Raw genomic sequence first — 144,179 nt, 5'->3', positions numbered from 1 at the left:
GTAATATGTTCGACTGCGCCATGCATTCTCACTGTCCGTTTTACTCTATTTTGCAGGCGATCCGCAGAACGGCAGGGAGACAGAACGCCAGGTGAAATCGTTAATGACTGTATGCTTTGAGCAGACGACATGTCATATGTGTACACTACTCTACATCGGTATCCTGCTATCATGTTTTCTGGAACGATATTTCTTGCAGGTTGAGCGTGTATGACGCAGCGGCCTCGAGCAAGAGAAACGCAAGCACCGTGTTAAATGTGGTAGGGACTCTTGCTCGACATGACAATGCTTAGAAGTGCTTTTTCGGAAGAAGGACAAGTTGGACCGAAAATGAGGACCTAGGTGTGCTCTTTTTCGTTGTTGTTCACCGTTCGATCATCACAAATTTTGTGTCCCCGTGAGTTCAACGCTCAACTGTGTTGATAAAATGGATATGCGTTGAAAGGTACGTACTCCAGAGTGGTGAATAAAGGGCAACCTCCATGGAGCGAATGTACAGCGAAAAAGCTGCGAACTTCGCTTAGTGTCGGACGCCCTGCGCGAGGCGTCAAAAATGTGAGCGTCCGCCGCCGATCTGCCCATGCCAGATATTTTCGGCCAGCTTTCGCGATTCCGGAAGCGTCAACTGCAGATGAACCAATCAAAGTGCGCTACGAATCTACGCCAGATCGTCTGCACGTGGTCGTCTGCTCTCGTGAATCATCGTCATCGGCCTCTTCTTGCAACTGGATGCTGTCGTCCGCTCGCTGTTTCGCTAACTGCATCGCTAGAACGCCAGGCATTCTCTGCCAAGAAACATGTTTGCCTTTCGCAGTAGTGAATGTGCCTTTCGGTACGTTACTAGGGGCATCTTTTCAGCCAGTCGTTGGATTTAGTTGCAAAATTTGTGGCATTAAATGCACTTTTTCGAGCAACTGATTTCACTAAGCTTTCACCTTATACCCTGGCAACAGTGACATCACAGCATGACTTCTCGACGCCGTCCACTGGTTTTTCGCTCCATGGAGCTGGTGCCGGCGAACAACTGGCGGCGGAACGCGCGTGGCAGTCTGCCGCGCGAACTTCGTTGCAAAAAAATCGCTCCATGGAGGTTGCCCTTCAAGTGATTTGTTGCTGCTATCTGCTGTTTCGTGCGGGTTCTTGTCGGTACTCATCTACCGCACACCTGAGGGGCTTTCTTTGCAGAACATTTCAGAAAACAAAAAGACTCCATCATTTTGAAGATTGCCATAGCCAGCATCAATGCAGTTCTCATGTCAACATCACCATTAAGACCACTCTGACGTTAGCATCAGCCAGGGCAGCTCTAATGTTAACATCAGTCTGGACAGCTCTGATGTTAACATATGTCGTCCATGGCACCCTGTAGAAAAGACAAATTACTGACTTTGTAGTGATTGATTTTAATTAATGAAGTGCTGATTCTCAGTTGACCAGAAACAGCAAAAAACTGCCCAGATACGTACTGTGCATGCCATAAATGTTGATGTTGATGAACAAAATGATAGGGAGTATGGAGTTCCGTAAATGTGTACTTGGCCTAAAACAAAGATTGTTAGCATGTCGAACAAGTTCAGCGAGTGAAAACTTAAAAAAAATGAACAGTGTGAAGGGAATTGAAATGCTGGTTGCACTGGCAATATTTCTAAGCATAAATAAGTGGAAGCAAAAACAAACCCGGCAGGCACTGTTCTCATATAAAGGCAACATTTGTCTTTCTGACCAGAGATTTTGTTCTTTCTTTTTGACTCTGCAAAGCACCCACATGACTATTGCCAGATGGTAACGGTAATAGTTTCTTGGGTGTGTCATGCACTTCCTCTAGCTATTATGTGTTATTGTCACATGCTCTCTAAAGTACCTTCATCAAAGTGACGGAGGATTTACTCCGCAGCCAATGTTAAATTACGTGTCAAAGCCCTTCACTTGCACAGGTACTCATGTACTGTGACTGGGTGTGTAAGGAGAAGTGAGTAAGAAATTGGTTAGAAAGTTAGTGTTCTAATAATATTTGTGCATTACACTTGTGCCAAATCTGGGACACATATCAGCTGTCCACATTCCTATGCATATTTTGTCTCGGTCAACGCATTTTCAGTTCATCCTTATTGTGAGTGTTGAAGTTCAAGAATGCAAAGTTAACTTTTTAGTCAGCGACACTGTTGACATTTTGTATATTGTGTAATGTAGCAGACTTCAATACGTAGTCTATTTCTCCCTTCCAGGAAATCACATCAGCAGTGAAGGCTTGGCAGCAGCTCAACACAATCCATACATTTGTTCACCCATGAACTATATTCAAGTGCTATATACATAGATAATATGTGCCTTATGTGTTCACTGATACGCTTATGTAGAGATACGTGAATTACTTTTTTTGTTGTCTATCCCATCACATCATGCCATGCATCACATGTTGAGAACACACTGATATGTATGAAAAGCAAAACAGATGTTCCTCAATATTTACAAGTCATGGTGAAAAGCTGGGGCAAAATATTCACAGGATAAGCTACAGCACTCATCCCAGGCTTAAGTTTGTGTGGTTAAGTGGCTGATAGCTGCAGCCTGTTCTGTGTATCTTTTCTTTTAATTCACGTTACTGCATCAGATATGGACATGTACAAACCAGCGCTGCCTCAACTTCTATGCATGGCAGTGACACACTACACGAAAATGAGATTCTAGTTATTCCAGATGAAACAAGTTCAAATTCTAGTAATCAGTTGGGAATTCTGTAGAATTCCTGTTCTAGTCGGGTTGTAATAACTATTGTGAATTAGGGCTTTGAGTCTTGAAAATGTAATTGACCATCTTCAGGATTATCACATAAAAGAAATTGAATTTTTGTAAGTTTATTACTTTTGAGGTGGTATGGCCTTCGTTGCTTATGCGCCAAGAAAACCTGAATCATCATCATCATCATCATCTTTTGAGGTGTGGCATCAGGTTGTCACGTATGGTGAATGAATGAATTAAAAGCCTTTATTTGGTCTGAAAGTTGACGTGGAATTGGGAGAAAAAGCTGCTTACAGCCTGACAGGCTACACTAAGCAAAATAATATGACAAATGCAACACATATTTATGTATAAACAGACTTTCAATACATAAGTAATATATCATATCAGCAAGAGAGAGATGTATAAACATATATACTTCAAATGTGCAAATAGCTAACTAAGCCACTGCTTGCAACCCAGAAAATGAGTATTGATTTCAAGGTTATGGTTAGATAATCTATTGAGGAGAGATGGTAGTGTATAGGAAAGAGACTGTAAACCATGGTTAGCTCTTAATTGTGGTAGTTTCCATTGATTTACTCGTCAAATGTCATGCGTCCTTTCTGTAGGCTCATGGTGACCAATGTTGAGTACAGTTCGAATCACCATTTGCATGATTAAGAGTCAATTTAAATTTCCCCCGATGTAGTTCCCCGTAGTGGGTGACCATAGTTTAAGTGACACATAAGTAGTGATTGTACAGTAAATTTTTTTATTTATTTATTTGTTTATTTCATACCCACAGCGCCTTTCGGCATTACAATTAGGGGGTTACACACATGAAAACAAGCAATGACATCAGGCCAGCTCACAACAAAAGCCCAACAACAATGACTGACATACACAATACAAAAGTTCTTCAAGAAGTCTACCATATTTACCCACACTTCCGACTAATAATCTAGGTCAGCATGGAGAAGAAGGTCTCATTAGACAAAGCTGTGACGATAGAAGACGGCAAATGATTTCAATCCCTAATCGTTTTGGGGGAAAAAGACATTCTAAATGTGTCCGTGGCACAAGCATATTCACGCACCTTGTATGGGTGATCCAAGTGTTCAGATGTGTAATGTGAAGCTAGGAAGTACCTGTCCCTGCCAATACTGGTTTTGGAGTGGAAGATACTATGAAAAAGCTTTAGACATAATTTCCTCCATCATACTTCAAGAAGTTCTCAGTTTGAGTACTCTGTAGCGCATGTCGCACTGAAACTAATACCGTACTCACCAGTCACAAACCGCGCTGCAGCATTTTGCACCCATTCTAACTTTGTAGCATCCCTGTTTGTTGGCAGGTCCCAAACCGTGTACGCATATTCAAAGATTGATCTCACACCTGTTTAATTTAACACGAAAAGGGGAACATGAGTCAATATCTAGAGGTGATATCGAAAATTTTGGGTAGTTTGTTTTGGACATACTCTGTGTGCTGGTCCCAGAGTAACTTCTCATTAAAGATAACCCCTAAGCGTTTCACGGACTTCACTATCATCAAGAGGGAAATTATGATACATTATCTCTTTATTTAAATTACCAAAAATATTTTGAGGGCAAAAAATAACTTTATTCTTGCTAGTGTTAATTCATAAACACTTCAAGCTAGAGAGAGCTGATGTTCTGAGGTTGGAACAACATAGAAAGGACAAACGCATACAAAGCCTCAAATTGCCTAAGAAATGAACGATGAAAGATGAAAGTCACTGAAAAGGCTAGCCAGCTGTAGGACTCGAACTCACATATTCTGGATTACCGGTCCAGGGCTCTGCCAATTGAGCTAAGCTAACACGCCTCCCCAGCGACTTTCAAGGGTGCGTCATCTGAAGGGACAAACCAGCCACTCTCTCTCACTCATCCTCCTTTCACTCTTACATTTTTGCTCACTCATACACACATTCATACGACAGGATCGACGCAAGCGGCAACTGTTGAACAAGAGAGAACTGGTAATCCAGAAGATGTGGGTTCAAGTCCTACAGCTGGCTAACCTTTTCAGTGACTTTCATCTTTCATCGTTCAACTTCAAGCTAACCCATTTTGCCAGGCTACGGAGCACCTCATTTGCAGTACCTATTAATATATCTATGTCGTAGCCACTGAGAAATACACTCATGCTGTCTGCATGAATTCACAGTTGATAGCTAAGTTAACCAAGTCATTCAAGCACATAATAAACAGAAGAGGTCCCAGTACACTTCCTTGTGGTACTCCACAAGTAACATTTTCAATAGATGATTCAATCTGACATCCCAAGTGGGCATATTGTTTACAGTGTTTCACGTGTGACTGTATTAAGTTTAAGGCGATACCTCATACTCCATAGTAGTTAAGTTTGCACAACAAAACATTATGGCTTATGCAGTCAAATGCCTTGCTCATATCTAAAAGATACCGAGGGTTAATAATTTAGATTGAAGGTTTCGAGGTATTAATTCTTTCTATTTGAGCGAAGATGTTCCAGTTGAAAGTCCTCTTCGGAAGCCGTGTTGAAAATCATTCAAGTGTAGTAAAGATATGAAGTGTAGTGTTCCATCACACCTCCCTCCAACCATAGTTTCTAAGCTATAAAGTCTCTAATCATCATCAGCAGCAGCATCTCCGTCCTGGAGCTGTACAGTCAGTGTGGCCCAGTGCACCACTCCTTTCATTCATTCCTATGGTGCTGCAGCACCTCAGAGACATCACATGACTAACCTTTTACTATACCAGTTGCATAAGACCTTCTCCTAACTATGTTGCTGTTGTTTTCCCACCACTAAACACGATTTTATTTTTGCGTGTGTTTTCAGGGCCAGCAAAGCGAGACGGACATTACATGTGCAATTTCTGCCCATACATATCAACTAGGAGCTCTGATGTTGTAAGGCATGAGAGGACACACACTGGACAGAAACCCTTCCAGTGCACCATCTGCAACAAGGCGTTCACCCAGCGAACATCTCTTATTCGGCATCAACGCTGTCATGAGAGAGGAGAACGCTATTGTGTGGTAACAGTTCCGTGTGCTTTTGACCACAGCGACTCATCTCTCCCATAACCTCTCTCTCTCTCTCACCACACCACCACACACTCACCATAGTTTTGGCGCTCGATGGCCTTTGTTGCCTTTGTGCCATTAAACCCATAATCTCTCTCTCTCTCTCTCTCATAACATAGCATATTGAACATAGATGAACTGTGTCAGCTTACTCTGTGTCCTTATTGACACCTCTCAAGAACATACACCATCGCACATCGATTCATTCATGAAGAGGACTGCAGTGCACTCTGTGGCACCTGACGTGTGAAAGCAACAAGATACGTTTCAAGCTTTGTGATGGTGGGGGCCAAATAATAAAGGAAGACGAACCATTATGAGTATGTATGTTCTTTGCACGTGTGCTTGCTGCAATAGTTTTTACCACATAAAATGCACATAGTTGCCAAATTGAGGACAATTTAAGAAAAATATAGCACAGGTAATGTGCACACGTTGAACATAAATTCTTTTACCACGTGATATGAACACACTACCTTTAGGAACATTCATGCTAATTATTTCCTTTGGGAAGTGCAAATTTCGTGAGATAATTACGCATAGTTTTGAAGTGGCTTCCCTGGTGGTTTCCCTGAGCGCGCCCTCTATGGTGACTCCGTACATTTTGACTCAGTACCACACGGAGCCGCTCATTGCTTTGGTACGTTTTGAACAGTATCACGGCGTACGTGCAGTCACGCGTGTTTTATTTGGCGGCTTTCCTCCCATTGACCTTCCAGACTACTTCTGTGGAAGTACTGTCAAGAAAGGAAATCTGCTCCGGAATGCAAAACACGTGAAAGCCGTACGCGAGGAAGTCTTCAGTGATGGAAACTCGAAACTGACAGCACAGTGTCTGGCGCAGACGAACACATGTAGGGTAAGGTGGGGCAAAATGAGGCAGAAATTTGCACTTGAATATGAAATTTAAAATTTTTCGTGTTTTCAAAAAAAGAAAAAGAACATGTAGCCATAGGAATTCTCAGGGGTCTAGAGCTTCTAACCTATAAACGCAGAACGGATTTAGGCGGTCTAAGATAACAGAACAAGAAATTCAAAAATGCAGGTTGTCTCACCTTGCCCAACCTTCGGGGCGAGACGAGACATCGAGTTGGGAAATATGAGACACGCCGTGGTAATTAACTATACAAATTAGTTTTTGCAATCCAATCATACAATGTAAAGCCCGTAGGCTCCTATGCAACCCCCTTGAACCCATCGCTCACATAACGTGCAATAAAACCACACATAACCCGGTACTATTATTCTCCGCCGTTCTTTGCAAATACGGCACAGCCAGACTGACATGTGACTGGTCGCTTGTTTGCGTGCGCTTCTGCTTTGCTCCAAATATCCTAGGAAACGGGAACATTTGCTGCCAAATCCTAGGCAATATAAAAAAAAAAAAATAATAATATCTGAGGAACAAGCATAAGACCACCTAATAGTTGATTTACCAGTTTCTAAATTACATTGAACTTACATTACATTAAAGGAAAAGGGAAAGCATAAAACTTTATGGCAGGTTGCTTTCCCTTGACGGGAGCCCTGTTGTTATGGCAGCTTACTACGCAGCAATAGCCGCCGTTCTTCCGTTTTCGTCCAGAACCCATTCACAAAACGTGAACGTAAATGTCTCTCGAGCCGTCTGACTGTTGTTGTATCACGGTCTCGGTGTCGTAACCAGCTTTAGCTAACTTCAACCCTTCCGAGCGGTGATCGAAATGGATGCAGTTGTACGGGACTGCGCGGCAGGTACCAGGAGGTTACCCACATTTCGCCTAGTGGGGGCGCGGGTGTCGGCCGTAAACTTTAGCGTGCTGTCCCTATACGACAGTACATAGGGTACAGTATATGGATGCACGAACGGGCAGTGTGTTTGGGGGTGCGATACTCGTTCCGCCCCCAGGGACCCACGCACGTTACGCCGTTGAACAATATCCATTCGGTAACATTAAATCAGTCGTGGGAGCAACGGCTTGCTGCCCATTTATTTTCGTTTGTCACATTCGACATTACAGCACGGGGTAATGTAACAGTTCCATGAGGTACGTACATGATAGCCATTTCCCCTTACTGAGCACGGTGAACACAGTTAACAGAAGATACGTTCCAAGAGCCGTGGTTCCTCCTGAACCATCGCTTTCCAGCCATTGGTCTTCCTTACGTGGCTACTGTGCAAATTGATGTACATCACAGCAGCATTTCCCAAATGGATCCAGGGATGAGCCGACGCGGTGAGCAGGCAGGTAGGCCGATGCGATGCGGAGATGGCAGCGACAGAACATGAGCAGTGAGCTAATGTTGTTGCCAAGGAGAGTGCCGGGGAAGACCATGCCGAAGCACGAGGAGACCGGGAGTAGAACTCAGTGGCCTCCGTGCGGGTCCCCGGTGGAATGTTGGCCCGGTGCCTCTTGAGCGCCATTGGATGGGCTGCCAGCACCCTGTATCGAAGCCTGGTGGGAAGGCAAGGCATGCAGGGTTCTTGGGACTGGCATGACGATGAGGATGGGGCCATGCAGTCGCCAGAGGTGCACTGCGACCAGTATGGGAGCGTGATGCTCGGGCTGGTGAAAGCCCGAGGAGTACCATTGCGAAGCATGTGGCGACGTGACGCAGAGTGAGAGACCATTGCGACGTGAGCTGGGTAGATGAGCGAACCATGGTGTTGAGCAGCCAGTCGTTGCGACTTGCGATTATGTACGTTGAGTGAGCCGCAGTGAATTGACATAGTCGCCTAGCGGTTCCTTGGTAGAACGGTGCATCGAACCTTGAGTGATGGCTTAGAATGTGGTCTTGCAGAAATCTGGGATGGTACTGGGCCGAATTATGCCGAATATGGCGTTCGTTGTTTAGGTCACCAAATGTAGAGGTGGTGGTGTTCCTCTACATGAATCCTGACCGGCGATTTTGACGATCACTTTCTGTTTACAGCGAGCGGCCGAAGTGAAATACGTAGGTATAGCACGCACTGAGCGCTCCATCAGTGGTTCGAGCGGATCATGTGGTGATCAGGCTTTAATATTGCAATTGCAATGTGCTCCCTAAAGTCAATAAAGAAAGAGTTGATTAAAATATATGTTAATTAGTCCCCTAATTGAGAAAAAAAAATGTTTCCTAGTAGCAGCCCCGTCGAATAATCCAATGACAAAAGTAGAACCGCCCTAAGGCAACTCCCCTTTTTATGAAAACTTGTTTCAGATTAAAAGGAAACATCCTGTATATGACAGTACATAGGGTACAGTATATGGATGCACGAACGGGCCGTGTGTTTGGGGGTGCGATACTCGTTCCGCCCCCAGGGACACACGCGCGTTACGCCGTTGAACAATATCCATTCGGTAACATTAAATCAGTCGTGTGAGCAACGGCTTGCTGCCCATTTATTTTCGTTTGTCACATTCGACATTACAGCACGGGGTAATGTAACAGTTCCATGAGGTACGCACATGATAGCCATTTCCCCTTACTGGGCACGGTGAACACAGTTAACAGAAGATACGTTCCAAGAGCCGTGGTTCCTCCTGAACCATCGCTTTCCAGCCATTGGTCTTCCTTACGTGGCTACTGTGCAAATTGATGTACATCACAGCAGCATTTCCCAAATGGATCCAGGGATGGGCCAACGCGGTGAGCTGGCAGGTAGGCCGATGCGATGCGGAGATGGCAGCGACAGAACATGAGCAGTGAGCTAATGTTGTTGCCAAGGAGAGTGCTTGGGAAGACCATGGCGAAGCACGAGGAGACCGGGAGTAGAACTCAGTGGCCTCCGTGCGGGTCCCCGGTGGAATGTTGGCCCGGTGCCTCTTGAGCGCCATTGGATGGGCTGCCAGCACCCTGTATCGAAGCCTGGTGGGAAGGCAAGGCATGCAGGGTTCTTGGGACTGGCATGACGATGAGGATGGGGCCATGCAGTCGCCAGAGGTGCACTGCGACCGGTATGGGAGCTTGATGCTCGGGCTGGTGAAAGCCCGAGGAGTACCATTGCGAAGCATGTGGCGACGTGACGCAGAGTGAGAGACCATTGCGACGTGAGCTGGATAGATGAGCGAACCATGGTGTTGAGCAGCCAGTCGTTGCGACTTGCGATTATGTACGTTGAATGAGCCGCAGTGAATTGACATAGTCGCCTAGCGGTTCCTTGGTAGAACGGTGCATCGAACCTTGAGTGATGGCTTCGAATGTGGTCTTGCAGAAATTTGGGATGGTACTGGGCCGAATTATGCCGAATATGGCGTTCGTTGTTTAGGTCACCAAATGTAGAGGTGGTGGTGTTCCTCTACATGAATCCTGACCGGCGATTTTGACGATCACTTTCTGTTTACAGCGAGCGGCCGAAGTGAAATACGTAGGTGTAGCACGCACTGAGCGCTCCATCAGTGGTTTGATGATGGAATGTCCCAGCGGGCAGATGGTTGTGGCTTCACGCTAGGACGGTGCCAGTAGAACTGACTGGCAGGCGCAGTGACGCGCGCCAGCACAGGCACGTCTTCCTCGTCGTCCACGGGCTGCCACTGAGGTACTTCTACTTGAGCCAGAGATGTTGCTTGGTACTTGGATCGTGCTAGTATTTTGTTGATGAGCCTTGTCTTCGCATGCCAGATATGCTACTTGTAATGCTTGAACAGAGAATGCTATTCTCTTCCCGACGTCAGTCTCGCTCTTGTCACATGTTTATAGTGTGGCATTTATTTTTAGCTGCACTTCAACTCAGACCAATTTGAAGCCTATCGCCAGGATGGAGGGTGCCTTCTAAAACCGACAGCTATGCTACCTTCGATGTTAGGCGTGATTAAACCTCATTTCATTCGTATGGAGGGCTCGTTTGTAAATAATTGGCCTTCGATGTGAAGTGTTTGCTTCATCCTAATAGTTCATGTCGAATTTTTAACTTGTTTTTCAGTGCGAACCAGTTGAAGGTAGCCCCCCAGTGAAAGGTCATGTCCCAGCTTACACGTATCTGATTCCAGATACGAATGTGAATCTGAATTCCAGATGTCTCCACGTCTGACAGGCTCCTCAGTAGCTGTGATGACAATCCGTTTGAAGAAAGTGATGAGGAGATTCGAGGAAACTGAGAGGAGCACTGATCACTTAATAGGTCTAACTAACACAAATACATACTCTGTCCTCAACTGAACTCGCAAAGTTCTTGCAAGACCTCCAAAAGAAACATGCAGCATTGCTTGAGAAATTTTTAGATGCGAAGAGAAAGCTCAGAATAGAATCCAAAAAGACGAGACGCCTCGAAGGAGGCATGTCAACGCTGACTTTGAACCTTCAGTTTTTGAATGAAAACCAGAAAGTAGCCTTGCAAAGCGCAAACAAGAAATGGTGTGCTTGGAGTGCACAAACCATCAGAAAGGCCCTTCAGCTCAAGTTTGCTTGTGGTTCCACCGGCTATGACTTGGTCCTTGAGCGTTACCATCTAAAAGAACCCTTTGTAGAAGGCTTCAGCACCTACCATTTCAACCAGTCGTACTCACGGAAATGTTCGAGGTCATGAAGATGGAGGTTGCCACGATGAGTGACATTGAAAGAGACAGCATTTTGTTTTGAGACGAGATGGAAATAAGAAGCGGGGTGGAGCTTGGCTCATTCATTGGGACCACAACATTACGAGAAACTGATCAGCATGCAAACCATGCCCCGGTGTTTATGGTAGGAGGGCTCAACAGTCGTTGGAAGCAAGTCACCACTTTATGGGGTCTTATGTACCTGGTGACGTATTGAAAGACTGTGTTTCAACTGATTAGCTTCTGCACAGAAATATCCCTTCGTGTTGTGTGCGTAACGTGCGACATGGGCTCCTCCAACCGTGCTATGTGGAGATGCCTCAATATGTCCAGCTCTCACAACTCAGTGACTGTGTGCAGTGTTCTTCCTCATCCATGTGATGATCGAAAAGAACTCTACTTCATGCCTGACCCAGCTCACATCCTAAAGAACCTTCGAGGCCACCTTGTGCGAGAACACGTCTTCCATCTGAGTGATAACGTTGTTTCGAAATTCAACTTGCCAACTGCTGACGTCTTATTTGAGCATGTTGTCTGTATGATGCATGTTGTCTGTATGAAAACGAAAAGCTCCCACCTGAAGCTGCGACAACAGCGTGTTTTTTTGTTTTTTTTTTTACTTGTGTTCCGCTGGTACACACTGATGACATCACGACATCGAGTTACTGCGTTAAGTTTCTTCAGCAAGGCGAAGTATGAGCAAGCAATTTTGACCTTAACCCTTGCATCAGATGTGATCAGGGGATTGAACATTGGAGTAAGGAAGGTTTGAAAACCATACCAGGCAGGTTTCCTTATGTCCACAAGTGTTGTGTTGAAGCTCCATGTTTTCCTCCTTGAGGAGTGGGGGTATGAGTTCGTGCTCACATAGACTAGTGCAGGATTGCCTCAAGAACTTGTTCTCTGTAATCAGAATGAAGGCACCTGTACCGAACGCCTTTGAACTGAAGAATGCACCAAAAATCGTGTAAATGAGCCAGTTCTTGAAGGTGCCGAAGACATCTGGCCATGAGATTGACGACAGCACGTATCTGGTCGATTTCTTGTCAGCAGAGGTCCAGCAAGTGAAAAGTGTGGACGAGATAGCGGGAGTGAAGAGGGATGTGAGGACGTAGTTGACCTAGAAGCTGTGTCTCCCACCGATGGAAATATACTGGCGCATCTGACAGGTTCTTTACTAAAGCCCGTAATCCCTTCCATCGAACACTGCTCGGTCTACACGCGGCTGTTTGTATCGGAGGCGCCTGGAGAAGAGCATCGCTAGTGCAGTTGAAGGAGTATGTGCGGAATGGGAACTCATATATGCAAGTGAGCTAGTGCTCAACATCATTTGCCAGTGTGAGAGTGCTTTCAGATATTTTTCTGACAATGAACGTATTGAAGCTCTGAATAGGCCGATGAAGAAACTGAAAGAAATGATTTGTAGAAATGTCGTGCTCCCAGACGTGTTCAGTGATGAGCACCCAGACATTATTGATAAGCTATTGGACCGATTTGTAGCCATACTACTTCGCATTTATGTGCACATCCTCGACTTTCTGTTACAGTGAATTAATAAATGCGTTCTATTACAAACTATTTTGACTAGACTGTTTCATTCTTCACCATTTTCAACGTTGTACTACGTTTAAAGGATTTCCAGAAGCCAATGGGGATATTATCAAGCTCATCAGGTGATTGAAATGGATCAGTCGTACTTGCTAATACTGTACGGTTCTTCAGAGATTGACAGTTGAAGTAGCACCACCAGCTCTCAGCTGGTACTTAGCGAAGATCCCGAACCACTATTAGGACAGCAGAATAAGTAATATGCACAGACAGCCACTTGGCTACTTCAGTTGCATATACCAAATATACAGTACCAAACCTCACCGCTGTCTTCTTTCGAATTCTCGCGCTTTCATCTTCACGCGCAGTTGGCCTTCTCGGGAGTTACAGCACCTCGTATGTTATGCATTGACAAAAAGCTCAAAATCTAGCATTGCATTATGAGCTCGTGGTATCAATCCCACAAAGCGCCCATAATTATATAGAAAAATCGCCAAACGAAATACCTCCAGATCTCCAAGTTTATACACATAACGAAGGAGGCCTAACGTATGGTAGATGTACTTGTTGTAAATCCCTCTCGTAAAATTAACGGTAAAAGAAATATTCCGTATTCAGTCCTCACACTCTGGGAACAAAATTTCACAGCATGTATCCATTACAGCGCGCATTCACCAATAGTTTCGTTTAGAAAACGAATTGCGGCTGAATAGCGAGCACCGCTCGGAGTAGTATGTTCGACCCAATATGGCGTCGCCGAGACGCGTGTCTCCACCACGACCTACTAGATTATAACGACCATATGTCGTGGGCACCCCTTCCCAGCGCCGCATTTTTGGAAGCTAGCGGTGGCGCTTCTCATCGTCCCAGTTATTGCTTCCTCAACTTCTGCAATAGTCATCTACCTGTTTGTAAACAAATGACGTCATAATGTTCGACAGCGCCACGAGTTTGGTAGAGTTGAACTACGTTCAAAGCTAGTGGCGAACAAGGTCGCGCCTGAAAGCCACGGTCTTGAGGGGATTACGATGGTCTCTGAAAGGCACGCGACCTTCGGTCCTACCTTCTTTCAGCGAACAACTGCTCATTCGTGGAACCCAGCTTTCCCCTTCCGATCTGTTTTGGTTTCGGTCTGTCTACCAACGTCATGATGACGTTTGTCGGGTAGAGATTTATTGACCTTTTTCGCATGTGCATCGTTTTGAGGCGCCGGAGAGGGCTACCTTCGTCTGCATTAGATGGCGCTGTATGGGGACGACAGAAATGGGGACCAGTGGAGAGACCGCGCGAACGGCGCGAGCTCGTCGTTCCCACTCCGAACCGGCATTGGTCCTTTGTGCTACCCACGTGCCCAGGAAGCACAAGCCCTCGGGAAAAGAATGGGAACGCAATGGGGGCTTCGGCTCCTGAACGGGCGATAGTGCCCGACTGGTTCCCAGCGGTGTGGGAACGGAGGAGGTAGAACATAAGAGAAGATAAGGTAGTCCCCCGACGGTGCATTGATGATTTCCCGCTCTCGTCTCCTTCTGGTCATGTAAACAATAATATAGGATCGCTCGCCGATGCTGCTCTGATCATTTGCCGGTCTGGACTGATCTTGGTCATCTGACCAAAATATAGGATCGCTCCCCGATGCTGATCTGATCACTTCACGATAATCAGTCACATGACCGGGGTGGAGCAACGGAGTTCTCTTCCCAGACTGTCAGGCGCCGAGTGTTGCAATCACGTGACCAGCAGTTTCGAATCTGGCCAATGATGTTCCTCGATCGTCCAGCCGTGTTTGCACAACTATCGGAGTCCCCGTCGCCCTCGCTGCGGGAAACGAACGTATCCGACCATGCTCCCGAAACTTTCGAAGAATTCCTACATTTTAAAGCGATTTATCGAGGGGTAAGTGCTATTTCTTCTTGTTGTATTCCTCACATTGATAAACGTTACTCATAGATGCTCTTCAACATGAGTGACACCGTTCTAGAAGGCTCCTCTCAAAACTGGCAGCGCAGCATCGCATATAGTTTCGATTTCAGTGATCCATTGTGGTTTTTTATGCGTTGCTTTTAGGATAATGGACTACGTTTTGGTGAGAATATGGTTCAGTAAAGTGTGTAATCGTATGTATTGTGTATTTGACATCATATGAAATATAAGCATTTCTCAAGACGACTGTGTGCTGCAGCTGTGCTTTCCACCTCCTGCGTGCCTACAAAACTGGAATGCTGGAGGAGTTCAGCTCAAGGTTCGTTTTTGTAGTCATTCTAAAAAAAAAAAAAAAAAGAACTTCCGAAGTGAATAAATTATTCCGCTTTAATCCGTTTGCGTAATATGATCGACGCATATGATATGTCAACTTGTTTGAAATTGTGAGTGAATGGAAGCTATCCTGATCTTTCATTCAGAATGTCATGCTGGACCACTACCAGAGTGTGCTTAAAGAAATCAATGCCCACCACCAGGTCTCTGCCTCAGAGCCAGTGATGATGGTCAAGATTTTTCTAGCGGATCTGGTCGTGTCATGCTGAAAACTGTAAGTTTAGCTATTTGGTCTGTATTCAATAACGTTTTCGTCTTGTGGTGTACTTTTCTCAGTGTAACCCTGACTTCAAGCTACCTTCCACTTTCAGAATCTGCCCCGCGCTTCGCACTTCGGTTACAACACTATGAACCTATCGCGCCGTGATGTTTGCTTGAAATAAACACAATCTGGTATGCTGTGTTGTTTTTCTTTTACAAGGACTTCGGGTATCCATAATAAGAGGCCCTCATAGCAAGAAAGCCAATGTATAAGAAAAGGCATCTTCTTGATACGTTAATATTTCTCGCAGTATCCTAAAGACAAAGGTACGAGTCACACTACATGTGCCATACTGCACTCTCAGAAAAAAGGGCGGAGCAATTATACACCTTTTAGGAGGTAATAGTTGCCGCATATGTTGTGCCTAAAAAGTTGCGAAGTTTTACCTGCTACCTACGAATGATAGAGCTACCGCTTCTGATTCGGTGAGCGAGGGCGACGTATGCCTTTTTGTCGCAATTTGGATGGATGATAATTTCTTTTACCACCCTTTTACACCTGTTATCAGACGCTATGTTGAGCTACGAGGTAACTAAGGAAGTTACCATCTTATCACACCCTTTTTTTCTTAGATTGTGGTTCTCAAATTGTATGTATGTTGCCCTCGTATTAGCAAAGGTGCGCAAATATTTTCTTCTATTTTCTTAAAGAGGGTATAGAACGATCATGACACATGTAGTACTGATTCTGAAGTTGTTCACGTGTTCCATGTTGTTGTTGGTAACTCGTTACCAGTAACTCGATACTGTAACCAGGCTACTCGGCTTAGCTATTTTCAGTAACTTTTTGCATAGCTCTTTGCTTTTGAGCTTCAGTAACTTCTTGAGGAGTTCGCTCCTTTCCCTTTTTCTTTTGTTTCGGGGGTGGGGGGTAAAGTTTGTCAAAGTAACTTGAAGAAAGTTCCAAGTTCCTTTTGTTCGATTCTGGTCTACAAACATCGCAGGCTGAGTCCTCCCCCCATGACTTGAGATGAAAGATGACACGTGCACGGCGCGTCTAACTCCCGTTGTTACATGGTGAATGTTACAAATTATGTTTTAGCCGAGCATTAGGAAGCTCAGGTATCGCGCATCTTAACGATAAGCAGTTTATTGATAATGGTAGAGAGCATTGAGTAGCGGGGTTAAAACTTGGCACGGTTCTACGATATGCAGTGGCGTATCTAGGGTGTGGCAGGTGTGGACAGGTGCCATGGGCGCCAGGTGAACAGGGGCGCCATTATGTGGTCGGAATGTGCCAGGTCGGGCACTCAACCTGGCACATTCATAAATGATCTAAAGCACCCGCCATTAGAGAGGTTGTAGTGCGAAACCTAGTGCGGACCACACGAAAACGCATCCCCAAGGACATCATGCTAACCATGTTGCCATGGGCGCAGGTAGCTCTAGATACGCCACTGACGATATGTGCGTTGGGGACAACTTATAGAGCATAAACTTGCTTTGTGCTCCATTCACGTACCTTATTACGTGATCAAAATCATCAAATCCTTCCCTAAAGAAGCCTATAAATGTAGGCTTCTTTTGTCGTAGCAGATATTGATATCGTTTTTGTATATATGAAGACTATTTTGAAACGTCTTGAATCACCCATTGTGACAGCAAGATCTGAATTAACAATATAGACAGGTCAAGAACTAAGTATATATATTGAGTAACAAATACCTTGAAGGTAACTTGTTACATTTCTGAAGTAGCTTAGGAACTTCACGTCAATTTTCATTAGGTTTGTGTAACAGGGTTTGAAATTTAGTTACGGGCCGGTTTCACGTGAGTTCAGGCAGGGAGGTCCCAGCGACCTGCTGGGTTTTCAGTATTTTTTTTATATTGATAAGCTCATCGTGTATTATGATCACCAGCGGTAAAATGAATCATTTTTGCCGAGTAGCTTCCGTGCAAAAAAAAAAAAAAGAAAAAGAGAAAATCCGGTTCTGAATTCGGGTGTTTCAGTTTTGCCGTGTTTGCACGCGTATATCTCCCGGGTGTTAAAAGATATTGTTGCGAATATTTTTGATGTTTTATTATGCCTACAGACCAGCTGTCAGAGAGCAAATTTTAGCGCTCAGGTGCAACGCTGTGTGCTATAAAAATGGCGAGCATGCCCTCTCGCGCAGTTTTGTCCCAATTTCGACGCGTGGTATCTCTGGCTATAGATGTCCCTGATTGCCATACTTGGTATCAGCTCACTCAGCTTTTAATGCTCTTTCATCTGATACATCTATCCTGCCTATACTTCCTAGCGGCATGTGCTGAAATAGGCAAATGTTTAGGCGTATTTCGAAAAAAAAAACATGTATTTTGAGCGGTATTTCTCAAAAAGGTCCCTCTTGATTTCGTATATATTTTGCCAGGATATGGCCCGATGTTAGGCCTTTCATCTAACGCAAAAAATTATTGTCCAAAGGCGTATACTGGTGATTACCGCTTTAAAACGCGGCTTTACTACGTACGAACCTGTCGGAGATATCTACAGCCAGAGCAAGAAGCGTCGAATGTGGAACAAAACTGCGCGACATAGCATGTTCGCCGCTTTTTATACAGCATAGTGTTGCACCTGTGCGCCAAAATTTGCGCTGTGACTGCTAACACGGCACCGTGCAAACACGGCAAAATTGCAACAATCGAATTCAGGGCTGGATTTCTCCATTTTTGGCACGGAAAGTATTCTGTAGGAATGATAAATTTTACCAATGTTGATCATCATTAAGGCCCTTCTTTTTCTGCGATTCTGCAAACATTCGCGGAATTGTGGGTCTGCCGCGGAATATGAGGTTTTGCGCAGAATTTTGCAGAAACCGCGTGGTTAACTCAGTTCATGCGCGAGATGAACGAACTTTGCTCGCATCGGGTCGGCTTGCGTTACACCATAGATGCGCCAACGGATAACCAAAACGTGAGGCCACCAGACCGTGATTTGGCCCCATCTGTGTGCTGGAACAGCCTCTAATTCCTCTCTCTAACCCTCAACTCTCTGGGATTCTGGAGTGGAATGCAAACGCTGACCCCCTGCTTCGGTGTCCGTAGCCGTCAAGTACCTCTGTGTGATAGTAAACTCTGTATGTACATGCAGAGAGGTCACTTAGCAAGTACAGGGTTTGTGCAGAAAAACGTGACCCGCATTTTTACATGTAACTCGTTGTCTACTTACCCGAGGAACTTCCGGTGGCGTACGATGGTGTATTTATGCGTGCGAAAGCTACAAAAAAATCCTGGAAGCCATACGCAGCATAAAAAAATAAACAGCGCGCGAAAACATCGGCTTCCATGCATTAGAATAGGGCAGCATGGCGGTCTGAGGAGCGGTGTGACACGTACCGCTAGGGGCGCTATCGGTCCCGAAACCGAAACGGAGTTCCACAGCGAAGCTCGTCCTGATTTGAGAAAGGAAGTTTGTCAGGTTGACACCTGACGAAATTTAATTCCGTTTAAAAGATGGAACGTTCACTGTGGCGGTACTTCCCAAAGAAATCAGCTGGGTTTGTTTAAACATCGACCCCTTGAAATGAAATTCAAATAATTCGGGAAATGTTAGTGACATGGAAAGGTGTCAAGAAATGTTATGACAGAGTGTTCTCTGAGGGTCTCTGCATTTTTAGGAACTGAGTGTGTTGTGATATTCGTAAAATATTGAAGGGTTTTCTTTTTTGCAACGCAGCCTCTGCATATCTTTTGGGTACCCCTGAAAAGGGCCGTTGTTTTTGCACCACCTGTGGGCGGTCAGTCACGGTCTGCCCAGCACTCAATGTGATGGCCTCTTCTGTCTATGCATTTCTGCAGGCGTTTACGGTATTCCACGAATACCCTTGTCAAGATTTCGATGTCGAGAGACCGTATAGCGTTCTCTATCCTGGCCTTAAGCTGTTGTAGGCTTGATACTTGTCCGCTGTACACTTTGGATTTCACGTACCCCCACAAAAAGAAATCGCAAGGGGTGAGGTCTGGCGACCTGGCAGGCCAAGGCATTGTTGGGGAGCCTCGCCCCATCCACCTTCCTGGGAAAGTCTCTGTCGCCAAGTGGGGAGGCGCGCCGTCCTGCATGAATATGCAAACTTCCTTCTGCATGTGAAGGGATGCTAGTTCGGGCAGGAACTCCCTCTGCAGCATGGTGAGGTAGTTCTGCCCCGTTACGGTGCCATCAAAGAAAAATGGTCCAACGATGCCCTCCAGCCACAGACCGCACCAGACTGTCGTCTTCGGGGACTGCACCGGCTGTTCCAAGAGCCAGTTTGGATTAGTTCACGACCAGTACTGGTAGTTGTGTCTCTTCACGTGGCCGTTTATGTGAAACGTCGCCTCATCACTAAACAGTAAAAACTGAAGGTGGAGTGGGTTGGCCTCAATCCTGGACAGCTCGTCGATGCAGAACTGCACTCTTCTTGTATAGTCATCCTTGTTGATTGCGTGGACTAGCTGCATCTTGTATGGACGGAAGGCATGAGACTTCAATGCCTTCCGTACTGTGGACATCGAAACGCAGAAAAGCCTCGCGGCTCTTCTCACAGACATGTGAGGGGCGACCTGAAACGCTCCTGCGATCGCACACTCGAGTTCGTCTGTGGCAACCACATTTGGATAGTCGTGTTTTTTGCTGTGCACGGTTTCTTCTCCCGCAAAGCGTGACACCCAACGAAGAATAGTCTCCTTACACGGGGGACGGCGGTGAAACTTTCTCGAAACCTTCGGCGCACCTGTTTAAGGCTTCGAAGTTCATTATACCACAGAACGACTTGCGTGCGCTCCTGAACTGTCAGTTGAGGCATACCGGCAAAAGTCGCATAAGAAGTAAAAAACACAGCAAAAGGAAAACTAACGAATACTTGTAAGATATGAAATAAGATAAGAGATAAAGGAACTTGAAATAATACGAGAACAAACAAATATAATATGAAAGCAAATAAGAGTGTACGGAGGCGACCTTTCAATGCAAGCTCGGAGAACCAAACAGACGACAAACAGTCGTCTGCTTTCGAAACAGTCCCAAACATCAGAAAACGACGTGCCATAATCATCGCTTGATAGGCGGAAAATCCTTCAATTAAACGGAATTAAATTTCGTCAGGTGTCAACCTGACAGACTTCCGTGGTTATGAATTTCTTATAGCAGGAACGACCTTCGCTGTGGAACTCCGTTTCGGTTTCGGGACCGATAGCACCCCTAGCGGTACGTGTCACACCGCTCCTCAGACCGCCATGCTGCCCTATTCTAATGCATGGAAGCCTATGTTTTCGCGCTCTGTTTATTTTTTTATGCTGAGTATGGCTTCCAGGATTTTTTTTGTAGCTTTCGCACGCATAAATACGCAATCGTACGCCACCGGAAGTTCCTCGGATAAGTAGACAACGAGTTACATGTAAAAATGCGGGTCATGTTTTTCTGCACAAACACTGTACAGTTTGATAGTCAGTGACAAACGTCACTCCCTCTCAGAACAAAGGTACAATGTACCTCGTTACGCTAAGTTGCAAAAGTTTTTGGAGCAGTAACCGTGTTCCTCCACACTAAGAGCTAAAAGGGGTATTTTCTGCCTGAACTTTGGCAATTTTCGTTTTACCGCGGAAAAATGCAGAATTCATGGTTCCCTGCTGCGGAATTCAGGATTTGCCGCAGCAGAAAAAGAAGGGCTTTAATCATCATGTACGATGAGCTTCTAAATATATGTAAAAAATAATGAAAATCTAGGAGGTCCATGGGACCTCCCTGTCTGAGCTAACGTGGAACCGGCCTACAATTATGTTCTGGCTAACATTATAGTGACTTTTATCTTTCAACAGTCTAACTTAACTGTCAACGAGTTCCAACTTCTATCTCTGTTCCATATAACCTCTGTTAAGTTAATATGTGTGAAGTAAATAGTACATATGCGGGACTGGTGATTGTACAGGGTGTTACCCTATAAAAGTCTACCCGCGTCGGCATGCCGTGCTCGTCAGTTACTCAATGCAGGCGATACAATGTGTTGTCTACGTATAAACCTCATAAGGACATTCGTCCATGGCATGTATCGAAGTGATTGAGCACCGTTACGCAAAGTTGTAGCGCAAAACGTGAGGTTCCCATAGGCAAAACAGCCAAGATGGCGCCTCTCAGTAAGCAGGCGACATCCCTCTTGGGTGTCGTCTGCTGAGTACGTGGGCATTTTTCGTACCTCACGTTGCTTACTTCTGAGCAAAATACGACAGTTACACGAAAGCGAAATGAAAACTGCAGTTCCATACGGCTGGCAGGATATGCGACACGTCGTCGTCTGGGGAGCAGCATTGCAAGTGCTTTTCTCAACGCCGCCATCTTGATTGTTTTGACTACGGGAATTTCACGTTTTGAGTTATAACTTCGTGTTGCGGCGCTTAAAGGGACTATGAAACGATTTTTTTCTTCGTTTCGTTCGAAAGAAGACATTTTTCTGAGTCTAGAACCGAAATTTTTCTTTCGTCGCGCGAGCGGATTTCTCGGGAGCGAATTTAAACGGAGCGGCGAAGGGAGGACACCTGGCGTCGCGCCGTGACGAGCTGCCGAGCGGAGACACAACGGGTAACTTGACGCGACCACGGCCGGCTCAGCAACACGTCATCGTGACGTGTGGCCGAGCCGAGGAATCCCGCCAGGAGCATGCGCCGTAGGATCCCGCCACGGAGCGCGTATGCGTTCATCGGGAGTGGAAATCTCCATGACAGCAGTACAGTGGCTAGAAGGAGAAGTGCGCCGGGCGCCATATACACGCCGTGCGGTAGGGAAGCGCAAACCGCAATGACAAGTTCAGGCGTCGCAGAGGGCGCTGCAACCACTAGGCGAGTCGGGTCGCGGGAGCAGACACTTACTTGCCAACTCAACGTGTATCGTTTCGAGCATTTGTTTGTTCAATTTGTGTCTCTTGGGGCGCTTTTGTGTGTCACTTAGCGGAGTCTGGGTATCCAGTCTTCGCGACATGGTCCATGCCACCGTGAGGACGAACATGAGGTCCTCCTGTTCCGACCACAGAAGGAAACTATCCGCAGAGAAGAGTCGACGCGTAACGTAAAGCGCGTGGAGAAAGGACTGACAATTGATTGCGTTGTGTGTGAACGGTAATTCGAGGAAGGGTATACCATGAGGATTCTTCGGCACATCATTGGCGACGTAAACGTTGAAATTCCGAGGTACAGGTCGCTGCTAACGGACGATGCCGTTCCAGCCCTGTTCCGGACGCGCCGAAATATTTCACGAAGAAAGTGCACCCATCAAAATAAACCTGAATTCTGGTGCGCAGGTGCGCAACTTCAACCCGTTGTGCATCAACAGTGATGGAAACGATTTTGCAATCTCTGTCAACGTACGGCACATGAAAGAAGGGTCAATGACATGACGCATCAGAAAAAAGTCAAATGGAATTCCGTGTCCAAAATTCCCTTTTTGCTACACACAGACTTAGTCTAGCTGGACTGGTTACAAAACGGAAAAAATTGCCGTATAAAAGCTGTATGCAGTGTGCTTGATACAGAATTTGATAAGGGCTGGTTAGAAAGTGGTTAAGAATTCCTGTTTAGAAAATGTATACAGTGCGCATGATAAACCCTGTACGCACCTTATTCATGTTTCTGTCTGCTAGATTGGGAGCGAATAGGCTGGATAGGCCATGGTTATAAGAGCTGTATATAAACTAAGAGATCATTTTCATAAGCCGCACAGATCCAAGAATGTGAGTTCACCAGCTGCTTCGACGTCTACTATATCCTGGCCATGGACTGGCCAAGCTCATTTCAGTGCTGGAAGCAACATATACGTTATATTTTTCCACTCAGACGCTCTACGCCCGCAGCATCTTTGACTTTATGCAAGTCCTTGACCAATCTAAGGCTTGAACAAATTGGCTGTGACGTGCACTGCAATGAACTAATTAGACGTATTCTTGAGATCTTTTTAGTCACACGACTGCATTCTCTTACAAAGTCTCTTTTTTTCTTTCTCTCTCAAATTTTCTTGAATACGGAGAATGTGTCAAAAAGTGATCGACGGAAGCATTCGAAAATACGCTTGAACGGAAATCAAGGAGATGTTTCCGTTCAATCGCACATGTATACACCAGCTCGCTTGTCCCCTCACTTATGTTCAACGAAAATACGCTATTTTAGCTTGAAAATATGCGATTTGGAAATATTCGCTATGACGTCTCGGTAAAATATGTGTTTAGTACTGTACGATCGTGACTCTATTTTTTTTCTTTGTTTAAAAATTGCGCCTGCTCGTGTTCTCATAGTTATCGCTGCATAATTAAGACTGCATGAATCAAGTACTAACAAGATTCCTTTTCAAGCTAACGTGAAATCCTCGGGTTTAGTGCCGAACTCCGCAACTTTCCACGTCGGAGCCGGGAAGGTAAGGTAAGTTCGGGAGGTAACTCGCCTGCTGCGACCAGCGCCACCTGGACCTTTCATTGCGGTTTTGTGCGCTTATTTCCCGGCGCCCGGCACACTTCTCCTTCTAGCCACTGTAACAGCAGCTTTCGCTCGATCGGCAGATTTCGGCAGTGGCGGCAGCCACAGCGCGAGCTCGCGGCATTACTTGCCATTGTGCAACACCGGTGACGTAACCGGGAACCGAAGAGCGGTCGGAGCGGTCCGTACAGTTACACCATCGGCAGGGAAATATGCGCGGGAGAGGAGGAACGCGGAAGAGACATTTCCAGCGCGCGCTCCTCGCAGAGTGGAGCGATTTCGTCCGGAAAAATTTGTGGCATATTAGTTTCTCTGCGGGAAGAAGAGTTTCCATCGAAAAAAAGTATGGGGGTTCGGGAAATTTCATAGTCCCTTTAATCACTTCGAAATTCACCAGGAGCTTATGTCCTTATGAGCTTTATATGAAGATCGCACAATGTGCCACCTGCATTGAGTAATTGGCGAGTACGGCATGGCGGTACGGGTACTTTTATAGGGTAACACCCTGTATACTTTCAATGTAACACTCTTTTTTTTTTTATTGCTGGTGAAGTGATGCCATAAAGAACCCATGTATCTTGTGGCTGATGCAATAAAGAATTTTCTACAGTGACATATTGACTTTGTTTTTAAAAATCGCGCAAATTAACCCTTGTTTGGGGGGTAGGAGGTACAGCTTGGGACAAAAGTTTACGGAACACCGGGGTATCGCATTTCTGCAATGGAGCGACAACCTAGCTGCAAACAGGAGTGAACACACATACTGAGAGATGGGTGGAATAGGCGGCCACCCGTTTCTTTTTCGGTATTTTCCTGATGTTTAGCAGGGCGCCGCTCCGTTAAACAAATACGCAGATGCCGTGTTCCGTAAACTTTTGTCCCAAGCTGTACCCGTAAGTGTGCATTGGCTGCACCTCGGGGAAATCGTTGGGGTACGATACAGGCTGCCGATAACGGACCATTAACACCCCCGTGTTGCAAACCGTATGCAGGACCATGGTCGGGAGCCGATCTGGTCGGGTCGGTCGCTGCCGGGGCACCGACGTTGGGTCGTCGCGCTGTACTGCCTGGGTGGATTTGTTTTGACGCGCTCCGAGCGTGGTTCCCTTGAAAACCGCTAGGAGACGACGCGTGTGTGAAAATGGTACATTCCCGATGTGCTTTACGCACCCTTGGTGGCGTTAATCAATTTTGCACCAAAAATCGACTAGTTTTGCACATTGCGAGAGGTATCTATTTCAATCCCATCCAATCCACTTGCTACCCAAAATGGCGCTGCTCGTATAGGATAGGTTGATTGATAGCGCCCCATATTTCAAGACTCCATTGGTCAGAAAGCTGAAAATGTGGGTGGAGCTTCAGGTACGGGCGTGACCTGTGAATGGCTAGACTACCTTTTCATATACGGCTCTGACGGTGGGCAGACGGTGAGCGGGAGATACGTTGCTCTTCTCCCGTGTCGTGTTTGCCGTTTTTGTGGATGCTGTGTTTCCTTCGAATTCTTTTAGCCCTCTTCGAGTACTGGGGTAATGTAGTTGTCCCAGGAAGCTCCCATAGTTGCAATCGTCCATGGAAAATGGAGGGCCTCCGAACCACGCCATCTCCAGGAGCCATTCACAGCACTCCTCGGATCCCAGCGCGGGAGTGAAGTGCGCATGCGCAGACTGCGCACCTCTCCTAGCCTCCTCCCCACTCTTTCCTAGGGTTTGTCGTCTGCTCTCGCTTCGCCAACTTCACGTGTTTTCCTTGCGTGATTGCGAGTTACGTCGTAATGTGTTGATCAAAGTTGTGGAACGAGAGGCGATGCAGATTTATGACCCAAATTTATTTCCTTTGATATATTGTACAAAAAATTAACACTACATACACATGTCTTGCCACAGGCTTCATCGGAGCATTACGTTTTTGAACAATAAAGAGTATTTGAAGTAAATCAGTCCACATATCCAATAGGTAGAGGTGAAATTTCCGGCGATAGCCACGGGAACGCTAGGCTGTTTCATTGCAACGAACACACGTCGAGCTGTTCTTTTCAATTCAGCTCTCGCACAAGAGGCAATCCAGTGTGAAGTGGTGGTCGCATAACAGTCTATCATTGAGCGCTGAAGGCGTAGTGCACAGGCAATGCATGCTGATTTCCTGTTTGAACATCAAAGCGTACGTGTAACAAACGTTCGTAAGTCACAGTAAATTAATAACTGTGACGTGTGAGATAACTGTAGTACAACCAGAACACGTAATATGATTATAGCGGCATTCAAGCTGTACAAATCACAGCACCGCACAGTGAAACGCCCCGAATATTCTGCATTGTTTCCTTGAGTAGAAATCATCAAACTTGTCTTACCGTTCACCGACGGGAAATCGGAAGAAGGCATGCAGAATTTCACACGAAGGATTTCCTGCGATGACCTTCTTTCCGTCCCTCTGTGATCAGCTGGAGCTGCAGTTCGCCACAATCTAAATTAAATCGGTAGCATTTGAAGCCATTGAAACTATGTACTCGCTCGCGTCCGCGAGGACGGAAATGACGGTCGGAGCGAACACAATACACGAACAAAAGCAAGCATACGGTAGACGCGAAAATGCATGACTGAGCGTCTGCCACCTGCCACTCTTCCAACGCCAACGGCCCTCCTCGTTCAAATCAAATGATGATCGCCCAATCGGCGCGAAGAATCTGCCAGATTCTATAACAGCACTCCTCGGATCTCTCTACGGAGGTTGATGGCGCGCTTTCAGTTTGGAATGGGCTCACTGGGAGCTCATCCCAGACTGCCACACACTCAATAGAGCTTGACGATGATGACTGCATGTCGCAGAAATCATCGTCAAGTCTTCCAAGTACACTGGACCGGAGAGCTCCTTCCCAAGGGAAAGAGCAAAGAGAAAGACATGGAGGTCGAAGTAGAGGCAAGTCAAAGGAGAAACAGAGGCTTACCCCGCCAAGGGGAACACCCCCTTAACACACAATGTGCAGAACCCCTTTGTTCTTCCTTATTTACCTTCTTATTATTACCTTCTATTATTCTAATTCTGGGACCGGTATCCCTTCAGTGGAACTGTCTAGGCCTCTACAGTAACATTGATGATGTACACGACATTTTTGAAAAGTACAGAGCTGTCTGCTTCTGCCTTCAAGAAACATACCTACACAAAGAAAACTTAAACCCTTTCTGCCGACATAATGTTTTCAGGAAGGATCGCGCAGACAGTGCTCGCGCATCTGGTGGTGTGGCTGTAGTCCTTCCACAGTGCATACGTGCAAAACACTTTCCACTTGTTACAGACTTGGAGGCAGTAGCAGTCGAAGTATGCTTCGACAGGACTTTCACGTTATGTTAGCAGACACGTATTCCGCTTCGGTGGAAGACAAGGCCACCGTCAACTGCTTCTTGGTGGACCAAGCAATGGGACTCCCTCCCAGTTGGATAAAATACCCACTCGTTGATTTACGGTCTGAGAGGTTGCCAGCCCAGTCTGCGTGCACAAAGCAAACCAGCTTCATCTCCGTCTCTGATGAAAGCTTCAACTTGAAATCCCGAGTATGTTTTAGGTACCGGAACACCCGTTTCACGGCGTTCCAATCCCGGGTGCGCGGCTTACTGACGCGGCGGCAAAGAATACCAATCGCAAATGCAATGTTCGGTCGTGTTGTTGTACTTAGGTACAGTAACTCCCCAACAGCTTGTTGGTAAATGTTATTGTCAGTCAGCAAATCCTCTTCCCCTGTAAGCTTCATATAGTCTGTCTCCATAGGTATCGCACTGGGCTTAGCGTCAACGAGGCTATACTTTTCCAGTAGCGCGTCTATTTTTGTCCTTTGATGAATGAGGAAACAATCTTCCTGTGGCCTTTCCGCCTCAATACCGAGATAGTGGCTTACTTGACCAAGGTCTTTCAGTTCAAAGTATTTGTTTAGGTTTCGCCATACTTCCGTGATGGACGAGTCATCTACATGGCTAATCAGCATGTCATCCACGTATAGCAAGATATACATGGGGCTATTACTCATCACTTTGGTGTACAGACATGGATCAGCCGTGCTTCGGGTAAAGCTTTCCTCCAGAAGCAACGTGTTCGCCTTAACATTCCATGCCCGTGCGGCTTGTTTCAGGCCGTAAAGAGATTTCTGCAACTTGCAAACAAGATGTTCTTCCCCCTGTCCAATAAATCCCTCCGGTTGTTTCATGTAGATATCCTCCACAATATCACGATTGAGGCACGCAGTCTTCACGTCAAAGTGACGCACCTTCATTTTTTGAGTAGCCGATATGGTGAGAAGGATCCGCAACGTTGTGAGTTTTGCAACTGGGGCAAAGTAGCGTCGTAATCTTCCCCATATTTTTGCGAATATCTTTGGGCGACAAGTCTTGCTTTGTATCTATCGACGTTTCCATCCTTGTCCCTCTTTGTCTTAAAAATGCACTTGTTCCCAACCGCACGTTTCCTTGGTGGCAACTCCACAAGGGTCAAGTATTCAGTTGACGTAAGGACTCGATCTCCTCGTTCGCCGCATCTATCCACTTTGTTCGTTCACAAGGGGGCAACGCTTGCAATTCCTTCCAGCTTCCTGGATCGTTGGAAGGGGCGGTCTGTGTGATGTACGTCAGCCGTTCCGGCGGAACTCCTTTGTTGCTTCTCTGTGAGCGACGAGGTACAGGAACAGGCGGGACTACGTCGTCCTCTATGTCGTCTTGTTCCCCTAGAGCTTCGTTTCTCGATGAGCCTGCCTGTATTTCGATTTCAACTTCATTTGAAATAGGCGGAACTTGCTGTTGGTTATCATGTTGCCCGGACTTGCCCGCACTCTCCGATTCTTGTACATCCGTTGAAACAGTGGGATAGCGTTTCGATTCGCAGCAGAATTTCTCTATCACTTGACTCTCGTCAATGATTACGCTGCGCGCTGCTGTTACTCTACGGCTCCCTTTCAGAAGGACTCTGTAGTCTTTTTGCGTTTCGCTGAACATACATTTCCGGCATATCCGCGCCCAAAAGCATGCTTCTTGCACTTAGTACGGTACGGTACGGTACGGTGCATAGGGTACGGTTCTTCCGTCCTGCAACGCCGTTCTGTTCGGGATTATACGGAACAGAAGTCTGGAGTGTGATTCCTTGGTTGCGTAGAATGTCTCTAGTCCTCCCAACAGTGTACTCCGAACCATTATCAGCATGGAGGATTCGTGGATATCTCCCAAACTTATTCTTCACCAGCGCCAAATATTCTTGATGTTTAGAAGAAACTTAGTCTTTCGATGTCAACAGGTAGACCACCGTATATCTGGAGAAATTATCTATAAATGTAACGAATTATCTGTTTTTGCTTGGCGTGAGCACCCTCATTGGCCCACAAACGTCTGTGTGGACAAGATCCAGGATGTGAGCAGCACGGGAGCTTTCTTTCGGAAAGGATTTCCGCTTCATCTTGCCTTTGATGCAACTTGTGCATTTATGCATATGGTCACAGTCTTGGATGTGAATTCCCTCTGCTAAGGCTTCGCTGTGTAGCCGTTTAACTGCCTCTGAACTCCTATGTCCCAAACGATGGTGCCAGACATGAAAACAGTTGATGATGCAGTTCCTGTGGCTCGAAACTCGTAATGTAGGCACCTTCCGTACTGCTTGTACCTAATCGATATAGATCTCCCTGAATTCTTCCTGTAGCTACCATTGCACCGGACCTGATAATGATGCAACGGTCGTCCTCAAATGTCACCACGTGCCCAAGCTCTGTTAGCCGCTTCACAGAGAGAAGGTTCGTTTCTAGAGCAGGCACATAAAGGACGTTTCTGACTTGAATCCTCTTGACTGTTGTCTGGGATACTTGGCAATAAAGGATTCCGTCTCCTATGCCTTGAGAGGTGACATGCTGTCCATTAGCCACGGTGACAAGTACCGCCTTACCCTTGTAATTCTTCGTGAAGAAGCTGCGGTCATTACACATGTGGCTAGTGGCTCCAGAGTCGATGCAGCAGTTCTTCAGAGAAGAATCACCTCCCGAAAAGAAGGCTATCTCTGTCGATGACGATCGTTCGGACGCTGCCGTCCTGACTCTCTGCCTCCCACGCTGTCGCTGAAGGTTCCTCCTCTGAGCTTGCCATGCTGTACAATTTCGCCGAATGTGGGCAATCTTCTTGCAGAAGAAACATTCCCGGCTGTCCCTTGAATTTCTTGCGGTGCCCTGACCTTGAGCGCGAAGCGCAGTTTCCGTATCAGACGTTGAAGCCGTCATCTCGTGTCTCCTCTTGTACTCGTCGGCCAATTTCCCTTTCACATATTCCAATGTGAGATAGTCATCAGGGCGAGTATCGAGTGCTGTAACAAGTGCTTCGTAGCTGTGCGCAAGTCCACTCAGAAGAAGGGCAGCCACTTGGAAATCTGTGACGTCTTGACCAATCCCTCTGAGGCGTTCCACCAGTTCCAGAACGCGCCTGATATATGCCTGCATGTCTCCATCCTTATCCAGCTTCGACTGATAGAGCTTTCTCAAAAGGTAGATCTTATTCGTGCGGTTTGCCCTCTCGTGGATCTTTCTCAGCTCTTCCCACATTTGCCTTGCCGAGGAACAATTGCACACATGAATAATCTGACTGTCATCAATGCTGAGACAAATCGTGCTTTACGCCTTACGGTCTCCTGCGATCCACGTACTGGGGGGACTCTCCGGTGCTGCCTCGGTGACATACTTCCAGGTTTCTTCACGGATGAGAAGCATCCTCATTTTAAATTTCCATGCCTGGTAGTTTCCGTCCACCAACTTGGCCACCGCGAACTTGCTTGAGTCAGACCACGACCATCTCTATAATACACGACCATAACACTCGCCCGTTCGCCTATGGGACTTCCGTCCGCGCCTCGAGGAGCGGAAGTGCCGTATTTACGCGCGGAGCGTCCGCCAGGGGCGCCACTTGCGGTACCCAGATGAGCGCCTGTTGTAGCTCAGCTGTGTGCAATATGAGTGGTCCTTGTGGTTAATTCTTCGTGCGTACATGTTTGTGTATTGTAGCAGGTTCTCTGTTCATGTAGAGCTAAGAGTTCTGAAACTAAATACTCAGAAATAGGCTGTGCTCTGAAGCGTAGGTGGCATGTAAAACTGTGAAACTCACGCACTATGTGCCGTACATCGTACACATAAATTTGGCAGCAGCATCTTGTGTGTTGGTCCAGTTATCATGCGTTTATGATTGTCAGACGCACGCGCGTTCAGACTTTACGTTTCACATGAGAGGCGTTCCGTGTTAACATACAGGGCAGTCACAGAGAATGGGTGAATGCGACCGTAACAAGAAACTGTTCCTGACAACGAGATGACTGACACCAGTTACGACGTCCAACATAATTTGTTGTATAAGCAAGCACTTCAGTTTTAAATCATCAGTTGCTTGTTTTGTTTTCCTACTTATTGGTCCCTTTTTATTTTACTTTTTCACTTTTTTTTTTCTTTTGCGATCTGCCATTACAATGCTCTGCTAACCTTTATTATGCTGTTCGGATAGAAGCCACTCTGAGAATTTTTATTGATGGTGGCTTTTCTGCGACGCTACGTTGTGGTGCCTTTTTTGTGTTCGTTTTGCACTCCTGGGAGATCCAACACTGTGTAAACTTCGTGATCACTAAACGTAGGTACCGTAGCCACTGTGCCACGTCTGAAAATTTTGCGCTTTGCGCCGATGCTAAAGTCTTCGGCCTTGAAATGCCGAGAACACGCAGAGTTCGAGCTAGCATGCAGGCGAAAAACGATTTTAGATGGAGAGTTTTTCGCTGTTGTTGCAGACAATGGTCGCGGCTTATTACTTTGTTGTACGAAGCATCTTCATCAAATTTAATGCAAGCCTTTGCTCATCGGCACCAGTGAAGATGCTGTTCTCTTTTGCGAATCTGATTGTACGGCCGAACACAAGAATCCTAAGTGATGCAGTCAAAAACTTCTAATATTAAAATAACCGTGATAATCTAACAAACAATTTCTCTTTTTCCTTGCTGGCTTGTTGTTATGATCATCGTTATTTCTGTAATTCCAGATGACATCTTCATCACAGTATTTTTGGTACTAATTACGGCATTTAAATACTGTATATTTTATAGTTAAACACTCCTATCGAAAAGTATTTATGAATAGTATTTGAACACCCTTTTCAACAAAATGTTTTGTTATTTAAATACTCAAAAAATGTATTTATGTCCACTCCTGGTCGGAAGCCACGGTTCATTATTCGTTTTTTCAGAGAGAGATGCGTAAAGGCTACTCAGCTATATTCGATAAAACTATTTATGCTACACACTGCCATCCATAAAGTGCACTCTATATGAAATGAAAAAATCGCAATTCGCAATGAAGTTACTTGTGTCAAGACGCCGCGATATATTTCGAGCCACTTCTCCCGTAAGACAGCATTTGAGCGAAACTCGTGGAATGAAATACTTGTGTTCGACACTGCTTTCTTCGGCTTGCAAAGCGGGACGGTGCAGTACACCATCACGTCTGCACCATGCCCAAACCATGCACTGGAGACAAACGCTGTCCACCGCGTGAAAAATAGCAAAAACCAAACGCGAATGACGGCAGCAACGGTATCCGCATCGCATGCGTCGTCTGCCGAGGGTCCCGTATTCAGCGCCACAAACGCGCGGCGGCCGCTTGGCGAAACTACATCAGTGGCGCTGGGGCTAGGTGCTAGTGTTATGGTCGTGTATTATGGAGATGGTCGTGAGTCAGACATATCTTCCCCTGATATTCCTTGAGCGTGCTGGGCCCATAACCTGATGTAGATAGAAAAAAAGCAATCCAGTGACGGTAGAACAAGAATGGTTTATTCAACCGTCCCGCGTCGAGTGGGATGAGCGCGCGCGCGCTATATGCACGTATGTTGTCGCTTTCTTTATTTGCCAACACATTTTCATGATGTATGAAGCAGTTCTCACTACAGCAAGAACTTTCTCCTTGTGAAGCAACAATCTGGAAGACACGTTATTCCAGTCAAAGGTGGGGAGAGGCATTCTTATGACCAGCCTCTTACAATGGTGGAACTCCTGCGAGCACTGTCGTCAGTAAAAATCAGTGCTCCTGGACCAGACCGTATCACATATTCCATGCTTATGCACCTGTCAGAGGGGTCAAAACAAGGTCTGCTCAAAGTCTTCAATAAGGTCTGGGATTAGGGGGAGATGCCATCATAATGGGAGATGGCTACAGTTATCCCACTGTTGAAACAAGGGAAATATCCCCCAAATCCATCGAACTACAGACCTGTAGCCCTCACAAGTTGCCTAGGGAAAACGTTCCAGCGAATTGTCAACCATCGTCTTGTACACTACCTCGAACAAAATGGGTTAGAGTAGAATCTCGATGATACGAATCTCACTGGGTCGCGGAAAAAATTCGTATAATCCGAAATTCGTATCGAACGAATTAAACAAAAAAAAATTGAGACAAGAAAATAGACGGTGACTGTTCATTTTCCGTTGCTGTCAATGAATGCGCTGTCAAAGCGCTATATGTCGGAACGGGCCTTAAGGCCCGTTCCGACATAGAGCGCTTTGCTCCAGAGCACTGGAAAACAGCGCTGTTTTTCCCTCCTCTCCCGGCTGCGACTCGATGGAAAACAGCGCTCGGCGAAGTTGAGCTTCGGTGAACTTTCCCATCGCTGTCTCCCAGCGATAGGCTCCCTGAACCAATGAGAACGCGGCGCCGCGTTCACGAGACGGGGCTGCCTTTTTTTTTTTCTTCTCGCTTCTTGTCGCCGTGACTGCACGTGATCGCCGATCACGTGAGATCACCAAGTACAGCGCTGGGACAAGCGCTGCGAGTGCGAACCCTACAGTGGAAATACAGCGCTGTTTTGCACTGCTGTGGTGCAGCGCTGTATGTCGGAACGGGCCTTTAAAGTGAGCTTCTCCTAAAGCAAGAAGACGTTAGGTGAAGCCGACTTGCGGAATGGTGACGGGGAATGTTGCCACAAGTTGTCCTGATATGTTCCCTCCACGTGTTCTGGAGTTCTGGTCGCTGTTTTCCGCCAGTGCGATGTCATACAGCTTCGCGGTTTATTGTTGCGAGGGGGTACAAAGGTCAAAACAGAGATAAGGTGATAAGGTTCCGGGCCGTTCAATCCGTTGATCTTATCTCCACCAACACCACCAAAAGGAAAGTTATTGCTTGCATTGCGCTACATGATGTAAGAGAGTTCGTGGTGAGGATCGCCCTCCCTTTTCGAAAGACGCAGCAGCATGACTCGCGCGCTCTCGCGTCACGGGGGAACGACCTCTGTCGCATCCTCGGCTCATTCCGTACCGTAAAGGCAAGATAACGCGTTCGTATCATCCGAACTCTAATACATGGGAAGAATAGGCATTCCGGCCGGGACCGGAAAAGAATTCGTATCATCCGTGATCGTATCATCGAGATTCTACTGTATTAGACAAATACCAGTGTGGGTTCAGAGCGGGGTGTTCCACTGTTGACCATCTTGTTCGCTTGGAAACGTCCATCAGAGACGCCTTTGTGCGAAGCCTTCGATCTACTGAAGGCTTATGATACCACGTGGCGGTATGGTATTCTTCGTGATTTGTACTCTGGTGGAATACGTGGTAAACTGTTGCAATGTATCACTGACTTCCTTAGGGGACGCACCTTTAGGGTCGAACTTGGCACAACGCTCTCACGCCCATTTGTACAAGAAAATGGCGTCCCGCAAGGATCTGTGCTCAGTGTCACCCTGTTTATTCTTAAAATGAATTCCATCGCAAATGTCATTCCCCCTTCGGTTATATACTCTCTATATGTGGACGATGTTCAAATTTCATGCTCTTCTGCTAGCATATCGAGACGTGAGCGACAACTTCAACTCACCATCAATAATTGTAAAGTGGGCGAATGAGCACGGTTTCAAGTTCTCAGCTGAAAAAAAAAAAAAAGCTGTGTGTGTCCCATTTTCGAGAGTCAGAGGGAAGTTCCCCGATCCCTCGCTTACAATGAACCGTGAAGAACTTGTTGTGAAGAGCGAAAACAAATTCCTTGGTGTCATCTTTGACAAAAAACTTACATTTGTTGCCCACATCAAGGACTTGAAAACTAGATGTCTGAGGGCGTTGAACCTTCTTAAAGGAACTGTAAAGTGAATTTCAACCCAGGGTTGTCTTATGATTTTATGAAAGCCTAGGAAGAGTACATCTCAGTTACGAAATATTTCTTTTTGAATCCCTTTTTCTTTGAGTAATCGAATTTCAAAGATTGCATTCGAGCGCAAAGTGCAGTACTCCCTCAGACACAACACTGGGTTGGCTCGTGTCGGCTACGGCTAGTCTCGCCTTCCTAATCCGGCTCCTGGTCTGTGGCTCTGTGGCGACGGCGTAATGTTGTTTTGAGGTCCACGTCGTGTGATGTTGATTTTTCCAAACTTGAATGCCCTCGAGCTTGCGATAGTCCAGCAGTCACGCTGCAAAACTTTTGTTCTTACGAGTGCACGCGGTAGACGCAGGTGTGACACGACATCATCAGCAGAATCGTCGACGGTGGATGAAATACCGATGCTCCGTGAAGGTGCGCCGCAAAATCCTGGACGTGCGGTATAGGGTAGCGGTCAGGCACTGTGATGCCTTTAAGAGCAGGATAGTCTCCGCACGACCTCCAGTCCCCAGGGTCCTTCTTAGGCACCATGTGCAATGCTGAGGCCCACGGGCTGGTTGACGGGCGAACAATGCAGAGGACCAGCATGTGATCGAATTCACTACGAGCTATGGCCAAGGACTCAGGTGGAAGACGCCGCGGCCGCACATGCTGTGGCGACCCTTTCGTAATGATGTGATGTGTGATGGAGTCGCGCACTGGAGCATCAGGACAGATTGGAGACGTCAGGTGAAGCATCGCGGATGGCCAAGTAGTGGGGCGAGGTGGTAGGCCGTAAGATGGTCTTGCTAATGGCTTGGTGAGTGCTCGCAATTCCCGGTGACGTTATCGACCAGTCGGTGGTGTTTGACATCGACCATCACGTCAAATTGGCGCAGAAAATCTGCTCCCAAGATGCTGTTGGGGCTTGCAGCATTGACGAAAACCCATTGTAAGGTTCGATGCATGCAAAGGTTTAAGGTGAGAGGACGGCGCCTGAAAGGCTAGATGGATGACCCCTTTATGGCTTTGAGACTAATTCAGGTCAAGACTTCGTTCGGAAGAGTTGTGGCACAATGCTGAGATCCGCCCTGGTACCTACCGGGAATCTTGTGTGTGTTGCTGAGTTTGTCCTGAATGAAGAGGCGGGTTTCGTTGTCACCAGCTGCTGCCGCCTTCATTTGCTGGTGGGGTCGTTTCCTGACCAATTGTATAGGGGTGGATATTGCTGAGCCCTTGCACCGAAGTTATAATGGTACCAGTAGAAAGGGCTGCTGTCCGAGTACGGCTGGTAAGCAGGTGAGAGAGCGCCTTCGGTTCGGTGAGCTTCGTCGACGATTGTACGGACGGCTATAACGCTGGGGAGATCGTTCCCGAGTTGAAATGCCAGCCACCATCGCTGTCAAATTTGCCATTGCTGCGTTTGCTATTGCGATGCTGGAGAAGCCTTGCTCAGGGAGGTTATGGTCTTTCGGCTGCTCGACTGGAGCTAACATCGGAGGAGATGGAGGAGTCAAGTCGATTATACGATTGGCCAGCTTTGCGAGGTCGTCTATGGCGGCATTGCCTGCCGCACCTACTATGCGACGGGTCCCAGCTGGCAACTGCTGCAGAAAATGCCCTTGCATGAGGGAGGGGTCCATAGTAGCCTCTCTAACCAGGGCACGGTGGGTTTCTGATCCTCAAGTTCTTGATTTGTGAGCAGCTGTGGTAGCCGTCGCTGCGCAGACATTGTAGTTCTTGAGATGAATTCCCCGCAGGGTAGGCTCCGATGAAATAACCGTATCTGATTATTTAGGAATCAGTGTTGTGCGCGGCGAAGTGTGCGTCCACCCGGGCAGACCAGAGCTAGGGGTCGTGTGTCCAATATGGCAACGATCGAAAAACCATAGTCGCTTGCCCACTGGAAAATGTCGGCACCATGGTTGGCATGGTAGCAGTTGCCGGAATCGAAGTGCTGCTCTGCTTGGCAGACCGTTTCGGAATGAATGATCATGATCTCGCAGTACCGGAGCTCACGCCAAACTTACACTTCATCCTCCGGTGCTGCTACACACGGACTTCGAAACCCCTTCCGAAAACATTCATCCCTCTTGAAAACATTTTACCTTCGCCTTTGTGAAGGGATATAGGCTTGTGGGGAAACACATTCCTGACAGCTGTTTTGGGAGTATGGATTTTGGAGGGCACATGTTCAGAGAGAGCCGTGGAGTTGCTGGACACCAACTAGATAGGGATGGTGGCGCCCCCTGGTGACCCGTTTTTAAGCGCAAAGTGAAAGGAGCATAGTGGGACCGCAGCCTTAACAATACAATACGCTTCCGCTTGCCTTGCCCATACAGTTCTGCTACATTTAGGTCAGACGTGTTCTCTGCTTGTGGCAACATTTGTCTTGCCTCACCATATGTGTCTAAAGGAGGAGTGCAAACATATTTGTGTTATAATTTCAAGCTATAGCAAGCTTTGTATCATACCATCTTCGGTGAATCCCACGCATGCCAGGGTTAGCCACCCACATGTAGGGCTCTTTCGTTTCCATACATAAATACTGCCTTCTTTTCTTCTTTTTGTAGTCGCCAGTAACACTGCTGCATTCATCCAAGAGCTTGCGAGAACTGGTACTGTTTTTTGTTCCCCATGAAACGTTTCGATTAGGAAGGGACATGGCTTTGCTACAGAGACACAGCATTCAAAGAATATATCAGGATGTCATATCGACAACGGCAAAGCCACAGCTCAGTCAGTCCACCTCAGCAGTTATATGCATAATTTTACACGAATATTTACAATTATAAACGCACAATGAAACACAGTGGACAATGTTCTGCTACAGAAAACTATGTCTTAGGCATCAAGATCATCATATTGACAATAACAAAGCCAATCTACCTCACCCTGTGCATATTGCCCCGGGCAGTATGTACAGTCTGCACAGAGTATTCAATTGTTTGCATATTGATGATGATGATGATTGGAGTTTTAATGGCGCATGAACAACACAGGTCTGTTTCTGCATATTGGAAGGACTACATTTTTTATCACACAGTTATAGATCCTGGCACAACTTGCGAAATGTTTGCGCATAGTGAAGGCCAAGCCTGAATATAGGGATTCAATTCCTTCACTGGCGCATTACAAAAGCAGACCGGATGGGTCACGTACGTGTAGCCGTTGCATCCTTGTCGACAGTAGTTGGCCCAAGCAAGTATGAAAGGATGACTCGATCAATATTTCAAGGATCACAAAAAATGTGCACAGCGCAGTTCCAATACCGTCAGAAAAATATGCCAGTCACCTTCCCCGGCGAACGCCTCCCAACCCCGTCCACGTCTCCCAGGTGAACCGAGTCAACCGAGCAGCGAGATCGAGAAGGCACGGGAACGAAGTGAATGAACGGTAGTGAACTGAATGAAGGGAGCCATGAACGCATCAGAACAAATGGGAGCCAGCGAACGAGCAGAGCCCGGGAACGGAATGAACGAGCCGGAGCGACTGAGTAAAACGAGTCCGACACGTTCGTCACATTTGGTCGTTCACTCCAGAACGTTCAGCAGACCCGTTCACGGACTCGCCCAGAAGTTCGCACAAGTCCTTCTCCCCTCAGCTCCTCCCGCGCATGCGCTTAGGTCGGGGGGCAAAAGTTTTATAGACCAAAATAAATGGCGCCGCTGACGTCCTCGCGCAGCTGTGGTCGTGGTGTTGGTTGGTCGCTATGGGGCAGGTGGAACGCTGGTAGGCTGGAGAGGCAGACTGGAAATAAGAATTGCAAAGTTGCAAAGCGAGAAACGTCAATCAAGTGAACGGTGAACTATTATTTTTTGATAGGTGAACGAGTTCGTTCAGTTCACACGAGTGACTCGTTCACACTGAACGAATCATTCACGGACGGCACATATAGGTTTCTTCATTTGGGAGCTTTCGTTTTTTGGTATGTAGAAAAAGAAGAAACCTGTATACAGAGCATGATATTTGTGCACTTATAAAGGCAATAACGACCATATCCTTACACAACGTTATCCTTTCAAAACTCGCGAGGGGGAGCAAACAGAGGAATAGAAATGGACAAGGGAACATGTTCTGAACCTCCTGAGTATGTGGCAAAGGGAAAACAACGTAGCTATTGCTCCTGTGAGGAAGCCGGATGCATTACACACGTACAATAGAAAGAGGACATACGGTTAAGTGTAATCTCGTGTCGTAAAGTGTCCTCGTTTGGCTCTGCCACAGCAGCAAGGCATGAGCTGCGACAGACTCATTAAACGTCAACCAATACACTTTGTCCACCACCTTCCAGTGAAGCAGTCCGCTTGCAGTCTTGCAGGCGATAATGTTGACGTTTGCTTCCTTGGAGCTTGTTGTGGTACGTACCGCCTTAATACCACGTTGTGAGCGGCGGTCGCCCCTGGAGCACCAAATGTTAAAGTTTGTCTCGTCGATGTAATATCGCAGCAGCTTCCTTCCCTCTGTAGCCACTCTGCATATTCCTTTCTGACTTGCTTGGCATAATTACGATTTCGATCTGCCGGCTGGTAAGAAAGTAGTTTCATTGAGTAGCTGTGTCCATCGAGAAGACGGTTTACACTTGATGCGCTGGTGTTGAGTTCCGGCCACGTCCGCATTGCAGCGTCGTGGGTCTCCATGAGCGTATAACTGCGATCGCTGTCAACGATCTCTCTTATTCTGGTGACGACCTAACCAATTTGAGCTTCTCATCTGTTTTCGCAACAGAGCGCAGTGTCTTGATGTTCACGTCCAGAGTTTTGGCAGGCTGGGCCAGGTATCCAACGCGTCTTGCACAGTCGATACTTCTCGACCTGTCTTTCGGAGATATAACCTTATTCCTCTTCTTCAGAATGTCCGGTTCTTTCCTGCGACGCCCACGAACTTGGGATGCTCTGTTTTGACGAGCTTCATCATTTCAAGTTACAGATCCATTTACCATTTTTATTTATTTACATCCTGTCCATGCTTCGAGAAGTACTATTGTGCTACACAAGTTAGAAGAAGTTGCCGTGGTATATATCTCCTAAATACCGAATGCAAAAAAAAAAAGAAGGACGATTGAATGCGGCGGAAATACGTTAGCATTAGAGGTATATTGTTTTTGTTTACTCTTTTTTGTGTGTGTTTACAGCCCATACCTGCCAACTCTCCCGATTCATCCGGGAGACTCCCGGATTCGGACCGGTTTGTATACGATTGTACGGCCGAGAAGCAAATATCCCGGAAAATGCAGTTTCCCTCTCTATATCTCAAACACCTGCTTTTTCTCTGGGCACACAGACGAAACCTCAATCCAATACCAGCCCAATTGCCATCGGCATCGCTGCCGCTTCCCGGAGCCTCTGTGTTACGGAGTTCAGGGGTTCTGGTCATGGTTCTATAGAACTATAGTTCTAGCACTACTAGTGTCCGAGCATTTCCTCCATGTTTTCGGGCGACAAAGGTGCCTGTGCACTAGCTGTTTCGACCTTGCGTACCTCGCAAAGAGAACAGAGACATAGTTTTGTGTCCTCACGTTCTTTTGAGAAAGTGTCATAGCCTTGTCACAGCTTGACACCCAGATAGTTTCTTGGAGAGGGCAATAAAGTCTGTTGCTGCAAAACTTGTGCCCGATGAGCCTGCTGGGGTGAAGTGTGCTCCTGTTACATATGCAAATAAAAGCCACCCAACATCGGCTTCCTCCTACCCCCCCCCCCGGTTTTGAAATCTCCCTAATTTGGATGTTCCCAAGTTGGCAGGTATGACAGCCGACCCATCTACTACCACTATCGAGCACTACCCACCTCTATCCACAACAGCGACGCAAGCCTTCTTCATCCCCGGCGAGTTGCCTCTTCGCCGCGCTGCCGGAGAGAGAGAGAGATGTCTCCCCTCTAACATTCTCTTCCCTCTAACGCATTTTGGCACTGGCAGTTGACAAGGACACACTCTGCCTTCATTCCATGTGATCGACGATTCTTCATCGTTACAGTTGCCGGTTCCGTCCTGCCTTATCAACTACTGTTAGTGTATCAAGACACGTTTCCTTCTACAAACATGCCCCAACATTGGACCGTCGTACACTGTTAGAAATATTTATACCTTTTAGGGTATAAACGGCTTGTCCCAGGGCGCATACCTTTTGAGGTATGAACGCTATACCTCCTTCGAGGTATAGTAACTTTATACCTTCCTGAAGGTGTATTATTTTCACCTCATTGTATAAACATGTATCCCCTTGAAGGTATATTTTCAAACCCGGGGTGTAATCTTCGAAAAGTGGAATATTCGATTTATTTCAGCACTATAGATAAGAGTGGCATTTTTCTGAGCTAGCTCGTAAAAAAAAATAGAACAAAATAATATTGAGCGACAAGTGCTTTAATAACAATAACTACCGCGAGAAGGAAAGAGAGAAAGAAAATACCAGCACCCACGATGACGTTAGCAATAAAAAATTACTCAAGCCCGATCAGTCACTGAAACTACAAACAGAGCGGGGGACAAAAAATGCAACTCAGGTTCGTATTTTTTTTTTCTTCTGGCGGTATCTATTTTCAAGTTATCGTAACTCGATCTGTCGACAGCTCAACATTTTCCCGTGTGTATTCGGTCGACGCTTAAAACCTGACTGGTATCATTTCTATTCAATCTCCTCCCCACCTTCTTATAACCTGACGGGTATCATTTCTGTTCAGCCGCATCCACACCTTCTTATAACCGGACGGGTATTATTTCTGTTCAGTCGCATCGCCACCTTCTTATAAACTGACGGGTATCATGTTCAGTCGTATCCCCACCTTCTTATAACCTGACGGGTATCATTTCTGTTCAGTCGCCAACCCATCTGCTTAAAACCTGACGGGTATCATTTCTGTTCAATCGCATCCCCACCTTCTTATAACCTGACGGTATCATTTCTCAAGTTATCGTAACCACCGCTCGACATTTTCCCTTGTAAAATTCCGTCGACGCTTAAAACCTGACGGGTATCATTTCTGTTCAGTCGCCAACCCATCTGCTTAAAACCTGACGGATATCATTTCTGTTCAGTCGCCAACCCATCTGCTTAAAACCTGACGGGTATTTCTGTTCAGTCGCCAACCCATCTGCTTAAAAGCCGACGGGTATCATTTCTGTTCAATCGCCTCCCCACCTTCTTATAACCTGACGGGTATAATTTCTGTTCAATCGCATCCCCACCTTCTTATAACCTGACGGGTATAATTTCTGTTCAATCGCATCCCCACCTTCTTATAACCTGACGGGTATCATTTCTGTTCAGTCGCATCCCCACCTTCTTAATCTGACGGGTATCATTTCTGTTCAGCCGCGAACCCATCTTCTTATAACCTGACGGTATCATTTCCCAAGTTATCGTAACCACCGCTCGACATTTTTTTGTGTAAAATTCCGTCGACGCTTAAAATGTGACGGGTATCATTTCTGTTCAGTCTCCTCCCCATCTTCTTATAACCTGACGGATCATTTCTGAAGTTTCTCAACAAGTACAGTACTAAGAAAAAAATATAAAAATCACGGCTTCCTTTTTCTCGCGCAGTAAAACAGTACACACAGCCTGACAGAGCAGTCACACACACCAGCCAATGAGAATCGGGGACTACGTCTTGACGCGGAAGCATGAAGAGATGGAGTAAAGGCGGGGTCCCATAACCTCGATTTGAGCAGCAGCAGCAGAGCAACAGCAGCGGAGCAGCAGAGCTGCGGCGACACGAGCGGTCCCATAGCACTGGGCGAGAGCAGCAGCGCTGCCGAGATGCAGAAATTCCCTACTGCTCTCGTATCCGAATTTTTGGTTGCTGTGCTGCCCTGTTGCTCAGCAGCCGGTCTCGAAAGCCAATCAGGAGGCTGGTTGATATTGTTTTCGTTCGACGGCGTTTAGGGTTAGCAGGGCGGTGAGTGACGGCAGAAGGTTTGTTTCTGGTTGTTCTGTGATTTGATTCTGAAGACCTGGATACGCTCGTGATTGCCAGTAGTTTGGAGCGAGTGTTCAATCATCGGGACTGCGTGAAGTGCGCTTTCAGGACATAATTCAGTTCAAAAAGTTCAATAAAGTGTTCGACCGAACCTACGTGATACATATGTTGTGTACCAGTTGTAGCTACATGTTCGCTTGTTTTCTGGAAAGTACTTCAAAACCCGTGACCTGATAACGTACAAGCACTTTCACGTCCATGCCGTGTGAAAACCAAACCGAACAAATTTCTTGTGGTCGGTATTCCAAGACCTTGCTAGGTGGATGTAAATGAAACTGACCCTTGAAAAGGGTTAGATGGAGGTAGACAACGTTCAGGCAACAAAAAAAGGTTCGATAGAGATAGATAATGAACCCATTCCTTGTGAAAACAGGCAGAAAGCAGTGAGTACTAGCAGAAGGGGCCTTTGTTTTCGTTAGACAATTTTATTTCACTAAGAGCAACGTACGCATTTGACAGTCACCGTAAATCAAAATATCGAATACTATAGTAACGAGGCAATATTTATAAGACAAAATCCCGTAGAAGAACCTCCACACAACACAGCAAGGACTGTTCTGCACAGCAGTAGGACGAACCTACGTTGAATGTCATGAAACTGACTACACATCAACGAAGAGTCAATCAGGTAATACGAGGCTCAGACCACCACCACACTCATCTCAAAGTTCACTTATGAGCTCCAAATCAACAATATATCTCTCACACAAACGCCTTTCACCTAGGATTGCGTTCCTAGGTGTGTGCACTAAAAGGCTTAGCCGCTGCGTACGCCTTCGGAATGTGCGAAATGTAAACAATGACACAGTTGCCAACACGTTTTGTGTTTCCTAAGCCGCTGCTGCCGCTAATTCAAATCGAAGCTATGGGACGCCTCCAGCAGCAGAGCAGCGGCAGCAGAAAGCTGCTCTGCTGCCATGTTGCCGTGTTGCTGCTGCCGCACTGCTGCTGCTTTGCTGTTGCTGCTCGCATAAAGCTATGGGACCCGGCCCTAACGCGGCAATGATACCCGTCAGGTTTTAGCGTCTTGTCTCCCGCAACCACCTGTAGCAGCGCCAGCGCCGCCTGAACTTTTCTTTATCAGCCTCATAAATAAAAAAAAAGAAAAGGCGTCTTCCTCTTTGCGCTTCTTCCGTCGTCTGCTAATTTCTCCCTCCCCTCAACCATCCCGTGACAATGTGAATAATGGGCATGCGTTGTGGTCAAAGGGCTTCAGAGCCGGAGAGATCACGTGATCAACTTAAAGCAGACGTCACTAAACCAGTGGCTAAGTGTGACTGGTGAATACGTGCATAGCTGTTTAAGTTGCTGTCTAGCAATTTCTTCTTGTAGTTTCTTTATCAGTAATCTTTGATTGTTCAATTTTATCTTCGACTGTGCCAGTTTTCTATACCACACGGCTGACTTTTGTAAGTGTGGGTGTTCGGGGCTTCTTCGATGGCGGTGCAGGTCTCGTCCTCGAGGTTGCCGCAGTACTCTCACCTGCACAGAGGCTCTACTGCAACTGGCTGCCTGCCCATCTGAGAGTCTGCTGGAGCAAGTACTGGAAGCAGTGACGTGTCACGCTGCATTTTGGGGCCCTCCTTTTTTGCAGCTCCTTCGGTGTACTCCGCATGCAAATTTGTGGAACAGCCTGGCTCAGGAGCCTGTGCGCACCAACGGAAAATGCAACAAAATGAAAAACTAATTAGTGAAGTGTAAACAGCCACAAATTTAATTCACTTCTTTAGATGTGGAGCTGAGAGACTTATATAACTTACATCCTCTTCTCTGTACATGGCTTCTTAAATTATTTCCACATCATAATTTTGTACATTTAAGCTCCCAACAGCTTGCATGCATAATGTGCTACTGCACCACCTACCAAGAATGTGGGACGCATCGCTGTCATATGGATTATTCAAAGGCTCTAAATTTCCAGGTGGAAGATATCAGAGCCGTTGTTGCTGAAATTGGTGCTGGGTCACCACCTCAAGTCCTGAACACTTCATTGCGGAACCTTGCAATATCTTTCCTAGACCTTTTCTTTTGATTATCATAACAGCGTCTAAGCTAAATTACATCCCTGCGACACACTGAAGTCTGGCTGTTGACCTCGTCACAGAGTCTGCCCCACGCTACATTTTTCTGTGACACAGTCTTTCCATCATTTTTTTATTCTCTAACATATTCTTATATTTACTTATAAGATCCAGCAATAGCGATATCTCGCTTTGTGTGAAATTGGCACCTCGTTTTGACATGACTGAACGATGGGGTTTTGTACCTGCTACACTCTGTCGTCTGCTTGCCATTCGCGGTAAACTACACAACGTATAGAAGTGTTGTGTAAACGCAATGAAGTTTACTTTAAAAAGTGACACATACAGTAATGCAAGGGATATTCATGTTTAATTTCCGAAATCATTGCGACAATCGCTCGTCTGCGCATGCACACTGCGGTCATCGTCTGCTTACGCAGAGCATGAGGTATCCGTGAACAAGAGACAATTCTGCATGAGTTGCGACGGTGCTAAAGCGACTTATTTCGTACCATTCATCGGGATGCCCCACGCTGCATGTACAACAGATACGAAGCACAAACACATATCTGACATCACATTTTACTAGTGTGTCGATGACTCGCAAAAAAATGGTTCATGCGCGTAGGACAGAAGAACCACGTACATGCATACTTTCATAATTTAGTCCGCGAGAGCTCATCAAAAGCTCCTGTTTCGAAACACAACACAATGCACATGGCCCGCCGGAACATTAATTTACGCAATTCTAGTAGTGACGTTGTTTGTAGAAATTCCCTATAAGTTACATTACCAAACCTGTACGCAGTCAGTAGTCTGTAAGTGTACATATTGTGTATCTTAATGATACCCAGAGCTTCAAACAGGCCAGGGGTTGTCTGTAAGTATGGCGTATTCGTTATGTGACGAATGACTTTTTTTTTAACAATAAAAGTTTTTCGAGATTACATTTAGTCGTTGTTCCCCAAACCGAAAGGCAATAATTAAGCTGAGAATGGAATAGACCGAAGTAAATTTGTTTTTTAACTTTGTTAGGAAGAAAAGCACGACACCGTACCATTACACCAACGACCTTTGAGAACTGTGATTCAAGGGTAACATCTCATTACGGCAGAAGTCTCATTACGGCCGAAAGTCTCATTACGGCCGAAAATCCTTTAATCCCGAAGTGTCTCGTTATGGCCAAATCTCATTACGGCTGAAGGTCGTCTCATTTCGGTCGAAGATGTTTCATCACGGCCAAAAAGAAAAAAGAAGCATCCACCATATTAGCAATCGCTGTGTTTTATGCTTCCCAAAGCGTGTCAGAGGCGGTGTGACCCACGGCTTGTGTCACACACAATGGTTCATGCACACAATATTACGACAGTGTTTCATGCATCCCTCGTGCAAAAATGTTTTTATTGTCATACTGTGTCACATGATATTTGTATGTGTTACGCCATTTTGTCTCAGCATTCGAGCGAGCAACATCCTACTCGTTGGTTCTGTGAGCAAAGTGTGTGTGTGTGTTCTGAAAAGTTACTCCACAAGGGAGCCCACTGGGAGCTCCAGGAGCCACATGACCTATGACCATGATCTTTTCCCCCACTAGCTGCCTTCTACAATTTACGTCCACCTGAAATTTAAAAAAAAGTATATAAGGTGCTGAACAAAACGACATATGCTGTTGTTTGATGATGACCAGAAGACATGCTGTCAAGCAGACTTTTTTTTTCATGTATCCAAAACATATTCAAGAATTATGGACAACAATGACAATTACGTCATAATGATGCAGCTGCATAGCCAGGAAAATATTTCAGGAGGTGTTTTATGAGGCTTTACATGGGGTGGACGAGTACCCCTCGTCAGTGCTTTGTCCAGACCCCCCTACACCCCCAAATGTTCATTGACACCCCCCTAACTTTTTTGACTGTGCACCCCTACAGGGGGCGCCCTTGCAATTTCAGCATAAGACACGTCTGTAATGATATGTTAAGTTGTAATGACGTAACTATAATGATGCCCCCCCTCCCCAATTTTTTCCAACACCCCTCTCGTGCTTGGGATTCTGGATAAACCACTGACCCTCGTTCATTTTCGTGGGGCGCTACATTAGTGCTTATGCCACTGCGCTGATGTCACAATATTATAAGCGTGTGTCACTCTAGGCATTCGGAATTCCTCTAAGCTACAATATGTAAATTCAGAATCAGTGTATCCGTAGGGTAAGCATCAGATGTTACCTGCAGGCTTCATGCTGAAATACGTGTGCGCAAACCACTTCCGCCGTGGAGGGCGACGTCGTTAGTGTAATCATACACGCAGGACATTCGCGGGCACATGGAGTACTGGCAGCAACCTGAAAACGATACATTTTCTCGTTATATATGAGTAATCAAAAATATACCTTCCCACATGTTTCGTTTTGTCGTTTGTAAGGAGCGCTAGTAAGGGAACAGCACTTGGTTGGTCACATGCAAGCATGCATGCAAGCCACAACGCGAGAGGTGCCGATATTCCGATCACGCGATCAAAAATTAAAAGTCTACCATGCACACTTCCCATGCAACTACTTCCCCAGCATCGTGAGACACGACACGCATGTATTCAGTGTCACAGTATAATGTGAAATGAAACGCAGGAATCAAAAAGATGCCAACATACCTGTAATCCATTGTCTCATAACTTTGCTTCGTTTCTGGCAGCTACCATGAAGTGCAATGCACGATTTACAAGTTTCGTTTCGCCATACTGCACATTGCTGCACATTTCGCAAGCGTCACGCAATCCCACGTGACCTCTTTTTGATCCGTGAAAATAATTCACGTCATGAACATGTATATTCATCTCAGCGCTAATCACGTTTTGCATACTATAGAAGGAGGGGGGATCAATACTCTTCCTTTCGTGTTTTGATATCTTATTATTTCGCTATACTCTCGCGCTCTCAACTTCGGATGGTGTCTATAGCAACGTTGGGTATCTCGTTTCTTGTGTTAGCGAGCCGTTGTAGTTTACGGCGTATATCTATCGATTTGGATAGTGCTGTAAAGTGCAAATTAGCGGACTTAAGCGGCTCTTTTTTTTCCGTCGTTGTCTTTCGAGCAGCGCGTGTTGTTCCGGTGAAAACTGAGTTGAATGAATCGTTACAGTCCCAACTTATATCGCGCAGTGTTGACCAAGGCCAAGAACCAAGAATTCTGGTGAGTTATGCTTTCGTAGACTGTCTGGCTTAGCAGTGTGTTATCCACACATAGTTGCATTCTCATACGCGTAATTTGACTGAATCAAAACAGCAGAAGTGCCTGTAATAGATGTAGCTCGGTATGTGTTAGTAGATATGCACCGTTTGTAGTTCGTTGCGCGTTTAGGAACAACAAAGTCATTCGAAGTTAAGACACCGATAATGCCGCACCGTACAGCAGATTTATCATTGTGAGCCATATTTCATTTGTTAAAATTTGTCGTCATATTTGTTCAAAAATAAAAGCACAAGTTGGCATACTTGAATTGATCTCCTCGAATTGCTTACCGCGAACATCTGGAAATCTTCGCAGGCTTTGCACCTTACTAAGCGCAAAAGCATATCTGATTAGAATAAATATTTCAAGAGGAAGTCATTTAAGTACATTGTTATTTATAGCTATTTTCCATTCCAGTCATGTTATCTGGCTACGCGAAGAATTCCGAAAAAGAAAAACAACAACAACATGTCTAATAGGATGTTGCTGCCCAGGGAGTCTTGGCTGAAGAGGTGAGCTGTTAAGATTACGAATGTGTCATACGGTTCTGTTGTGAAGTGAAAAATTGTGCAGTAGTGCACGAGTGTTAATTCGTGCACTACTTTTATAAGAAGAAATGAAAAAAGGAAAGTCATGCATGCATCATTTCATGAATTGTAATGTATCACTGTTTCATATTCACATGTTTCCATTAAGTGAATGAACTAATGCAACTAAATTCATCTCATGGTCGTGCATTGTGTTTACCTGGAAGTCACATTCTTAAGGCTTGTCATTTTTTTGTCTAGATGAAGATTTATGTTAGCCTTGTATGAAATAACAGACACATATCAACATGTATGCAGCTTGTGCACATTAAAACCAGCCATGTAGAGTCAAATGCCTGTATTTTTTTTTTTTTTTTGCAATATTCTAGCCTATTCACGGTTGCTCTTAGCTTCTTGCAGGTCTACTCATTCCAGAAGCAAGAATTGTACCATTGTAAAGCGAATGGAAATAAACTGACGTCGACTGAGATAAATGTTCCTTCTTGGCCAGTGACTGTAGCACGACTCCAAAAAACGTCACAACAAAGCCGATGTTCATCTAACTCTCCACAAGTAGCTAACTCCACATAGCAGCCTGCTGCTTCACAGCAACATTAACACTACCTTTGGGGTGTGCACATTACACAATATGCTGCATTTTGCTGTGGTATGATAACATACTGATTGTCTCACAATATGTGTATATATATATATGATAAGGGCCTAAGGGCACACCGCATGGCTTATACACTCTGGAATGTATATCCATACCTGGCTGCAACATTGCATGTCAATGCACGTTACAATACACAGTTTGACTTTTGGCCGTTATGAGAAATCTTCGGCCGTAATGAGACTACCTTCGGCCGTATTGAGACTTTGGCCATAATGAGACACTTGAGGATTAAAGGATTATCGGCCGTAATGAGATACAATCGATTCAAGATGGTTAATGTGGGCATCCCATGTCATGTTCTCGGTAAAATAAGCACCTAGAACCTTAAATGAGTGAACAATCTCAATGGGGGTACCATTTAGTGTAAGTCATGAGTTTGTATGAATGTTTTTATTTCTGCTACGAAATATAATTGCCTTGGTTTTGTCACAATTGATTTTTAGTTTATTTGCATAGCTCCAAATGGCTAGCTATTTGAGCACTGTGTTTGCCTCGAACATTACCTCATCCGCGTCCGTGGAGCCGAATAGTAGGGTCGTGTCGTCGGCATAAATGACATATGTTGGTATTTGACTAATCTTTGTTACATCATTTATAAAAATACTGAACAATAAAGGGCCCAATATACTACCTTGTGGTACACCCAGGCAGACTTCCATGGGACTAGATAAGTTGCCATCAATTTGTACAACCTGATACCTGTTTACCAGATATGATGTGAGAAAGCAAAGACAAACACCTCGAAACCCATAGTAATCAAGGTTATACGAGGCGTACAATAAAATATTGGGACATAGGGAGTCGAAAGCCTTTGAAAGGTCTATATATACGGCAAGTGTAAGGAGCTTATTTTCCAAATTATGAATTATAGATTCTTTCATCACAAGTTGCGCAGTTTCGGTAGATCTACCTTTGTGGAAATCGTGCTGAGTATCGGTAAGAACGTTATGTTTAGATAAAAAACAACTCAGGCGCGTTTCTACTATCTTTTCGAGCCCTTCGAAAACACAGGTAATACCGATATCGGTCTGTAATTCGCCATACTGTTTGTGTCGACTCCTTTAAAGATAACAGACATTTTTGAGCGTTTCATCTGCTCTGGAAACTTTCCTTGCGATAATGATAAATTGAAAATGTACCCTAGGCATGAGGCAAGGACATTAATAACAAACTTGACTGGTTTCATGTTCATGCCATAAACGTCCTTGCTTTTGTTGTTTTTTAGACCTAAAAAATGTACCTAATATTTGACATCTATCAGTCGGCACCAGAAAGATGGAATGTGTTTCTTATAACATTCACGTTTGGCATAGCCGCTGATTGCGATTGAGCACCAGCCGACACGAAATACTGGTTGAATTTGTTTGCGAGAGCATCGCCTGTTAGGACAGTCCCATCGACGAAAAGTTATTTCGTGGCCACGTGCATCTTGTGTCTTATTAGATCATTGATTGATCTCTAGATGTCTTGGGGCCGCTTTCCCGCGGCATCTTCAAATAATCGCGTATAGTAGTGTAGCTTAGCCGCTTTTAATTCTTGTGTAACATGATTTCTATAACGCTTATAATTTTCTACAGTTACCAAGTCCCCTGACCTCAAGAATTTTTTGTAAAGTCTATTCCTTTTATTTATCATCCGTAAAAGACGCGAAGTTACCCAAGACTTTCGACTTCTTTTAGTGGGAGTAAGAGTTTTCAGTGGAAAACAGCTATCATAACATTTCTTTACACATTATAAGCAATGGCCGCATCATTCTGGCTGTAATAGTACTCCAGTTTGTACCAGCGAGTTTTTCTTTAAAGGTGTGTTCATTTATATCACGAAATACAGTGATATGAGCCTGACTTCGGGACTGTATATGAATACATAAGCAAACTGGGAGGTGGTCACTGATGTCAGATGCAATTGTACAGGATATTGTGTGTTGACTGACTGCTCAAAGAAGCTGTGTTGGGCACATCTGTCTGAATAGACATAGGGGGCACAGATGGTCCTGCTGCTGAGCTGTGTTCATTAGCGGTGTCCGTATGAAAAACGTTCCCTCCAACACCACTGGAGCTGGCACCAGGCTGCATGTCCTGTGTGGAACACAGTGTTAGGTGTTACAAGTTTCGTCCTCAGCAGTGTGGTGGCCAGAAATGAGGCTCAGCTCACCACAGGGATGCCGGTCTCACTGCTTCCACTAGAAATGGCATCTGAAAAAAATTAGAAAGTGAACATGTACACTCATAGCAAAAGCAAACAGCCATAAAGAACTAACAAACCTAATATCCTAGACGCATCGGAGTCATAGGGATTCTGTAGGGGCTGCAGGTTGCCAGGCACGATAGACGCTACTTGAATCGCTGTACTAGACAGCTGGGATGGCGGTGGCCTACCTCCAGTAGCAAACATAGCATGCCGGTGCCTTGCGATTTCCTTCCTGGACTTCTTCTTCTGATTTTCGAAACACCGTCGTAATTGATAAGCATCTCTAGTGCGCACTATTGACTGCGCATTGAACTCTGTGGCAAGTTTGACCCATGCTACACTTTTCTGCTGCACTGTCAATACACTCTCACTGTCTTGCCTTCCATTTGATGCCAGTACACTCTCTCTTGCCATCAGTTTTCTTGTTCTCTATTACACTCTTGTACTTATTTACTTATCTACATGTAGTGAAAGCTAGCAGTGAAGTTTGGGGCTCGTTTCGCCATCACCGTACAAGAAGCTTTGCACTCAAATCTTGACAACGTATACATACTGTGGTCTGCTATAAAAATAACCAGGTAACGAGGCGCGCGCCAGATAGTACTGCAAGACTGTGTTAATAATACGGAAAAACGACCTTCACCTCAATGTCACTGTTTCTTGAGGTTTGCAGCTTTTATTAGCAAAGTAATTTCAAGTTTATGTACACGGCACTACCTGGTGCTGTTGGGTTAAGTTGCCCAAGTATCCCGCAGTAATTATAGCCAAAAGTGACTTCCGACAAAACTGTTTGTCTGTCCGCTACATACCATTGCTTACCATCATCCAAGCGCGCACACACACGCACGTTCAAAAGACGAACAGTAGAGATGCTCCCGAGTGTACCGCAGGCGGGCAGCATCTGTTCCCACGTATTTAGCTTTTGGAGTTGTAACTGAAGCACAGCACGCAAAGATTCCTTTTCCATTCACAAGGATCTTCACGTTTTTATTTTCGACTGCGAAAGCCCATCACAGCATGCAAAAGGCACTACATAATCTAACAACATACACTGAAGTTGAAAGTCGATGTCCAAGCTTCGGGTGCTGTTGTGCATGATGCAAACGATCACAAAACGCACACACGCGGACACAACACAAAGCTGGGTACATCTCGCCCTGCATAGGAAAGCAGAAATAAGATTGCCTTGCGACAGCACAGTGAAGCAAATAAAACCTGTAAAATGTCGGTGCCATGATGCGCAGTTTCAAAATTGCACAGGGAGAAGCCAAGTAAACAAACAACAAAGCCAGCGCACGCCGGCGTCACCGTCTCTGGCCTCCACGGCTCTCGACCAATCAAATCTCGCTCGCTGTTTTCCCTAGCGTAGGGAGTCCGATCAGCTAGCAGTACCGACGAAATCGGAGTTTTGCAGTCGTGAAACGTGAAAAAACGTGAGTGGAACTCCGTGCTCCGTCATGAGATCTCCGTTTAGCGCTAACTTAATCCGCGTTGGTGAAACCGGCCCTTATTACTGCCAGACACCATGCTGCTGCAGCACATACTTACACACAACTGCATTCTAGAAGTTAAAGTAAAGAACATTACTCAGGTTCATGCAAATGCATGCTTATTTGGTGACACACCACGCTGAAGCATGTGTGCAGCGATAGGAGAAATAGCGTTTTTGAACCTACCGAAGACACCTTTCACTGCGACTTCGCATGCTTTTCAAGAATATTTGGGGAGAAGTGCCTCTTGTAACCATTTTCTTCAGTTGATGTGATGCACCTTTTCACCACTTGCATATTGTGCCATCCACCCATGATGCAGGAACAACTTCAACTTTATTATGGGTAATGAAGTGGACTACAAGAAACATTTCTGCCAAACAAATAATACCAATATCAATATTTTCTCAACTTTCTTCTAGCACCAAGGGTTCTTACAAGGCCCTCTCCTCCCCTTTCTCATTTCACCTTCTTTGGCGGCAAGGGTCAACAGTGTGCAGTTCTTTCACCTCTTGCGAAGCTGCACATGGGTGTAGTGCGAACGTACCTGTTATCGCGTGGAGCGCGATAACAGGTTCTTTTCATGGCATCACCATCATCATTCTTTGATGGCATCACGTAACCCTAAAAGAAACGATCGGTACCGAAAACGGTTCCGCACCGAAGGACAAGCAATGAATTTCTTAGAAACACCTGCGGAAACGTGGTTTCCAAAGTTTTTGATAATTCATGCTGACGATGACAATGGTACTTTAGGCAAGTTATCACCATTTGTGACAACCAAGGTTATCGAACAAGCAATAGGGAAGTCGTATCAGGCCTGGAAACTTCGTACAGGGGATATCCAGATTGAGGTGCAAACCAAGCAGCAGAGTACAGCGTTAGAGTCACTGAAACAGATTGGCGATATACCTGTGACGGTAACGCCTCACAGAACACTGAACACAGTGAAGGGCATGATCTCCCAAGACGAGCTGCTGGACTGTTCAGAGTCTGAGATTGAGGACGGTTTGACGGAAGAGGGTGTTGTTTCTGCAAAAAGAATAACCATGCGCAGAGAGGGCATAGAGATTCCCACAAAACATGTAATCCTTTCCTTTAGGCGTCACACAGTCCCATCGACCATAAAAGCCGGCTATCTCAACTGTCACGTTAGACCTTTCATTCCCAACCCGAAGCGCTGTTTCAAATGCCAGCGCATTGGGCACAGCTCACAGACTTGTCGGGGACAGACGACATGCCCGAAATGCTCTGGAAAGGACCATATGTCAGAAACCTGTCAGAATGACTTCAATGAACTTCAATGAACTGCCAGGGTGGGCACCCAGTACATTCTAGGTCCTGGCCTCGATGGCAAGACGAAAAACAAGTCCTCAAGATCAGTACGGAACAGAACATCTTATACAAAGCAGCTAAGGCCCAACTAGAGTTCCAGAAGAAAGGTTCTTTCTCTGCTGTGGTGAGCAGGGGTGTGGCGCCCCTCAGAGTGTCCGTGGAGACCCAAACCGTTGGGCCTCCACTCCACGCTCCCCAAAAAAAGGAGAAGGAAATGTCCCCTCCTCCAGTATCTTCTGCCAGCCAAGTGGCTGGTAGTACTAACGAGGCGGCAACAGCTTCCGTAGAGGCTGCTGGCAACTTCTCCATCTGGGAGGGCAGCACTCAGTGCTCGCCTCTAAATGCAAGCCATAGTATGGACATTCGACGACGATGACTGCTCGTCGAAGAAGTCGTCGTCGAGTCTTCCTTCTTTTTCCCATGCTATGGAGAAAAGAGAAAAAGAGAGGGGCAGAGGTAGGGGTACAAAACCCAAAGACCAGCAAAGGGTACCTACACCTAGAGTACAGCCCCCTTAATCACAATACAAACATGAAAAGAAAGTCAATGTCCGCAGACATCCGAGGTACTATGCATTTTTATGCGGTTCTTTTTCTTTTGCCCGTCCTTTTCCCTGCTATGGACCAGGTTATATGGCAGTGGAATTGTCGAGGATTCTATTCTAATTTAGAAGGTATTAAGGACATCTTAGACAAGAATAACACTATTTGTGCATGCCTACAAGAAACTTATTTGAATGCACAAAACGTGAATACCCTTCGGCATTATAACATGTTTAGAAAAGACCGCACGAACAACGCACGAACAGCTGGCGGTGTGGGTGTGATCGTACCACGATCACTTCCGGCTAAAGGAATCTCTGTTGCAAGTGAGTTAGAAGCTGTTGCAGTCCAAATCTGTCTAAACAAACTTGTAACTAGCTTGTGGCGGCCCGGTGACGACGATGACGACGTGCCTCTGCTGCCACGCGCTACGGCGCTGGCACAGCAGTTCTACCGGCACCGTCCTAGTGTGAGGCCACGTCCATCTGCCGGCTGGGACATTCCATCATCGCCGGTCAGGACTCATGTAGGGGAACACCATCTCCTCTACAAGCTGTTCTTTGTACCTCCCTCGTTCAGAAAGAATATTACAAGCGGACATTGAGAAAGTATTAGACCAACTCCCACTTCCTTTCATTGTCTTGGGAGACTTTAAAGCACACAACTATATGTGGGGGAGCTCTAAAGTCGATAGTCCGGGGAAAATTCTAGAGAGGATCTTACTTGCTCGACCCATATGTCTTCTTAACACAGGTTCACCAACATACCTCCACACAGCCACACAATCTTTCTCCGCCATTGACTTGTCCTTTTGCAGCCCATCGCTGTTCCCACACATTGCGTGGGCAGCGATGACAAATCCGATGGGCAGTGATCACTTCCCAGTGAAGTTGACGTATGTTTCAAGTACAAGCACAATAAGAACTCGTCAGCCTCGCTGGAAGCTCCGAGAAGCCAACTGGAGTTTATTCAAAGAAAAATCAGAGTTCACTCCAGCATTTTTTAATGGGATGTCGATAGACGACACCAACGATTTTATCACCAATGCTATGTTGGAAGCTGCAGTTCAGAGTATCCCGCAGACCTCCTCCCGTCTACCTAGGCATCCAAAGCCATGGTGGACAAAGGACTGTGAGGACACACGGAAGCAACAAAATCGCGCTTGGGGTATCTTTCGTAGGTATCCCACACCGCAGAATCTCTTAACTTTCAAAAAGGCACGTGCTAAGGCAAGGTGGGCACGGCGCCAGGCAAAACGGTCCTCCTGGCGCAATTTTGTCTCGTCTTTAACACGCAAGACCCCATCAAAGACAGTGTGGAAAAGAATTAGAAAGATCAAATGAGAGTACAGAAGCTTTTCTGTCCCCCTGCTTGAGGTAAATGGGGTTCCATGCCACAGCCTAGATGAACAAGCTGATGTATTGGGTCAGCACTTTCACAATATATCAAATTCCTCCCATTACACAGACAAATTCTTAAGTGTCAAACGGCGTGAAGAACAACGAATTATCCCAACAACGGGAGATGAGAACTGTGCATATAACCAACCTTTCACTGCCCGTGAGCTCCTGCAGGCACTATCATCAGTAAATGTTAGTGCTCCGGGCCCAGATCGAATCACCTACTCCATGCTTGTCCATTTGTCAGAAAAATCCAAAGAGGGTTTGCTCAAGTTTTTCAATGACGTCTGGGGTAGTGGACAAATGCCGTCAGCATGGAAGGTCGCTACAGTAATTCCTCTCCTGAAACCAGGAAAGGACCCATCAAGCTCTACAAGCTATAGGCCCATTGCTCTCACTAGTTGTATTGGAAAAACTTTTGAGAGAATGGTTAATAACAGGCTGGTGTATTACCTCGAAGTGAATAACTGCCTAGACAATAATCAATGCGGTTTTCGAGCTGCGCGTTCTACTACAGATCATCTTGTCCGCTTGGAAACCGCAATCAGAGAGGCATTTGTGAGGCGGAATCACTGTGTATCGGTATTTTGTGACCTAGAAAAAGCGTATGACACTGCATGGCGGTATGGTATCGTACGAGATCTGCATTCCTTAGGCATAAGGGGCCGTCTTTTACGTTGTGGCGTCAATTTTCTTCACAGGAGAACCTTCAGGGTACAGTTGGGTACCACCCTGTCAAGGCCATTTGTTCAGGAAAACGGAGTCCATCAGGGTTCAGTTCTCAGTATGACTCTTTTTATTGTGAAAATGAATTCAATCGCTACCGCAATTCGTCCTCCTGTGTCTTACTCATTGTAACGTCGATGGTGTGCAAATCTCCTACTCCTCGACAAATTTGAATACTTGTGAGAGGCAGCTCCAGCTGACGATAAACAGACTTGTCAGATAGGCTGACCAAAATGGATTTATGTTCTCCCCAGAAAAGACCGTCGGTGTCCTATTTTCCAGGAAAAGAGGAGTGCTTCCAAACCCAACACTGCTCATCAATGGTCGGGACCTTGCAGTCCAGGACGAATACAAATTCCTGGCAATGGTCTTTGACAGAAAACTCACTTTCTTGCCACACATCAAAGAACTGAAGACAAAATGTATGAAATCTTTGGCTTTGATGAAGGTTATATCCCACAAGACCTGGGGAGCAGACAGAGATATGCTGCACAAAATATACATCTCAGTAATTCGGTCCAAGATGGCCTATGGTTCTGTAGTATATGGTTCCGCTCGACCATCTGTCCTTAAATTAATTGACCCTATACATCATCAAGGGCTACGATTAGCGCTTGGAGCTTTCCGAACCTCACCAGTGGGGAGTTTGTACGTAGAGTGCAACGAATGGTCTTTGGAGAGACGTCGTTACTACCTCAAAATTCTCTACGCCCTTAAAATTAAAAGCTATCATCAACGCCCTGCATTGTCTTGTGTACAGGGCACACAGTTTTGTTGACTTTTCATAAGTGGATCATCAGCTGTACGTCCGTTCAGTATGAGGGTATCACACTATCAAGAACTCTATGATTTCTCTTGTCGGGATTCCTGGACCTTAGAATCCGGTCTGGAAGTTCCCCCGTGGCAGCCAAAACCCGGCTACAATTATTCCCTAACAAAGTATGACAAGAAGGACACATCGTCCCTGGTTCTTCAACAGGAGTTTGAGGAATTGAAACACTCCTTTGGGGATCACGTGGAAATATACACAGATGGATCACGAACCACTAGCAGTGTTTCGTGTGCCATGGTCTCTACAGCAGTGACAAGGTCGCATCGCCTAAATCCAGTGCCGAAGTGTACGCAATTATCTTAGCCCTCAATTTTATCTTGCAAACCAGCATTAGATCTGCTGTAATCTACACAGATTCTCCAAGCTCTCTACACGCCCTGCACAGTCTGCAGAGAACCAAGAATCTGTTGGTTAAGAGAGCGCTTTCCTTGGTAAGTAGAGTCATAAATAGAGGTTATAGCCTAACGTTTTGCTGGGTGCCCAGCCATGTGGGTATCCCAGGAAACGAACAGGCAGATCGAGCTGCTTCAGCAGCCCTTACCTTAGACATCAGTCCACTTGACATGCCCTTTCACGACTTCAGACGGGTGCTAAAATGCGCCATTAACGCAAAATGGCAAGAATTCTGCGATTCACAAACACGGAACAAACTTCACCTAATAAAGCCACACATCAGTCATCCCACGCACACATTGGAACACCACTTCTGTGATGTCCTGAGGCACAGGCTCAGAATTGGACACACTTACGTATCACACGGCTTTCTATTTCGTGGGGAGGAGCCGCCACAGTGCACTCTCTTTGACGAGCCCATTTCTATTGTACACATTTTGATATCGTGTCCAAAACACGAACCTCATCGAAATCGTCACTTTACTGAGTGTCACAAGTACTTTTTACCTCTTCACCCAACTCTTCTACTGTGTGATGAGCCTTTTGTTCCTTTCGAGAACATTTTGAGTTTCTTTAGAGATGTAGGAATGCTTAGGAACTTGTAACTTTTAGCTCAATTTTTTATATCCACCTCTATGTCTACATTTGCTTCTCTCTCCATAGTTTTTGGCGCTATATGGTCTAAGTCGCTTTTCCGCCAAAAATCTCGAATTGTCATCATCATCATCATCATCGGTTCATACAAGCCACCAGATTTACATCTTTTAACGCTACTCTGTATTTCACACACACACACACACACACACACACACACAAAGGACATCTATATAAACTCTATAAACAGCAGATTACAACTGAGAAGAACTGAAGCAATATCTATAATGACAAAATAAAAAGAACAATACAACACGCTGATTTTGCTAACGTAGAAACAGCAGCACAACATGCCGATTTTTAAATGGCAGCTTTACTATTTTACGTACACCAACCATAGGCCAACATTTGAGGTTCCAACGTTTCGACACCATATAAATGCCCATGCGTGATGAGTCATACGGCTCAGAATAGAGATCGCTCCTCTCACAGAATTCCCGACTGATGATGCATGCCCCTCCAGTGCATCTCAAGGCAGCAAAGTTTGATATCACAATAATGTGGTCATCAATAGTACACCAATTGTCTCCGTCATGTGTGGTTAATGTGAAATTGTGCATTGTAACCTAGCGGGTATTGCGGGCCCCTGCAAATCGGTAGTAACGGACCGCGAGAGTGAGAGCGTGAAAACATGACGCCCTACTGTGCTGTCTGGGTTGCTGATGTACTCCCTCTCTCAGGAAATCTGTTATGCAGCTGTACCAGAGGAGTACCACATCTTCGTAGGTGGTGCTTGAGAAATTTCATATTATTTTCAAACGCAAATGCGCTGAAACTGTCCAGGGGTCCACGTTGCTTCACGTCATTTGCCAAGTGTACACAACAATGCACGTTATATGAACCGTGATGTGCCCCATAGGCATTAGCAAACTTAGCAACGAAGTGCTGCAGAAGTGACTCTGCTTAGGCAGCATGGTTCTGACAGAGGTCCTTATTGGACAATATTTGTATTGCACAATGCAGTGTTACAAAATTTGTGTATATGTCATTAGGCACGAAATTCCACAGAACACACGGCCCAGTGTACATAAGCATCATGCGGAATTCCGTGGCCTTCCAACGGTCAAGTTCGCCAATGGCTCCTGTGGAACATGCGCTTGAAGGGCCACGTTGTATCCAGAGAGAATCCATCTGTCAACTGTGCCCAGTACACACCTAGAAGATGCAACCCAGAAATTTCAAAGCTTACACATTACACCTAAGCAGATAAGGTGCATGTAATCAAGGGGAGCCACCGAGACACAGTCAACAGGCAACTCCGTGATAATGCTCGTTCCCTTGTGGTGGTCCGAGTAATGTTGGTGGCGAAAGCTGTCGTCGGTTCGTAATGGTGCTTTCATGTCCAGGGAACAGATCCTGTTCACCAAATAATTTCTCTCCACAGTACACTTCGTACAAGCAGATCATGCATTATGCCCCTTTATGCAAAAGATGAATGCGCGTGCTGGAGCATCACAGACGATGCCGTCAAGAACAATATCACAATGAGTACCGTTAATCATCAATCCGTCGGCAGTAAGTGGCTTCACTTCATCGACCAGTGGTGTAAGGTACTCATTGGCTGACTGAGGTTTCTCGATTCCGGCATAAATTCCAACCAGAAATATTGGACCAGTGTCCCCAGCGACCCCAGCGATTCCGACGACGACGACCCTGTAATGGTGCCTCGTCACGAGGGGCAGCAAGATGGATTCCTTTACAGGAATGCAATCGTGCGGCAGCACTTTACATGAGTGTAAGTTGACTACTCAACACATGAGAACCGTCAGAACAATATTTATATGCAAATATATACATTATATACAAATTATTCACCAGTAATTACTTTGGCGCACTATGACCTTAGTTGTCCGTGCGCCATAAAACCCCGAATCATCATCATCATCACCAGTAATTACATGGGATTCGTCACAACATTTATGCAAGTATGTATATATAATATAGAACTACAGCGTGTCTAAAAACGTGGAAAAGCTGGTGATTACAAGGGATTTGTATGCTACATGGAAAAATAAAGGGATGGTGAGTGAATTTGCTACAAAGCAGCTGAAGTCAGGGAAAATAGCACACAAGCGCATCAAATTTCGAGACCACGTGACTGAGCAGCCACACCGCCACAGTGTAATCCGAGTGGCACTTCGACAATACGACAACCTCCGAGGTAGAAAAGTAGCAGGGTTGCCCAGTTATCACCAACATCTTGTATCACATTGGGGGTTGGCCATGTTCTCTCTTCAATAAAGTTGCTGCTGCGCCATTAAAATACTAATCATCATCATCATCATCATCAATCTTCAATAAAGGGCTTCAGAATGTGATCATCCTTCAAACGAGTTGGATCTACAAACCATTCCTTCTTTTGAAGGAATTGATCCTCTATAGCACTATGCATGTGTGCTAAGTCACTAGCCAATTTCTGTGCGTACTCTCTATCAATTGTTCTTAGGGAGAGTGACCTGCTCACGGAGATTTTGCAACCCTGATAAGTAATCCAAATAAGGATGTCCCCAGTGTCGAAAAGATCTGTAGTAGTGGAGAGCTTTCTTCAAGCTCCCTGCTTCCTGAACATGATCCAGGAATATGGACACAACAGCACCACATTTTCGAGTTAGACCTGTATAATCTGCCCTCAAATAGCCTTCAGAGTCGTGAGGAATTCTTATCAGGGGTCGATAAGTATGTTCGAACTTGGCAAGGGTCATGTTCGAGAATGGTTTTAGGAGTTCGAAGACATTGTATGCATCATTGCCTAAGGCACTTAGAACTTCATCTCCTAACCTGTAAAATTCAGTGATAGCATCCAGGTTCTCAGTCTCGCCTTGTTCACGCCCCGATGTGTGCATGGTGCTCAATTTAGAGCAGAATCGCCCCACCATAGTGTCTTTGATCATCAACACCATGACTCTGTCCAATAACACACAATCTCGGCAAAACAAAACCACTCGAGGGCCCGCATAAACACTTCCGAGATCCGGTATTTCCTTGTGAAAAATGAAGTCCTTCTGATCATTAAGGAGCAGGGAACACGGCCACTGCCTGCCGATAGATGTGACCAGGTGTTCTTTTCCCCTACTGTGACCTATGACTAGAGCTGAGCGCGGGTACGGGTATACCCGCGGGTACCCGCAGCGATCGTGACGATGTGCGGGTAGCGGGTAAAATGCGTCTGTACCCGCACTCCATGGCCAGCTAAGTGATCCCTCTCTGTCACACGCGCGCTCAGCAGTACCCTCTGTCGTTGGAAGTATAAATCCATGTGCCAGACTGGCAGCAGGCAAGTGCTGGCGCGCGAGTTCGATTATTAATGCAGACATACGTCAACCCTCGATTTACGAATTCCCTCGGTTTATGAACGCCGTCACAAAGAACCAAACTTTTTTCATGTGTTTCTTCTTGGGTTTATGAAACCTCGATATCGCACTGTGAACAGATTTTCAGGGAACGAACGGCAAAAACACACGTGTGTTGACCTCGATTTATGAGCGGGAAAGTATTGGGATCACGTCAGTAAAGATAAACAAAGAATGAAGATCAAGCACCCGTGCACTGTCCCATAGCCACAAGAATTGCCAGAAGCGGCGGTACTGACGGTGAATACATATATGGAGCCACTTTATGATGGTGCCGAGAGTGATCATATAGTGACAGTGAAGAAAACCAGCAGGACTGTTCGGAGCCGTGACAGCTCGCTCAGTGTGGAATGACATGAACAGCGCGATACGGTACTTCGAGCACCGGGCGGACGAGTCAAGTGCCAGACTTCTATCGTCTCTTCTGAACAGAAAAAATATACAAAATGTATGGTGCCGAGCATAATTGCTGGGTATTTTCAAAAGGAAACGTAATCTATTGCATTCTCTGTCGTGTTTCAGCCCATTTCTCTTCCGCGTACCTTGCACTTCGATTTATGAATCCCCCGATTTATGAACGATTTTTTCAGGAACGAAGGGTGTTCATACATCGAGGGTTGACTGTATATGGCTCTCTGTTGAAATGCAGTTTTATTGGAATACGATTGTAGCCGTCCGAGACACGTAGCCAACACTCAGAATTTCCGCTGTTTCAAAACAGAAACAGTGGTAAAGTGGACGCGTGTATACTGCTCACTTCCCCCTGCGGGTCCCAATGCGAGTATACAGACAGCAGTGCGGGTGCGGGTCTCCCAGATTAAATTCTTGCGGGTGCGGGCCACACATGCGCGGGTGCTGTGCGGGTGCGGGTCCCAGTTTGCTTACCCGCACTCACCTTTACCTATGACCCACTTGAACCACCCAGCCACGGCATCCTTGAAGGCAAATGCCCATCATCAAAAAGAGCTACTCTAATGAGCATTCTGTTTGTAAACGACGACGACAAGGAAGTTTCAATAAACCTCTTCGTCCACCCATGACATGGTGGCAGCACGTTGTCCCGCGACTCTTGGAACGCAATGGATTCGGCGACCGACGCAACAGCATGGATGCCCAGCACTTCCGTCCCTCTATCCGTAACCAGCATACTTCCACCGCCGAAGCCCCTAGACGTTTCCGGTGACCTGTGGAAAGCTTGGAAACTGTGGAAAAGTGAGTTCAAACTTTTCTGTACGGCAACGAATCTAAGGACGCAGCCACACGAAGTCCTAGCCGCTACATTTTTGGTTATGTTGGGGGAAGACGGAAGGAAATTATGCAGCACGCTACAATTCGAAAGAGAGGCGGATCGCGAAGACGTTGACAAGCTCACGGAGAAGCTCGAAAAACATTGCAAAGCGACTCTTAACCTCACCTACAAGGAATTCCTTTTCGGTTCACGAAACCAAAAAGGAGGCGAGCGTTTCAATGAATGGCTCACAGACCTTCGTACACAGGCTACCAGTTGCTGATTTGGTGAACTCGAGAGCCGAATGCTCAGAAGTCGCATAATTTTGGGTATCCGCGACAAAGCTCTCCAGCAAAAGCTAATCGCCGAAAATCCGCCGTAAAAAGCTGTTGAAATGTGTCGCATGAGAGAGCTCAGCAAACCGCAGTTTGACGACATACAGACAGAGAAAACTGACGACGGAAAACAAGTACACGCCGTAGCTGAAGCAAAAGACACATGCACCACATGCGGGTACGAACACAAGGGAAATACTGGTCCAGCGCAAGGTCAGGCATGCAAGAGCTGTGGAAAGCCAGCATGTATGTGTAAGCCACTTCGCCAGTATGTGCAGAAGTAAGAAACAGGCTCGCAGCCGACGTAAGAGACAAGCAAACACCAGACAAATGCGAGAGTTAGAATGCGACGAGGACATATGCTTCCTACAGATGTTGTCCATAAATAATGTTGCATCGAGTGATTACTGGTCTGCAGATTTTACTATTGAAGGTTCGAAACTAAGCTGCAGGGTAGATACAGGAGCAAACTGTTCGGTAATGTCAGCCGAGCGACTTGCGACGATAACAAAAATAAATAAATAAAAATAAATAAACATCACAGACCGATGTCACGCTAAACACGTTCTACGGGTTCAAACTGAAGACCGTTGGAAGAATCTTCCTGCGAGTGTCATACAACAAACGGCACAGAAACGTGGAATTCGTTAGCGTGACACAAGACGTGCCAACCACGCCCAGCGGAAAGTTATCCGAAGAACTAGGCCTAATTCAGCTCACCGTACATTCTGCTATAGCATCGAAGGAAGGCAGTGAACAAAGGCAGCTGTATGAGGCGGCACAACCGTTCCGTGACGTATTTGGAGGTATCGGCAAGCTCAACAGGGCAATGCTTCTTTTGAGAGCAAATTTCGGGTCCTCTTGTCTAGCCTCTTCAGGTCCTGAACAGTTGCTTGCATCTCGGAAGACAAGGCTATGATTAAAGCGTTAGCTATTAGTGAACACACATTAAACACATGGTTCGCACTGAATTTTGGAACAAAAATTCAATGGTTTTTCAATGACCTTTTAAGGTGCAGTCATCATTTTGTATGGGACGTAAAGCATTCATGATCAGAGCCTCAATATTTTGCAAAAATATTTGTAAGCTACATGTATCACGAGAGAATACACGGGGACTGCACAAGAGCGAACTATCCCTTTAAAGATTATAGGACAGAAAGGAAAGTTGATTAGCATAACCAAGTGTGCAGTTAATTTCTTGCTGCCAATTCCTATTGCAAACAGTGCTAACTCCTGTGGTTTCAAAATGGTTTGACTTATGATACGCGTAATTTGCACTAGCAGCTCAGTGAGCAAAATATGCAAACTCAAGGGTTCTCAAGGACTGAAAAATTCCAAGGTATTCGAGGACCAGTTGGAACCATGTAAATAGCTCACATGGGGGACTGTGGTAACACTGCTGAGCAACATCAATTGACAATGCTCTGTTAAGGATTAGGTTATGCAACTGCCTGAATGAAAATTCAGTACTTACCATGGATGTTAGATAGACTATCCACTTTTTCTTTCAAGGTCACATTTTCCCTCTTGCAAGCTTCGCCTTGCAAGCTTCGCTCTCCTTAAGCACACGCAGCAATTCCTGCATATGCAACATGAACAGCTTTGTAACAGTAAGACGAATAGCAAGCGCTGTGATTGAGCTTGAAAAATTGCTACAAACCTGCTCCGCCTGATTCGGTTGATCGTCTCGGTGTTTGCCCTCGACTTTTTTTCTCAACCTCTCCACATCAGATGGCGTCCCTGGTATGAAGGCAAGAAAGAAATAAGGCTGCAGTTTCACGCACAAATTAAGCGAAACATCACAACGTGCATGAAGGGAAGTGCCTCAGGACGAGAGCCGCCGATATTTCGAACAGAGACTGTTCTTCTGAGGACAGTCCCTGTTTGAAATATCGGCTGGGCACTTCCCTTCATACTTCCTTACAGTTTCGCTAGGTTCTGAACCCGTCCACGTCAGAACGTGTGGTCGTTTCAATGAACAACATAAGAACACTTGAAATTACTGCAATGTCCGCCACCGTTTGACACGGTTGCAACGTACACGTTGCGAAAGGCAAGCGCCATACACCCGTGGTTCTTTGGACAGATCAGTTTATTTGGTGGGTAATCAGAACTGAATGAAAACAATAAGAACATACATGAACACTCACCGACATCTACAAGCAGCGCGGGAGCAGGTTCGTCGTCGTTGGACCATGCCACCTGCACCAACCTCCCCTTGTTTTCCTCGACGCCGTTGAGAACAAGGACTTGTTTGAATTCTTCATCCCGAAGGGCGTGTATGGGATAGACGTCCCACATCTGCATTCCACACCACTTTACCAGGATGTGGATGGATTGAGATTGCGAACATTCAACTGTACGCGGCATTACGAATCAGATAAAAAGAGAAACCCCATAAAACGCAAAGCGAAAACGAACGAGCCAGTGCCGGAGCTCAAGCCAAAGCAAAAAGCAAAACCATTCTCAGCGTTGACAGACGAGCAGTATTAACGGTGCGCGCTATCTATCAAACAAAAGTTGCAGGACTTTTGTACGACTTAGCGTTGCTACAGTAGTAACTCTTTTTTATTTTGCAAAAAGTCGAAGCTATACAAGAAGTGACATCTATCAAAATTAAAACTACAGTGTTACAGCATGCACATCGCAACAAATCTGTAAGAAAATACACGGTCGTTTGACCGTGTAATACAACCATCAACTGACGCAGCCAAATATATCTCCAGAAACATCATGAGAAAATCGGAAAATAAGTTTTACTGCATGCCATGCTGCGGCTACACACTACATGCATCTGTATCTGCGCACCCACTGACAACGCCCACCTTGTCAGTCGTCTGCACCTATTATGATAGACCCGTTAATCGTGTGCGATGAATCTTCCCTGCTTTGTCATGGCATTATTTTAGGATGCTTTCATTGACTGTCTGTGTGTGTATTCTTGTGCTTGGCTCCGAGGTTTCCCTCGAACGTCGATCGTGCGAACACACCACAACCAAACCAAAGTGAATCGAAAGTACTCGGTGTCATGTCGCGAAAGGAATATAAAAGACACTTCTGGGGCTCAGCGGAGTCGGTTCCACGCTCCACATCTTGTGCCTACAAGAGGAAACTTCAAGATCAAGCCACAAAGCCAGTAAGGAGCAGTGGTCATGTATTGGCAAACGTTCCCGCCGAGGAAGGACCTGCTGCTACTGACGGTCCCTCACGCATGACATATGAGACGTTTGCATCGCCGGAGACGTGGAAGTTACCGGCCAGGTTGATATGCCAACGTGCGCTGAGAGGTATTGACAGAATATGCTTGCAGTGTCAGTTGGATCAGTTGCTTATGCAATTACAGCGATATGCGTTTTTTTTGTTTTATTTTGGTGTCACGGTTCTTATAAATGTTTCCTATGCATGCCTCTGCCAGCAGCACCGAATATGCCTCAGCGGATGAAGCAGAAGATGACTGTTCTCCAGTGCGTGCGTCGGAGTCAGAGTCTGACCCGGACGAATCTGAAGACGATGACAGTGACCTGCGTGTGCAGCAACCAGACGAGCTGGTATGTTCTTACTTCTGTGCTGCCTAGATGCAAGGACTAGTGCCTTACTATAGTTAAAATGTTGGTAAACTGCTTCGTAGTGTCTGTGCTAACTACTTTTCAGTCACGTCAAAGAGTTTCTAGAGTATTTTAACTAATAGAAACTAGTTACAGCACACCTCTGGAGCTCGCAATATTTGTTGTGTTGCAGAGTGCATCAAGTGTTACTAAACTGAATGTTATGTGTGCTAATGTAATGTGCACTAATATAATGTGCTTTGTGTGTGTCGTTGGCTGTACGCCGAAATAAATCTTTTAAAATAAAACATTAAAAAATCCACGCTTAAAATTCCACCCTTCGAAATCCATTTTCTGAAATAAACCGTTTAAAAATACACGTCCTCAAAATAAACGCTGTTAAAATAAATCATGGTTAGGCTTAGGAAGGTAACGCTCCGTATCAAAGTAGTGATAGCCGTATGGGCGACATGATGTTCTTTTCGGCGAAACATGCTATTATGATGTTTCTTGCTCATGTTTGTATTGTTATCAATTACATAACAACTTAGGATTTCGAAATATCCAGCTTAAAAGTGATGACGACGATGCGCGTATGAATACAGGACGCGCACACTTGATCATACCTGGGTAGTAATAGCATTATTGTAATGAAATTACTTTTTATGGTAATTTGTAATGTAACGCATTACTTTTGACATTAAGTAATTTGTAATGTAACGCATTGCTTTTGACATCAAGTAATTTGTAATGTAATTTAATTACACTTGGGCTGTAATTTTAATGACATTACTCATCACTTTTTACAAAAGAATCGAGTGTGTGTTCTGTGTTGGCACTTGGCAGAAAGAGAGTTGGGGGACTGGCAAATGAACAGAATTCCAACGGCACTACGAACGGTGACGCACTCAATCGGCACGTGGAACGTCAATTCCCTTCTACAAGCCAGTTGCCTTAGGCAGGGCATTCACAAACAAACGTTGTTAGGTCAACGGTTTGTAGCCCTGGAGAATCATTGTTTGCGGGCCCCATCCTCTTGACAGTCTTCCTGTTGTCGTGATACATTGTGTCTCCTTCGTCTCTACATTGTGGAACGAGGCACACTAGCATGACATGTATGTAGAAGAGACAAATAGAAGAGTACAAGCTAACTGTTGATACATTGTAAGCATGCATTTTTCTCCTCGAATTTCGGGGAAGGCAAGTTTCGTCAACTTGCGTGTCCCTTGTGCCTTCCACAAACTCGGGAACATGTATGCCAATAATGGTAAAGTAATGACTTTGTAATGTCATTACTTTTTTGTAGTAATTGTAATGTAATTTTATTGCGTTTCAATTGCAGTAATGAGTAATGTAATTTAATTAAATTCTAACTGGAGTAATGTAATTTAATTACATTTTAGAAGTAATTTACGCAGGTATGCTCTTGATCCTTGAGCCAGCTGAGCGCTGAGGACGGATTGCGCGGCGACGGTCATTCGCACTGGTGAAAGAAAGGCCAAGAAAGCGCGCACGCACACGAAAAAGAGAAACGCAAAATCAGAAAACATACCAAAGAATGGCCAAACTCTCCTGATAGTCGGCTCTATATTAGACTATATTACACCGATGTCGTGCGTTACTTGCACTGCTAAAACAGAACTTCACCGAATAATACGCTCCCGGGCATCCGTCATTCCGAATGATATCAGCCCCCCGCCCTCCTACTGAGTTGGCAAAACTTGTCACGGATCATATACGGACATACAACCTACTTCCGGTGTACCGAAATCCTCGTTCACCGTTATAGCCCTGGCTAGCCCCAAGCGCGAGGAGGGTACTATTTTCCGCGGCGGACGTAGAGCCGTCGGCTGTCCACCAATCAGGGACGATGGATGTTAAAAGATTTGTTTCGAAGCGTTTATTCTTCAAAGTTTATTTTTCGGAGTTTATTTCGACAGCGTGGATTTTCTCATGATTTATATTGAAGAGTTTATTTTGCAAATTTGATATTTAAGAGATTTATTTTTGAACGTTTTATTTTTACATGATTTATTTCGGCGTCATCCCGTGTCGTTGTCTCATCATTAGTTTGGCTTTTCTAAGTATGTTACGTAAGAACCTTATGCTGTGCAAAAGTGCAACGTAATGAGTAGAGCATTACATTTCATGCAAATACGTGTTTTTTTCTCGATATGGTTTCGTACCTGGACGATGAAAAAGCACTTTGGTCGTGGTGTGGGACGGATTAGAAGGGCTCTATCGTGCATATAAATGCATGCTTTGCACGTTGTGGCATATTTCGCATGAACGTGCATGCATAGTGCATACAGTGCCATATTTTCAGTTTCCACGCGGGATAGCATATTTCTTATTTTTTAATAGATGCTTTTCCCGGTTTCGGGACGGAGTTGGGTCGTCTTTCGCGAAAATTCTGCTCCGAGTCCCGGCCAGGACCTTTCAGCATAGTCGCCATCTCCCACGCTCATTACTTTCTTCCTTTGTGTCCTTCCTTCTAATCCTTCTCCTTTCACCTTCTTTGGCGGCGAGGGTCAACCTTGTGCAGTCTTTTCACTCTCGTGAAACCTGCGCTAGGGTATAGTACGGAGGAAAGTGTTAGTGTGCATGGCACACTCACTCAGTTGGGCTCGATGGTGGGCGACACATTTGCTGTACTGAATAATACTTCTTCTGTTTATGGATAATCAGCACTCAAAAAAAAAAAAAAAAAAAACGATCGGCGCCTGAAAAAGAGCCGCACCGAAAGAACTAAACTAAATCTTTTTGATCTAACTCCAGATCCCTGGTTTCCCAAGTTTCTTGTAATCCAGTCAACCGAAGATGGAAAATCACTGGCAAAAATCTCTCCTTTCGCTGTGGCGAAGGACCTGGAAAAAGTCATTGTTAAAGGATACAACGCAAAAAAAACTAAACAACGGAGACACCCAGGTTGAAGGACGAAGTAACCAACAAAGCACTGCATTGCAAACACTGAAGATCATTGGGGATACTCCTGTGAGTGTGACGACACGTCGTACATTGAACATTGTGAAGGGCGTGATTTCAGAGGACTAGCTTCTCGGATGCACGGAACCTGAGATTGAAGAGGGTTTGAGTGACCAGGGTGTAGTATGCGCAAAAAGAATCATGATGAGGAGGGACGGCAAGGAAATTGACACCAAACACATTATTCTGTCCTTCAAACTAGACACCATACCCACCAATGTAAAGGCAGGTTACCTGAGCTGTAATGTTAGGCCCTATCTGCCAAATCCGAGACGTTGTTTCAAATGCCAGGGTTTTGGGCACAGCTCACTTGCATGTCGCGGACATCTGACATGCCCAAAGTGCGCTGGCAAAGACCACTCAGGAGAATCTTGCAGCAATGAATACCGTTGTGCTAACTGCCAAGGTAACCACCCAGTATACTCACGATTTGCCCGCGCTGGAAAGACGAAAAAGAAGTAGTCAGAATCAAAACAGAGCAGAATATTTCCTACACAGCTACTAGAACCCAGTACGAATTTCAAAAGAAAGGCAGTTTCTCCGAAGTTGTGCGTAGGGGAGTGGCACCACAGAGGAAATCCGTGGAGACTCAAACATGCTCGCAGGTTATTGAGCCTCCACCCCACACTCCCCAAGAGGAAGCTGGGGGCACTCAGGTGTCTCCTGCTACAACGGAGGTCAGCCGTCCAACTGGCCAAAAAGAAACAGCCACGGCTCCTTCTAAAGCCGATGGCATGCAGTCGATTTGGGATGGAGGCGTGACAGCCCCCTCCCAGAAAGGCCTTCAAAGTATGGAGGTTGATGATGACGGCAGAATGTCGCGAAAGTAATCATCAAGCCTCCCTGAAATGCACCCAAAAGAAAAACGAGAAAAAGGCAGAGGAGGAGGAGCAAAGACAAGCGAACCACAGAAGCCACCCCTGCGAAGGGTCCAACCTCCTAAATGAAACAAGTGCTACCCAGTCGGCATAACCAAGTGCTCCAAGTGCTGCGCTTCATTTTGTTTCTGCTTGGAATTGCAGCCATTATGAACCACTTCCTCCAATGGAATTGCCGTGGTTTGTTTTCAAATCTAGACGACGTAAATGATCTTTTTGATACCTACAATGCAGCATGCTTTTGTCTCCAGGAATCTTACTTGAATACAAACTCTCCAACTCCTTTATGTAGGCACAACATATTCCGAAAGGATCGAAATGACACGAATCGTTCATCTGGAGGTGTGGCGATTGTCACACGAGCGTCTGTTCCAGCCAAAATAGTTAACCTCAATACACAGTTGGAAGCTGTAGCAGTGCAGGTGTGCCTGGACAGAGTAGTCACTGTCTGCTCCGTTTATCTGCCGCCAACAGACTCCTTTCATTCTCTTAGGCGATTTTAACGCACACAACCCACTCTGGGGTAGTACAAGGACCGACTGTCGGGGAAAGGTGATAGAAAAAGTCTTGCTATCATCTACCGTCTGTCTTTTGAATACAGGGTCACCTACGTATGTACAGTCCGCTACACAATCTTTCTCGGCATTAGACCTGTCTCTATGTAGTCCATCTCTTTTTGGAGTTTTAGAGTGGTCAGTAAAAGAGAATCCATTGGGAAGTGATCACTTTCCAGTGGTATTGAAGTATCTGCCTCGAGTAGATATCTTAACAACATGTCCCCCCCTGGTGGAAACTTGAACAAGCCGACTGGAACACTTTTTCTGAAAAATGCGACCTGTCTTTAATCCCTGTTGATAGGATGACAACTGACGAAGCAAACCATGTCATAACTAATGTCATCCTTGACGCAGCAGCACAATGTATGTGACAGGTGACGTAATACTATTTCTGTGCCTCGAAGCTGAGAAGACCACACCGGCATGTGGCTTGATGGTATCAATCCCACGAAGGTCCCGCTGCAGGTTTGCCTATTTCGAAAATAAAACTGTATGTAGTAACATAACTTTATTGGTGAAGCAATCACAACTTACAAGTCACTTGAACAGGTGGGCTGTACTGGGTGTATATGCGGGACAGAGCGGAGTCCCCTGAACATTCTTCATCAATGTACTGTGCAGTACATTGCCGAACAGGACACATTTCGCAATGTACATGTTGTTCAGGAGCAGGATCTAAGGCAGCTGAGTGTGCATGCGAGGTATTGCGCAGTCGAGCATGGCTACGAGGAGCGTCTCCTGTTCCCGGGGATACATTTGCTTCAACACATCGTGCTGAGCTATTATCTGCAATAAGAATTTGAACTGCAATTACAAACAAATATTTTGAAACTGAATCACTAACACAGACGCGTCAACGGCGGGAAACGCATATCGAAAAAAAAAAAAAATGAAAGAGGCACGAGTCACCTGTACCGAAATGATCTGCTGTAGATGGCCACATATAAAGTACCAGCGCGGTGAACACCGGGCGTACGCGTATGAATTTGCAGCCTCTTTCGGCAGCGTCGGCGTGCTTTGCCGACTAAATCGTACGAAGTTGTCTCGTTCGGGTGTAGGAGAAAAGGTCCCCGGAGAAACTCAAAAGTGCATCCCACAAAGATTGCTTCTTGCCTTCTCTTTCATTTGTTCGCGTTTTGGCAATACAGTTTTTAATACCGTGTACACACTGCATTGACTAATGTGCGGATACCTGTGCATTAAAAGCTCCCGAAATATGCATGCAACTGTGAACTGAAATCTTTAAAGTTATTGCATAAATCTACAAAGATATGTATGAATAAAATATTATAAATAAGAGATATATATAAGATATCAGTGCTATAAAGATGCTGCATTGTACTTGCTGTGAAAGCACGGCACCCAATGCACAGAATCTCAGGTCCTCGTAGTATGGCCATTCTGGGGAATCATTCCATCCCCACGTCAACCCTATGCGTGTCATACTCGTTAAAATGACAGTTTGTTTATACTAGAATTGCCAAAACTATTCATACAAATACAGACAAAAGATGTGTATTCAGCCCGTGATAATATGACCTGCTCATGGGTTTCGGATGACGCGCGTCAAAGCTGATTCGCGAATTTCAGGGTGACTCGTGATGCTCTTTGTGGCAATTTCACATATACCTGACAGGGTAGCGTCAGTGGTCGTTGGGACCTGGTTCAGCGGATAGAGATGACACCCAGAACTACACTGTTATCCAAAAAGGTAGATATTTACTCCATAAGAGGAGTAAATGGCTTATCGCATAGCGAACCCCTCCAGAGGAGTTTTTTTCAGGGTGTCGGAGCGAACCGAAAACCGGAACCGAAAACCGAAAAAAAACGCTATTTTGGTGCGAACCGGAACGGAATCGAAACCGTATACGTTTTTTTCGCTCAGGAGGGAAACCGAAAAATATATTTAACGGTTTTTGGTCCAAGAAAAAACTTCGCCGGTTTGGACTACGGATAGGCGAATGAAACAGACGTCGTATGCTCTGAAGTCATGTCATGTATACTATACGAGGGTTGCGGTTACGGTGGAATGTATGTCGGTATACTATGACCCTTAGGCTCCCTTTGTAATGGTTTATCGTTCGCGCGCGAACACAGACTTAGAGGTACATGTGACTCTCTAGCAATGTGCCGTAGTGTTCGTTTTAATTTGATCCCCGCAAACCCTCCTCAACTAAACAGCGACCCAAGGGAGCTGCATAACGGCTCTTTATCGGTAATGTCGCGCAACGCGTCCCTTGTTTGAGAACAGCTAAGTTGAATACATTTACGTATACGCGATGGCAAGCCCGTGCGAAGTGGCAACTCTTTTGTGGACAGGACACGAAGAAAATAAAACGGAACCGTCGAGCGCGTTTGTGAGTGAAGGTGTTCCTCGATTTGCGTCGTACTCGTGCGATTGTGCTTGCTGGCTAGACAGTAGCAACAGACATTCGGATGGGACGCGATCGCTCCAACCCAGCAAGAAAGTACTTTACTTATGAGATCCCGCCAAACAAGTCAATTTGTAGCATGTGCTTCAAGAGGGAGAAAGCCCATTTGAACAGACAGTAACCTACAGGAACCAGGAGCTACCAAGTTCACAGCTGTCTATTAATATTAAATACCATGTATGCGGAATAAACGAGTTTACATTTTGTAACATCGATTTTTTTTTTGTAGGGATGAATATTCCCAGCAGAAGCGGAACCGGTTAAAAACCGGTATGAACCGTTATTTTTTTGCTCCGGAGCAGAACCGGTACCGGATCGTTTATGATGTAACCGGAACGAAAACCGGAACGAAAAACGTTTCGGTTCGACACCCTGGTTTTTTTCACTCCTTGGAAGAGGAGTATTCCTGTACTCCTTCTGCGGTGGAGTAAATTTACCGCTTGTGAGGAATTTTTTGTGTTGCACATATACACCCTTTAAGGAGTAAAACTAGGTGAAATGAGAAGTTAATAACTCCCTTATAAGGAATACTTGAGCCACAAAAATGGCAGTACTTCACACCATACACAGGAGTATTTTTACACCACGTTCAACACCCCCCATTCCTTATTTATGCAACTGATGTCATGGTCTAGTTACTAAGAGACAGTTGATACATTAAAAGCATTTTATTTGCATTTCCTAAGTGCATTTGTACTGTATCTGATTCTATCACTTAATATTGACACTCATGGTGGACATCTTAATTGTCCTTACTGTAGGTATAAAAAACTGGAGAAAGTCTGCGTATTTCACCCGTGGTTTAGTTTCCTGCATTTCTGCGAAGCACGTTCGAGAAAGGCAAGAAGCTTGTGTGATGCACGTGGATATGCAATGTGAAACACCCAGAAGGCGGCAAAAATGCTGCAGATTCCATCAAACAAAGAGGACGCGGTGAAGACGTCTTGCTGGTTGACGTAGACTTTGACGTCTTCACCCGCAATTATGGCGCATGATGTCAGACATGGGGCATCCTATTGATTGCATGAGGGAACACAGTAAGCGGTGCCCTTTGCAATTAAATAGGTGGATATGTATAAACTATAAATCCACTTGTTCACAGTAGCCTCTCCTGGCTGAATGGTAGTAAAAAGGCACGCATCCACATCGGCACACTGTTCATATGCTGAGCCATACTGCAATGCCGACAACAGCTACTGACTCATCTGAGAAAATTGTTTGACGATAAGAAGAACCATTTGGAGTTTGAATGAATGTTGGTCTACACTGAGATAAAAGATCACCTTGCAGATGATACTCTCCAGTTTCTTCTTGCAGCGCCCAACAATAAAGTTTAATGCTCCCATGACAGCATTTTCTAGAAAAAAAAAAGGCAAGGTTATCAGTGAAAATACGTGTCTCAGAGCAAGGGATGCATACCAGTAGACATTTCTGAAAATTTAACTACTTCCCGGTTGTCACCATGCTGCGCGATGACATTGGTGAGGTCTAAAAAGCCCTTTTCGAAAGCAATCATCAAGTGCACTCTCCAAAGAAGCTTGAACTCGAGCAATAACTGCAATGGAAGTGTGCTAGTAAATTGGTTACATCAAACAAAGGATGAAATCCGTTTAGCAAGTGCATTGTCTTAGCAGCATACACTTAGTAAGGCATTGAGGTTTTGTAAGACATACAAGTAATAAATGTTATCCAAAATATTTCCTGAACCTTCCTGGCATACGCAACATCCAAACATGTTGGCAGTACGTAATTAGCAAAAACTAGCAGAAGTGATGCACTGTAATTAAGGCAAGAAAAATAATATTTCCATGCCAGTCCAAGTCTACGCTGCACACAAAGCAGCGCGTCACAACGACGACTTACTCCAGACTCTGTTGCCAGGAAAGGAAATTGCAGTAAGGCGTCATCAAGAGTTCCCTTCATTATCTGGTCATGCCGCTGCTTTGCGTTTGCAAGCAATCTCTCTTCAATTTGTTCATTCTCCTCCTCAATGTGAGAAAGCAGGCACTGCCTGTGCAGCTCTAGTGATTCCTCTGTCTCACCATCGAAAATCAGGTGCTCCTCGTTCTGTACAACGTAGAAATACGTAGTATTGCAGCGCATGCACCCATCATGTCCCTTTCGTACACGCAGTAGGAAGGAATTGACTCACATCGAGACGGGAAACCTTCTTGCCACCGTTAGGCTCCTCATTAAAGCTCTGTCTCTTATTTTCATGCTTCTTGCGCATCGCGAGCACCGCAGGGTGTGTGTTCATCTTCCTTCTCATGTTTTTGAATTTGTACTTGAGGCCCTCAATCAAGGACTGCTGCAAAAGACAACCATGTCTCAGTACCTTCTCAACTGGTCACAAGGAAAGTACTACTTTAAACATTCAAGCCATGTACGCAAAAAATGCAATGCTATGTTATGTTGCAATTATTCGGAATTAAGGCTAAATATATTTACATATCCAGACATCTTTCCTGCGGTGGTGAAGCTGTCCCTTAAATGTGGGTGTTTTTGGACGAGCAGATTAGCAGCCCGCCGGTAAAAGTGCTGCGTTGGGTACCTACAACATACATAAATTGGTACTTGAACGCTAAACCGCAAAAGCCTCATGAGTTCAAAGCAAGCCTCATTCGCTCATGATAAAGTGCGTCGATGATTGCACGACGAACATCACCCCCAATGGGATCTCCTCGAGAGAGCACTGCTTCCCAAGGGCCGCACGCCGGAATGGAATTTAAGGTAGTCGTATTTGTCAACAACTGGAACGTTCTCTTTCTTGATTGAAGGAGGTGGGAGCGCGCACCTAGAGAATTGCACACCTTTATGTCTCATGCCCAAGAATTAGGGACAAAACGTAAAGCAGGCTTCACCTAAAACGGCTCCCATAGAGCCTGTGTATTCTGGAACGAAAAGCGCGTGCTACATATTCTGCTGGCAGCGCTTTGCATTCGTTCTCTAATGGCATCTTGCCTCTGCCAGGACAAAACTTTTGATATACCTCAGCTGGTTCCCCCTCTAAGGAAATGGAACGAACAGGGTCTGTTAGAGGCATGTCGGCAACGCCAGTCAATCGCTGTGTACGGGCCTTGGATCCGGGTACACGTTTGCTGGTTACGGGAGTCCTGGGTTTACCGGGTGGCATTTGACCGGTTGCCTGCAAGACCTGACTTAGAACTTTTTGAAGTGCGTCGAGGGTAACACCTTGACTTAATGTCCCTGCTTGGCTGTAGGGGGCAGTACACAACTGGCTTGGCTTCTCTCGGTTTAGGCGGGAAAAGAAGGATGCAACAGCCACTTTATCCTCTCTGAGTGCTTCGGAGGTCTTATGGGCCTTGTATGTGTCTACCACGTTGTCGATGACCCTGACAGCCTTGATGACCATCGTTCCTATGGTCTACAGATCTCTCATGTTTTGGTCGCCGCCGATGTCCAGGCGCAGTCTTCTGGCGCAGTAAATAATCTCCTTGTAGTTGGCTGCAGCGACTATGCCCAAGTTTTTACGATAGCCATACCATTGGTTGTCACCAACTGCCCTGTCTGCGGTGAGGAAGTTTGCAAACTCTCGGGGGAAATGCCCTGCGAGCAGGTCCCAGTGAAAGGTAGGATGTTCGACCATCTCTGTGCGAACCAGCGTAAGCCCTGTAAGCCCTGAGAATCCAGCCTGGACGAAAATCAGCTTCAGGCGAATATTATCATCAGCAAGGAGGTGGCCCCATCTCGGGAAGAAGTACTCGGCGCAATGGTCGTCGAAGTATGGTCCGTACTTCGACCAAATGACTGGGATTTGGTCACTGGTAACCGAAACCACCCATCCCATGTTACCCAGGTCCTGCGAGACCTTTGCCAACTTCCTCTGAGTAATATTGCCTTGCTGGGTGTAGGCCAGAAACACCCCAAGATAAGCGTTCATGAGTCTCGAGCGCGCGCTTGGCGACATGTACATCGCCATTGCCTGTATGGCGTCTGGCATGGCCGCCTCTGGCATCTCTCCGCACTTGTCGCGGGTTGCCCAAGCTGCTTTGTTAGTTTTGGCTTGTAGCCAGGTGTACCCATCATCAACGAGATCTCTCAGCATAATCTTAACACCTGTGAAAACAGCGCTGTTTGCTTGTAGCCCGTTCGTGACAAAGTCATCTGGTAAACCGACGGCAAATGCCTCCCCAATCATCATCCAAAGGCTATCGTCCTCTGCTACATCCTGTCCCAGATTAGCTGCCTGGGCACAGGAAAACAATTTTTCTATGTTAAGCTGCAGATGTGTATTGAATGGGGGCAATGTAGCATGTTTCATGGCGAACTTGATTGCCCCCTTGTAAATGTCACGTGAAGAGCGAATTTTGTCATCATATAGTAAGGGCCCGACTGGTATACCCAGAGCAGATCTTTGGTGCCTGGCCGAGGCGGGGATGTACACAGCATGTTGCGAGGATGCGAAATCTTTCTCGGGGTCGCCAATAGTCGTGTAGTTTACATCCTCTACGCGCCGAGACTGACGAGGGCTGGCTTGACGCCTGAATGTTACAACCGGCACGGCTCCAGTAGCCCCGGCCACGCGGCGAGAAAACGCCTTGCTACGAAGAGTTTCAGCACTCATGGATCTAGTGCTGAGCAACCATGAGCCAGAACCCAATCCAATACCACGAAAGCAGAAATAAAATAAAACAAACAAATTGTTGGACAATAGGAGGGGGGGCAATGTAGCACCTTTCATGGCGAACTTGATTGCGCCCTTGTAAATGTCATGTGAAGAGCGAATTTTGTCATCATATAGTAAGGGCCCGACTGGTATACCCAGAGCAGATCTTTGGTGCCTGGCCGAGGCGGGGATGTACACAGCATGTTGCGAGGATGCGAACTCTTTCACGGCAGTACACAACTGGCTTCAAAGAGAGACACCAATCAGCTTCAAGCGAATATTGTCATCAGCAAGGAGCTGGCCCCATCTCGGGAAGAAGTACTCGGCGCAATGGTCGTCGAAGTATGGTCCGTACTTCGACCAAATGACTCGGATTTGGTCACTGGTAACCGAAACCACCCATCCCATGTTACCCAGATCCTGCGAGACCTTTGCCAACTTCCTCTGAGTAATTTTGCCTTGCTGGGTGTAGGCCAGAAACACCCCAAGATAAGCGTTCATGAGTCTCGAGCGCGCACTTGGCGACATGTACATCGCCATTGCCTGTATGGCGTCTGGCATGGCCGCCTCTGGCATCTCTCTGCACTTGTCGTGGGTTGCCCAAGCTGCTTTGTTAGTTTTGGCTTGTAGCCAGGTGTACCCATCATCAACGAGATCTCTCAGCATATCCTTAACACCTGTGAAAATAGCGCTGTTTGCTTGTAGCCCGTCCATGACAAAGTCATCTGGTAAGCCGACGGCAAATGCCTGCCCAATCATCATCCAAAGGCTATCGTCCTCTGCTACATCCTGTCCCAGATTAGCTGCCTGGGCACAGAAAAACAGTTCTTCTATGTTAAGCTGCAGCTGTGTATTGAATGGGGGCAATGTAGCACCTTTCATGGTGAACTTGATTGCCCCCTTGTAAATGTCACGTGAAGAGCGAATTTTGTCATCATATAGTAGGGGCCCGACTGGTATACCCAGAGCAGATCTTTGGTGCCTGGCCGAGGCGGGGATGTACACAGCATGTTGCGAGGATGCGAACTCTTTCTCGGGGTCGCCAATAGTCGTGTAGTTTACATCCTCTACGCGCCGAGACTGACGAGGGCTGGCTTGACGCCTGAATGTTACAACCGGCACGGCTCCAGTAGCCCCGGCCACGCGGCGAGAAAACGCCTTGCTACGAAGATTTTCAGCACTCATGGCTCTAGTGCTGAGCAACCATGAGCCAGAACCCAATCCAATACCACGAAAGCAGTAATAAAATAAAACAAATTGTTGGACAATAGGAGGGGGGCAATGTAGCACCTTTCATGGCGAACTTGATTGCGCCCTTGTAAATGTCATGTGAAGAGCGAATTTTGTCATCATATAGTAGGGGCCCTACTGGTATACCCAGAGCAGATCTTTGGTGCCTGGCCGAGGCGGGGATGTACACAGCATGTTGCGAGGATGCGAACTCTTTCTCGGCAGTACACAACTGGCTTGAAAGAGAGACACCAATCAGCTTCAGGCGAATATTGTCATCAGCAAGGAGTTGGCCCCATCTCGGGAAGAAGTACTCGGCGCAATGGTCGTCAAAGTATGGTCCGTACTTCGACCAAATGACTGGGATTTGGTCACTGGTAACCGAAACCACCCATCCCATGTTACCCAGGTCCTGCGAGACCTTTGCCAACTTCCTCTAAGTAATATTGCCTTGCTGGGTGTAGGCCAGAAACACCCCAAGATAAGCGTTCATGAGTCTCGAGCGCGCGCTTGGCGAAATGTACATCGCCATTGCCTGTATGGCGTCTGGCATGGCCGCCTCTGGCATCTCTCCGCACTTGTCGCGGGTTGCCCAAGCTGCTTTGTTAGTTTTGGCTTGTAGCCAGGTGTACCCATCATCAACGAGATCTCTCAGCATAATCTTAACACCTGTGAAAACAGCGCTGTTTGCTTGTAGCCCGTTCGTGACAAAGTAATCTGGTAAACCGACGGCAAATGCCTCCCCAATCATCATCCAAAGGCTATCGTCCTCTGCTACATCCTGTCCCAGATTGGCTGCCTAGGCACAGAAAAACAATTCTTCTATGTTAAGCTGCAGCTGTGTATTGAATGGGGGCAATGTAGCACCTTTCATGGCGAACTTGATTGCCCCCTTGTAAATGTCATGTGAAGAGCGAATTTTGTCATCATATAGTAGGGTTGTTGTCAATGCGCCATTAAACTCCCAATCATCATCATCATCATATAGTAGGGGCCCGACTGGTATACCCAGAGCAGGTCTTTGGTGCCTGGCCGAGGCGGGGATGTACACAGCAGGTTGCGAGGATGCGAACTCTTTATCGGGGTCGCCAATAGTCGTGTAGTTTACATCCTCTACGCGCCGAGACTGACGAGGGTTGGCTTGACGCCTGAATGTTACAACCGGCACGGCTTCAGTAGCCCAGGCCACGCGGCGAGAAAACGCCTTGCTACGAAGATTTTCAGCACTCATGGCTCTAGTGCTGAGCAACCATGAGCCAGAACCCAATCCAATACCACGAAAACAGAAATAAAATAACAAATTGTTGGACAATAGGAGGGGGGCAATGTAGCACCTTTCATGGCGAACTTGATTGCGCCCTTGTAAATGTCATGTGAAGAGCGAATTTTGTCATCATACAGTAGGGGCCCGACTGGTATACCCAGAGCAGATCTTTGGTGCCTGGCCGAGGCGGGAATGTACACAGCATGTTGCGAGGATGCGAACTCTTTCTCGGCAGTACACAACTGGCTTGAAAGAGAGACACCAATCAGCTTCAGGCGAATATTGTCATCAGCAAGGAGTTGGCCCCATCTCGGGAAGAAGTACTCGGCGCAATGGTCGTCGAAGTATGGTCCGTACTTCGACCAAATGACTCGGATTTGGTCACTGGTAACCGAAACCACCCATCCCATGTTACCCAGGTCCTGCGAGACCTTTGCCAACTTCCTCTGAGTAATATTGCCGTGCTGGGTGTAGGCCAGAAACACCCCAAGATAAGCGTTCATGAGCCCAAGCAACACACCAAATTTGGCCCAATGATGGGCCAAATTTGGCAAGCCAAACTCGCCATCGATGGCCCATGCTTGGCCAAACAGCACATTTCCGGTATGGGTTTCGTTCCTTGGCCAAAGACTCAGGCATCATTTGGCTGGCCAATCACTGCCCAAATACATCAGTTAATTAATGAACTCTTGTTAGTACACAGGCAGTGACACGCTATAAAGTAACCTGTAGCTCAATTTTATTTGTGTTTATTATGGCACGTACAAATATTGATTACATATTGATTGGTGGTTAGTTGCTTGTTTCCTTCTCTGCGAGCGACCCCCCATTCCGACCGGCTGCAAAATACAGCCATTTGTCGACCACATTTTTGATTATGGCGTCTGCAGAATCCTTTAAGTTTATGCGCATGGACCCTGAAAGAAAGAGATGCAAAATATCAGTTCTGAGATGGGACGAGAAAGTGCTCATTGGCAAGAGACTGCATATCATATTACCAGTTGTCAGCTAAGCACGGTGCAGTACATCCCACAGATATAGTCAGGGAAATTTCGTACAATCAAAACACATCAGGATTTTTGAAACGTGAAATGGCTCGCAGTTGGGATAATCTTTCAATTTGCCGCTTTTACCCGAATTTCCCTAATTAAAAAGCTAGGTAATTAATTTCAGGTAATTAGTCGTCCAGTAATTACATTTTCTCTCACAGAGGATGTCCGCCTGGCCGTAGAACAGCTGCAAAACCAACATCTACGCTGCTCCTGAAGCTGTTTAATAAAAATTCTGCAAATGCTAAAAATAAACATCTTGCATGTTTCTGTATGGCCTGTATTTACAGTAATGCAGAATCTATAATTCGGCAAGAAATTAGAACTATGTGAAATTTGTTGGATCAACCGAATCAACGAAACACCAACAGTGGTACTACGCCAAGTGCTGTGGCAAGTACATGTATCTCCAAAAGAAGGCATTTAACGAAATACCATAGAGGTTGGGCTCCTTTCCCCCTGTAAGTAGGTTTCTAAATCTTCCAGCATTTAGAAAGGTATGGCAGGTATCATGGGGGTAGTCCTCGGAAGATTTAAGGGTACATTCCCATGAAGGCATCGCTTGTTCATTTCACGTAATTCCAGCAAACTTTCTTTGTTATGCAGGAAAATCCCGCTTTCGAATACTGCGCAAACATAAACAACGGGGATAATGAAACACTGACTTGCAACGCACACTATAACACAGCGAGTACAATGTCGCCCACCTTTAAACCTAGATTCAAGAGTCCAGATTTTCTCTAGTTGTGTCTCGAACAGATGACGACCTTCGTGGTCTCCTAGTGCATGTTGTGGTGTCCCTCGAGAGAGAGCACAAATGCAATATCCATGTCAGTTTAGTTGCACCAAATTGCAAAACAAAAGACAATAAACTAGTTACATTAGCATAGTTTTGAGGTGGGTATATAAGGTCACCTGACTTTCTGGCCAACAAGAGCAAGGACTTTTGTCCAACGAGGTGGCTAATTAACTAAAGCATTTTGATAATTTTTTAAAGTTTGTTTGTTTGTTTGTTTCTAAGAAAAAAAAACAAGGAGAAAAGGAAAAGTAGTAGGAGTAAAGTATTAGTCGACAGGGTATATTTATATGCTTTATGAACACAAGTACCATTGGTGCTCTAGTTATTGTTCTCAATAACTGGCAGCAAGATAGCAAGGGGCTGCACATACCGTAACGAGGCACTAAGATTCCCATGATGCTATAGTCTGGTAGATGAAGCATTGTAATGCACACCATGTGTATGCGAGGACAGTTGCAATCCCATAAGATGTGTTAAATTATGGTTTGTCAATGTAGGAAAAATACTGTCAAACGTCCCCACCATATCCTTGAGCTGTGCTTCATGGAGGTGATGATGATGTTTCAGGTTTTCTTGGCGCATAAGCAACGAAGGCCATAAGCTCCGTGGAGGATACACGGATGTTACTCTGTCTGGAGATGCAGATCTCATCACCAGTCGTGTGCCTGAACATAGGATGAAGTGTGTAGCACAGCTCCCATTCTTCAAAACTATGCTTACCTGCTCCGTCAGTTAGCGCGTGGATCTGGTCACAGAAACGATGTGCTGGACGAGCAGTTTGAGAACCCTGCGGAATGTCTGGGCAGAAATAGTCTAGGGTAATTACACACATACACCAAGCTAACTACTTTATCTTTCAGAGCAGTTAAATCTTTTGTGAGCTAAGTGCGTACAATGTCTTATCCCTGTATGATACCCTAAATGCACAGCTGGAGGACGTGTACTTGTACCTTAATTGTATTGTGGACGTGAGTAGGTATCACTTATATTAGGCACCGGAGGTGGAGGAGGAAGTCGATCTGCCACCATTGTCCGAGTAAGAGCAGCTGAAGAAACAGATCAGGATAAAATAACTTGCTGTAGTAGAGGACGATAGCCTTTGGATGATGATTGGGCAAGCATTTGCCGTCGGCTTACCAGATGACTTTGTCATGGACGGGCTACAAGCAAACAGCGCTGTTTTCACAGGTGTTAAGATTATGCTGAGAGATCTCGTTGATGATGGGTACACCTGGCTACAAGCCAAAACTAACAAAGCAGGTTGGGCAACCCGCGACAAGTGCGGAGAGATGCCAGAGGCGGCCATGCCAGACGCCATACAGGCAATGGCGATGTACATGTCGCTAAGCTCGAGACTATGATAAGTGCATGTAGAGCCTATCACGGATGGGCAGTATTTAAATACATTGTATTTAAAATAGTATTTAAAATATGTACTTAAATACAGGCAAGAAAAATGTATTTATATTTAAATACCATTTTAGGCATATTTATATCTAAAATACACTTAAATACACATATCTCATCCTTCCGTATTTGTGGGCTTCTCTCGACGTCCACATTGTTAGCCTCCAGCGATGAAGGGTATCTTGGTTAGAGGCTACAGGTCACTCATCCCGTGTGTTTGGGGAAAACAGCACAATGTGCGAATGAGGGCATCGCCACCCCCGTTGCTTCAGTCTTGGAAGCGGGGAGAGAAATGAGAACACCAATTTGGGAAAGATGTGATTCGTAACCCTCTTGCGTCACTTGACAAAGTCTGTTATCTAAAGGGAACCCCTAAAATGCAATCGTTAGCAGCAATTCCACTCAGTCATTCACTGGGAACTCAGGAGAATGGCTGCAGCGCACCGGACAATTTTTTACTAGAGTCGCTAAATAAGCTTCGAGTCACTAAATAGCTTATTTAGTGACCCTATTTGTGACGGGGAGTGTTTCACTGTCGTCGCTGAAGATGGAAAGTCGAAGGAGGCAAGGAAGCTGGTGTATGCGATTGGGCAGAAACATCTCCTTGAGTCGGAGGAGCAGCAGGGGGGAGGTGGGGACTGGGCAGGACAGACAGCAAACAAGAACTGACAACAACGACTCAAAACCAGCAAATGAGCAAATGAACACTATACTCAACATAGAGAAAGTGGAAGAAGCGATAACGAGTTCATTAGCTGGTTTTGAGTCGTCGTCGGTTCTTGCCCCGTGTCTGTCCTGTCTAGCACCCCTCTCGCTGCTTCTGAGACTCAAGGAAATGTTTCCGTTCCATGGAAAGTCGGTCCACACAAGATGCTGAAATCATCACACTGCATCGTGGGAAAGTAAAGAAGTATGTGGGCATTGTGTCCAGTCGAGATGCATCCACAGGTGCTCCATTTATTATAGAATTTAAAAGAATAATGTCCCTGGACGGCTCAAAGTATTTACGGAAGTAGTTACAGTATTTAAATACTGTCTTAATGTATTTATATTTTGTATTTAATTATTTTCATCATAAAGTATTTATAGGCAGTATTTAAATACATGAAAACAGGTAGTATTCTGTATCTATATTTAAATACCCGAAAAGTGTATTTATGCCCATCCCTGACACGGCATCACAGAAAAATAAAGAAACATGTGGGCATTGTGTGCAGCAGACATGCATCCACAGGTAGCTCTATTTATCCACTAATTTAAAAGAATAATGTGCCTGGACGGCTCAAAGTATTTACGGAAGTAGTTATAGTATTTAAATATTTTCTTAATGTATTTATCTTTTGTATTTAACTACTTTCATCATAAAGTATTTATAGGCAGTATTTAAATACATGAAAACATGCAGTATTTTGTATTTGTATTTAAATACCCGAAAGGTGTATTTATGCCCATCCCTGGAGCCTATAGATGAGCAGGACTGGCAAAGAAGGCAGGCATGCTCCAGTGTGCCACTGGAAGGGTAACCAAACAGATTGTGCAACATATTCCAATTTGCATGCTTCACGACAGAAGGTTAAGATAGCCAAATATGCAATTTCTTTACCTCTAGTGAGCGTATTTATCAAGGGACAATGCTCTCACAAAGCTTCCACGTATCACAGCTGTCCATTTTAGGGACTTGAGATCAGGAACGTTCTATACTTGGGAACGAGCGGGGACCCGTTGTGACAAGCTGTGGTGCTCTGAGTGTACTGTACTTTTCACACACAGTGACCTCGTCAGAATGCACATGGCACTATGGAAACAGCAATGCGAGATACATATTCATCTTCATTCACAGAGCAATAATGTGCTCAGAAGATAGTGTGCTTACAAAATGGTACACTGCACACTTTTGGTATGGAGATGGTAGTGACAGTGATTGGGGTTTTTATTAATGTGCAAACGTACTGTACTATGACACGTTGATGGGCATAGCGTCAAAATGACATGTGGCTTTGCATCGCAAGGCAGATCATGGATATGAAAGAGTGCAGTGAAGGTCTTGTGTGGTGTGCAGTCATTCAGTGTTCTTAGAACCAGTAATTTTTTTTAAACTTTCAACATAATACAGCGCAGCAGAAAAAAAATACATACTTCACTCTCACTTTAAGCATCAACCCGAATGTATTACCTGAGGTCAATGATGTTGATAAGAGACAATATTGCTACACAGAGCACCCGAACCAGATGAACATCCACGTTTAGTCAAATTTACGTACATCTTTTCTCTAATTCTAATCTAATCTAGATACTACATATTCACCTGATTGTGAGTGGCAGAACTAAAATGACAGGTGCAAAAATCCTGTATTTATTACAAAGAGCTTGCTAATTATAAATGTGACTGTATAGCCATGTTTATAGATTTTAAAAAATGTGAACCTGAATGTAGTGATGACAAAATACCAGCATTAGTATGTGGCTACACCATTGGTGGTCCTGATACTTCAGAAACAGAACCAACTGGAATGTATTTCACATCAACATGCATTTAATGAAACACAATTTCCGGTGGCAGTCTGTTAAATTTCCCCTCTTTCTTTTATGACTCGAAGAAAGCTATAAAAACAAGTGTGCAAGCAGAGTGCAAGCAGTGTGCAAGCAGCAAGTGTGCAAGCACTTTGTGCAAGCAGATCAAATAGGGTCCGTATATGTTCATTTTTGTGTGCAGGGCTGAACTTTGCAACACCCAGATACGGTATGAAGTATTGATGCTGTGGTATGATGAATCCCGACGGCAAAACTACACCTCCATAACTTCACAGCCTGCAGGACAGATGCCTCAATCAAACAGTAGGCTGAAGCAGTAACGAAACAACACGGGTACAGTGAAGAACATGCTTTTTTGAGGTGCACTCCTTTATGCTGTGGCTGTCGCTGGACTTCATGGGTTTTGGCTACCACATTGTACTTGTGCCTCAGCTTTCAATGTCTTGTTGCTATGTTTGCAAGTCCCATCCTTGTTTCTTTTTCATTATTCTTCTGTCCTGTGGGAAGAGAAGTACAACTTTGTGATAATAATAATATCAAAGCTACGACCATATTCAGCAAATGATGGCTAATGCAGAAATGCACATCAGATGATGATGATGATGATGATGATGATGATTTGTTTTTTTTTTTTGTGCAAAAGCTACTAGGGCTATACAAATGCACATCGGAGACACAGCAATCAATTTGCAATGAAACACATCTAAACGAATAAAATGTATAGCAATATATGAACAGCCAAAATCTCTCTCTAGTGACTCGTGAATTGATGTATGCAAAAAGAAAGTTATGAATGGAAGGGATAGAAAGTATCATAATGAAAGCAGAGTGTTATTCAACTTGATATAAACCACAATTATTTATTTAAAAAAGTGGGGTATTTCTTTTTTGCTGCAACAAATTTTCATAAAAAGGGAAGTTGCCTTAGGGTGTTCTTACTTGTGTCACTTGATTACACGACAGGACTGCTTCATATTTTTGTTAATTAGGAACTAATTAACAGATATATTTTAACCAACTTTTCAATTATCAACTTGACAGAGCACATTGCAATTGCGATATTAAAGGAGCTCAGAAACCCTGTAAAAAACTTTCAGTTCCAAACATGTTGTGAAAGCAGGTAACTTAACTTGCACACATTAATTAGCACACAAATTTCCTCTGTACTCAATATTTTTTAGAGGAATGAACACACTCAAATATAGCCACGTGTGTTCCCGCTCGACTCGCTCCGAGGAGGAGGAGAAGACATCATTGGTGATGTCAATACGGTCCAAAGGGTACAACCGCGCTTCTGTCGAGGTAAGTGCTGACCGGTTCTCTTTATTTATTTATTTTTTATTGCTTTCTTCCTGTCCAGTGGTATGGAGGACATCGAAGTGCTTGTGGAATATTGATACATGTTCCCACTTTCAGAGTGAGAAACTGGGACCTTGCAGGTATGCAGAATGATGAGAGCTGTACGCTGTACGGTCTTACGGTCTTAATTGTACGGGCTTTACGTGTCGGCAGGCACAAATTTAATCGATGTTGTTGGTCGCCATGCGGTAACGAAAGGGCTTAGCATTCCCGTGTTTCTCCTGCGCTAGAAGTGAGTCAGATGGAGTTGTTAAAATGCATATAAAAAACTTCTAGTCCACAGAATTTTATAATTTATAAATCTTATATTTTTTGATTCAGTATATGACCTACTTTCACTTGTATGCGATATTTACCTATCAGACGCTTCCACTAATTTTTAAAAGGCAGTAGTCCCGGTAAGGAACTACAGCCCGATTGTGTAACGGGAATTTCAGCGGTAGCACTTTTTTTTTAATCGCCGATATATGCATAATCACGGTGACGGCATTCTGCGCCGATACTGGGAAGTGACCCGCGTTCGAATTCAGGTGCCGGCTGTGAAGTCGGCCAAGGACGCACTGTACCCTTCGCGTTAGTCGTGACGTTGCCCGTTTGAGTGTGGCCAACTACTTGAAGCAGTTCCGTCAAAACTACCACCACCTCCAGGGTGGATATGTTAATTAAAAAAAAGAGAAAGGGAAGGCCTCCAGGCTGTGCTTGAACCAATATCTTTATATCGCTCTGAGGGTTGCGGCAGTAGAAATTAGATAATCTAACGGAAGGACCCTCTCTTGTCGGGAGCCAAAGAAGATAATGATCCAGAGGAACCTTTGCATGTTTTAAAGGAAGACAGCGGTGGACAGACATATACTTAGCTCACCGTGGGAGTTAAATTACCACTTGACCGCCATCTGACACCTATTAGCGCATCTTCAAGGCCCCGGTCTTCAACTTGTGGTTATCCCATAACTCGCGTTAAGTGGTGGTGGTGGTCACGATCTCTTGCACGAATCTACCAAAGCGGCTTCGGAGCCCGAGCGCTAAAGTTACCGAGCACTATGTGAAAGTTGAAGACTGGGGCCCAGGACTTCTTGAAGGTGGTACCTTATGTAGAGTCCCGTTAATTCGAATCCTGTTAAAACGAGTCCTGTTAATTCGTGTTCCTTACAGACTTCCGTCAAGGTCAATGATACAGACAGACACCTGCGCCGAATGCATTCAGCGTCCGCTTGGTGGTGGTCATGCTGAAGGAGGTCGTGGGATCGAATCCTACCGCTAGCCGTGCTGTCTGAGGATTTCCCCGGGTTCCAATACGAGGATATAGACGCACAGTTTACCCTGAAGACGACCCAAGTCATTCATTATCATCACCTACCTGTCTTCCACTCCTTCCTGCTGTCCTTTTCCCCATCCTTTTCTCCATAACCGAGGTGATCCTGAGAGGTAAATATCCTACGGCGCAGCCGTAAGGTATTTCGTAGCAGACAACAGGAAAGGACATTACGGTGTCGTCTGCTAAGTGCGCGATATACGCCTCCTCCCATATTCTTGTTTTTTTTCTTCCACTAGAATACTCTATGGAGATGTCGCACATGTGACTACTCGCGGGGTAAGAGGTCATAGGCATTCGCTGATAGCTGTTATCTGATCCTTACAATCTAACGGGGATCACGAAGAAGTAAGAAAACGTGTCGTTGGTGTATGGTGTCCATGGTGATTGGAAGGGGTTGATGGTGGTGTAGTGTGCATGGTGATTGCACGTTGAATTTGAGGTATAATACAGCTCAAAGAAAAAGACCTACACCCTTAAAAATGATGGTGGTGGTGGTGGGTGGTGGAAGGGCTTGCCGTTCCCTTAAAAATGAACTTCACCACGTAACACGCTTCCAGCCAACCATCATCCCGAATGACGTCTTTCTCTCCTCTGATTTGTTGAAAACGGGAGGCGTACGCCTTTTTGTGACACTTATGCAGACATGTTAATTGTCACAACAAGAGTGTGGCAGCGCCACACGGCAGAGAACCGTTTCTGCTGAAAGGATTACCTCTCCGATAACTGCGCAGTTAGCCACCCTGTGGCTGTGATCACCTTCGCGGATCATGACCGATATAATCAAGTAGGTCGTGAGTGAGACGCACATGTTCTTACAAGGCACGCGCATTGCTCAGGTGAGCCTTTGTATAGTTCACCATAGCCTACGTGTTTTATTGTTCTTCTTCATCATCTTCTTCATCGCTGGACGGTCCCCAGTCGATCGCTCCAGTATCCTCTTCCTCCACTTCTACTTTGATACCCGAATGCTGAACGGCGGAGAACTTGCCCTTTGCCGTAAACTTAACGATGCTGGGATCTGGAGTGCGTGTGAGTAATTTCTCTTGCGCCACCAGGTTACTCACGGGGTAGCAGTGCAGCAGCTTCCCAGCTACAGGCTGCCGATATTTCACAGCTATGCATCCTTTGATGGTTACCTCAACGGCCCAAGGGTATTCCTGAAATGGGGAAGGGACAGACGGTTGGTATCAGAGTTAATGAGATAAATAATGTCGTTTATCCGACTAAGTGCTATGAGACCAGAGATGTGCTGTAACTACATTCTTAGTAGTTTAATTTTACTAACTACTGCGTCAAACTGTAGTTCAACTATGAGAAGACGGTGAGCACCCATGCTCTGAACGCACACGCATGGCGCAGCGCACGCCCGTCCATACAGTATCGATGTAGTCATATGCCATGCAATGATACAGTCATGGCCTCCAATCTGACGACAGAGGGGCCATAAGTTTTTTGAATGTGCTGCCTGTGTCGGATCGCTATATGTACCCTGATTAACACAACGTACGTACTTTCTGCTCATGCGCCGTCGCTTTCCTGTACGCAAACTTGACAACGAATGCCCAGAAAGATTCCAGGACTAAACGCGAGCTCGCTGTCGAAGCAGCAGTGGTGCCTAAAACCACCCAGCGCGGGCGGGTGTGCTCGCGTTGTCGGGTCGGCACGTACTAGGTTAGTTATATATGAAAGTAACCAAAGAGATTGAAGTGTTCAGAACGAGAGCCCGCGCGGTGTCTTGAGTATATTCATTTTCCGAATTTTGACCAAGTGTTTAACTAAGTGTGTGTTTGACCAGGTTTCGCGTTATACACCCTGCATGGAAAATCAGAGGTCAGCCTGCATGTCGAAGAAAATGAACTAGGACTCCTGCACTGAAACGTATACAGCCACCGTTGTCAGACTGCGCCCGTCCAGGATATTCGACGACGGATTCGTCTTGACACAATAACTCCTATAGAACTCTAATAGTCCGTAGTAGTTACCCTGGGTACGCGTATATAGTACAGCGCGAGAGTGGTGACATTATTCTGGTTGCGGACTTTTAGACGGCGCATCATAGCCGGCACTTCGTCGTCTACAGTCGAGGGATGGCGCAGCGAGCGAAATGGTTCGCGTAGTCACCGCTTCACAACATTTTGGCGCTTGCTTGGAAATGCAGTACCGCTGATGTAACGTCTTCTAGCTCCGTAATGCTGACCGATGTGCAAGTTTCACAGCTGGATGCATGCAAAAACTGCACGTGCGACCTCCTCTTACCTGGATTGACCATCAGCAGATACCTGAAGAAGGGCTTCAACGCTAAACCTTATTTAACAGTATGCTATATATGCCAGCTCACCGTAACAGTTTCGTTGACGACAACCCTTGCCTTGAGCGTCGTGCCTGGATGCACCACTTCGCTTCTACTGGCCTGGAACTCCATGGGTACGTCCACACTTTTGTATTCATCTTTGTCGAGAAGTAACGTTTCCTTTACGTCATTTCTCAGGTCCATTTTAGGAGGGGGCGATACGCTAACCTTGATCAGATAGTTGGATACCAGTGCAGTGTCCGTGCTCCAGGAGTACCTGTTATTGATGAGTAGTTTCTTGTCTAGCACAAATGCTCCCTTTTTTTTCAGAATAGTTCGGAAAGTCCTCTTGATAGAGTTCTTTGACGGACTTCTGCACTGTTGGGTTGGCATACATGATAGTCCCAGGCGTCAGGTCTACTTTGTACCTGTAAGTAGGTGTGAGATATCAGAGAAGAAGCATAGGCTTTTTTGTAGTGGTGGTGGTGGACCTATCCCAGGTAGCAGAGTACGTTGGCTCAGTACTGGCTCGAGACTGGTTGAATCGGTGCCATGTTGCGACCTTATCGACGTGGCTTTCTTAGAATTTTGTGAACCATGGCGCTATTGGTCTAAAGCCGGCAACTGCCGTTCAATATTGACTGAAGATCGGTGATCCTTGCGTAGTATAGCCTATGATCTATTTCAACCTCTCTTCCACGCTTCAAATCACCAGGAGGCATTTCTACCAGCGAATTTAGTTAATGCTGCTCGGAACACAAGGAGCGTAAATAGTTCTGATGTAATTTCAATCGCAGTTATGCGTTAATTTTAGGCTATGTGGCGCAAGCTTCCGCTCGTTCGAAAGGGAGAAGTATATAATTCATCCATTTATACGTAATAAACTGACCTTAAAGGAGTTTGGACACTTTCATAGGTGTGGTTCATTACATTATGAACGCATTGTACTGCACGCAAGAATACTGAGGAAAGCGGAATTCTTCTGCGTGTCGTACTCAAGGCCCTCGAACGCACTCCCCAGCAAAGTGCGGACGTCACGGAGCCCATAATTGCGTCCATTGCTATTGGCAGCCGTATAAAGCACGTGACTCCTCGTGCGCTGTGACGTCAGAGCCGCACGAGTTTCGGTATTCGCGGTGCCCTTTTCCTCCGCTTCTATTACCCTCACTGCTGTGAAACTTTCAACGCAGGTTCACGTCGCCCCCCCCCCCGTCCCCCACTCCTACCAGCTGTCCTCTCTCCATCTGTTCACGTCTTTACGCCGCTCATAGCCACAGTTGCTTCGCGGCGCTAACACGAAATTAAAAATAAAATAAAATAGTTTCACGTCGGTGCAAAGAACCGTGTTTAACCTTCATCTGGGATAACTTGGGACGACCTGTCGCAAACCTTTTAAGCAGATGATGATACCTGATGATTCATACCTGTGGTACTCGATGGTGAGTTTGATCTCGTCTTGCCTCGCAGATATGTCCCACCATTCCACTTGACTTCCTGTACCTTTTGCCGTATCATCAACGAACTTCTGAACTGCGTTCCTCAGGTCGAAAACTTCACTACCTGTTGTTCGAGCATAAGGAATGTTGTTGTTATCAATGTTCTGAACGGTTGTTCATCGTTGTTCATAGTTCTAACAATTTCATACAGGAATTACGGTGACATGACGACCATCAAATGGATATCTTCCGAAGTGGAAATTGCCGACTGCCAACCATCGGCCAGTGGTCGGTTTTTGGTTTCGCAAGCGACTTAGTAGGCCATTGCACCTGGACCAATGTCCGTCTGATATCGCTCACAGTGGATGGTTGGCGAACGACTTTGGGCCGTCACAACTTTGTGCGACGTGTCGCTGGCGTGCTATTGCGAGTTCGGCATAATAAAGGCGGGCCAATATCGGCCCGTCACTGCAAACAAAATCGAAAACAATGTAGCTGCTACTCCAAACAAAAAGCAAGAAAAGACTCTTTGACGGCTGGCAAAAAGTCGGATGACAGTTGGCCAACAACTCTTACGGCCATCCGACGTTGGCGCAATGTTGCGTAGTAATAGGCAGAACGAGGTTTGGCAAGCCGTCGGCCAGCGGGAAGAGCTGTACCAAGAAACGAGTTCGCTGGCCAAGTACTTGCGAAGCACGGCTAGGTTGGCCAGCCAAGCCCTTGCAAAGCTTCATCCAATCTCGGGATGTTGCCTTGGGAAGAGGGAAACGCGGAATGGTATAAGTTCGAGTTTCGATTGTCCAAGTGATTGTCTGAACCTAAAAGCAGTAAGAAACAGAGACGCTCTCTTCGGGTGAGCTGATACGACGAGCAATTCCTCATTTCGGTATTGTTTGTGCACGCGTCGAATTAAACTTAGACACATCGCCCTTGATTTTGACTGGCACGCGAACAGGACTCTCGAATTTGTGGAAAGCTCGCGAGACAACCTGTGTATAGTACCTGTTCTTCCTCAGGAAAGAAATGCAATTATTTTTCTTTGTGAGCTGTTTGATTCTAGTGGTCTCGGGCATATTGGTAGCTTTGATGATCCTCCCACTCTCTATGTTTTGCACTTTGAAATGCTCGCGCATTGTGCATTGTGGGACTTTTTTGTGCTTTGAAACGCCGTGCTCACTGTCCGTTGTGGGACTTATGAGCAACAAACAAAAATACCCTACGCTGCGAGACAATTGAGCATGAATATGAGCGACTGCTTCGGCCCTATACTTGGCACATTTCAGGCCGGTCGATGCTTGGCAAGTCTTTGGCCAGGGTACAGATCCGTATCAAGAAACAAGCTCGTTGGCCGATAACGCCCAATCAATCTCCTATCTATTGCCAAGCTTGGTCATAGTTGGCCCATCGTTGCTGTTAATCGGTTAATCGGTGCTGTTAAATGGCTGGAGCCATATAGCCGACAAAGGGCCGGCAACTGCCCAGACTTGGCTCTACACTGGCCCTGTGTTGGTCCCATGTGTTATAGGTCCAACGTTGGCAGTATTAAGTCGGGCCGGTTAGGCCAGCATCAGTCCCCAAGCTTGGCCCAACCTTTTTTTTTTTTTTTTTTTGCAAGGGCGGCCCAACGGCTTTCAGGTCGGAAGGACACATCGGCCCGGCATTTTGCCGACGTTGTTTTTCCCTTTGGGTTGCCCACAAACGATACTTTCGAGAAACTATAGAAAGAAGCAACAACAACAACAAATACGTTTTTACGAGTGAGTAATTTTTTGTAGTTAATGTGGGGCTTAACGCTTTGATGAACAGCAGAAGAGGTGAATATAGCAAAAACAGTTGAGAACCACCCATGTAGGGGCCTTACGTGGCAAACCAACCACGATTACGAGCAACGCCATCCTGGTCCGTCTATGGTTTTATGACGTCCGGATTTTCCGGTACACCATAATGTTCGCAGCCAACTGTTTACAAGTTAAGGGTAGATTCGGTCGTACAGTTAGTCAGACTTGGGCTACCTGCGTGTGGTGACCAACGAGTTAGAGAGGGAACAGTGTGCGCAACCGCCTTGGCGAGGCTCCAAGCGTTGATGCCAGTAGGCGACCCTCTCCTTTCTCTCTCGCACTCCTTCTGTCAAGGCAAAAACGAACGAAGAGCGAACTGAAGGACCAATGAAACGCGAGTGCACGGCGCACGTTGGATTGAAGCGGCCGTGCATGCTGGAGCCAGTACAACCTTTTCTGCACGAAAACGATCGCTGAATTCGCCGTAAAGCCGGTTCCTTATCAGACAGCGCCAAAGACTGATGGGTGCTGACACGCGACCTTCCAAATTCCCGCATCTTTCGGCCTCAGTGATTTCTCTGGTAGTCTTATTCGTACATGTCACCATCTCACGGTTCCGTTTTGTGACTGTCGTATGGTATCTCTTCCGTATAGGCGTGGGAAAAGTTGGCGGCGGCATTGCGGAAACAATAAATACCGCGGAACTTCGAAACGTACGCGCGCAAGGACGCTCACCGCAGGAGTCCCTAACGTTCGCCATTTGCAAACAAGGCAAGGTGAGGTCAACATGGCGCCATCCAGGGTGCCAGGGCGCCATCAGATATGGCTGCCGGCTTATCTCTCTATTAACCTTTCTATCTCGTTGGTGGCGACAGGCTGCAAGTGGTGCGTAATGCCCCCTCACGTCTCTCTCTCTCTCTGCCCCTCTCAAACACACATATAAAGAAAAAGAAGCGGCGCGCTGAGCCAGTAGGGGGCCCAGACAGCGTGCTCTATAACACACACAAGGCACATGTACAGGGTGTTTCACCTAAAGTGATAAAGAAAATCTAACTTCTGACGGACTCGCCGGAAGACTTAGATGGGTAGAAATCCAGCGAACCGGTAGAGATGTAGGAAGGTAGTTGCCTCGGGACAGAAGCCACCGATATTTCGAACAGAGACTGTTCTTCTTCTGGGCACCGTCCTCATCATTGGCATGGTATTTAAAGGGTTAGGTGTGACGTGTTTAAAGGTTCATGCGAATTGTCGCATGTCGCACTCCTCCGAGCTGTTGACCCACAATTCCCATGAACCTTTAAACACGTCACGCCTAACCCTTTAAATACCATGCCAATGATGAGGACGGTGCCCAGAAGAAGAACAGTCCCTGTTTCGAAATATCGGCGGCTTCTGTCCTGAGGCAACTCCCTTCCTCGCCGGAGGACTGGATCCTTTCGTCATCTACTATAACTGGGAACTTTTGCAGCCATCATTTAGGAAGGCTTTGGACAATTTTCAATTGCGGGAAATTTATTTTTTTCAATTGAACTTTGAAAATTGCCAAGCGAAACTTACTTACCTTTTTTTTTTACAGAAACATGAAGTCCTCCACGGATAACTGCAGACCCCACAAAAAAAAATTGCGTACAATATTGCGATAGAAATAGTCGAAAAAAAAAGTAAAAATCACGCTCTAGCCCCGCCTGCCTGATTTTCGCAAAGAAGCGCGCTCCAAATGTGCGTCTGGAGGTGGAAGTGTCCCCGCTTTCTGCCTTCTTGGTGATAAGACTTTTTTTGTGATAAGACGATTGTCACCAGCATCAAGGTCAAAGCAGGGGAAAGAAAAGTAAGACAAGATGCGAGAAAACTTCACCTCTCCCCGCATATCTCGTGCGCTCTTCGACAATCGAGCAGGCAGGGCTAAAGCGTAAACTTTACTAAAATTTTTCGACTCTTTCTGTTGCGATACTATGCGTGTTTTTTGTTGGGCCTGTGGTTATCCGTGAAGGACTTCATATTTCTGTGAAAAAAAGAAAACACGTATGGTCCGCATAGCAATTTTCAAAGATCCATTGAAAAAATGAATTTCCCACAATTAAACATCGTCCAAGGCATTCCTGAATGGTGGCAAAACCTTCCAGGAAGTAATTGACGGAAGTCCCGCAATCTTCACCGGCGAGTACGTCGTCAGTTAGAATATTTTATCGCTTTAGATGAAACACCCTGTGTACATGCTATGACTACTTGTTAATACTCAACAGAAAAAAAAAGAAAAAGAGATGGAGTATAGAATACAAATAAGTGTACTTGCTTTTGGATTTCGGACTCAATTGACGGGCTTGAGAGTGGAGAACCTTCGTGAAAACCAAATGTAGTCAACCAAACAAAGTGCCTAAGAAATGAACTATGAAAGATGAAAGGAACTGAAAAGGCTAGCCAGCTGTAGGATTGGAACCCGCATCTTTCGGATTACCGGTCCAGGACTCTACCAATTCAGCTAAGCTAATACGCCTTCTCAGCTACTTCAAACTTTGCTTTATCTCGAGGGGCAAACCAGTCTCTGTCTCTCTCACTCATCCTCCTTTCACTCTTACATTTTTGCTCACTCATACACACATGCATACGACGGGATCCACGCAAGCGACAACTGTTGAACAAGAGAGAAACTGATGTTCTGAGGCTGGAACAACATAGAAAGGACAAACAAAATCTCACAATCAGTTCATCTTGTAGCACGGTCAATTTTATGCGTTGCATCTTTTTAAACATATTATCTTGTTGCGGGGCAGTGAAGCGAGTTCACGAGTCTCTATACCTCAAACGGAGAACGCGTACGGTCGACCGCGAAGAGCAAGAAAAAAGCATAAAACAATGTATAGATAGTGCTAACAGATACTTGCTAACTCAGCGCATTTGCTGGCATCATGCAACCTGCGTCGGCGTATTCTCTCCGTATAGAGTTACGAGCGCGTGGTTCTTTTATCAGACACTGACGCTCCACAATAGCTGTAGAATGCAGAAAAAAAAAAACCTTACGTGTAGAAGCACCACGAAGAATGCTCGCCGTACACACGACGGCATAACGGCCAACGCACTTTCCCGAGCTGTGTCTGCTGATTCTAGCTGCTGCGTTTTAGCTGACGCGTACTTCCAACGCTGTTGCTTATCCAGGCGTTCTACATTTCTGAGATTTCGAAGACAATACCTAATCTCACTTTCAGAAGTTGTTTCTTATTTCTCATTTGCGTCGGGACGAGTTCTGCAATCAGGGCAAATGTCAGCGAGGACTCTTTCCAAACCATCCGTCATGTAAACAAGACTCTGCAGCGATGCAACATCGTTATAGAGCCCGTGGCAAAAGCGAAATTACGAAAGGATCGTGATGCCGCAAGCTGCTACTTTCAGTGATCTTTTTTTTCTCGTCTTGACAGCGCATAATTAAACTGAGAAACACAACAGCAGAAAAGAAGCCATATGATGACGTCACACATGGTGAGCGCCACAGGCCACGTGGTGCTCATTTCTCATTCTCCCCAGTGCCGTGTATGCCAAAGGGAGTCTCGCCATTAATGGGACCTGCCTATACCTGGAGCCCCACCCACTTTTGAAGCTCTCTGGCCAATCATGAGGCAAAATACAGTTCAATATATTAATCCTAGGCTATCCAAGCTATAAATTATCTGTATTCGCTGGGCGCCGACATTTTCGGGGAACTGGATTGGATTGGATTGAATTGGATATTCCCTGACGACCAAGCAACATAATGGATTTTGCGTCCACTTTTAACGGCGCCATCTGAATTGAGAGGGGCATGTCGGTAAGACGCAGAATAGCAGAAGTAGCAGAAGCAGAAGTGCATGCTAGCAGAACTGATTGGCAGATAGAACCGCTAGTTGGAACAGCTTGCCAGTATTATACGTATTTTGACTATAAAACATAACATGATTGAATCGAGAATGGGCAAAGGTGTGTACATGAATGAAAGTATGTAAAAATGCAAATTTTTGGCAATCCGTAGCGTTTTTTTTCATTTTACCTGTGATTGCTGTTGTTGCTAGGGTAACATGGACCACAAAACATGTTATTTTCAGGTAAACATCGACACTGGAGCGTGATTTAAAGGTGATTTGCAAGATACTTGCAACAGAATGTAAGTAGTAATGACAGGACACAGACTGCCGCCAACGCACATCTTGGTCTAAACACGATTTAATTAGCAATTAGAGTTAATTGGTACCCCCACATTAATGAGCACCCTCCAGGGTGTCACCACACTAATTGGGCATCATCTAACTCGTGTCCAGACCAAGCTGAGCGTTGGCGGCAACCTGTGTCCATAAAAAAAAGATTGAGATAGACTGGAGAGAAAAACAATTTATTCAGAAATCAACGATGTCGCGGCGAAGAAATGGCTCCGGAACACCCGAGTGACCAGCGACCGCCATGTTTCTTGTTGGCGGCGGGTAGTTGCAGAGATCGACGAAAGGAGGCCACCTAGTTGCAAGGCATCACGCCAGATGGCGCCACCATAATAGCTCTATGCGAGAAAGACAGAGAACAAGATACTAGCGGCAGGTAAAATTGCAACACTGCTCAACAAGTCTAGGCATGCCAGAGTGTGTGGAAAAGGTCTAACTGCTACTGCCAAACAGCACGGAGAAAACAGTACACATCGGGGAAAAGGCTTACGGGTGACCGGTTAGGCCTAACCACAGCATCACCGCACAGCACTACGCAGCTAACACAAGGCAGGATCCGCAAAACGCTGGGCACACAACGCTAAACATGCGACAACACAAACAAAAGTCTGCTACGGTTCAGTGCTAAACAAGTCTAAACATGCACGTATGGGTGAATATTAGCAAAGGCAAACATGCGAGAAAAGGCTTAACACGAGCACGGTCAAACAACGCGCAAACATCGAGCACGGCAAATCACTCACCTTTTCCCCCGTGGCGACGGTGCGACCGATCCCCACGACAGCCAGGCACAAACAGACCCGGCGCAGGAACTGCGGAGCGACCGAGCGCACGTCTGCACTCTAGGAGAGCCAGCGAGCAAGTGACTAGGGCGCCTCGCTGCGGCCGCTACGCATGCGCGCGCGGACACGCGCTTCTTGCGTTCTTTGCGCCGCTGGTATCCAGCAGTCATCTTCTCGCAGACGCTCCCGTTTCGGTTTTGCTGTCTGCTCCTCCCGCTGCACGCTCTTCTAGCAGTAACGGGTGGCTTCTCCATTTCGGTTTCGCTCTCGTTTCTTTGCGCGTGTTTATCTGTATAAAGGCAGTGCGCTTGCGTCATCAATACGTGAAAATGTTCAGCTACGACTCGTTACAAAATTGTTCCCGTACCCACGCTTCTTGGGAAGAAATGGAGAATGAATGTTTCAACAACGAAAGTCCCCGTAACGAGCTCGTCATCACTGCTTTTCGCTTTGTGATAGACATGGTGGGCTTTGGCAATATAGGAGAGATCTCTCCGGGGCCACTGCAGGAGATGGTGCGTCGGGTCTACGCCCGTTACAAGAACGTCTGTATAACGGTTCCGGATGGACCCCTGGGACTGATGAGTGAATTTGTGAGCTCTACCAACACCGAATTCAACTACGTTTCTGCAGACATCGTGGACCTTCTCGCTCATGCCATTGCTCATATTAAGTACGCCCTGCAGAATCAGCAACATTTGCAAGCAGTCTACATCGCGAACTTTGTCACTGATTTATTGAAATATTGTTTGGTTATCGGAATGCAACACATTAAACAGTCTGAATAACTTTGACGAGACTGTTTTTTTACGGACACATCTTTATTGAATACATACAAAGGAGTTTGTTGGTAGATGCCTGCACCTTCCCTGACTTGCCTGAACAGAAACAGTGTGGGGAATCTTCATCGCAGAGTCGTGATTGCGCGGGTCACGGCACCAGCACGATGGTGAAAGAGACTCGTAGGGAAATGCATTGCGTTTATTTACACGTCGTCATTGTCCTCTAGATTGGAACTGCGTTCCCGATACAGATTATCCAGGCTAAAGTTGGACTTCTTTTTCGTCAGTCTGTCCGCCACGAAGATGCGGTCAAGCGTCTTCATCTTGTCCTGACACATTTCTTGATGTGCTTGCAACCATTCCAGGCGGTGGACTTGAAAGGCTTCCTCTACGATGCCGCGAATTTTGTTTCTTCGTTTTTTGTCTTTCCTCGCCGACGAGAAATGCAGGAGAATAAATCACACATGGTGTTTTCCACGTATCGGTCAGAATGATGACGCGAGCACAGTGCGCGCTGCCTTTATACAAATAAACATGCGCAAAGAAACGAGAGCGAAACCGAAACGAAGAAGCCACCCGTTGCCGCTAGGAGCGCGCGCAGTGGAAGGAGCAGAAAGCCGAAACTGAAACCACCCGCGGGCGGGTGGGCGGGCGGCGCAGAGAGCGCTAGGAGCGCGCGCATGCGTAGCGGACGCGGCGCGGCGCCCCAGTCCCTTGATCGCTGGCTGCTGTGGAGAGCAGACGTGCGCTCGGTTGCTTCGCAGTCCCCGCGCCCGCTCAGTTTCTGCCTGGCTGTCGGATGGAGCAGTCACCACGGGGGAAAAGGTGAGTGATTTGCCGATGTTTGCGCGTTGTTTTACCGCGCTCCTTTTCTCACATGTTTGCCGTGCCCCGTGCGCGCATGTTTAGACTTGTTTAGCGGTGACCAACGAGTGATTTGCAGATGTTTGTGCATTGTTTGACTGCGCTCGTGTTAAGCCTGATCTCGCATGTTTTCCGTACGCGCATGTTTAGATTTGTTTAGCGGTGACCCGTAGCGTACCAAGCCTGTTGATGTACGTTTAGTGTTGTGAGCCTAGCATTCTGTGGTTATCGTCTTGTGTTAGCTGTTGAATTTCGTAGGTGATGACGCTGTGGTTAGGCCTAACCGGTCGCCTGTTCCCCGATGTGTACTGTTTTTTTCTGTGCTGTTTAGCAGTAGCTGTTAGGCCTTTTCCACGCGCTCTGTTGACCTAGACTTGACACTAGTACCTTGTTCTCTCTCTCTTACATGCATATTCACATGGTGGTGGTGCCATCTCGTCTGATGTCTTGCAACTAGCTTGCCACCTGCCTCTGCAAGCGTCCTGCCCCAGTCACCCACACCGGAGTGATTTTTTCAAGATGGCGTATTTGATTTTCAACAAAATTATTTCTCTCTGTCCGGTCCCTTACTGTTTAGTTATTTTTTTCTACAACCTAAGTTTTACATAGAAAATCCATGGTATTGCATTGAGTTAGATTTTGCACTATTTAAAAATTTAAATTTTTTTTAAAATTTAGAGTTATTTTAAAATAATTTAAAGCAATTTTAAAGTAAAAAGTGCAATACTTGCCGTGGAATTTCTGTGTAGAAATTGAGTTGAATACTTACTACTCACACTAGCTACCAACCTTCCCGAACCACACTCTCCAGGTCCCTCAATCAGCCTCTCTCTCTCATCTCTCTCTCATAGAACGCGGTACTAGTGAGTGACAAAGCTGTCATCATCTCTCACACCTCGGAAGCTCTGGATATGAAATGTCTTGAAAACCGTTTTTGGGCGAAATTTTCGCAATGAATCAGGCACTAAAAGTCGACGGGGTGGCTTTGAGCCTGCGAGTATTGCGGGTATACCCGTAATCTGCGGAGGCGGTACGGGTCTCCCGTGCCTTACCCGCAACCCGCGATCTCAAGCCAATATGTACAAGCGAAGGACAAACTTGCGCGGGTACCCACGGGTATACCCGCACCTGCACTCATCTTTAGTTATAACGTATGTGGGGTGTTCAAGTCAAACCGGGACTTTCTGTCTCCTGAGTGTACAAATGGCTCGCGCTACTGCTTTTTCATCATTTTCACACGCGACAGGCCTCCGCGTTCACCACGTGGTGGTCCAAAGTTTGTGCAAAACAGAAGACACGTGCTGGACAAGATGACCAACAACGAGGTGAGAGCGCACATCGAACATCGAATTGTTATGAAGTTGCTCGTGAATGAAGGCGTAATGGAATGTGAAATTCACAGAAGACTTCAGGCTCAATATGGCCGCGATACACTTAGCAGCAGCAAAGCGTTTGAGTGGTGCAAACGGTTCCGAGACGGCCGTACATCAGTGCAGGACGATCAGGGGTGGCTCAGAGCCCAGTGTAAGAGTTCCTGAGAACATCCAACTTGTGCAGCGCCTGACCCTCAAGGACCGAAAAATAACATGTCTCGAACTGGCTCGAAAGACGGACCTTTCTGTGGGAACGTTGAACACTATCATTCATGAACACCTCCAGTTTCGGAAAGTTAGTGCCCATTGGGTCCCGAGGCAGCTCTCCGTGTTTGAGCGGCAGAGAAGACTGGAAATATCCCAAGAGCTAAGGTACCATTTCGAAACTGAAGGACAGCCGTTCCTTGATCGGATCATCACGTGCGATGAATCGTGGGTACACCATTTCACACCTGAGTCTAAACGCGCATCAAAACAGTGGAAGCATCCGGGCTCGCCAGCTCCCAAGAAGTTCCGAAGCACCCCATCTGCGGGTAAGGTGATGGCCACGGTTTTCTGGGACAGGGCTGGCGTTGTTCATGTTGATTTTCTGCCCAGTGGTACCACCATAAATAGTGCATATTACTGCCAGGTTCTCAGGGATGTGCGTAAGGCACTGAAGCAAAAGCGGCCGGGCCTCATCACCAAAGGAGTCCTCCTCCTACAGGAGAATTCACGCCCGCATACCGCGCATCTCACAACACGCACCTTACAGGAACTTGGCTGGGAGTTGCTGCCACATCCCCCTTACAGTCCAGACGTCACCCCCAGCGATTTCCATCTATTCGGGCCACTGAAGGCGTTCCTTGTGGGCCGCTACTTTAGCTCCGATGACGAGGTCATGCGGTCCGATCATGGCTGCTACGCGCCGGTAAGGATTTCTATGCTGCTGGCATCTAAGCCCGCCGTGAAACGCTGGGACAAGTGCATTAGTGCCAGCTGGAGATTACGTTGAAAAATAAAACTAATTTCTCACCTGAAAGTTCATTTTACTTTTCCGAAAAATGAAAAGTCCGGGTTTGACTTGAACACCCCTTGTAAAACCAATTTTGTACTCTTTCACTGACACCTTTTCGTTTTTATTTGTTTATTTTCTGTTCAAGTGCATGACGCTTGACAATAACCTTTTAAAACTTCCCTGACCTTTCCTCATAACTTCGCAGGTGTGGTATTTCATATCCGTTACCTTCTGGACTGCTTCGTATCAATAGTTATTGAAGTACTTCTACGTATGCGAGCCTTCCACTCGTGGCATATGAAGCGCTTCATGGAAGCGATGACTCGCCATCGTACGAAGCAATTGACTCCAAGCTCCACACTTAACAACAACATCACCTTTCCGCAAAACTCTGCAGCTGTGAAACGATCCAAGTTGATTAAATATGAAATGTCAGAGCTTCAGAAAAAGTGCAAGAAGTGGGTTCTACGACGTGACTTCAGTGTAGATTGGGAAACAACACAAGAAAAGGCGTACATCGGTCAAAAGCAAAACATAGATCTCGTCGAAAGTCGTCTGACAGACGCTTTCTCTTTCCCAGTTGATTTCCCTTCTGGAAAGGGACAGCCGCATCTTTTCCAGTCAATTTTGAAACAATGCTTCTGTTCGTTTATTGGCCTCGAGCAACTGGAGAGCGAGAGTGTCGACTCTTGCTGGGCGAAAATGCACTGGTGAGGCTCTCGTGACGTCATCGCGCAGGCAGAGACTGCTGTTCGAAAATACGAGGAGTCAACACTAGAGGTGCTCGAGAGTCGACTCCCAGCGACTCTCATCTCGATACGAGTCGCTGGAGTCGATGACGTACGATGATGACACTCACACGTCACGACTCCGACTCTGGTGTCATTTGGTGTCATTTTATTCCTCGTTGGCTACTGACTTGGCATCGAAAATATTTCGTAAACTTTGGTCGTGTTCGTTTATTGAACTCGCGCGACCCGGGAGTCGTGATGTGTGAGTGTCATCGTACGTCATCGACTCCAGCGACTCGCATCGAGATGAGAGTCGCTGGGAGTCGACTCTCGAGCACCTCCAGTGTTGATTCCTCGAATTTTCGAACGGGGGTCTGTGCCAGGGCGATGACGTCACGAGAACCTCACCAGGGCATTTTCGCCCAGCAAGGGTTGACTCTCTCGGCTCTCGAGTTGCTCGAGTCCAATAATCGAACACAACCTTTATGTCGTAGTTGCGACGACAAGCATCCTGGTTGACGTCATCTATTCGACCCTCGTTGTCGACCCTCATCATCTCAACACATTATCTGGCATCATATATCATCGCATCTCGACTATACAGTCATGACGCCGCCCACATGAGTCAGGCGAACAATGGCAAGCCGATCTGGTCACCACCGCCTGTTCCATCCCCACCAATGCCGGGTGATATACAGCTCGCAAAGAGTTAACTTGAACACCATACTCAGTCCTGTGGACCTTCGTGGTGCTCAGGTGCTACGACCCGTCTGTGGGGCGAACTGGCCGTGACGTCACGCACAGGATGTTGCCAATTCGCGGATGGGCTTTTGCGAGCGATTTGCAAAATTTGCAAGAAAGCTTGCAAACTTCGCCATGAAATACGTTTTAATTTGACCTGGGTATAAGGTTATATCTAATCGTTCAAACAGAATCCTACCAGAAGTGTAATGTAGCCGTTGACTGTCAGCATGGTTACCGAAGCACGTTTTCCTCTCTGAACTACTTCGCCAGAAAATATCTCGGTCGGTGGCCTTTTATGAGCTGCTGCGTTCGGAACGATTCCCAGACCCTGTGTGTGTCGCATAACCTCTTCCTCCATCGCTGACAATTTGCCTTTCACCATATATTTCTACTGATTTCGATGGCAGATATACGACGTCGTTATTGTCCAAACCGAAATCATGCACCCACGTGGTCCCGCGGGGTGTGTCCTCCTGGTCGTCCACAGTTGGCTGAGACGACTGGATGGCGATGACGTAATCCCGCTTCGAAGTCATGTACCTGGCGGTCACACCCTGCTATCTTTGCGTGGTAACGGCGCCTCTGGTGCGCTGAATACGGTTAAAAGTCGGTGCATATCCGATAGTGAGGGATCATGTGGACCGTTTCCGGCGGAGTAGTCGGAATTTGCGAAAACCGTTTCATGGAAAAGCGCTGCCTGAAATGCTCATTGCAGAAAGACGCAAAACTGAGCTGCGACAGCCCCATAAGACTCTCTTTCATGCACGACGAACAATTATAGAAAGTTGATATCTGCAGCCGCTAATTCTAAAAAGTCTGACGCAATGCTAAACACAAAAAGAGACAAAGTCACAAACTGCGTTAGAGTGTTGCGCTCTCTCATAGCTGCACAGCTGTTGCCATCCCCTTGCTGCGTAGAGACACAATTGTATTCCAGATTGTAATTTCTATATCGACTGTTTACATGAAAAAAAGAAAAAAAAAGACGCAGTGAAAGTACCACCGATATATTACTAAGCACGAAAAAGAAAAAAAAATGACCTAGTGCAAATGTTTGACAACACATTATTGAAACGGCCCTGAATTCGAATCCTTTTCCCTTGTAAATATCGCGTGATGACGCGATTTGCTCTATTTAAATGAAACTCGCACTTGTATACTGTCCAGATGTTATTCTTCCTTGTGGCGCAGACGTAAAGTCGTTCAGCTCGTCTATTCCCTGCCCAAAGATGAAGAGAAGCTGCTCAGTTGTCCTTTATCTGTCTCTATGTACGTATCGTAATTTATGTTCTATTATAGGTTAAATTTCATTTGAGCGTCGGGTCAAGTGCAACTCGACCCGACAGTCAACTCGATCCGCTCTGACGAGTTCATGTAAACGCGACTATTGTAAACCTTGACTTGGCTGCCGAATCGAACTTACAGACGTTTTCAGGTCAAACTTGCCATGCTTCACTGCCTGCTGTGTATCCTGCGTTAAAATTACGCTTCCGTCAAAATTATCAGCTCATCAATCGGCCTCGCACGAGTAGCAAGCCCGTTGGCTTACCACTGTGCCGGCTTTGGCTGGCCAATCTCATCCCTTGTCAAGATGCAGGTGAAGTGTCGATAGCATATACCTTTACCTAGGTCGCCGCTTCGATCGTGGACGTCGACGTGGCTAGTTGCTGAAACATAGAGCATTGCACAGGCCGCATTGTTAAGTCCAAGCCCGCCCTGAGTCCTTCTTTTGCTTCCATACATGGCCGGTAACTGGCTCGAAGAATTTCTCGGCGTCCCGGCCCGTGTCCGGTTCGAGGAATTCCTTCTTTAACCGCGTATTCACACGAGCGACATCCTCACGGAATATTCTAGTGGAAGAAAAAGCGAAAACACTGCTCACAGAGCAGAAGTTCCGTCCTGTATTATGTTGAGCATTGACACGGTGCGGAATATCGGAAGTGGCGTACTGCGCATTTAGCAGACGACGCTTAGCAGACGACACCGTCAGCGTGTTTTCCTGTCGTCTGCTACGGAATATCTTGTGGTTGTGTTACAGGATATTTCCCACAGTTAGCAGTTCACGTGAAGAAACGACGTTGAGCGTTCGCGCTCACGTGACAGCAGAAAGCCACGACGGTTTACGCATCTTCCGCTTCCGGGGGAATGTCGCTCGTGTGAATACCAGTGATGGCCATTAACTACTTCTACAGTAGTAACTATAACTACTAACTACTTCGTGATGGAGTAGTTTAACTAGTAGTTCAACTACTTTTCAGGGGAGGTAGTTAAAACTACTTCTTTAACTACTGCAATGTATTTTAACTACATCTATAACTACTTAACGTTGTCCATCAACACCAACCCATTCTATAATGTTCTTGGACACCAAAATGTGAATCACAAGCAGTGATAAAAGTGAAAAAAGATTTAGTACACATGCACGGCACAATTGCTCTGCACCTCCGTTCTCATCAAACACGTAGCTCAAGGTAAAAGTCGGAAGTAGAGACCTGCGCGGATGATTTTTTTGGCATCCGCATCTGACCCGCATCCGCGCACACGTTATCCGCATCCGATCCGCATCCGCACCATACACAACAGTTTACATCCGCATCCGATCCGCTGAGCAAAAAGCACCATCCGCATCCGATCCGCAAAATCCGCACGTTTCGAAAGACGCGTAAAGACCGCCGGAAGCATGTTGGTATAATTTCGGATGCCTCCATGCTGTCACGGAAGGACTCAGTCATGACGACAAGCAAAGGTAAACCTTTCAACAAACGCGATATGGAGAGACTTCTGGAACGCGTGGAACGCTACCTCGTCGGTGCTCGCGCGGTTCGAGACGCCAGAATGCCTCCTCTCCCATCTTGCCGCCGTGCATGTTCAAAGGTGAACCCGAGCATGCGCTCGCTGTCGGCTGTCGGCGAGCAATACAAATAAATTGCTGGTGGAAAAATGACAGCACGCGGTATATCCGCATCCGATCGCTACCGATCCGCTGCCTTCGTATCCGCATCCGAACCGCATCCGACCTTGCGCCATCCGCATCCGATCCGCACACCGCAGAAAGTGCTAAATTTTCATCCGAATCCGCAAGTATCTTGCGGATATCCGCGGATATCCGCTTCCATCCGCGGATGGTGCAGGGCTCTAGTCGGAAGCACAATCGTGCCGTAAAGCTTACGGCAAAATCGGAAGTAGTTGGCGCCTGCAGTAACCTAACTACTGTAGTTAACTACTCGAAATAGTAGTTTAACTAGTAGTTGCCACTACATTTCTTAGTAGTAGTTGATAACTATAGTTGATAACTACTAGTTGATAACAAAAGTAGTTGATAACTACTTTTTAACTACGATCAGGTAGTTTAACTAGTAGTTTAACTACATGTAGTTAACTACTGGCCATCACTGGTGAATACACGGTAAATGGCGTGTGCCGAGATCTCGGTGCGCGTTCGAGAACCCTCACGTCGAGGAAGTGAATCGTAAAATTAGTTCACAGACCGACCGCTGTGGCGTTGTTTACGATCACATGTTGTCTGGCGACGTAACGAATTCTTTAAAGTAAAGAGTGAGGTTCTCAGACGCGCCACGAGCAATTCGCGAATGAGAAAATTGTGTACCATTCCGATTTGTTCTTTGCAGCATTCATCTTTCACGTCTCTGCTAACCCAGCTCCTTACGGAAAATGCACGGATATCGAGGGCCACCACTACCAGCTTCCGGGGAAGGGCCATAAAACAGATCACGACGGCTGTATAGTCACATATGTGAGTGGCTTTCCGAATGAACACCCGACGTGAATATTTTCCCTCTAGTATAGTTTTGAATTCAATATTGGGCATGTTGGGGTTTCTTGTAGGAACTGAGTCCTTCTCTGTACTGCGTTGTTTCCCGCTGATATGTAGCGTTTACTGTGCCGTAACGTAACGAGCTTTCGTGTGCAGCGTCATTTAAAGGGGCTGTGAGGTGACGTTTTAACATCGCTCGTAGAATCGTGCACCTTCTCTCAAGCTGTCCACCTGGGGTGACGACGCGAAATGTTTTCACACTATACGGTGCGTTTTATGGTGCATTACGGTGCGCTGGCCAATTGAATTAAAAAAAAGGAAATAGAAATGAAAGAAAGGGTCGGAGCAAGCAGCCGACGACGGCGTGCACGATCCTTACTTGATAGTGAGAATGCTCCGAGCCTTGTTTCTTTCTTTTTTTTTTCTTGTCAGCTCAAGCGCCCATTTATTTATTTGCTTATTTATTTGCAATACCCCCGGGGCCACAAGGGCACAAATGAGGGGAAGGGCTCGATACATAAATGGATCATACAAATAGTTACAAAAGGCGCACTGGGCACTCAAAAATGCAGAATGTAACACACAGGGAAGGGTCACAGACAGTAAGCGCGCATATAAGTGCACACTGGTGGGAAAGTTATAAAACATAGGAAAGGAGCCACAGGCCGATGCCCCAAAATAAATAACAGTAGCAACAATTAACGGACAACATAGCACATAATAACGGGACAACAGGAGAGCGAACAACAGGAGGGCGAAAATGGTTTCCGCAGTCCTTATGTAGCAAATAACTCTGTAATAGAATCCCTAAGAGAGGGCAGACACCGTATACGGGAGCAATGTCACACGGTAACCTGTTCCAATCACGTGCGGTGCGAATGAAAAAAAAAAAAAAGAGTGGAAGGAAGAATTAGTACTGGCGTGATTGGATTTTACTTTTTTCAAAAGTGGTCCAAGCGGTGGGAGGTATACGTGGGGGGCTGATATGTAAGAGGAGAGAGCACGTTTGTGCCGTGTCGCCGTACGTCACAATGGTCACGTGAGGGGAGTAGACTACGTCACGACGTCCTCTCGTTCTCCTATGCGCTCCCTTTCACGAGAAGGATTTTTTTCCCATCAGGACGCGGGTATCACGTGAGTAGAATTTGCGGGATATATCATACCTCATCATACCTCGTTGTCGCGCCGAATGACTTGCATCCAGCCTTGCCTGCGGCCGCGCTTGCACAGCCGGGTAGGGAAACGAGAAAAGTTCTGTCAAGGAGCTGCCAAACGACGCAGCAATATGAGCCTCGTGGATCCGGGGTCCCGAAACGTACTGGTCATTAAAAAAGAAAAAAGATAAAAGAAGAAGAAAAAGAAAAAAAAAGAAAAAAAAGAAAGAACAGTACTTGCGTACGGCAGGAAGGTGAGGGCGGATTCGCTTCCAGTACGGTTTCGCACCTCCTCGCCGCTTGGGTGGCTCGGGGCGCTGTCGTCGCCCCCTCCAAACAATAGCGCACGCTGCCTGTATCGTATTGTTTGGATTGATTTGTATCCTGCCTACCAACGGGTGACAACAGCATACTGGGCAGTGCACTATAAATATATAATATACAATTGAATTCATAGGAAAAGGAGAAGGAACAACCAGCTGAAATAGCAGCTGTAAATCAATTCAGGATTAAACAAAATAACAATCGGGAAATAATCAGTCATAATCGATTACAAAGTAGACGATGGGAAAAACATTTGCGTTGATGAAGATACATGGAAATATCAATGTCGAGATGGTTACAGCCATTAAAGAGAGAGAAAAAAAAAGAGAAAGAGTATGTTTGTAAGTGCTCAAACGTCGCCATTCCAGTGCTGGACAGCTGTTCACAGAAAGTTTGCTTCACACAACAAGTTCACATTAAACGCAACAGAGCGACACCACCTGGCTACAAAGGCGTGTTAATGCCGAACGTCATGACTCACATAGGTCGCTTAAAAGTGTCACTATGCCATTACTGACATGGACGACACCATAATCAAGCCACGAAGAACTAAACTCCCGTTCACCTAGGCCACTACAACATTTAAAAAAGAGAGCATGCAACGGCCGGGAAATATCGCGTAACATCTAGCCCGCCATAAATGATGTTGGCCTAACAGTAGCCGCTCGTGGGCTAGTGCGATCACGTGGTGTGTTAACTATTTTGTAGTCACCGTCAAAAAGGGGATACCACAGGAATGTCTAGACTGAGGTGCAGTCAGAACAATCGTGTCACACGGCACGGTCCAAAAATATGGCGAGCTGTCTCGGGATAGTGACACATGTTGCACATGGTAGGCCCAGGTATCCCAGACATGAAGTCGATCACGTGTATGCAGAACTCCCCATGCAATTTCCCAGCAGTGGTCCCTTGGTCCCTCGGGGCGTCATCCATGGGTCAAACGAGAAAATCGGAAGCGCGCGTGTTCCGGACGTCTTGGCGTGTCTCCCTACCGACCAAGCAAGAGCTTTGTGACGACCGCGGTCTCCGGAGAGGTGGTCGCACAAAATGGGGTTCGCTTTTGAGTGAGACGACGAGTCCAGACGAGTGGAACAGGGTTGACAACAATTTATTTCAACGGGCGGGCGAGCAAGGTGAGTGATGCCCTGAAGCGTTGAATACATATTTCGGTCAGGTACTGCACAACACCAGCCGGGGTGCACCAGCGTAGTGAGGCAATCCCGTATGCGGACTCCAATGACACAGGCGAAAAGCTTATAGTCGTGATTAAGCAAGGTAATGTAGCACGTGTCACGGTCTTGGCATTGTAGTTTGTAGACTACTCCAGACTGGTCTTCCGGGGGGATGGGGTCCTTTGGTTTCGATATGAGGCTTCGGAGTTTAACATGCGTTTTAAAAGTAGTCCTGATATCTAACGGAAGCAAAGCCTGGCGGATACATTCAGAAACTCCTTTGACATAGGGGATGACAACGCGTGTCTGACGGGTGCGGTTCCCGTCCTGCGGTCCAGATGCTTGCATGCGTTTGCGAGTGTTCTCAATAAACCTGCGTGGGTAGCCACGTTTGTCGAAGTAATTAATTAGTGTGTTAATTAACTGTCAATTAGTCCCCTAATTGAGCAAAAGATTAGCTTCCTGGTAGCAGCCCCGTCGAGTAACCCAATGACAAAAGCAAAACCGCCCTAAGGCAACTCCCGTTTTTATGAAAATTTGTTGTAGATAAAAGGAAACACCCTGTATATACAGGGTGTCCCAGCTAAATGCTAACATAGTTTTTAAAAATATATATGCCACTTTTCCGAGATTAAATCAATTGCAATATAGAATATGCTGAAGGGCACTCCCTAGGAGGGCATTAGTAGACACCTAAGGCAATGACTTAATTAACAATCAATAATTAACTTTTTAATTATGAAAGCTACGAAATTGTTCCAATAAGAACATCTTATCTCTTCGGTCACCTGATACAGGAGCCGTTTTCAACAAAAATCCGTTCGATAGGTCGTCCGTAAAAAATTCGTGAAGGAACTAGGGATCGGAACCGGTATTTTTTTCGGACCGGTTCGGGTTCGGGTTCAGGCATATTGGTTCGGTTCGGGTTTAGCTCCGCTGAACCGGAATTATCAGCTTGAACAGGTTCCGTTCGGGTTCGGGTCAGGGAGACCCCCTCCCCCCCCCCACACACACATAGAGAAATAAAAAAATAAAATAAAAATATAACGGTCAGCGGTCGGGGCACTTACAGCGATTGGAACCGTTACTTTTTTCAGTCCCGGTTTAACCGGTCCACGGACAGTAATTTTGCTACATGAAAGCGAGCTCACGCTCACCGTACACGATTGTACTTGTAATAGAAAGGTGTGAGATAACCGTTTTAGGTGAGCCAAAAAAAGGTCGGTCAGTAGTACAATTAATTCACCTCTGAACCAATTCCCGAACCGGTAACCGTACGAATTTTTTTTGGTTCAGTTTCGGTTCGGTTTAGGACAAGCAAAAAAATTTTCCGGGTCGGCTCGGTTCAGTTCGGGTTCGTCAGAAAATAACGTGTTTTTCCGGTTTTCTGTTCGGGTTCAGTTCCGGTTCCGATCCCTGGAAGGAACACCATCTTTCTTTATTTTGTTCATTGGGCATCGCCAGAGACGCGTCTTTCCTTCACCCCCAATGTGAGAGGGTGAAGGAGCACAGTGCCGCCTGATGCGTCGAAGGTGATCTTTACCTTGTGGAAGCAAAACAAAAAACATATGTATCGGGTGACTCTATGGGAACTGCCCTTATCTTTGGTTGCATTTTCTCTCAAGCAGCACAATGTACTGAAAGTTGAGTGCAATAAGGGTGGGCGGGTAGGTGGAAGGCCTTGAACAAACTCTTGAAACCAAAGAACACTCATAAGACACATACCGTCCACCCCTGTTGCACGCGACTTTCAGTACATTGCGCTGCTTGGGCTGTTTTCTTTTAATCTTGTGACAGGACGCAAGAAGCGATAGTGTGCTCTTTCATCCTCTCATATTGTGGGTGAAGGAAAGACGCGTCTCTAGAGATGCGGAATGTACAAAATAAAGTAAAAAATGGTGTTGCTTCACGAATTGTTTTGCGGACGATCTATGGAACGCATTTTTGTTCTGAAAACGGCTCCGGTGTCAGTTGACCAAGAGATCACATGTTCTCACTGGAACAACTTCGTAGATTTTATAATTAAAAAGTTATTTATTGAAAGTTAATTAAGTCATTGCCTTAGGAGTCTGCTAATTACCTCCTTCAGCATATGCTATATTGCAATTGATTTCAACTCGAAAAAAAATGATACGTATATTTTAAAAAAATATGCATTTAGCTCGGACACCATGTGTGTGTATATATATATATATATATATATATATATATATATGAATATAGGATCCATATAAGTCTCTGAAGTCTTTATGGGACCCGTAATGATGTAGTGGCTCATGACATGGCTGGACTCATAGGATGAAACTCATATGAGTCTCATCCAGGATTTTTTTATAGGAGCCTAATGAATGCAAGTACCTCTGCTATAAACCCTATGTCCCACGAGGTGAAGTAGTACAGTGGCGAAACAGGCCGGATGGAACTTGGTGTCCCGTAAGAATGGCTGTTTATATCACATACTTTTTGTATATCTTTTCATGTATACGGAACACACCTTAAAGGGATATTAGCTTGCAGCAACTCGCATTGGGAAATGTCGCTCGATTGCCCACAGCTCGAAATGTATGCTAGCAAATTATTCCGGCAGCAAATCGGCACTGTTATCGAGAAAATTAATTTTTCCATTATCCGCAGCGCAGTTCAAACAGAAAAATCTGCTCTCAGCAGCAGCTCGACAGCTGCCAGTTACGTTCTTGAGAATGCCCGCTGATGTGTTGGTTGAGAGGTCCCGCATGGTGTACGCTTTCAGACATATGTCGGCACAGTTCCCTTAGAAGTCGGCCCAGGACGCACATTCCCCCAGGGCGTGAGTCGTGACGTTGCCCACATACGTGAGGCCGACAACGGCAAGCCCTATCACCACCACCACCACCACCACCACGGGCAGACGACATATGGCTAATGTTTCCGTCTGCTTCTGGGCTGCTTTCCGAAGCACGCAAAATGGCCCGCGATTGCTGCATGCGGCATTTTTTTTTTCTGTCAACCGGGATGCCGTATGAGGATCTCTGCAGTTTGTCTAAGTGCAAGGATACATCAGTCCAGAATTCCAGGAATCCAGGCATTTCATTTTGCCATCACGAAGACCACCATGTACGGAGCGAAACTGGCAAGTTGCGAGTGCGTGCTATCGACTGCATGAGATAAAACTGGAAGCAGTGTTTAGCGTGTGTTCGATGCCACTTCTCAAAAGATACCTCGTAGTAGGACGTCGTGACATCTTCGAAGCAAGAGTGAGCGTGCCACCGACAAAGAAGAAAAGAAAAAGCGAAGGAGAAACGTTAAAAGTCGACGTTTTTGGTCGCTCCTAGTGGAGGAGAGATGGAGGTTAGATTACTGTACATCAGTATGTAATTTCATTGCCGCTTACGTTCACGAGATAAAGATTACGTAGCTTGGAAGAAATAGTAGTTGTAAACTGGTGTTTGCGCTTTTGGTTGTTGTTTTTGCGCTTTTCTTTTTTCTTTCAGAATGAGCCCATTCCCAACACATCGAAGGGCATCCATGCTTGTGACACAATGGCAGGTATAAACATTAGACTTTCTGCAGTACATGAGTTCGATGTTTCGTGAACACTAACTCATTGGGGTGTATCCCGTTTGAAACCATTAAGAATAACCCTTCAAAAACAAACGCGTAAGTATCCACGGTTAAAAATAAACCCCCGGTGGATATACGCTTAAAAATCAACGCGCAAAAATAATCGCTGAAATATCCCCGTGTAAATAAAAAACGCGAAGGAATCCACGGTTAAGAATATATCGTTAAAATAAATCGTTTCAGAATCCCCCCAAATCCACCCTACAGTTGCTAGCATCATGTGGTATGGTCCAAATCAAGGTGAACTGCAAGCAACGGACTTCAACTAACCTCACAGGACCAAACTAGCCTAAACTATCCCAAACTAACCGAAACCAAACTAAACTAACCAAACATAACATGATATAACCCGAGCGTAAATTGCAACCAGTCCGCCTCCGTGCTAGATGGTGAGGGGATTTTGAAACAGTTTATTTTTAATGGTGGATTATTAAACGGTGATCTCTAAGCGGGGATAGTCAAGTCACTAAGCGGTTTATTTTAGGAGATATATTTTTAACCGTGTATTTTTTAAGCGGATTATTCTTGAATGTGTTATTCTTAAATGTTTATTGTTAATGGTGGATTTCGGAGACGGGTGTATCCCGTTTGAAACTCTTAAAAATAACCTTTCAAAAATAAACGCGTAAGTAGCCACGGTTAATAATAAATCTCCCAGGATAGATGCTTAAATATCAACGCACAAAAATAATCGCTCAAATATCCCAGTGTAAATAAAAACGCTAAGGAATGCCCGGTTAACAATATGTCGTTAAAAATAAATCGTTTCAGAATCCCCCGAAAATCAACCATACGGTTGCTGCTGTCTCATGGTATGGCCGCGAGTGAAATCGACAATCCGCTTCGACAAATAGCCCCAAAGTCGGCGAATTTAATTGGACTCCTGCCATGAGTATACTTCGTACGCGAAGCAGGCGTCCGTGTAAAGCGAACTCAGAGCACGAGCAGAGCACTGAACGAACGAGCGCTCAGCACTGCCACAGTTCCCGACGATGCTTTGTCAAGCGAAATAACGCGGGACATGCATATAATGCATAGGCTTTTCTACACTAGAAAGGAAAACAGCAACAGCACATACACAGAACAAATATGGCAGCCATGACGGACCACTAGGTAGAGGGTGAGCGCTTACAAGGGCGAAAACCACCAATATAAGCTACGTCTTACTGCTATCAGCTGCGTAGAAATACACATCTATCACTCCGCTGTCGTGTTAGACTACAGGATATATTTTGAAACAGTATATTTTTAACGATATATTTTTAAACAGCTGTTTCAGTTTCCCAGCGCATGAACTCATTATCGTATACGCCCCTTATTTTCATTTTCCAGCGTTGGTGTGGTTGTACCCATGGACGAACTACGTCTGAACTCTTTGGTGCTTCAACATAGTGTAAGCGAGTGCGGACTCCTCTACACGCTCGTGTCACATCAGCAGCGACACGAAAAAGCAAACAAGTGCACAGGACGGAACAAACTGCAGTTCCAAGCTGTACTGCTGGTTACTGCCCTTTAGTAGTGAGAATCATTGAGCTTAGCCATTCTCTTGTGATATAAATGCAATGTCAACTACAATATGCCAATGCTTTCTGTCACAGCTGCTCACACCAGCTCCATTTGACTGAACACACAGACACGATTTGAGTTTCATTCCTTCGTGTGGACTCTCCCCAATATCGGATGAGATCAGTGCCCTTGTAATCTATGACACAAGGGACACCAGCACAAGAGTTGTGCAACTCAGGACAGCTGATACTCGCAATGCATCAGCACTGCGCAGTGTGAAGCAGAGTCTTATGTACCTACATACTTCGATTCTACTGTACAATCTCAAGGGTAGGTCGTGCATACTTCGTAAGGGTTTGATGATACAGTTATGCGAGACAAAAAGGTCAAGAGCACAATATGCGCAAGTGGATCTAACGTAGGAAATTTATCACTTGTGATTCCTTATCTGTTTCCGGGCTCCCTAAAAATATCCCGTAGGTCAAAACTTGTAGAAGAACCTGTTAAGCTAAAACATCCATTTGGGCTTGTTGGTACATTTCCTTGACGATAAAGAGCTAAAAGGGACGAACGCAGACAAGGACACAGATTGTGGGTGCGATGCAATGTAGAGCAAAGCAACAGTAAAGGGGCGGTACAAAAGCAGAGCAAAAGCAAATAGAGAGAGAGAGGGATTTTGGAAGCCCTGCTGATTGGTAAAGGTGGTGACACGTGTGTTAGCGCAGAGATAATCACACTATCGGAGAGGGAAAGGGAATTCCTGCTGCAGAAATGAATATGGTTTTGATAGTCCACCAAATTGTTGAAAGAGTAATGCTCTAATATTGTGTCGTCTCTTTTGGCACTTTTTACCGCAAGGAACCTGTTCCGTTAACTTTTTCTCTGTCTTCTCATTTTACTCTGCCAGTCAAGTACAAGCGCACAATGGGCCACCGTCCCTGTGATTTGCCTGTCAGACACGTCATAAGCTGGTAATAACGCCCATGATACTTTATAGGTCACATACGTAGCCCCGTAACTAAACCATAATGGAAACAGGAGGATTTGTAAAAGAAATTTGTGCAAATTGTTTCGCAGAAGCTGTTTTATTGTAGAATGTCACGAAACGCCCCTAATTCCCCTGAATTAGGGGTGCCTGAATTCCGCCCGAATACCCCTAATTCGTGGCGTGAATGCTTTACGGACCCCCCATATGTCCCCATACCAAGTCAACAACGTCACACTAAAGCGAAGCAGCTGCCAGCGCTTCTGATGTCCCGAGGCCCAAATGTCACTGTCGTCTGCTGTCGCCATGTTGAGAATCGTACTCGCACCCGTTCCACAACCTACCCGGGGGTTGCCCTACTCCCATGGTCACATGGTACAACTCTGTCACGTGACAAACTCCTACTCGAGGGTTAGTTGTGGAACGTACCTGTTGAAGTGCTCCCTGCTCGTGCATTTGCTAACAAACTGGTTCTGGCAGAAGCTCTCGAGCAACGGAGAGAGTTAGGGTCAAACGAAGGATAAAAAAGATAGACGAAATGTATTTACAACAATTGCAATGAACCGTTCTTGCGGGGGCCCAATAAGTGAAGAGTGGAATGGTGCCGACCATTTGTGCCTGGCACTCCGAGACCTAACACCACAGCTATAAAAGACGTCCCTTTTCATGCCGTCGCACACTTTTACACGGAGACAGCACTGCAAGGAGAACCCACCTAAAACCCATAAAGTGAATTCAGTTAAGCTTAGTGTCTGTCATTTCTTTGTTTGACACCTGCATTTGCAGTACAACAACGGAATAAGTTACAGAAGTGACAGCCCACTTGAGTGGTGCAGCTGCAAAAATATCTCGGCTTCAATACTTTCTTTGATCTCAGCCAGCAGAAATCTCCCATCTAATATGTCTCGGTATCCCAATAAACGGTCCATCCTTGTAAACGCATTACTCAATAAGGTGTGCACACCTTGCATGCGAAGGAAGTAACAGGCAACAAAGCACATTTGTGAAATTGGAATCTGGATGTGCAAAATTTCGGTTTTCCCGAACTTCCGAGAGTTTCCGAACTCTAGAGCCAACGTGTGCTAACTGTAAATCCGGTCCATAACGTTGCTGGTGTTGTTGCATTTGAAAATAAAGAAAATATGGATACAGGCGAATCACCATCAGCCTGCAAAGTTTGAAGCGCCAGAAATGTATTTTTACGACGCGATCAAAATGTGCACCTTTGCTAAATTTACCTTGTATACAAAAAGACACAATGAAAGGATTAGCTTGTAAGGACCATATTCCTTGACTATGGGGAGCACACACACGAAAACACGGCTCAACCCAACAACGCGGAACGGCACAACTCAGCAAGCAACATGGCTTGTCTGTTTTTCTTTTGGAGACAATGCGAGACGGCAACCAGAGCGCATGCGCAGAGCAACGGATTCTTTCCTCTCCGCTAGAGGGGCGCGCCGACGCTGTTTCAGTCGGCGGCGTCATCGGCAGCGACGTTCAGCACGGGTCAGGGGCGTGCTCACTGCCACAAGGGGTGACACAAACCCGCCATTGTTGTAACTACCGTCAAGCGGGTGTTTTTAGCAAAACTGCCGTCTTGTCCTGGTCGCACGTCATAGAAATCTTCATTTTGAGGTCATGTGACTTCGTTTACATGTCGTTATGCCGATTACCGACATATTTCCGTCGTCGTAACGCCACGAGATTTTACCGTATTTTACCAGCGTAAACTATGCGGTGTTTCTTCCGCAACATGGTAGCCCATTTCTCCTTAGTTTAAGTATATCGCATCGGCTCAGTGAGTCTTAACGCGCGGTCGTCATAACAGCTTCGGAAGTCGTCAACAGTACGAGGCGTTCTGTGCAAAACTGCACGTTTTACTGCGAGATTATTATATAAAAATAATTACTGTGATCGAAAGACATCCAAAACGTTGCGCAGAAACAACAACCGCATTGTTTACAAACGGTTTGGCCGCCGATCACGGGCGCCGCCATCTTTAAGGTCACATATGCCTTGACGTTTGCTTTGACGTGCGACCAGGACCTGTCCAGGATGCATTGCGTTCGCCCAGCACGCTTCCGTCTACGGAGCAATACATTGAATGCCACCCCTGTGCTCATTACTGTCGCGCTTTTCGAAAATGCCGTTTTTTAATGCGTCAGCATTATATTGGCTACGCAAGAATACTCGTATTTTTTTAAATTTTCACACACTTGGTGAAACACCCTGTAAGCAGTCCACTGCTCGTGTGAATTGTAGGCAGGAGCGGATCCAGACCCTCGGTATGGGGGGGGGGGGGGGCGGTTCCTTTGTCAGGGCGCGTAGTGGGGGAGGGGAAGAGGGAAATTCAATGTATTAACTGACGTTTTGGGGGGGGCGATCGCCCCCCCCCCTGGATCCGCCACTGATTGCAGGTGTAAACGGACTGCTCAGCCGTTCACCTTGCATACAACCAAGACCAGGACGTTTCCATGAAAGTGGCCCGAATCAACAGTGTAATGCATAGGGTGGAATACGCAGTGTGATACGTAACGTATGTGTACCGTTCGAAACTAATGCGGCTTCCATTTCACCCAGTGTCCGCCTCTGTGGACACATACCCTTGCCTATCGCAAGGTTGTGGGTTTTGGTTCCGGACCTTACCAACTTGGAGGCCATGTTGCCGAGACACGCAGTCTTCCGCGATGGACGATATAGATACGGTGTGCCGTGTCAACACCACCTAGCTATAGAAAGACTGCGCGCTCGTCGACTTGACGTAAGAATTATGAGTCAGACAATCAGGATCGTTGTTTCAACGGTCGTAGCCAATTACGAACGGGCTTTCAGAGGTCGTGACCATGGAGGAGAACCAGCATCGTCTGCGAGTTGTGATTCGACGTCCCCGAGTGAGCTGCAATCTTTATTTTTTTTTAGATTCGGTGTTAGCGCCGCGAAGCGGCGGTGGCTATGAGTGGCGTACAGATGTGGAGAGATGGAAAGAGGACAGCAGGAAGGAGTGGGGGACAGGAGGGGAGGGGGATTAGTATGCGTCCTGGGCCGACTTCAGGGGGACTGTGCCGGCATTCGGCTGGAAAGTCTTCCGATAAACCCAGGGAAAAGCTCGGACAGCGGAGCCGGTGACAGGATTCGAACCCCGTGTCACCTCCCAGTCTCGGCGTGGAAAGCGATCACCCTAAGCACCGTGCCACGGGAGCTGGTACAATCATTTGCGGATTCTTGAATTCGCAGAACGGTGGATCGCAGCAGCGGGCGAATTCTGACTACATACAGTGAACCCTCGTTAATATGACCCCCGATAATCTGACATACGCGCTTTACGACCATACTCTTGAGGAACAATCCTGTGAAACCTCTGCAAGTCCCCCCCCCCCCCCGTTAATGTGACAATTCCGCATTATGACCGAAATTTCTGGGGACGACCATGGTCATAATAACGAGGGTTCACTGTATATATATATGTGTGTCACACGTAGCGAAGGAGGGAAAGGAGGGAATGCGCAGGATTTCTCTGTGTAGGCGGTGGTGGCCGTGTGCTGACTTTTCGGGTGAGCGAAATGAATCCAGAGTCTGACCTCTGTGGCTCCGCTCACGATCACAGCGGAATCGCGATGCACGTTAAGTTATCACGCGAATTATTATCGAAATACCTTCTTCTCCATTGCAAGCTTAAGGACGCAGCATGGCCGCTGCTCCGAATCGGCGCCTTTATACCGGCGCTGTTGTGTGCTGTTGGGGACACGGTTGTCTAAAATCTCCAGCCCGCGGCGGAACGATCCCCTATCGGCGATGTCGCGCCCGAAGGAACTATACCAATACCCTCCCCGAGGGGAGGCCGCGCTGGACTGCTCTCCTAGCAGACGACGCTGAGAATGCGGTGGTACCAGAGGAGGCACAGTAAGCCGGTTTCGCCGCCGCGAAAGTAGTGTCGGCGCTGGCATTTCCCGCCAAATTCCGGCTATTTACTTTCCATTGGGTCCGGTCCCCCACGTGACCTTTCTCGATCATGATTGGCTGAGGCTCATTTAACCGGTGGATTCGCCCGCGTTCGCAGCCGCCGGCTCTAAAGCGAAACGCACCGCCTCGAAAATATTGTCGCCACCGGCGTGCCAGCTCGGAAGATCTCTCATTGGCTGCGCATTATATGTATAAATATTTGGATGGTCATTGGTCTAAAAAACTGGCGTCAGTTTCCTTCGCGCTGATTGGGCGAGAGTCATTTGACTGAGGAGCGAGCATCCGAACGCGCGAACCGCCTCAACGGAAGCAGTCGAACGGAGGAGAAAGAAGGACATCGGCGTCTGTCCGGCCACGCGTGTTCTCTTGGACTGCACACGTTGTGCACGCAAACGCTACGGGGTAGTTTGAGGGTTTTGAATGCTTTAGATTTAGATTGTTGTGGCGAACTGCTAATGTGAGAACGGAATGGCACATCCACCTCCATCATCCATCACAACAGCGGGAAGACGAACATGACATGGAACCCCTGCACTTCCATAGGACGCAGAAATCGTCAGAGAGGAAGTCTGCACTTTTTCCGACGTACTGCAGGTGAACGGTAAGACAAGTTTGATTAGTTTTTTGTGACTGAAGGAAGTAATGCGGGTTTATCACGTGTGGAATTGCAACCCAAGTTTTATATAAAAGTTGTGTTATACAAAAGTTGTGATATAGAGTTGTGGAAACCTAAGTTCCCACACACGTTAAGTGTATTACGTACAACATTTACGAGTCACTCGGTATGTTAGCGGCGTTTCATTGTGCAGTGCATTGCCGTAACTTGTACGTTTCTGATATGCCGTTAATCAAATTATGTGTGGTTATGCGAGTTGCCCCTCATGCGCGTCGCAGCCGTTCATTTACTGTGATCTACGAACATTCGTGACAAATGCCTCGGTGTTCAAATACGAAATCAAGATAGATTGCCATGTTATAGCAGTGATTTTCGTGCAGAGTTACGGATCATCAATATATTTTTTTTTTGTTTTAGTTATCCCGCAGCCATCGGCAACAACGACGCACATAGCTCAGCATTGGCTTTTGAACGGCCCTTGGATGTCGAAGCACCTAAAGCTCCAGTGAAGCCTGTTACAAGACGTAAAAAGATATGTACTGTACCTTTTTCGCGGCAGTTCCCGAGGACAAATAAAGTTGATTTGTCATTCACCATCGCTTTTTGATTGTCTGCTTCGGGACAGCATGATCGTTGCTCTACAGCAAGACAGCAAGCGCCGAAGACAAACGGACGAGTCTGGGGGGCAAGGGGGACTAGAGGAGAGACGAAAAACCCGAGCAGAGAAGGGGAAGGAGGTTGGGAAAGGAGGTCGGTCTGCGCATGCGCACTGGGCCTGAGCTTTTTTCCCGCGCAGTAGCTCGAGGACGCTGTGAGTGGCTCTTCGAGATCACGTGGTTTGGGCGCCCGCCATTTTCCCTGGACCATTGCGTAAACGGCAGCTTCCGGCGGATGGCGTTCGTTTCTCCGAGGCGCCGACCCGTCTGACCGTTGTGTAGCTCGCGTCTACGTATGTGAGCAGGCGGTGATTTCGTTTCGTGGATTTCGAAGATCTTCGAGCCATGGACGAACGCCTGAATGAAAGGTAAGCAGACAAACGTATGACGCATGTCAGTGATCAGACTTTTAATACTGTCGCCTAACTGCGTGCATGGAGGTACGCGTTGTCCTGTATTACACCACTTTCTGCCGGTTATCTTACCAGTCATGATCTGGTTGATGATTCTGCGTGGCGTTAGTTGTTGCGTTTTGTTCCGCTATTTGAATGTGTCTGATGTTTAATACACTAGTGTGCATGAAAAGGAAAACAGCGTGCATCGTGTACGCAGGGCTCCTCCAATTTTGGCATTAGTTGACATTAGGCGCGTAACGCTGCCATGTCTTACAGAGCGTATTCAGCCAATTAACGTTGCCTCTGTTCGGGTTTACCATATTATTAACAGGTTCCCTTGTTGTTGTTTTTTTCATTCAGACACCGACAGCTGTTCGTGGCCCTGCGATCCGCGAGCATGTGGCCCCTGTCACCAGAAAATTCGACAGTTGTGCTGGGATGAAGCGGATGGCTTCTGCGACTCATCACGTGCTATATATAGGTATAATAATATCTACTTTCTCCAAACCGAATAGGTTCCCTTAAGGATTGTATAATATGATAGTCACGCTTTCTGTTGCTCGGCACTATCTATTCTCTATTTATTATGCAGTATTTTGTAATAATCGTGTAGATTTACTTGCATTCAAATGTTGTGTCTTGTGTATATGTTTACCGTGTCAATAAATTTGTACATGTGAATTCCTTCGTCTTCTGGATTTTCATTTTCTGCTTCCCGATAATATTAGCAGATGGCCTGGTGAAGCGCTCGGAACAGGGGGGGGGGAGAGAAGATGAGTGAGAGGCTGTGGAGAGGGCACGCAGCGCACATGCGCAGTTCGATCAGCCAGCGCGCGCTTTTTGGCGCCGTTTTCCGGCTATTTTGTCGTGATTCGTTACGGATGATCACGTGGTCAAGGGGGGCGGTGGTTTTCGTGGCGAAACTGTGGAAGCTACAGCTGCACTCCACTGGTGGTACTCTCTCCCGACAGGTGGCGCTGCGTGGCCTTACCTCGGAGACTGTAATGGTATAGTTCCTTCGTGCGCGACATCGCCGATAGGGGATCGTTCCGCCGCGGGCTGGAGATTTTAGACAACCGTGTCCCCAACAGTACGTAATACCGGCACTGCATTCCACACACTACTTTCAGGAGATCTCCGGGAAGTAAATGTACGCTTTGTATACTGTATTTCAGTACACTTTTAATCGTGGCACCAGCATCCACACGGAGTATGTTACTGTTAGCGCCACATGCAATCTGGGGACGTGCGGTTGAAACACGGGGTGCTTTCCTTCTTGCCCATGCGGCTCGTCCCTTCAGCCTCCACTCGTGTGAGTATATCAAAACGAATGCTTCTCCGCAGAGATGACGTGCACGAAGTTTGCAACTTGCAACACGCTGCGGTGTTATTTGATGCTCAGCCTATAGAGCGCCAGTCCGGATTCGGTCTCCTGTCTTCATACTTCTTGATACAAGATAATGTCGTCTTGTGAACAAAATAATTCAGCACGTGTTAATTGACATGTCTGCGCAGTTCAAGTTGGAAACTGTTCCTTTGTTCATCTACCTGTCACCCAGGCGCAGGATGTAGGGGGGGGGGGGGGGGGAGGTCCGGGTACCCTTCCTTGACTGTGAGTTTAATTTAGGGATGTGTCAACCGAATCCGCGAATCCTTGAATCCCCGAATCCTCTGGCAGGAATTCGAGATTCGGGAATCTGAATACCATTGCACAAAACGGCGAATCGAATCTCTTTCGAATCCACCGACCATGTTTACTCGTTTCTTTTTCAAATTGGCGCCTCCGGAGTCCCCCGAAAGCCTCATTGACCGACGGGTGTCTTTTTTGTTGCTCTGTTTACATTGCTCTCGACTGAAAGAGTTCAGGCATGAACTGTTGCATTACAAGTTTAAGAGTAATATGGTTTTGCTTTTTTGATTGTTGCTGTAACTTCATGGATATAATTAAGACTCGAGGATTTACGTATTTCTTGTAGTGGACGAATAATACGTTAAGTAAATTAAGAACTATATGGGTATACTTTCTAACGAAACTGAATTATTTTTTTTCCATTAAACAAATGGTATCATATTCTGCTTCAATACAATTTTCAGTAGAAGTGTTTTTTTTTGTGGCTTTTTAAACTCTTTTTAAAGAAAGGACTCGAAAGATTCGAGATTCGTAAGATTCTTTGATTCGCAGAAACCTTCCATGGATTCGGATTCGGATACGGATTCGCAAAATGCTGGATTCGTCCCATCTCTAGTTTAATTTATGTCGCCCATAGTGCTTCAATTGAGCTTAGCAAGCAGGATGCTATCCAGGACAGGACACCCTCACCACGAAAGATCCTGGGTCTGTCCCCGAGCTGTCACCGATGTGTTGCAAGTCACTATCAGCGCCTATCAGTCACTATCACGTCACAAGGACGTCATATAGTCAGCCGTGTAACGGTGCGTGATTACTGATTTCCACCTCTTTCTTGCAGATAATGCTGCTGGTGCCGTCGGCGACTCACTGTTTTCTTGCTTCACACCAATATTACGAATATCTTACGGCCAACGGGTTTTCTCAATAAAGACGTGGACAGTTGTCAAATTTTGCAGACGTTTTGTGACTAACTTCTTTATAGGCGTATGACAACACCCCCGGACGAGAGTTCGCTCTCCCGAAAGGGTGTTTGCTGTGAAAATTTAACACCTTCTAGGGTGTATCTCAGGACTGACCTGAACCTCTTAAGTGTGTGTCAACAACACCCGCACACGAAAGTACACCGGGCTACTACCCCCTTCCAAAATGGGTTGTGCAGTGCCCTAATAGTGTACCTGAATACGAGGTCCCCTTCGACCTGTAAAGTGACTAATGGTAGATAACATTAGTAGTTCAGTGTTTAATTACTCGCTGGATTACTTTCAGTATTATGTAACTGTAACCTAATCACATTTGAAATGTAGACAGCCATGCGCTCACAGAAGGTACACGGCTCCTAAAAAGTGTAGTTGTCCAAGAAGCGCGCCGCCACATTCGAGTTGGAGACACTTTACATCCCTTTTAAACCAATCAAAACGTCACAATAGACGATGTACAACGTCCGTTGTACCCTACGTCTAACAACAACGTAAATAGTTGGACAACATAAATTAGTTTCAATCCCGGTTTACGCAAACGTTGGAGTACTGCACGCAGACGTTTTCTGTGCTCTTCCTTAGTGGATCCCGTTATGAAAATGTCGTCGGACTGGGCTCTGAAGAGCCCACCCATCCAGAGAGTAGCGCGTCCATGTATCTTCGAAAGACGATCGGAGCCACGGATACATCAAAAGGTAAGCGAGTGACCCGGAGGAGTCCTTTGTGCGTTTTCAAGGTAAGTAGTTCTGACGTGGGTCTGTCGAAGCTGCTGGTAGACCTGCTGAAGATCTAGCTTGGATGATATCTTACCCCCTGGACGATACCGAGCATGTCGTCCACTGTCGTCCACAGTACTTCGGAATCCCCACACAATCGAAGTGTGCCATCCTGTTTGCGCACAGTTACAAGAGGCGTAGCTCAGAGCGAAGAAGAAACAGGTTCCAGAATTCCTTGATCCTGAAGCTTGCTAAGCTCTTTGTCAACATCATGTCTTGATGCTAGGGGTCACGGTGCTCTTCAGGAATTTCGGAGCAGCATTCCGCTCTACGTCAGTATAGGTATAGGATTTCCTTCATGTCCAATGATCCTGTCCTGGAAAACCTTATTGAACTCGTCCAGCAAGGCTTGACACTCTGTTGCGGCGACCGTATTAATCCCTGTGACTGAAGTTCCCAGAGGTTCCAACCAGTCCCGTCCAAGAAGGCTTACGCCGCAACCAGCTATGACATAGATTCAGTTCAGCCTCTCTATGTTGTAGTTTGATGTGGAATCTTGCTTTGCCGCGTACCTGTGGTGGAGTACCAGTCCACGTCCTTAGGTCAAGAGTTGCGATGTGCAGAATAGGCCTGTCATTGTTCCAGAGGTGGTGAAATGTTTCTTAGCTTATGATGGAGGATGAAGCTCCAGGGTCCACCTCAAAAACGCGAGGACGGTTGTCTAACATCGCCTCAATGGTGTAACGATTTGTTTCTTGTCTCGATGTGTGTAGTGAAAAGATGTCTGCACACGCCTCAGTCTCTGTAGCCTCAATGCAGTTTGTTTGTCCGTGTTGTTGAGACTGGCAAGCGTTAAGCATGATCGTGACCAGTAAGTAGTCTTACCAGACTGCTGCCGCTTCTTCTCACTGATGCAAGCCTTTTCAGTATGTCAAATTTTCTTCTAGAAGCTGCAGGTCGACTTGCGAAATCGGCAGTTCTGAGCATTGTGGTCTCCGTTACAGCGGTAACAACGGGAAGTCGGTTTGGTCCCTATCTTTGAATTCCGTTGCTTTGTCGTCGTGCCGAGAATCTTGCTGCCTTCAGTACTACGCATGCTTGACTGTTGCTGGGCCGCCGACTCCATAACTTTTGCGATGTCAAAACCTATTTGAAACTCAGCTCTGAGAGCTCTGAGAGTAATCGCTGTTGTGCGTGGACGTCACCCACGGATGAATCGATTCTGTAACATTATTTCCAGTGGAAGAGTCGTTGTTGAAGGAGTTCCGACAGTAGAAGTAGTCGTTGTGGTTGATGCATCTGGCTCGGTTGCGCGTGACGTGGAAGGCGTTGGAGCCGGTGACGTACTAACCGTCTGCGATGTTCCAGCGTACAAGGTGCCAAAGTTGCAGTCCTCGGTGAGAGCTCTCAAGGCATCCACGTATTCTGAAATGCTTTCCTGGGGTCTTAGAGATCCCTCTTGTGGAAACGCCATCGGCCTAGCAGTTCAGACGGTCCCGTCTCGAAATGGAGATTTAATTTGTCCATGATTTCATGATAGGGTACCTATGATGACGATAAGGGATGTAGAAGGTCGCGAACCTTGGCGATACTCGTGCTGTGCGTTCATTAGCAAAACACTAAACATGTGTGCGAAATATCTTGGTCCAACTGTTCGTAGTTTTTCAGATAACATTTTTTGTAGTTCCCACGCCCGCCCGTCAGACCGTCGGCAAACCCTGCGCACGGGAGCACCGACGTCACTGCTCTCGCTTTATCTGTCTTTGGCTTGGCATGGACTCTTGGCTTGGCCGCTTGAATTCTTTCGTTTCGTCCTCTGTGCATCGTACATAAGCGAACAGCTGTTATGTTATTGCTAATGGGAAAAAAAGCATGTGAATATTTTTTTGGCATAGCGTCGTTTGGAAAGTGCGCTTCCTTGTTCTGACCTTGCCTTTTATGGGCAGGAGCGGTATGATACGTGATGTGCCACGGTGAAGTTGTCGAGAATGCGACGGTGCTACGAATTCATCGCAGCATTCAAGTGTTACCTATTATAAGAATCCAAAAGACCAAGCCGTGCGAAGCTCTTGGCTAACAGCGGTGCCTGCTAAGTTCCACTCCAAGGATTTCGTCCACGAATGTTACCATAGGTTACGCGCGACTCCAGAGGCAATTTGGAATCTCGGCACGAAATCGTCTGATGAAAATCTGACATGCACGACACACAAATCTTGAACGTGCCACGGAGGATCAAGGCAAAAAACGGGAGCAGAAAGGTAAGTGGAGGTTCAGATATAAAAATAGCAAGCTTCATGAATCGATTGTGAAGCTGTCCTACTGCACTTACTCTGATATAGCCACGATGAACAACCCACCAGTATTCATAATCTAACTTGTGAATTACCACAGGTGCACGCTGAAGGCGGAAATGAAGCAGCATTTGGATTGCATGAAGAAATTTGCAGCATTTCGATTGCTGGTGCATGAAGAAATTGCTGTCACGTTAGTTGCAGTCTAGCTGCCACCAACAGGTATGACAATGTGATGTTATAATTTGAGTATTCACATGGGCTTTTCATGGGCGCTCTCATGCAGACATCTTGACACCACTCTTAAATCTGTCCTCAACGTTACAACCTGTGCTTTCAGGGTGGAAAACAAAGGTCGCCATTCCGATTAGCTGCTATCTCCCAGTTCAAGCACTTTTGCTGTCTGGACACTGGTTCCTGTGGATGGGGTGTTACAAGCTTCACTGTCTGATATAGAAGGTATGTTACATTAGTTCAGTTAATTTGTCTTTTGTACATTTTTGTTACTGTTAGCTGGATTACTGTTGGACATACAATCCCTTCTGATAGGCAGAAGCTTATGTCGTCTCTGATAACGTTTTAGAATTTTCGCTGTCATCAACGTCCACTGAGGAAGGTGCCTTTACTATCTGTGAATGTTTGATTGAAGAATAGTCCAGGATTCATGTTAATTAACATTGTCTACTCTTATTAATTCACTGTCTCTGTTCTAAGAGCTAAGAAAAATGGGAACTGTTTATTGGGGGGGGGGGGGAAACAACTTCGAACTGGATAGTGGTACTGGATTGGCATGTAAGCTAAAATACCTAGATTCTAAAATACTTGTGTTGAACTTGGTGCATTACTGTTGGCAATGTCACATTCTTTACATTTTTAGTGGGTCCACTGCACAAATACTGTGTGCATACATACATGCTGTTCGGCAGGCAAAAATACCTGAGCAGTGCTGTGTAGTCTTTTTATCCAAACTCCATAATCCTGCTGCAAAGTCACAGTACATAGAACAGCAATGTGCAGGTATCCTGCGATAGAGATTCACAACAGAAAGAAGACTGTCGAGAGCATCTAAATTTAATGAGAGGAGACTTTCGTCCACAAGGCTGCTCTTGTTAATGTCTAACGTGCAGTTACAAAATCCCAGAATATATAAAACATGTTGTAAGGTAGAGAGCGAGGGTTGGTACAGACATAAATTATACAAATATATATATATAATAAAATAAAAAGGGGGCACAACTCCATCAGTTTCAAGCCAGCAAGTGATGAGTTGACAAGACACTGTAGCACTGTTTCCCTGAATGTTTCGCCCGTGAATGCCTTTTGTGCCAAATACTTATATGGCCACCGTGGTCATTCATGTATTGTACTACACAACTCATCCCTTGTCTGTTTTAAACTGATGGTGTCATACCCTCTTTTATTTTATTATACTATGTTTGTATTTTTATTTGTATATTTGTACCAACCCTCGCTCTACTTGCTCTCTACCTTACAACATGTCTTATATATTCTGGAATTTTGTAACTTGATGTTAGACCTGAAGAAGTACAGCCTTCTGTGCGAAAGTCTTCTTTCTGTTGTGCACAATCATTATAAAGTAAACATTACTTTCCATTTCATGTCATTAAATCATTTTTCTTTTATTTTCTGCAGTGGTGGGCAAACGTAAAGACACATGCAAGAAAGGGATGCCTTTGGGATGACAAACCCACATCACCTCAAGAGGATACAGTGGTTGATGAATGGTTCATGTTCTCAAGCACATGGAAACTTCAACAAATAATTCACGAAAAAGCCAGTCATTGCTAGCACCAGGAATTGAACGTGGACCGTCCTGCTACCAGTCAGGAATGTTATATTTCAGGCACTCATGGACTTTTGGTGAGTTACTTGTTGACTTTGTCCCAATGTGGAGCTCGTCACAGCTCATTTGCCTATCTGTTACTGTTGCGGTGTGTTTTGTGTTTGTGAGAATTACTTTTCAGGGGATCATCACGCTGAGAGATGAAACATATGGTTTAAACTATTTTCAGGACAGGAATTGCGTAGCTTCACACAAATAGTACTATACTACGACGTAAGAGTAGTTTCAAATCTAGCTTTCTTGTGTTCCTGACATTATTGCACAAGATGTAGTATACACTATAATCCTTTATATAGGAGGTATGTACAGTGCAATCAACAGATGCTATTTACAAATCTGTGTTTCCTACTGTGTTGAAATGTGGTTTGTATCTGAGAGCCATAGTGAAACACAGGCAGCCAAGGACAGACTTTTGATGCCCTCGAGAAACTTGGCAAGACATTGCAGGGACTCTGGATGCTGCCTAAATTTCCAGAACACAGAGATCAAGGCTGCGTTTAAACAACAAGTGGTTAAAGAAATCCAAGAGAGTTGCATGTGTAAGCAGTCCGCGGTTGGATTTGCTTCTGTCCGAGATACGTTATCTCAAAAGCGACGCACAGGCACACTCAGAATCATACTAGACTAGGTAATCCAGAAGATATGGGTTCGGCTGGCTAACCTTTTTAGTGACTTCCATCTTTCATCATTAATTTGTTAGGCACTTGAGGCCTTGTATGTATTTGTTCTTTCTATGTGTTCCTGCCTCAGAACGTCACTTGTCTCACGTCTCATCCACAGCTTTTCTTCGTGTAGAAAACTGAGGATTCGTGATTGGGGCCATTGACGTGGTGTGTATTGGGCAACTCTCCAAACCTTCTTAAGTAAATACACTCTGAAAATAACGGTTGAAACAACAAGCAATTACATAGGGATCTTCGTCATAACGTATTGTAATCTTTCCTAACCTGGAGGGTTCATATATCATCAAATCGGTCAGTGTAGCTTTTTAGCCTTAGAGACCTCCACGTTTAGTTGCCTTCCGAGTTGCGTGATTATCTCCATCGAATTGGTTCCTGGTTCCTGCATCGCGAGATGCTTCTTTTGAGGTAGATTATGGAAGCTAGGTGAAGCTATCGTTCACAGCTCTTACGTCCCGGGAAGATTGTAGATTGTTTATTGTCGATATAAGTGACATCCTACAACAAGGACTATCACTTTTAACAATCACGAAAACAACACCTCTGTATATTTACGGCAAATCTTATAGTTTATAGACTAGTCAGGTTGTGACACCTTTGCCTTGCATTAGTCTCGAAACGCTCTTCGTAAAAAAGAAGAAAGGCATGACCCTCAGATTGAACTAGGGAACATGAACGCTAGAATCTACATCGGCACAACTGAACCAACAGCCCGATATGTTGCATCCTGAGGGACCACGATGAAGCCGCTTCGGAAGGCACACTGAGCAGTTGTTACTTCTTTCGTCGTAGAAAAAAAAGCAAAAAAAATCTGAGGCACACTACAGCTGCACTAAAAGAACCGTAGAAGACAGGTTCGCCTTTCATGCGTGACTTCATCACTTTCGAAGAGGACGACATTTTGTGTGTAACACATTGCTTTGACGGACTTGAACGCACATTGAACTGACGCACTTGAGTTTCCATTCCAATTGTACACCATCATGGCAGCTCTCCTTGAATACCTAAATGTTGACACGTCTTTCTAACACTGAGGGCCAAAAAATATTCCAGGTGAAATGCTTAGCTTCCATGAAGGGCAGGGTGTACGCCGGTAAAGTCAACTTGAGGATGGTGTGCCGTGCAATCCTGGCACTGACTGAAATACCGAAATCACCTTTAAAATCACACAAGTCTGTTTATAAGGAGAGTGTAATCCGCAGCGCTTCCAATTGAAAATCACGACCTGTATTGCAATCATGCCCTTGCGCGAGGCCTCAGGACGGACTATTTGATGAGTTCCGCATCGGTAGGGAACAAAGGGTGTTCAAGCCACAGGCCTGAAACTAGATTGAAACAGTAGCACTTTTCTGTGCCCTAAAAATGAGCGAACATGCACGATCTTCGAGCGTTGCGCGAGTTCCGCGGCCGCTTTTTCCTATTACTTAGTTTGACAACATTGACATCACGCTTCCTAGCTTCCTCGTTGTTTTTCTTATCTTTGATTTCATTTTTCCATTTTCATTTTTACCCTAGTTTTGGCGCTCTATGGCCTTTGTTGCCTTTGTGCCATTAAACCCATAATCTCCCTCTCTCTCTCTCTCTCTCTTTTGTTAAATGCGAACTGTGTTGTGAGGTCTTGGGCAGATCAAACGAGATAACGGCGGAAACAAAATCAATTACAGCATATTTTATAATGTACACTGAGAAACGGCATCGATATTTTCCTCACTGTTCAGACAAAGCGGGCTGTTCCATGATTTCAGGAATAACCTGATGTCAGTTGAGAAAGGGCGACACAGAGACAGGGAGACGAGACATTGACCGCAAAACCCCCACAGTGCTTTCGCACGTTTTCTTATTAGAGCGCAAAAAGCCTCTGTGGTTTCGGTTCTTGCGGGGTATGCCCCTCAGGGTTGTGATCTATAAAGATCATATATATTCAACGACGGAAAAAAAGTCAGTCGCGGATTTAATAAAATTCAGTCAGTCCTACGTCACATACTCTGTATATATGACAATAAGCACGCATATTTTTAACGTATTCATTATTTTGCTATCTAGAACGAGAGAGAGGAGATTACGGCCTTTCACATGCTGCACGAGTACGAAAAATTTGGCGAGTTAGGGAATGACATGTATCTAAACTGCCATTTGCTGGTACATCTTGTGTTTGCATTTGTGCTTCGCCTTCCACTGGGATCGAATGGATGGGCTTTGCCCCCGAGAGTGGCAACACACTATTCACATCTTACATCTTAAGGTCCGTTACAGTCCGCTTCCACGTCCACACTGTCCTAGAACCCCTTCGTCGTCCTCCTTTTTACTACCAGTACTCCACCTCTTCGTCGTCCACCTCTCCCCACACTTCCCTCACTGCAAACATCGCACACAGCTTCACAACCGAAAACAACTACAATGTTTCGTCTAGAGGTCGTCGTCGTCGTCGAATTCAAGGGCTACGTCGTCTCCAGGATTCGGTGGGGAGGAAGGCCTTAAGATGTCGGGCCTATGCCTCCTCAATGTCTCTAGCGCTGAGGCTACGTCCCCGCTGTTGGACTGTTGTTTAGCATGGTGAAGTGGTCCTTGTCGATGCGTTCGACGGTGCAGCTCGGGGACTTGACACAGAAGACATAGAAGTCTTTCCTCCTCAGTCAGCGGAATCGGGGGATCTTTGAGGTGTCGGTCTGTCAGCAATAGGCACTTTCGCCGGGTGGTCGGTGCGAAGCAGGCGGGGTTGAGAGGTCCAGCGAGAGCGGGAGGCCCACGATACAGGTCTCTCTCCCGCTACGACGGTCCATGTAGCCACTGACCGGTGAGTTAGTGGTTCAGATCGGCTAGGAACCGGAGGCCGGGCGGTAGACAAACTAGCTCCTGGAGAGCGTCCAGGCGTTGGGGGAGGCATGGCAGCTGCGGGAAAGAATAGGGGATCACGGTGAGAAGGCAATTTCGAACCGCGAGAGCATGAAAAGGCTCTCCCCCAGAAGGTTATAGGTGAAGACTGCGAAAGAGAAATCGCACTAAGAAAGACCAACTACACAACAGCACTAGGATTTACCGACTAGGATAGTGGAAGCTACGTGCGCGTCCTGCGGGGACGCAAACTGTAGCAACTGGAAGCTGCTCCGGAAGCGGAATCCTGGTCCAGGTCCTGGGAGGAGACGGCTGATGATCGGCCTCCCCTCCGTCGGGGTGTCGAAGGCTTTCAGATCCGAGATGTGTAGTGGCACAGTTTCCTCGCCGGTGTCGCAGCGACGAAGCCTGTAAGTGAGGCCGGAGGAGCACGCACTTACCTCAAATGGGCCGTCCCACCTATCTGTGAGCGAAGCTGCAAAGCCGCGCCACGCATCACTAAGCGGGTGAGTCCGTCGAAGGACAAGGTCACCGACGCTGTAGGTAAGATTCCGTCGTGCACGGCTGTACTGGCGAGCCTGGTCCAACCTTACGACGTCCCCGAAGTTCTCCCGAGCCGTTCGAGCTGCGACGTCCAGTCGGCTCTGGAGGTACTCAGCGTACCTTGAATAAAGAGGCTGGGTACCATCCCGGAGGCCCAGGGCATTCTTTTCCAGTAAAGGAGCCCCTCGTCCCAAGTTCAGGATCGCCGGGGTGAAGCCTGTAGATCTGTCGTCCGTGTAGCGAACGCCAGCTCAATCAGGCGAAGATCCCAATCACGGTGGTGCTGACTATTAAAAGCAACCGACGTTCCGATTAACACGTTCGGTAATATCAACAACAACAACTTTATTTTCGGCCTTGGAGAGTGGGGAGTTTCATCGCAACAGGCGATACTCTACCCCAGTGCTTGGTGGAAGGGGGGGAATAAAATAACGAGCCCCTTTACAATAACGATCGAAGTCCGATGGTGTCCAGAAATGTCAGAAGAGCTTTGAGCGCAGAGCGTTGCTGGGCTGGATTGGGCCAGGGACCAAGCAATTTCGGTAGGGAGAAAGGGCGAGAGTCCAGCTGACGAAGAGACTCGGAGAGTGTGATTCGGGAAGGTTCGTAGTGAGGGCAATGAAGAAGAATGTGCTCCAGATCCTCAAGAGCACCACAGTGGCAACAGGTGGGAGAATCAATTTGTCTCAAGCGGTAACGCCACTGAGCTGTAAAGGCCACATCGAGGCGCATGCGGTGGATTAATGCAGCATCCTGACGAGATGTGTTTCGTGGCATGCGGAAAGCGAGCATGGGATCAACTCTGTTCAACATAGAGGGGGGAAGAATGTCGGTTGTTCGTTGGCGGGAAGCCAGGGGTGTCACTAGACGTCGCAGAATTGAACGGCGGTCTCCTCTGAGCAGAACAATACGGGTCCGGTTCCGAGACGCCTGTTCCGAGGTAATAATTAGCCTGAGGGTGATACGGGGAAGTCGTCTTGTGCTGAATGCCTAAGACAGCGCAAGAATCTGAGAACGCCTTACTTGTAAAGTAGGTTGCGTTGTCAGTGATCAGCTGAGCGGGAAACCCGAACCGGCAAAATCTGTCGAGTAGTCGTTCCCATACTCTTTGGGAAGTCAGCGTCCTGAGAACAGCTCAACCCACTTTGTGAAATGATCAATAACCGCAAACAAGTAGTGGTTACCTCTAGGACTACGAGGAAAAGGTCCCATCACATCACAAGCAACTATCTGCCAGGACCTATTGCTCTGAACCGGCTGTAAGCGCCCAGGGGGTAAACCACCACGAGGTTTTGCTCTCTGCCATATCGGACAAGTACGAACATACTTAGTTACGTCCTGCCTCATTCCTGGCCATGTCGCAACACGACATAACTTTTCATAAGTTTTCCTGCCACTGCTGTGACCTGCCAAGGCCGAGTCATGAAAGCAACTGCTTCAGCACGACTCTGAATGGAGATGTAACGTCGTCGTCATCCACCTGGGGTATGTACCTGAACAGGATGCCATCCTCGCCCAGCAGATAAGAGTCGTGCCGTCCGTCAGACGTTCCGGTGTCTGTCGATACCTGCTCAGCTAACCATTGAGACACCCGCTGACAAAGGCCGTCCGCTCTCTGAGCGTCTAGGAGCTGCTCTCTGCTCACGACTGTGCCCCAGGACGAGGATCCGTCCCGTGCCACTTGTGCTGCTGCCAGGAGTTGAGAAGGCACCTCGGTACCTTCCTCCCCCCCCCCCTCCGGTAGAGGCGCACGGGATAGTGCGTCCACTACCACCTTGCGCCTCGTAGCTTCAGGGCCCACATGGCGAGACGTCCAGCTGGGTTGTCCAGCAGCCATGAGAGTGCCTGGTAGTCAGTCTGGACGGTGAAAGTGCTGCCATCCAGGCTGAGAGCGAAGATGATCGCCAGGCACTCCTTTTCCGTGACGGAATAGAGAGAGAGAGAGATTATGGTTTTATGGTGACGGAATAGTTCCGTTCTGCCGGATTCAGCGTGCGACTTGCAAAAGCCACTGGACAGAGAATAGCGTCATGCTCCTGCAAGAGAACTGCGCCAACACCATAATCGCTAGCATCTGTTTGCACAACAAACGATTTATTTAGGTCGGGCAAATATAGCCTGGCCGTATTAGCGATTGCATGAGATAGAGCTCGGAAGGATTGTTCCTGCTGTTCTCCCCAATGCCAGCGTGTGTCTTTGCGCAACAACTGGTTAAGCGTCTGCGCTAACTGAGCATAATTAGGAATGAATTGCTGCTAAAAACGAACCATACCTACGTTACCGGGAACCGGAAACTCCATGATAGCCTTTAGCTTGTCATCGCTAGTACTGATGGTTCCTCCGTCCCCCACGAAGCCGAAAAGGCTGATCCTAGGCGATGCCAGCTGTACCTTGCCGGGGTTAATGGTTAGCCCCACCTGCTCCTTGCAAGGACGATTGAGAGGTGTTCCAAGTGTTCCTGAAAATTTCTGGAAAACGCTACGACATCATCCATGTACGCCATCGCGAAATTGTACTTCGCATTTCCTAATACAGTGTCCATCAACCGCTGGAAGCTGGCTGGTGAGTTAGACAGACCGAAAGGCATCCGTACGACCTCAAACAGACCCCTATGACAGGTAAAGGCTGTCTTCGGGACATTCTCCGGGGCAACTTGGATCTGCAAGAACCTTGTGCTATAATCAAGCGTTGAAAACACAGTAGCGTTGCCCAGGGAATACATGATTTATCCCTTCCCGTCCATCGAATCAATCATGTATTCCCTGGGCAACGCTGGCAACAGACTCTTTGCAAGCCACACTGAGCTTGTTAATACTTGAGACAAAATGCGCACAGTTGCGCACAAAGTTGCAAAGCGTACAAGACAAATTCAACTTTCATGCCCTACATGAATATTTTCTGGAGAACCCATTGTTCTGGCCAAGTACAACAAGAATAGCACACCAGTGCATTCTGCCATGAAGCCAAAACAGCGAAAATAACTCCTCCAGGAACAAAACTGTGACGCTCTTGCGCTTCCATTCCACTAGTACACCATCGAAGGGCCTCTCCTAGGGCCATGCGTGGACATTTCTTTCTAAAGCATCAAGAGATCAACAAATATTCTAACGAACCAGATGGAATGCAATGGAGGGCAGCGAGTACGCCGGTCAAATGAACCGTATATGGGAAAGTAAAGGGTAGGTGTTAGTTACTGGTATTGGATTGCGGTCAGCCGAGCGCCATGTCAAACGGTGGCGTCCGACACGAGCGGAGTGTTGCATTTCAGAGAAAATAGACAACAGCATCTCTGATCAGGGTGGTCAACTTTCAAACACTGAAAACCAAGGTAAAGCGCCAGATACATTTCTTGTGATCGAAGAAACTAAGCTAAAGTATGAAGTCGTATGACCCGAAATACTCTGTTGTGTAGTCTTCTCTGGTGGCATTATGTTTCTTTTAGCGCAACAGAGCTGCCCTGCGGTTCATCTAAAATCCACTAAATGTGTTCTGCATTTTTCTAAAATGAACCGTATATGGGAAAGTAAAGGGTAGGTGTTATTTACTGGTATTGGATTGCGCTCAGCCGAGCGCCATGTCAAACGGTGGCGTCCGACACGAGCGGAGTGTTGCATTTCAGAGAAAATGGACAACAGCATCTCTGATCAGGGTGGTCAACTTTCAAACACTGAAAACCAAGGTAAAGCGCCAGATACATTGCTTGTGATCGAAGAAACTAAGCTAAAGTATGAAGTCCTATGACCCGAAATACTCTGTTGTGTAGTCTTCTCTGGTGCAATATGTTTCTTTTAGCGCAACAGAGCTGCCCTGCGGTTCATCTAAAGTCCACTAAATGTGTTCTGCATTTTTCTAAAATGAACCGTATATGGGAAAGTAAAGGGTAGGTGTTAGTTACTGGTATTGGTTTGCGCTCAGCCGAGCGCCATGTCAAACGGTGGCGTCCGACACGAGCGGAGTGTTGCATTTCAGAGAAAATGGACAACAGCATCTCTGATCAGGGTGGTCAACTTTCAAACACTGAAAACCAAGGTAAAGCGCCAGATACATTGCTTGTGATCGAAGAAACTAAGCTAAAGTATGAAGTCGTATGACCCGAAATACTCTGTTGTGTAGTCTTCTCTGGTGGCATTATGTTTCTTTTAGCGCAACAGAGCTGCATTGCGGTTCATCTAAAATCCACTAAATGTGTTCTGCATTTTTCTAAAATGAACCGTATATGGAAAAGTAAAGGGTAGGTGTTAGTTACTGGTATTGGATTGCGCTCAGCCGAGCGCCATGTCAAACGGTGGCGTCCGACACGAGCGGAGTGTTGCATTTCAGAGAAAATGGACAACAGCATCTCTGATCAGGGTGGTCAACTTTCAAACACTGAAAACCAAGGTAAAGCGCCAGATACATTGCTTGTGATCGAAGAAACTAAGCTAAAGTATGAAGTCGTATGACCCGAAATACTCTGTTGTGTAGTCTTCTCTGGTGGCATTATGTTTCTTTTAGCGCAACAGAGCTGCCCTGCGGTTCATCTAAAATCCACTAAATGTGTTCTGCATTTTTCTAAAATGAACCGTATATGGGAAAGTAAAGGGTAGGTGTTAGTTACTGGTATTGGATTGCGCTCAGCCGAGCGCCATGTCAAACGGTGGCGTCCGACACGAGCGGAGTGTTGCATTTCAGAGAAAATGGACAACAGCATCTCTGATCAGGGTGGTCAACTTTCAAACACTGAAAACCAAGGTAAAGCGCCAGATACATTGCTTGTGATCGAAGAAACTAAGCTAAAGTATGAAGTCGTATGACCCGAAATACTCTGTTGTGTAGTCTTCTCTGGTGGCATTATGTTTCTTTTAGCGCAACACAGCTGCCCTGCTGTTCATCTAAAATCCACTAAATGTGTTCTGCATTTTTCTAAAATGAACCGTATATGGGAAAGTAAGGTGTTGGTGTTAGTTATTGCTGTTGGATTGCGCAACAGAAGCCATAGCAGTGCTGGAACGGTTAAATCGCGCCATTATGTGATTCCATCGAATATCAATCTGATTTCTTGTATTGTATCTGATTCCATCTGATATGAAGTTAATCTCTTGTACTGTACGTTGCACAATGCTACTTGAGATAAAAATTCGGTTTGCAGTGAAACAATCCCTGAAGTTACCTTCATTGGCAGATGAAACATTTCGTCACTACGGCGTATCCATTCGTCACTTGAGACCCCTGCTTGCAGTAACTTATGAGACCCACACACGTCCCCTAAGGCCTCTCTAACCCTTGTGGTTGCACTCGCGTGCCAGACGAAGGAGAATACGCCTGAAATGCGCTTAAGTTTGTGTGACAGGTAAAGCCACTTTAGGGCCACTTTCAATTCACTTTAGACAGGTCAAGCCAATCTTAAGGACCAGGCTCCCTAGTAATACATGGCACAGGGACTGTTGAAAGAAGGACCAAGCAAAACAGCGAACTGTGTTTGAAGTGGTTGATATAATGTTGCTAACATTTAATTTGGAATATTGTCCTTTACTGTATAGTTGTCGTAATGTGCTTGAAAAAACATCCAAACTTGAAAAAAGAAAACACATTTCGTTCGATAGCCCTGCCGAGCAAGGGCCTTGCAGAACACGCGAAGAGCGTGCGCGTTTATACTAATAAAATGTAAGCCATTCCTTAGGATTTCGAGCATACACTCGAATGACGCATTTTGTCGTTGCAATCCGCGCAGTACCAATAAGGCCTTACTGACATATCGTTTGAAGTAACACTTATAGCCCCGTAGCATGGTGGCCCCGTGGTTTCGTCACAAGATAAAAATGGGACTGGTGTACTCGAAGGGGAAAACGAAGAATGTGCGCAAAAGAAGAAAAAGAGAGTTGACGTTTCTAGGGAAGGTCCTACACGAGGAACTAAGAATACAGAATATTAAGTGCCCAACCCGCTATGGAGCTGCACGTGAATGTGCAAGCTCGAGCACTCTGTGTAAGCGTTTGAAGTATGCAAACCGTAGGGCAAAACAGCAACGCAAATATAATTGAGAGTACGGCCGGAACCCGAATGCCATGGTCGGACTGCCATGGCTGGTCGATCATGGCGATCTAAATTGTGTCGCCTAGCCATAGAGGCAGAGTCAGAGGAAAATGAGGAGGATGGACTACCAGTACTATACAGAACTGCTAGGTAGCGAAGAAGATCGTGACAGCTTATATGGGTTTCATGCATGAAAGGCAGAGAAGGTACAGGTGACAAACATCACAGAGCTCGCTCACGCTCTTGAAGCGCTTCTGTCGTCTCCACCCTCTGGGTTCAACCCGTACGGTGCGATCCGCCGGAAGTCCGGTCTGAATTTCCCTTATCTGCTCAAGTGTCACTGGACGAATTGGTTGCCTGGTTAGCACACCAAATTCTAGACTCGTAACAAACTGCCTTGTCAGCAATGAGTGGCTAACCCGAGGTTGCACCAACAACGCGCAGCAGAGAAGAGTTTTCGCGGAGTGTGCTGAGCTGTTCTTTAGTCCGCCTTTATGGGTACGTTACACCAAACGTGCTCAACGTGCTACCCTTAAGCGTGACTGAAATCGTCGTCCGGCGGAACTGTTCTGGACTGTTTTGCCATAATGTCTAACATCGGTATCTTCATATTCCACCCAAAGTTGGAACAAAAATGTGTGCCAGTGAACCTAAATTGCCTTGGGTTGAAGTACCACATACAATGCTATAATACAGAACGCCGTGTTATCACTTATCTGGTAGGCGCAGGATGAAGCCCATGACAAGATCCACCTCCGTGGAGCAAATGTGCTGTGAAAAAGCAGCACTCTTCGTTCGGCGTCGGACGCCCTGCGAAAACCGTCAAAAGCGTGAGCGTAAGCGTTAGCGGTCTGCCTGCTGATGGAACGATGTGTAATGCAGTAGCAATCATCGAACTGCTAAGAAAACACAAGGATAATTTTAAATTGCGCGTAATGGTTTGCAGATATGGGTCGAATGAGTTGCATTGCAACTTCTACATTGTAGCGAACTGGAGGCCCGAAGCCAAAAGTTTCAAGCACCAGCATGACAATTGTCTGGATTCCCACTCTGACCGTGATAGCTGTCAACGGAAAACGCACAGGAAAATACACAAACGGCTACGTTCACTATCTCATTTATCAATTCACGATGATAGTTCACTAATGATCCCAAATGAAACAGTAGTTAGCAGAAGTTTTTTTTTTTTTTTTCTCAGCAAATTTACTTATAGAGTCACACAGTGCAGAGAACTAGCCTTATTGACTGAAAAAGAAATAGCAGTTCGTAATATTGAAAATAAATTATTAACACAAGGTGTAGACTTTACCAATGCATTTGATTTTTTTTAACCATCAGAATAGAAACTTTTATACAAACTTTCCTCGTATGGCGGGAAAACACGGGTAATGCCGATATAGGTCTATAGTTAATGAATTTTTGTCACCACCCTTTTATATTGATATTACTTTGGTCTTCTGCATCTGACGTGGGAATGCGCCCTCTAGGAGACACAGATGTTCTAATTGCATGTTTAATCGGTTTGATTTGCAAGCCGCCAATATCCTGGCTCTTACTATTACGAAAGGCACTCCACTCGAATCTGTTGAAACAAGATATGCAAAGTCATCACCATATGACTGCGTAGGGAACTAGAATCACTCAGTGGTGCAAATCGTTGAAGCAGTTTGCTTCTTCCAATATAATTTTCCCATCTCTTTCAATTCCTTGCGGAGGAGGGCTTTCTATATTGCTGCCAATTACATTGCCCCGCCCCTGCCATAACACATCCGGCCTATTCATGCAAGTCTCGTTGAAAATCATGTCATAGCATGCTTCCTTGGAGCGAGTCAGTGCTGCGGTCAACTGGTTACGAAATGATCTTCGTCCCTACATTTAAGGAATTTTTGCATAAAAGGTTCTTTTTTCAAATCACCTCGTATTAATCTCTGAGTAAGTCATTGCTTCCGTGCTCTCTTAGGAATGCATACGGAACGACAAGGAAAATATTCACGATACGTTTGTTTAATTAAGGTAATACTCGTACATGCCTCATATGCTGACTCAGGGCGTTGTTGACTGTACACAACTGATCAGTCAATACCTGTTAGGGCGCGCACTTAAGTGATAACCTATATCACATGCTATCGTGCAGTTGATAATGGGCAAGTAGTCACAGGCAGTCATGGGCATGGGCAGTGCTGCAGGGGAGGCAGTTATATACGTGTAACATTAGAAATACAATTCTGGAATCCCTAAAAAAAAAAACTTGCTTAATAGACGTGCATCGCTTGATTCTTCTAACAGATCAACGTTGAAATCACCACTCATGATCATGATCGTTTTCAGATACATAGGCGAAAACCTTCTCGAATTACATGACTAGCAGAAGTACGTGTTAATATTGCGGACGGTACGACTTTCCAAACATATTTGCCACATTGGGCACAGATAACTTCATAGTCTACTGTAATAATAAAATATTCAATTATCATCTTGCTTCTAATCTCATCAGCACTTTGAAGGGACACGCCCCTTCTTCTCTTAACTGATAGGGACAGATAGAAGTGCCGATAACAAGGAAGTACAAAATTTTCCAAGATTCTTTGACACGTTTCAGTGACCATTATTGAGGTGAAAGAGAAATTCAATTCATCGAAAAAAGAATGCAATTCATCAAGTTTATTTAATACACACCGAACGATCAAATGAACTGCGGC

At 46.1% G+C, this 144,179-nt stretch overlaps 4 protein-coding genes and 2 long non-coding RNA genes across 10 annotated transcripts in view; 2 read left to right on the top strand and 4 right to left on the bottom strand.

Moving 5' to 3' along the window:
- Positions 1-19,148: 19,148 nt before the first annotated feature.
- LOC135384303 (uncharacterized) lies at positions 19,149-19,847 on the bottom strand. Its single transcript, XM_064613509.1, has 2 exons — positions 19,701-19,847; positions 19,149-19,640 (listed from the first exon to the last, which is right to left on the bottom strand). Exons 1-2 carry the CDS (start codon positions 19,845-19,847, stop codon positions 19,149-19,151), a joined length of 639 nt encoding a protein of 212 aa, XP_064469579.1.
- A 43,491-nt stretch (positions 19,848-63,338) lies between these two features.
- LOC135383071 (uncharacterized) lies at positions 63,339-82,689 on the top strand. Of its 3 annotated transcripts, XR_010419649.1 has the most exons (4): positions 63,339-63,498; positions 67,271-67,400; positions 70,176-70,391; positions 82,581-82,689. It is a non-coding gene; the product is annotated as an uncharacterized LOC135383071 (long non-coding RNA). The 3 variants fall into 3 exon arrangements; XR_010419647.1 differs by lacking the exon at positions 82,581-82,689 and having other exon boundaries at positions 70,176-70,603; XR_010419648.1 differs by lacking the exon at positions 82,581-82,689 and having other exon boundaries at positions 67,268-67,400; positions 70,176-70,603.
- Positions 82,690-86,435: 3,746 nt separating this feature from the next.
- LOC135385171 (uncharacterized) lies at positions 86,436-95,550 on the bottom strand. The gene is made up of 4 exons (XM_064614357.1): positions 93,546-95,550; positions 92,170-92,549; positions 90,699-90,988; positions 86,436-87,654 (listed from the first exon to the last, which is right to left on the bottom strand). Exons 2-3 carry the CDS (start codon positions 92,512-92,514, stop codon positions 90,704-90,706), a joined length of 630 nt encoding a protein of 209 aa, XP_064470427.1. The 5' UTR covers positions 92,515-92,549; positions 93,546-95,550; the 3' UTR covers positions 86,436-87,654; positions 90,699-90,703.
- An 11,396-nt stretch (positions 95,551-106,946) lies between these two features.
- LOC135383070 (uncharacterized) lies at positions 106,947-126,510 on the top strand. 3 transcript variants are annotated; one of them, XR_010419645.1, is made up of 5 exons: positions 106,947-107,058; positions 109,419-109,543; positions 114,552-114,647; positions 125,111-125,247; positions 126,404-126,510. XR_010419645.1 is itself a non-coding variant. In XM_064612694.1 (4 exons), exons 1-4 carry the CDS (start codon positions 107,019-107,021, stop codon positions 126,491-126,493), a joined length of 351 nt encoding a protein of 116 aa, XP_064468764.1. In that variant the 5' UTR covers positions 106,947-107,018; the 3' UTR covers positions 126,494-126,510. The 3 variants fall into 3 exon arrangements, 1 of the variants encoding a protein (XP_064468764.1); XR_010419646.1 differs by lacking the exon at positions 114,552-114,647; XM_064612694.1 differs by lacking the exon at positions 125,111-125,247.
- Positions 126,511-132,553: 6,043 nt separating this feature from the next.
- LOC135385170 (uncharacterized) overlaps positions 132,554-144,179 on the bottom strand; it is a 13,616-nt gene continuing 1,990 nt past the window's right edge. Inside the window, exons 3-5 of the long non-coding RNA XR_010420334.1 lie at positions 144,157-144,179; positions 137,741-142,290; positions 132,554-133,231 (exon numbers count right to left, since the gene is read on the bottom strand). The exon at positions 144,157-144,179 is cut by the window's right edge and continues 109 nt beyond it. This is a non-coding gene — a long non-coding RNA (uncharacterized LOC135385170). The remainder of the gene's footprint in view (positions 133,232-137,740; positions 142,291-144,156) is intronic.
- Positions 133,258-136,977, bottom strand: LOC135386399 (uncharacterized). The gene is made up of 4 exons (XM_064616315.1): positions 136,962-136,977; positions 135,385-135,718; positions 135,131-135,333; positions 133,258-134,982 (listed from the first exon to the last, which is right to left on the bottom strand). The coding sequence occupies exons 1-4, from the start codon at positions 136,975-136,977 to the stop codon at positions 134,723-134,725; spliced, it is 813 nt and encodes a 270-aa protein (XP_064472385.1). The 3' UTR covers positions 133,258-134,722.

This window comes from Ornithodoros turicata, chromosome 2, assembly GCF_037126465.1.
Source record: "Ornithodoros turicata isolate Travis chromosome 2, ASM3712646v1, whole genome shotgun sequence".
NCBI lineage: Eukaryota > Metazoa > Arthropoda > Arachnida > Ixodida > Argasidae > Ornithodoros > Ornithodoros turicata.
Note: the sequence above shows the minus strand (reverse complement) of the source record. Positions and strands in the feature narration are given on the sequence as shown.

Bases quoted from the DNA above. Each gene is read 5' to 3' on its own strand.
- LOC135384303 (XM_064613509.1), bottom strand. From the start codon at position 19,847: ATGCAGCTAGTCCACGCAATCAACAAGGATGACTATACAAGAAGAGTG. The intron at 19,641-19,700 runs GTGAAGAGACAC...CTCTTGGAACAG, and splicing joins CGTTTCACATAAACGGCCAC to CCGGTGCAGTCCCCGAAGAC.
- LOC135385171 (XM_064614357.1), bottom strand. From the start codon at position 92,514: ATGCCAACCCAACAGTGCAGAAGTCCGTCAAAGAACTCTATCAAGAGG. The intron at 90,989-92,169 runs GTGAGCTGGCAT...TCCCCATTTCAG, and splicing joins TCGTCAACGAAACTGTTACG to GAATACCCTTGGGCCGTTGA.
- LOC135383070 (XM_064612694.1), top strand. From the start codon at position 107,019: ATGAAGAGAAGCTGCTCAGTTGTCCTTTATCTGTCTCTAT. The intron at 109,544-114,551 runs GTGAGTGGCTTT...ATTTTTTTATAG, and splicing joins ACGGCTGTATAGTCACATAT to GAGCCTAATGAATGCAAGTA. The intron at 114,648-126,403 runs GTAAGAATGGCT...TCTTTCTTGCAG, and splicing joins CGGATGGAACTTGGTGTCCC to ATAATGCTGCTGGTGCCGTC.
- LOC135386399 (XM_064616315.1), bottom strand. The intron at 135,334-135,384 runs GTGGGACGGCCC...CCTCACTTACAG, and splicing joins GCAGCTTCGCTCACAGATAG to GCTTCGTCGCTGCGACACCG. The intron at 134,983-135,130 runs GTAAATCCTAGT...TCTTTCCCGCAG, and splicing joins AGCTTCCACTATCCTAGTCG to CTGCCATGCCTCCCCCAACG.